The sequence below is a fragment of the Hydra vulgaris genome, chromosome 04 (assembly GCF_038396675.1).
Source record: "Hydra vulgaris chromosome 04, alternate assembly HydraT2T_AEP".
NCBI classification, from domain to species: Eukaryota; Metazoa; Cnidaria; class Hydrozoa; order Anthoathecata; family Hydridae; genus Hydra; species Hydra vulgaris.
This window is the reverse complement of record NC_088923.1, coordinates 16,389,028-16,533,206: the sequence shown is the minus strand read 5'-3', so window position 1 is coordinate 16,533,206 and position 144,179 is coordinate 16,389,028. Positions and strand designations below refer to the sequence as shown.

At 27.6% G+C, this 144,179-nt stretch overlaps 3 protein-coding genes across 8 annotated transcripts in view; 1 reads left to right on the top strand and 2 right to left on the bottom strand.

Annotated features, from left to right (window-relative positions):
* Window positions 1–987, bottom strand: part of LOC105843158 (beta-2 adrenergic receptor) — a 1,347-nt gene extending 360 nt beyond the window's left edge. The window contains exon 1 of the mRNA XM_065795597.1: window positions 1–987. This exon is cut by the window's left edge and continues 360 nt beyond it. Coding sequence (XP_065651669.1) covers window positions 1–940 — 940 coding nt within the window. The 5' untranslated portion in view covers window positions 941–987.
* Window positions 988–44,440: 43,453 nt separating this feature from the next.
* Window positions 44,441–125,503, bottom strand: LOC105843157 (D(2) dopamine receptor). Of its 6 annotated transcripts, XM_065795591.1 has the most exons (5): window positions 125,395–125,503; window positions 93,188–93,321; window positions 88,383–88,497; window positions 66,502–66,639; window positions 44,441–45,747 (listed from the first exon to the last, which is right to left on the bottom strand). In XM_065795591.1, the coding sequence occupies exon 5, from the start codon at window positions 45,732–45,734 to the stop codon at window positions 44,631–44,633; it is 1,104 nt and encodes a 367-aa protein (XP_065651663.1). In that variant the 5' UTR covers window positions 45,735–45,747; window positions 66,502–66,639; window positions 88,383–88,497; window positions 93,188–93,321; window positions 125,395–125,503; the 3' UTR covers window positions 44,441–44,630. The 6 variants fall into 6 exon arrangements, with proteins under 6 accessions (XP_065651663.1, XP_065651666.1, XP_065651664.1 ...); XM_065795594.1 differs by lacking the exons at window positions 88,383–88,497; window positions 93,188–93,321; window positions 125,395–125,503 and adding an exon at window positions 66,759–66,851; XM_065795592.1 differs by lacking the exons at window positions 88,383–88,497; window positions 93,188–93,321; window positions 125,395–125,503 and having other exon boundaries at window positions 66,502–66,699.
* On the top strand, window positions 71,521–74,674 carry LOC136079598 (52 kDa repressor of the inhibitor of the protein kinase-like). The gene is made up of 2 exons (XM_065795596.1): window positions 71,521–71,750; window positions 72,185–74,674. Exon 2 carries the CDS (start codon window positions 73,386–73,388, stop codon window positions 74,484–74,486), a length of 1,101 nt encoding a protein of 366 aa, XP_065651668.1. The 5' UTR covers window positions 71,521–71,750; window positions 72,185–73,385; the 3' UTR covers window positions 74,487–74,674.
* Window positions 125,504–144,179: the final 18,676 nt, after the last annotated feature.

The window sequence follows — 144,179 nt, the reverse complement described above, 5'->3', positions numbered from 1 at the left end:
GATTGAATGCAGAGTTAGCGTAATGAAGTATTTTAAAGTACTTTACTAATATGTGACTTACATTTATGTTTGCTAAATGTACCATGTTTAATGACATAAATGGCGTCCAAGTGATTATGAAACAGCTGAGAATCAAAGATAATGTTAAAGCTGCTTTAAACTCTCGTTTTAAATGACGTAACTTTGTATTGCTGTTTATCAAATGTTGGTTTGCTTTAGGATTTACAGAAGAATTAATGGATATAGAATCGCTTTTTGTTGCTACAACTTTAAAAAAATCAACTTCTAAAGAACTTGCGAGTTTTTCTTTTATTAGGCTTGCTTGGTCAGTCCTAAATCTTGTAATTGTTTTATCAAGTTTTTTTAATTCTTTTGCGTGTCTTTTGGCGACAAATCCCATTGCAGTGTACGATAGAATCATGATAACTACAGGAATTACATAGGTTGCTAAAACCACAGAAAGAGTAAAACTTTTTTTATCAGAATTCATGCCAATAAGTGAATAACTCAGCATCACAGACCACGTACCAACAACTGAAAACGTGGCAGATTTTTTTGTTACCATTTTTTCATGAAAGTATGGCTTTGTAATTGCTAGAGCTCTATTGACAGCAACTAATGCTAATGAATATATTGACAGAATGCTTGGAATCATATCACCTACGTAGTACAGATTTTTTTCATATTTGTTAAACACAAACAGTAAAAATGACAGGGGTATTGAGAATAATGCTACCAGAAGATCGCTTGCTGATAAAGATAAAATAAACACATTCGTGACTGTTTGCAACGTACGAAATTTGTAATAACAGATAAAAACTACGATATTCCCGAATGTTGCTACGACAGAAATTGCGAGAAAAAGAAACGAATCAACGATAAGAATCGTAATACTTGTAGACAAGATGTCGTCACTATCATTGCGATAAGAGTTGTTCATACTTATGAATTAAATAAACTAAATAAAAAAATAAAAAGATTAAAAAACATTTACAAAATTTCTGCCTAAAATAATTTTTAAACCTTATTTGTAAATTTGAATTATTATATAAATAATGTTCATTTTTACTTTTCATGCAAACATTATTTAAATTTTAAACTGAAAAAAAAGAAATTCACTTCGAAAAATAAAAGCATAAAAAAAAACACTTTCTTTTTCAAAAATTTTTTTTATAAAATGTTTCTATCTCGTAAAAACGTTCATCCCAAAGCAGTGTTCATCCTTCAATATCCTTCATACCGTTAAATCGTTCATCCCTTAAAACTGATTATCCAATGAAATCAATTCCCCTATGCAATTGTTCCAATATGATCCAATAAAATTATTTATCCAATGAAATTGTACTTCCAATAAAACTTAAAAAAGTTCAAAACAAGTTTTTTTTTTTTTCATCAATTGAAAACTTAAATCTCCTGAATCTGTTTTCAGAATTGTATTAAACTATTGGTATGCTTAAGATCTTATGATAAGGAGAAAAAAAGAGATAATAGTATCTTCACATACCATCGAAGATAATTGTTTTTTAGTTTTAGATTTAAAACTAATTTCGTGCTTTATTTGCATTTTAATAAATGTTAATTTGTCAATAAAACTAAGAAGTTTGATTGGCTTCTAGCCATTCAAAATGCAATTGTTCCATACGTATAAAAATGAACAAAACTGTTTAAAGAAGCCTGAAATAGGTTTATTCATTTGACATTTATTATTCGAAACATTTTTTCAAACAGAAAAAGTGGAGGATTTTATTTAACGACACTCCTTCGTTATAAATAAGTTATGGCTCATAACATTTATGTTATTATGATAATATAAATGATTCTATGTTTGGAGTATTAGCTTAAATAAATACGGTTAGCCATAACTATTATTATTTTTAAATCTAATTTTCTTTTTTTTTAACATTAAGTTTAACGTAGTTATATAATTAATACCATCTGCTATCGCCATAAAATTCTTAAACTGATAGTGTCAAGATAGACATTTTTCAAAATGAAACATTTGGATAAAATGCTCATTATTTTGGAGTATGGTCCATTTTAATTTATTTTAGTATATATATATATATACATATATATATATATATATATATATATATATATATATATATATATATATATATATATATATATATATATATATATATATATATATATTTAGATACATAACTGTTCACTTGAAATTAAAATGGATCATACTCCAAAATAAACGATGTATGAATTGTTTATTTCAAAAACCCGTCAAGCGACATTTATTTTAAAAATGATATTATTATAGAATATCAATGACCCAGTTTAGTTACACCGTCTTACGCAGGAACATGTGAATTATTAGGTCTTTCAATGAGTTGTATTTTGCCTTTACGGTTTTTTTTTAGTTTTTCAAAAAGTTAAAAAAGCGCAGTTGAAGTGTTTATATATAAATAAATAAATATATATATATATATATATATATATATATATATATATATATATATATATATATATATATATATATATTTTAAATACCTTATTATATATCCTTGAGTATAAGTTTATATACATATTATAAATAATACTTTTGAATCATTATAATCATCATCGTCATCATCATCATCATCATCATGATCATCATCATCATCATCATCATCATCATCATCATCATCATCATCATCATCATCATCATCATCATCATCATCATCATCATCATCATTGTCATTATTATCTAATATTATTCTTAAATTATTTAAAGAAACTTTAGGGGCAATAACAGACAAGCAAGTATGCCGTTTGCTGGAGTTTGTACCATTAGTAGCAAACAATTTTTATGGTTCACAACTATTATTTTACATACAATTATCATAAATTAAAAAGTGTAAAGTCTTTAAATCAGACCCGGACCGACAAGAAACGTGTGGTGGGAAAGATACATTTTACAGTTTCTCAACATTTTTTAAAACCTTCAATTTTTAAGAATTGAATTTCCAATATTTGAAAATTCCCATTTTTAAATTCATAAAGTGTTTCTAAATATTTTATATCAAAAAAAAAGTTCAGGATGTTTAAAAATAGGATGTCTGTTAACATCGGAAGTATCAGAACTAAAAAGCTCATATTCAAAAATAACCTGAAAACATCTTTTTTTAAAGTTATAGTTATCTAATAAATAGTCAATGGGATGAATAAAAAAACTTTTAAAATCTACATTTTAATGTTAATAAAAACTTTAGAAAAACTTGAAATAGACATTTTAAATAACATTAGGATAATATGACTTACTGAATTATTGAAAAAATTGCGTAAAATCGTGTAATGTTAATACAAAGTTAAATGTTTAATAATTGAAATCTTTAATATCGAATTTGTATAATATTAATCTCAATATTTGTGTAAACTTAAAGAATAAACTTCGTACTTTTGTTCTTAATGAATTTAAAATATATTATTTATTATATATATATATATATATATATATATATATATATATATATATATATATATATATATATATATATATATATATATATATATATATATATATATATATTAAATATTAGTTGAAAATAAAAACCCCAAACTATATAATTTTTAGCCTCAAAAAAATTTGAATTAAAAAAGGGAGCTTTTTAAGAAGGCGCTATCAAAGCTAATTTTTTTAAACTAGAAGACCATTCTTATGACCAAGACTTATTCTTTGACACTTTTTTATATTTAAAAGTTTCTTTTATTTAAAGTATGTGACAAAACTGTCACCATGTTCGAACACCATGTTTGAACAAAGAAACATTATATTTTTTTTAATAAAGTTGCGAAGAAAAATGAAATTTTTGTTATATTTATTAGATTTAAGACTTAGCTAACTGAAAATATTGCTTTTTATTAAATTTAGAGAATATTATTTTTATTAACTAATAGTCTTATCAGCCTTATGCTTGGGATTGTTGTCTTTCATGAACATCGTGTTGCCTACAGTTCCGCCCCATTTTCAACCTTATTCAACCTTAAGGATGTTAATATAGTCATCAGCGTTCATTATTTCATTATTTTTTCACGAGCACAGAAACATCCAAAAATAATAATTTTTATCCGCCATATTTAACAGTTAGTGTGAAATGATGAATTAGGATTTCTCCAAGTATATCTTATACCGTCTAATCCAAACATGTTAATTTTACTTTTATTTGTCCACATCCAGTCGTAAAAGCTATCAATAGTTTTGTTTAAATGAAGTTTAGCATAATTTAAAAGAGTTTGACGGTGACGAGATACCAACGAAAACTTTATCTTCTTTCTGGATTGAAAAGCAATTAAGCTCTCAATTGACTATCCAAACTGAAGCATGAGTCTCATAGCTCCCATCTTTAGACTCTCCAGAAGGAATTAAACGAGCGAATGTTCTTTGGTCTATTGGTGTAAAAATTTTCTTTCGACCACCTTTAGCCTTATTTACTTGTAAATCATTACGCAACTTGGTTTTACATGTGAGATTATGATTGTGAGATTATGAGACCTTCTAAACGCAGCAACAATTTCGCGATAAGATTTTCCAGATTCAAGTCTTTCCACGATACTTTTTTCTAGTTCAAAATATTTTCTTCGTAATGATACAAACAATTTTTTTTTATGTTTTGTAAAAAAAATCTAACTTTAAATTATGTTTAATTATTAAAAACCTTTGGAAAGTTGATAACACCGTCATATTAGTCATAAGGCTATTAATTTATGCTTAATTATGTTAATTAAAGTATGCTTAATTAACTGTAGAAAACTATGTCAAATGCCTGTGAATTGCACGTGAAGAGCTAATGGTAAAATTACACCATTAGCTCTTCACAGAAAAGTTAAAAAAATTCAATATCTTTTAAATTTAATAAAGAGCAATATTTTCAGTTAGCAAAGTCTTAAATCTAATTAATGTTTTTAAAGTTTCCTTTTTGTCATCAAACATGGTGACAATTTTGTCACATACTGTAAATCTATTCATCATTTGGTTGATAAATGGAAGCTTGAACAGTGTGTTGAGGCATTCTCGATTTCTTCGACTACGAAAATAAAATAATTTATTACCATTTTGGGTTAAGATCTAAAATTGGAATAATTCAAACTATTGGATCAGTAAAAAATTAAGAATCAAATTATTTTTTAGTAAGAATTTGAAAAAAAGTACAGTAAAATATTAATCAGTAAGTAAACTGTAAAATATTAAACAGTAAGTTATCAACGTGCTTGCTTTTCTGCACTTTTAAGACAAGCTTTATGTGCCCAGTTAGCACAGTCTTCAACGGTACTACAAGTTGTTAGTTGCCTTAAACAATTTCTTAAAATATTCCACACACGTCACTGTTTAATATAATTTCTCCACGAATATTTAAATAATATTTAACATCATTATCACTTTAAAACTGTTATCACTTCTTTATGATATCACTAATTGACGACGCATGCAAACTGGGATAGCTTCGATTTCAGCCTCATTACTAAATGTAAAATTTTTATTTTTTAGATTTTTATTTTTAAATGGTTTTCATTTTTTTTAGATTTTAAATATGATTAAAATGAACAATTTTTGTTTTTTGTCAACTTAGTTTTTTCAATGAGCTTTAATACAGTCAATGGCGATTCATCGAGTACACTAATCAAAATGAACAGACTACCCACATAGTTACAACAATCAGTTCATCAGATAGCCTCTATTCTAATATTATCTATAATGTTATTATTATTCATAGTTTATCTCAACGTAAAAATAATGTGTGAATTGAAGTATTACGAAAATAAAAAAACAGTTTTGCTGTAAATTAACCAAAAAAGTCAAATACTAATGTATTAATTCGAATAAAGCTAATCTAAACATACTTAAGAGACTTTAAGTAAAGATAAATTAAACTTTAAAACTTGTTATCATGATAGTAGTTGTTGTTATTATTTGCGTCATCTAAATTTGTGAAAAAAAAAATGAAATAATTGAATAATTTTTAATTCTAGGGTAACCACATTATTCAATGGAAAAAAAATACAAACTTCGCAAAAAAAAATTTTAACGCTCTTTTGAAAAAACTGAAGTCGTACCTCTTAAATGAAATAAGAAAACTCTAACAGAAAATTAAAACAAATAGAAATTCAAAACTCTCTAATAAAAAACCAGAAGATAAAGACTAACAAAAAAAAATTGCATTCTTGCCATTTCATTCAGCTAGTTGTATTTGATTAGAAATTTTAATACCAGAAATAGTTTTTTTTTTTTTTTTTTTTTTTCTAAAAACCATTTAAGAGGTCAACTTTTAAGTAATCACGGTTAATTGCTGTTGAATTAAAATCTATAAATAGTATAAATATATAAATAATATAAATATATAAATATAAATTTTTAACAATTATTATGTAAGTAATATTTTATTTTCGATTAGTTCAAGATATTCAATAGCTGCAGAATTGAACAACTGTGCTACTTTGTTGTTCTTAATTTTTATAGAAATTGATTTGTTTGAAATTGATTTCGCAATAATTGTTTCACAAAATAAACTGTTGTACTACAGACGTTCGAATTACACCAATGAATGTTCTTAGTTCGAGTTTATTCTAGAGTTATGCAATCGTTCCATAATAAATCTTTTGTACTATCTACCTCTATTGGAAGCATTTTACTATAAGCAATATTTTCTTGCGTGTAAAAATAATTTTACACATGTAAAAAGTAAACCAATATATTTTTAAAAACACCCTTATTTTAATTTATTGCTTTATTTGAGTGTATTTAGTATTATTTTATTTTTTTGTTATTTTATTGTGTGTGTTTTTAGTGTTATTTTATTTTATTGTGTTATATTTATTTAGTAATTTAATTTAAACATTATTTTATTTATCATATTAGTGGCAAATAGTTTCAAAATTATATTTTGCTAGTACTAACTTCTTCATTTTAAGTTAGGAAACAAACAAAAAAAGAAATTAAATTGGTCAGTGAAAACTATTTTTGTTACTTATATACATCGAGTTTAAGATATTCTTCCATGTATATTTTTTTATGTTAAAATAGGTAACTTAGTAACCTATCGTTTAAAGCAGCAGTTCAAAAGATTATAACTGTTTACAACGCGTTGTAAACATCTTCGCGACTAAATTTTCATAATTTTAAAGAAAACCACAAAGACAGAACTCATTTATTGGGAATAAAATAAAACAATAAACTTGATCCAGCATTTTCAATGCGTTGCAACGCATTTAAAATGCTGGATCAAGATGTTTTCGGAATTCGAAATTTGAAAAAGCAGTGGAGCGTAGTTTGAGTGTGTTGTTTGATATTTGTGATTAATAAGGTGGAAACAATTATGAAAGATTTTTAGAACCAAGTCATTTTTCAGTTAAAATATTTAAATATCAACTAACATGCTCATCTAAAAGTACTCCTAGAAATTTAATTCAAAATTTTAAATCAAATCAATTTAAATAAAAGCTGCCGTGGCGCAATTCTGTGGCGCAGTGGCTAGAATTTTGGCTCAGAACCAACAGGCCCAAGATTCCATGCCAGCTCTGGTCAGATAAGCGACATTGGTAATGGGGAGAGGTGTGAACCTATTAGTTAAATCTTCTTTTGCGGTGTTCTGTGATAAGACCGTAAGGACTACTTGGAGCAACGTAATATCCACCAAAAAACTTTTTTGTTTTGTTAACTAAAACATCTGGTGGTTTTAATGGTACGTGTCTTGTTTTAATGGTCTTTTGTCAATATTTAACGAAGATTTATTGACCTTAAACCAATCTGGTATCCTTAAACCTAATTTACTGTGTAAAAATAGTTGTAATGTTATAGTGGGTATAAAATGTTTGAGTATTATCTGCAAACAGAATGAAACTCGGTGTCTTTTAATATAAGATTTGTTTCTAATTTTTTAAATATCAATCAATTTTTTATATATATATACTGTTATTATGAATATTTTATATTAGAGTCTCTAAACACACTGTATCGATAGTCTTTGACAGCATTTACGTCCATAATACCAGGTTTTGAATTATGTAAATTTTTTATAAATATGTATTTTTTATTTTATATTATTTTTAAACATACTTCTCAGCAGACACAGACAATAGGATATCCATAAGACGTGTGTCCGACGTTCTATGCCGGCTGGGTTCACGTAAACAATTGCATTGGACAGTGTTTCGTTTGGTCCTATGGTATTCGCTACTATTTGACTTGTTGTCGTGGATTAAAAATGTGTGATAATCAATATAAGATACTTTAAAGTGAAAAGATATATATATATATATATATATATATATATATATATATATATATATATATATATATATATATATATATATATATATATATATATATATATATATATATATATATATATATATATATATATTTATAAAGTATTTATTTTTAAAAAAGTATTTATTTTCATGTCTGCATTATATAGTAATTCTTATTTTTTGTTAACCAAACTAAAATTATCCTAATTCTTAAGAACTCTTGTTCACAGCCAATTTTTTGAAAAACAATTTAGCTTATGTAACTTTCTTGTTCCAATATAACTACAGTTTTTATAAAACTATTCATAACGATTTCCGAATTCCCATAATTTAAATTTTTCTACATTTAGACCTTTTTCCTTATGAACCTGCTGAAGGAAAAACAGACTGTAGATGAAATTTATAGATAAGCATTTTTACAAATATATTACTGCTATATTCTTAAAGAACATTGAATACTTTATTTGGAGAATACACTAACTTAACTAATTTATTATTACTCTGTTCTTAAAAAACAGAGCAATAATAAATTAGTAAAAACACTTATCTCACTTTTTTCAACAATTTTTTTCTCCATCCTTAGGCTCATCAGGAAGCTTCTTGATGAGCCTACTGATGACGAAACAATTTGTTGAAAAAAATTAGATAAGCGTTTTAACCAATCTGTATTAGAATTATGACATTTTAACTTCAAAAATAATTAATTTCCTGCATTATGAACCAATGACCTTTTGCTCAAAATTAATGAAAATGGGTTTCATTCTGAATAATTTTAAAAAATGTCATCCACAACAAAAATTTTTTATAGTGTTATATAAGTAGTATTTGCAGGCAGTAGCATTATGACTTTCTAAAGCATAGAATCTTCTAAACCTTATGGATTTATTTAGAATTTTCTGGATTGTTTTTGATGTCTCCGAAATTTTCTGGAGTCTTCTAGAAGTTTAAGGTAAATAGCAAGATTTAGACAATATAAGCTTCCAGAATGAGAAGCGCTAAAATTATATATGAATTTCTATACATCAGATGACGGTCAAGTAATATAAAAGTACAATAGTACTTATATTTATTATTATTATTAGTAACTTTCAGAAATACACTCAAGTATTTTCTTCAATAATAATGTCCTTAAGAATAATGCTTCTACTGCTGAAAGAAACAAGACGATGTGAATGGAGAATCTCGTACAACTTTATGAGTCACATAAAAAAAGAAGAGCTGCTCCGTTAGAAGAACAATCTCTGGAAGATAACAGCTGGATACCACTCAAAACTCAATTTCTCGTTCGCTATATGTTCCTGAGAAAGTTCAACATCGGAAGACATGAACGCATAAAGCATATTGAGAAAGAAGTTTATGGCAAAAAGAATTAAATTTTCCACATTTATTAGTTTAGTTTGTACAAAAAAAAGTGGTTTAAGTGAATACACAACTGGGATGGCTGTTAGTTCATAAACTATCCATCCATCGAAAAGAAGAAAAATGTCCTTAAAGTCTACTTCAACGACAGTAACGGCAACAGCAACTTAAACTTAACGGCAACAGCAACTTCAACAACGTTAACTTCCGAGTCTAAGGAATAATATCAAGATTCAGTCCTCAAGTAGCAGCAAGATTCAGAAGAACATTCCACAAGTATTTGCAAGAACTACAACAAAACCAAAACTGCAACCAAATTAATTACATCTTTAAAGTTATCAACCAGAAAAGCAACTATTTGTTAACAAATAGTTTGCTGTTTATATATCTTATCTCAAGATGAGATTGACATTCAGAAACTTTTATTATCTGGAATTTTAGATCAACTATTAAAGAAGCTGTTGAACTTAAAGAAAAAAAGACTACATTTAGAAAGCTGGTCACTGCATTTTGATGGTAAACGTAATAAAATTAACAAAGAGAAGTTTAGTTAAAAGCAATAGATCTTCCCCGACGGAAAGGCGGATACTGCTGTTAAAGGTATAACAGCTATTCTCAATGAATATAATTTATGGAAGAGCTTAAAGATGGTTGTAGGTACGCTACAAATATAAACAATGGAAAAAGGAATAGGATTCTCAGTAAGTTGCGTTTTACTGAGAAAAAACTGGTAAAACCGCAATTCATTGGTTGTCAACACCATGATCTTAATTGAGTCTTTCGCATAATAATGAATGAAGAACTTGAAGGTAACAACATGTCGCCCAATATCGAATATCCGTTTGTCATGAATCAATGTGCAGAACGAGCAATTAGGTGTCTTAAATACCTTTTGGCATCTGCAAAAAGAAAGAGGGCCTTCAACTTAGATTTATCTAGTCTAATAAAACATAAGAACTGTATATTATACTTTAATTAAGCTTAATAGTACACAACAATTTTTCAATGTATACAATAGTTTTTCGTACTTGTAGAGGTGTTATTTAAGTTTGTATTTTATATTGATTGTATATTAGAGTGTTTTAACAATAAACTAATAAATGCTTAAAAACTACAAAATAGCTCTCCAATTAAAAATATTAGAATTAAAAAATAACGATCATAAAATTGTTTGAAATTTTGTCCAAACACATATATGGTAAGTTGAAATTTTTGGTTTGTGAGTGACGTTTTTCAACCAGAAAATCAAATTAATGCTGTTTTTTTTGCTTTTGTGCACTATTCATTCGTTATATATATATATATATATATATATATATATATATATATATATATATATATATATATATATATATATATAAACACATTAAAACAAACGCTTTAATAACCTAGTTGAATTGGTTCAATAACCTAGTTGATTCTGTAGTTAGAATTTAAGTTGTTTTTAAATGATTCTGTTCCTGAAATAAAACTGAAACTTCCTGAAGCTTTAGTTTGAGTAATTTTTTTATTATTATTTATATAAACTTTGATTAGATTTTTAAAATCTCTTATAACTTACAATATAAAATAATAATGTTTTATCTTTCATTTATTTCTATAATTAATAATACCATAATGCATAATTAATAATCCTACGTGCTCTGTTGAGCGCTTTGTAAGGTGCGTCTAAATAAAATTTTGTGTAAATCTTTAATAATTCTCCTCCCTTAAATAATGAACGTGCTGTGTTAATCGTTTTTGTCGATTTAATAAAGTAAGTCTTAAAAATATATTTAGCTAAGAATCTTAAGTTTATCACTATTTTACTTCTAGTGGACCCTAAGCGTAAATACTAGTCTGTAATCTACTTCGATCTTAATTATTACAGCTATATTTAATAAAACTGAAAAAATATTTTTGCGAAAACTTGTATCTAAGTTGATTTTAAATGCACTCTCAAAGTTTATACTTTATTCATAATTCATTCACAAAAATTAAAACTTATTAAACAAGGATGATAAACTTCAATTCCAGAAAACAAGATAAAAAAGTTATAAACTGTAAGAGACTTATATTAAAAATATTGTATAAATAACATATAGTATTATAAATAGTTGTATAAATAATATGATATTTTTCTTTTTTTCCTATTTCATGTTTTTTTAAAAATTAAATTTAAATGTAACTTATCTGTGATTTTATTTAAGACTTTTAACTCGAAAAATAAAATTAAATATTTGTATGTAAATAATTTCCTCGATATGTTTGATAATAATGGTTCGTGCTTATAGACACTATGGTTGATAATAATGGTTCGTGCTTATAGACACTATGGTTGATAATAATGGTTCGTGCTTATAGACGCTAAGAAAGTATAAAGACTAAGATTGTACTTTAGAATGTACTCTGAATAGTAACATAAAATTTAACGGGAAAGATCTCAAGAAGATAAGTGCTGGATCGATGTTCTGTCTTGTTTTGCAGAAATGTCATCTAATGGTAATAAAATGTTGTGCTGTATTGTTCTTTATTTTATCATGCATTGGATTTAAATACATTCATGAAAGAAGTTTTGATAAAAAAACTTATGATTAAATTTTATTCAAATTTAAGTATTGCATATTTTAGGAAGTTATACTAAAATTTTATCAGCATCTAGTAAATAGAACACTCTTAAAACTTTCTTATATTAATTTAACCAAGAGAAATATAAAATCTGTCTTCGAAAACATAACACACCTATCCAAAAACGGTCCCAACCTCAATTTTGAGGACCAACAAAACGACCGATGGGGCATTAATCGGCGAGGTCTCAGGTATCACCAGATGTAAAAATTAAAATCTAATCTCTATAGCCATAGGAGAAAGATACATTAAAAGTTTTGTAGCACTTTGCGCTACTGATGGCACTTGGAGCCCCGTTGTAAATCTACTTTGTTTTTTTTTTCACTTTTGGGTTATAAAGTTTTTAAAAAATATCAAAAACTCTTTTTATATATGCGTTGGCTATAACCTGATAAAAATATCAGCTCTTTAACACTTGTGGTTTGTGTACAGGGACCTAAAGTATAGGGTATGGCACTAAAAGCTTCTTTAAAAAGAGACAATTGATGCTTTACGTTTTTATTCTAACCTTATTATCGACTATGGAAGTTTCAAAATTTAATAGAACGAAGCCTTGACATGTATCTTTCAGGCAAAAAAAATAGAAGCAAGATATCTTTATCTGTGCAAAGATATAGCTATAAAGATATATAAGTAGGAATTTTGCCTTTGAAAAAATGGCCAAAATATAGCAGCTTTTGTGGTTTTTATGCTTTTTAAAGATTCAGAGTTATATCAAGTGACTAATTTAGTAACAATATCATGCGACTAGTGGAAATGGGATTCTATGGTTGTTAGACTTCACATTTGTGTGTATTTTGTCTGCAAAAAGTGCGCTTTTTTTTGTCTAAGTTTGTATAAAATATGGGGCAGAAAACACATAGTTAGAGGCATTTTTTCGAATTGTTCTGAATTTAAAACACATAAAAACTTCTTTATATTTTAGTTGTTAAACCCACAGGTTTGCTTTTTTGTTTTTGTTTAAAATGATTTAGCAAATATTGGAAATACACACAATAATAAGATCTTTTTTAAATTTAGATAAGAAATACATCTTTACTGAAATGAGTTTTAACAAGATATCAAGCAAAAGAAAATCCCATTTAACCTTAATCTCTCATTGAAAAAGCACATACATACGGACATGAAATGATTTCCTTTAAAAAAAAATTACTTAATGGTGGTGTTATGATGTTTATTATTTTTTCTTCAAACCGCTGTTGAAATCTTTTTATTTAGTACTTGCAAAATAAGATATATACTTCTGAATAATATTTTGTAAACTTATGATATTTGATGAAACTATAAATAAATTAATATAGTTTATAATATAAACAAAAATTTCAGGCATGAATATTTCTTATCAACAAATGTTAAATCAAGTATTTGTAGAATGAAATTCTAGAAATCACTGTTTAGCTGTTTAAAAAAAAAAAAAAATTTAAAAAATCAAATTCAAAGATGCTTGCTGTTATTGTCAATAAAACATTTCAATAACTGGCCTCCATAACCGGACTGATTTGGGTTTCTTTCCCATATTTTACAGTCAGTAAGCTTTTGTCATTTGAGGCTAAACTTGTTTTGATATTTTGACATCCACCATTGGAGATAACACTCAAGCTGAACTTTAGGAAAGATCCTCCACCATCAATACCTAGTTTGATGATAGGCGGTGAAGTGATTGCTCTAACCCTGAGAATTGAGTTATAAAATCCCCTAAACTCTTGCATTGAACAAACTTCGCCAAATAATAAGTGTTGATGGCCTTGTAAGTGAGATTTTGGAAACTTTGAATAAACATTCAACCTTTCGACCAGCCATTGCAAAATTTTCCCTAAATTTTGTTCCAACAATTTTTGAATTTGTATCTTTTTATTTGAAAGACCAGTATTGCTTTGAACTTGAATTGTGTCAAAAGTAGTAAGAGAAGTTCTTGATATGCACTGAGCTCTAGAGGGACCTGGAGTAATAGTTAAAGCTTTACCACTTTCTCTGCTCAACCTAATTTTGCTCTTTGGAGAGGATACCATTTGAATTATTACAGAGGACGCAGTTTTGCAGCAGTTCTAAAATCAATTGCTTTCAATTTCTTTAAGTTTTCAAAATTGGTTCTGAAAAATTATGTGTTATTCCTCTTATGACTACACTGAGACAGTTTGAGCATAGTTTATCAAAGCTACTTGATGTATTTTCAAATCTTGATTGGTTGAAAAAGTGAGCTTTGTAAAATGTTGTTTTAGTTGGCCAACCTGGCAAATTAAACAATTACAAGAATCAAATCCTCTGGTCTGTGGTCTAATAATCACTTTGTTAAAGTCATGTAGCTTGGGAAGAGGCAAGTTTCTATCTCCTTTGTCATGCTTTTGTACCATTACTCTGCAGGAATTGAATATGCCCAATGGAACTCTATCATCCTTAGAATCAATGGAATTTCCAGAAAAAATACCTGGTAATTTTTCCTTGATGAAATCAGAAATATGCTTGTCACATTTTGAAAAACAAAAAAAGCATACAAATTGCCGACAATCTTGATGAGTTTTTCTTTTATATGGCATTTCAGTGGTTAAAAAACAGATCTTTCAAATATAATTTCAGTACAAGCTTGTGTTGGTAAAAAAATCTGTTTAGGCTGTTGACTGAATAAATGTAATTACTTTGATGTTGTGGCTGTTCCCGGAAAATAAGAAACATTTGTTTTCACATTTTTAAATAGTAAAAAAAAACTTGGTCAAAGCAATAAAAGATTTTAGAAGATACTTCAATACAAGAAAAAAAGCACAACAAGGTTATACATATTTGATTTATATTAAAAAACTTGATTCTAACATTAATTTTGAAATTATTTTATAAATTACCAATTAATTTTGAATTTACAATTCTAATGTAATTTTTACAATATGAAAAAAGTTTTTATTATATGCAATATTTGGTTAATCATTTTAAACAAAAACAAAAAAGCAAACCTGTGGGTTTAACAACTAAAATATAAAGAGATTTTTATGTGTTTTAAATTCAGAACAATTCGAAAAAATGCCTCTAACTATGTGTTTTCTGCCCCATATTTTATACAAACTTGGACAAAAAAAAGCGCACTTTTTGCAGACAAAATACACACAAATGTGAAGTCTAACAACCAAGAATCCCATTTCCACTAGTCACATGATATTGTTACTAAATTAGTCACTTGATGTAACTCTGAATCTTTAAAAAGCATAAAAACCACAAAAGCTGCTATATTTTGGCCATTTTTTCAAAGGCAAGATTTCTACTTTAGGAGCTATATCTTTGCACAGATAAAGATATCTTGCTTCTACTTTTTTTGCCTGAAAGATATATGTCAAGGCTTCGTTCTATTAAATTTTGAAACTTCCATAGTTGATTATATGGTTAGAATAAAAACGTAAAGCATCAATTGTCTCTTTTTAAAGAAGCTTTCAGTGCCATACCCTATACTTTAGGTCCCTGTACACAAACCACAAGTGTTAAAGAGCTGATATTTTTGTCAGGTTATAGCCAACACATATATGTAAAGATTTTTTGATATTTTTTAAAAACTCTATTATTCCAAAAATGAAAAAAAAAAAAAAAAATAGATTTACAACTGACTCCAAGTGCCATCAGTAGCGCAAAGTGCTATAAAACTTTTAATGAATTTTTCTCCTTTGGCTTCAGAGATTATGTCTTATTTTTTTTACATCTGGTGATACCTAATATCTTGCTGATTAATGCCCCATCGGTCGTTTTTTTGGTCCTCAAAACTGAGGTTGGGACCGTTTTTGGATAGGTGTATTAAGCAACAAAATAAAAAGATATATGTTTTCAATTTCAATTTCTCAATACAGAATCTTTTATTTAAAAAACTAATATATTTTTTAAATAAAAGATTGAGAACTTTTATTGTTTAAGCTACTATAAAAAGAGTAAAAAACAGTAGCGTTGATTAGGGTAATATGAGCACTTTGGTAATATCAGCATACTAAAAGATGTAAGCAGTGAAGTTAAAGTTGCTTTGTAATTTTTGAATCGACTTTACGTGGTGATAACAGGAATTAGTACAATTAGCGTAAATTTATATGAAGTAATCAGCGCCTCTCATCTAATTTAAACGTTACTCAATTTTTTTTTTTTTTTTAGATTTTATTTAGGTGCCCCAAGAAGTCCTTACGGTCTTATCACAGAACACCGTGGATGACCATTTTATTGGAAGCTCACGCCATCTTCCTAACCGATGTCGTAAAACATGCCCAGAAGTGGGGTTTGAACCAGGGATCCTTTGTTTCTTAGGCAAGTGCGCTACCTGTTACGCAGGCAAGTGCGCTTTTTAAATGAAAGCAAAACATAGTAAAAATTTTTAATATTTTGAAAATCAAAAAGTTTCTTTTTTTATTATTAAAAGGTTTGAGTTAATAAAACTGAAAAAGTAACGAACTAACTTTTTTTTCTTTTGCGTAAAACAATATAATTATAAATAATATAAATATACAATATAAATGTAAAATTCAATAAAAAGTGGCTTAAAATTTAATCTTTTAATGAAAGGTTCTATTAATAACGAATCATTGTACTCCACAAATTAATTCTAATTGTAAGGTTGGTATTTTTTTTACTTAATTAATGTCTTGGTAGTATGAGCACTTTAGCTACTTTTTTAAAACTTCTGTGCTTTTAAGAAAATATATCAGGTGCCCAAATATCTAATTGGATCATGAGTAGTGATTTCTAAAAACTGTTTATTCGCAAAAATTTTGGATCAGAACAATTGTTTTTGAAAATATTCCAATTTTTGCTTCAGGTGCTCATAATACCCTAATCTACCCTAAGCTTTGATTTTTGCGTTTGCCACTGTATTATCAGGAATGATATTGACTTGAAATAGAATTTTTCGCTATTTTGGTAAGAAAACTTATTATATCTTTATAAATGGGAGGAAATCAATATTATGAATTTCTCTCATATAATTAATTTTTTAGGTTCTCTAATAATTGCAAAAAGCAAGTATAAATTAGCTTTTGGAGAAACTATGATAAAAGATTATAAGTAAGGAGTCAAACAAAAAGAAACACTCAGTTAAGTCTTAATAATAAAACAATTCAAAAAAGCAGGATAAAAAACTATTCATTACGTCAGCACCAAAATTACCATTCAAAAACTGAAACTTTCAGCGTGTGAAAATATAGTTTGCCGACGGAAAATATAGACAACTTTCTGAGACTTCTGATTTTAAAGCAGTGAAATAAACTTTCAATTTTCAAATGAATTGATAGTCTAGAATTAAAATTGCAAACACTGGATTATTAATGATTCGAAAAAAGTATTACGGAGCAATGAATTTGAAAGGTCTTTGTTTCAACAAGATAAGGGCATGAAACACACGTCTAAAAAAGTTAAACAATCATTTGTAATTAATTAAATTAAATTAATGAAGTGGTTAACTCAATTACATGATAACATGATTTAAATTCAATAGGAATTTATGACATCAAGTTAAACTTTTTCTAAAACAAAAAGGACCCTTAAAATAATATATATATACACGTGGCTGTTAAAGCCACGTAGAGTTAAATTGCTCATTTTTTGGAAGACCACATTTAAGATAATGTTAAAATACCAATTTTAACATTATCTTAAATGCCAAACAACACACTTTTTCATTTTCCAGTTGATGTATTATTTACAAATCTTTCCCTAATATGTAATATTTATAAACCGATTTTTTGGTCTATTGTAAAACCAGTTTTCCACAATAGACAAAGATTATAAAGAGAAATTTCGTCCCTTTCTGAGTGTTGTTAGTAGTAAGTACAACCCAATTTGTTGCAAAAAATTGGCATCAGAACTAGCGAGTGGAAAGACGTTTACAATTGACAACCAGTGAATTGATACCAGTGGGTCGATCAGACCAAAAAAAGGAGGATTTGGTAAAAGTACAGCTCAAGTTTCACCATACAACGTATTTGCAATGACGTTCAACAAGATTTAATGAGTTTACAAAAACTACCAACAAAGAAAAAAGTTGTAAACATGTTTAAAATAAAACAAAAAATTAGAACTGAGAGTGTGAAAAAATTGCAGCTGATCTTGCTGAGTTATGGAATAAGTAAAGTTGTCCAATACTAGCTCTATTATAAATCAACAATGACATATAAAAGACAAAAACTAATTAAAAAAAGAGAATTTAAAAAATATAATGCTGAGTAATCTTTATTGAGCTGTTTGATATCACAACTTAGTTAGGTTCATTAGAAAAATAAATATGAACCAGCATCACCAACAACAGCAGCTGAATCCAAGAAATAGAATCATTAAAAGAAAAAAACACAGACAGTAACAATCACTGAGTTGCACTTTCCTCTAACAGTTTAGAAAGTGACACTGAGTTAAAAAGCAAATATCATAAAATAATTCCAAGTGTTTAAAGTGTTGAAAAAAAACAGATTTCTTCAAGAAAAGCCGCAAAAACACGACAAACATTTATACAAAAATTTATTAATAACATTTTAACATCAACAATATCAGCTGTTTATAAGGCAACTATGAATGCAGCAAAAAAAGCCTGAAAAACAGTTTATAAAGAACCAAAGATAAGAGAAATGGTCCCCCTTCAATATTTTGAGGGCAAACAAATAATGTGAAAAAAGTAGAGTGCAAGTGATAATGCAAAAAAAAAAAAAAAAATAAGAAAGCCAAGAAATCAATCTCGTTGTACTAATTTTCCGATTAGTACAACCTACACAATTTACAATGGAATGATAAAAATTTTTAAGAGTTTGATTTGCTAGGATTCATTTGCATGATTGTGACGGACACTGTTAATGTTAACTTGTAGTGTAGACACAAAAAATATGAGCGCAGACAAAAAAAAAAATTTTTTTTGCACACATTTTTTTCCTATTCCCTCATGTCAACTGAGTTCGTATGTACGACTAAATATTTTTCTGAGGGTAATTTCAACTAAATGTAATATCTTGATTTTTTCATCTTTGATAAAATTTGAGATTTTTAAACATCTTTTTAGATGCAAACCCAAAAATGTTTATACTTCTAATGCTCCTTACCTTAGAGGATTGGAACCAATGGAGGTGGAAAGCCAATGTTTCTGATCTATTTGTACAGAAGATTCATTGAAGCCTGATTCACAGAGGGGGTTAATAATGATGACTAGTTGAACAATCTTTGCATTTTTCGTATACTGTTTTGTTTTAACTAATTTTTATCTTTTCTAAGATACATCCATAGATATCTCCCATATTTAATCTAGTATCTCCCCCCCCCCCCTCCTCAACTGCTGAAAATGAAACATAACGAGGTAAAAATTTATATAAGAACAAAAAAACCATAATGATGAATACTTGTCTGTTTTTATATTAAATCAATAAGATTTCAATCTACTATGTTGATAGGAGCCTGTCCTAAGAAGCATGAGAACAGGAATCTGATCTGCAAAAATACTTTCGGCAAGAATTCTAAACAAAGATGCGTTGCCTCCGGTGTAATGTATGACGCTTGGATGATAGCAGGGTTTTTAAGATTTTTTTATTAATGGATCCGGTGTCAGTGAGATAAGATACTGAAGCTCCATAATAAGAACTTAAATTGTCATCATTTCAAATCATTGAACTGGAACTATAGCTATGACAACTTCTCTAAGCTACAGAATGAGTTTTTAAAGGAGAGTAATACACTCTTTGAAATTCCTTCAGCAAATTTTGAACAAAAAGTAAATCAGAATCATTTTCGCTCTGAGAATGTCAAAAAGAAGGATATTCAGTTCTATCTAGATTAAAAAAGAGTAAGAAACATGTATATTACAAAAAAAATGGATGAAGTGTAAAAAAATTCAGTTAAAAATAAAAAATATTTTGTCAAGAGGATGAAGGAGACAAGAGGAAAAAATAGAATCACAATGAATTCAGTATGCCAATGAAATTTAGGTTTCTTTTCATTCATCTGGAAATGGTTCTGAATTGGAACGCAGCTTTGATTATTCAGATGATGAAGATTTACCTAATAGATTCAATTATTCTACTAAATCTAAGATAAAGATAAGTATAAGTGTTGAAGGCCTGGTTGACTGTGCTGTTGCAGTTTCTGCTCAATACAGAGTAGGTATACGCCCACAAACTTCATTAGTAGCTGCTCTTTGCAATAAAGCTGGAGTGAATCTAGAAGATATTAATCTATCAAGAAGTTCAGTCTTTAGAAAGAGATTTTAAAAGATTTAGATATTAGGAGATATGCTCTGGCAAGAAATTATTACTAATCTGAAGGGAAAAAAGCTACACGTTCATTTTGATGGAAAAGGTGAAACAGATTAAAGAAGATCTAAAGATAACAGTTTCTGTAAAAAGTATAGCGGTCAGTATTACATCACCTAATATGGATAAGACAGATGACATACTGCAAGGTGTTGTTCAGACACCAAGCTCAAAAGGTAGTGACCAGGCTGAAGCAATTTTGAATCTGCTAGAATTGACTAGAGAAAATATGAAAAACCCAAGTAAAGAGCTGTATGTCAAACTCCAAAAAAATTTGTGTTTAGTCAAGAAAGAGGTGGACAAGATGATAAACCTAGTTAGGTTTGATTAGAGTCAGCTTTAGGCTGGGTCACCCCGTTTATGAATAATAAATAACATATAAGTAAAAAAAATAAATAAATAAATATTAATGGTGACAAAATCTTACTCTTTATGTTTATGGCTGATGTTTTATTCATTCTTACCCTAATAATAACTGATAATATCATTATTGTGACCAAGACCATTATTGTGAGCGAAGTGGAAAAAAGCAATGATAGAGACAGCAGGCTTTTCACTTCTGTATGGTATGCACCTTGGTTTCTAAAGTCGTACTTGATTTACTCTCAAACGATCTTTCCGCTTTCAAGAATGCTTTGTGCATTCAAGATAAATACCCCAATCGTGGTTCGGCATTGATTGTTAGTATGCAAAGACATAACTGGTACTTGAATGAGTAGTTGGCGTTGCTATCTCTGGTTTATGAAGATGGAGAGCAGGAAGTAAAGAAAGAGACTTTGGATAGTTTAGTTCAGTATGACGTTCCTGACAAGTTCAAGATTGGGAAACCTGATCTACCAATCATATCGGAGTCCTCTGAGCTTTGGGAACTGGTAGATCCAAATAGTTGGCTCCTGTTGAAAATTGCAAAAGTCCCTGATGGCGTAGTAGAGCTTTGGAGAAAGGAAAAAAAGAAGTGAAGTGGTTAAATTATTCAAAAAATTTGTTAAAAGTTTGACTTATGTCAACGATTGCGCAGAGTAAAACATACGCCTTAAACTGGACTTTGTAGGTGAATAAAAATCTGACAATATGCAAGAAAATATAATATTGGTGGTCAGAGTCAATAGAAGGAAAATTAAAAACGATTTTCCCCAGTCCCCTTTAAAAAACATATAATTTATAATTTCTGAAATACATTTTTTTGACACATTTTTGTATATTTATTAGGAAAATGTGTAAAATTTCGGCTTTTAAGAAATAATGGAATTTTACATATTGCTAAAATTGAGGTCCGAAAATACTTTTTTATATGAATTTGCAATCAAGGGACTATAGAGAATGGGGAAAAACTGCGTCCACATAAAATTTTTAAAAAAGTGTTAACTTAGGACATCCTAGTACTCAGTTGCAAAAAAAAATACTGAAGGAAGTAGATGATAAATCAGAAGGAAGTAGATGATACAATCTATCTTTGCGAGCATAATTTAAAATACTATGCTGCATCTGATAAAGACCTGCGGCTTTTCAGCCGCAGGTCTTTATCAGATGCAGCATAGTATTTTAAATTATGCTCGCAAAGATAGATTGTATCATCTACTTCCTTCTGAGTGTCAAACAACTTCACAAGACTTTAGTTATTTATTAGTGACCAAAGTTATTAACCTTTGCAATGCATTAAAAAAATTATTCAAAGAGCAAAGTAAAAATGCAGAAGATTTATTATTGGAAAATTTTAGATGGCAAGATGACATGAAAATGCTGCATCATTTGGTAGAAGTTTTTATATACTTTGAAAAAATAAAAAACTTTCTAAAGTAAAGTTACCAAACCAACATAAGTATTAAAGTTGTTGAAGATTCGATATTATCCAGCAGTATAGTAAAACTGAAAAAACATAAAATTTGATGTTTGTTGTAACAAATAATAACTATGTAAATATGTATGTTGAAAAATATGTTTTAGCCAACAAACAAAAAAATTATTTTGAGTGGACTTGGACTTATTTTTTTAAATGTTGTAAATTAACTTTTTCTTTTTTTTTTAAAGTAGATGTAAAAGCTCATCTAAAATAATTCAGTCAGTAAAACAAAAATAATGGTACATATAAGAAGTAAAGGTAAGTAAAATGATTAAAAACAAAAATAAAATTCAAAAAAATCAGCATGTGAAGTTAACAAAGTTGCGTTTTCGTGGTTTTTTAAAAAACAATTTAACTTTATTTCCTTAATTAATTCAATGGTATGATATGGCGTTTAGTTTTGCCCTTATAAGTTTAGAAGGTTACGTGAATTAAAAAGTATAAAATGTTTTATTTATATATGCTTCTAACTCCTATACTCGCGCTAATAAAAAAAAAAAAAAAAAGGAACGCAAGAAATGCACTTGAGCAAACAAAACATGCAAATGGAATAAACATAAAGGACATAAAGTAAAGAAATTGCCGTAAAAATATAACATTTTTATAACATATAAAAACACAAAAGTATAAATGATACAAAAATATAAAACATATAAAGGATTTAACACAAAAGTATATATAAAAAAGGATTAGAGTAGGATTCCGTTATAATAATTTTTAAAAACAGTAGCATATAAGTTGTTTAAAAACAAGAATGGAAAACTTAAAATAAAGTGAAATAAACGTAATTAAGGAACTCCTAAAACAATTTTCAAACTTTTTAAGTAAGTTTTTTTTAAGTAAGTTATATTTTAAAAAATTTTCAAGATAATTTGTCATTCTATTAAAAAATATTTCTTAAAAGAAAGTCTGTAGTAAATGACAAAATTATGTTCGTCGGTCCTCGCAACCTATCCCAATAAAATAAATTTTAAGTTATTGCAATAAGGGGTATTAATTAGAATAGAGTAAATTAAAAATATCAAGAAAATGAAGTTTTAAAGGTTGCACTTTTTCGTATTTGTTCATCAAATGGGTCTTAGCTTCATATTTTTTATTTCATTGTAGACATTTTTTATGTCCTCTTATTTTCTGTTAAACATTTTTTCATTAGTTACTTATAAAAAACAGGCTATTAATATAAAGACTTTACTGGCCTTATTGCTTGTATTTCTTAAGTATAGGAAGACGGGGCAAGATGACGAACGTTTTGAAAACTCTTAGTTATTGCATAATTATCAGTCATAAAGATTTACTTTCTCAGTATGTTTGTTTTATCATAATGAATTGTTACATGCATGAGTTATCAGTTTTCAACTAAAATAGTTTGTAATGAAAATTAAAATCTAAAGTTCATAATTTATTATTTGCTCATTTGACAAAAAAACACAACTCTTAAAAAAATATTTCTGTGAAAAAAATATTTCCCTGTAAAATGACACCCAAAGGACACTATCAATTAGCAATAATCGAAGACGAGATATTTTTTTTAGCGTAAAAAATAAACTTAGACGTATAAAATTACTTTAATAATATTTATAAAAACGAATCGATGTTTTAAATTAAAAGATATAAGTACAGTTTCCTTTCCACTCGTTTATAAATCTTTTTGTAAAGTTGTTATATGAAAAGTTACCTTATTCCGTTACCCATCTTGTACCGTTTTCCCCTACATTTAAAAAATATTTTATACTATATATTACTGTTGGTAAAAATACAACAATATGCAAATGATGCCAATTTTACTTATTATATTCTATTGTACGAAGTCCTTATTTCACCTCAATATTTTGCCGCTCCAAAAGAAATTATTTGTTTAGCCTATAATCGGTGTAACCTGCCTTTGCTTGGCAGAGCTAGAATAAAAAAGCCACGTTTTTAATACCTTTGGAGCTAAAAAGGTATTTATTACTAATATTCTTCCTTCCAGATATAATTTATATTTTGACAAACCTTTCTTTTCAGAGAGTTTTGTAAGAGAAATATTTTGCATTGGAAAAATGCCCAAGTTTTTAAAGGAATTTTCCTTTCAGTTGAATTTAAAAAAAGATTCTTTATTTTTTAATAAAGTTCTACATAGCCTTTCCTAGTTGACTAATTTTATCTTTAGCATAACTTGACTTATAATTCAAAGTTCAGTTTTTAATTCTAGTTGTTTGATTATTTTTTTTTTGTATTATTTATAACTTTTTTCACTCAATCAGCTGATCATTTTGCTAGGATTTTATTGTCCACGTGTACCTGATTATATGATTAGTCACTTAAGACGTATATATGAGTATATGTATATGTATATATACGTCTTGTGTATTTACACGTCGAGTGTATATACACGTCGAGTGTATATACACGTCGAGTGTATATACACGTCGAGTGTATATACACGTCGAGTGTATATACACGTCGAGTGTATATACACGTCGAGTGTATATACACGTCTTGAGTGGCTAATTTCTTTTTTATTTCTCTTTTTTATATATACAAATAGCAATGAACTCTTTTTGAAATGGTGTCGTTTTACAATTAATTAGAACATAGTTAACTGTATCTGTAATAGTTAAGTCCTTTTTAAATAATTTTAATTAATGTTATGTAAATGTATTTAATTCATAAAAATCTTATAAAATTAATGATTTTTATTTTTATTTAAGATATAGTTTTTAACCGTATCTCAATAAAAACAAAAAATCAGCTAAATTTGTTTTCAGAAATGTTTTTAACTAACAGCAAATTTTTTTGTTAAGTCACTTTTTTAGGATTGGCGTTTCGAATAAAGTAATTTTAAGGTGGCCGTAAGGAGTAGCCGTAGCGCAGTGGTCAGCGCGCTTGCTTCAGAAACCAAAGATCCGCGATTCAACGCCACCTCTGGGCAAGTTTAATAACATCAGTAAGGAAAGAGACGTGAACTTCCTTTCAAATGCTCTTTCGCGGTGCTCTGTGATAAGACCGTAAGGACTTCTTGGGGCACCTAAAATAATTAAAAAAAGTGTCTAACCAATTGGATTATCTTTATAAAGTTTTCTAACAAATTATCTTCAGAATTGTTTATCTTCTTTTTTCTAAACTAATTTTAGTTTGAAAAAATCTAGAGCAGAACTTTCTTTTGATCTCTATTTCTTTGGAACCATCGAACCTAAATTTTTTTGAAATTTTCCAATTGCAATCCTGCTCTTTTAGCATCTTTTTATGTTACTTAAGTTTATTATTGATTCATCGCACATAATTTTAAAAATTTTTTAGTAAGGTACTTGTTTTTGGATGCTTTTTTAATCAACTTTTTAAGTTTAAATTCATATTTATTTTTATTTAGTTTGTTTTACTAAATTTTGTTGATTTTTCTTTTTATATTCTTTTTCCACCTTCCACCATTTTTTATTTCATTAAAAATATACTTTTTCTTTCTCCGTTAAGCTCTCTTCACTAGAGCTTTATACTTGTCATTTTGAGTAATTATATAAACTAGGGATGTATAATTATCTATATTCTTTTTCCAATAGTAAATGTTTGACTAACTAATATTACTACTTGGGAGTTATAATAGTCTGTAGAAGTTTCTTTAGCTCAAGTTCATTATGGGCTAGTCAAGGTACGCAAAGTGATGACAATTTTTAGACGATCACCTATATATACATATATATATATATATATATATATATATATATATATATATATATATATATATATATATATATATATATATATATATATATTTATATATATATATATATATATATATATATATATATATATATATATATATATATATATATATTTATATATATATATAAATAAATATATATATATATATATATATATATATATATATTTATATATATATATAAATAAATATATATATATATATATATATATATATTTATGAATATATATAAATATATACGTATATATATAAAGACTGAATTTAAAAAAACAACTGTCTTTATTAAAAGAATTCAAGATAAGATGGAGCAGCTTTTTGTTAGTTATTAAACAATTATACAATGTAAAAATCGTATACGAAAAAGATTTATTGATGTTTACCCAGTCCAAGATAATTTTATAGCACTATCACATAATAAAATAACAAGATTGTTACAACTCTAGTTCTCATTCTTCTCATCTGTTTTCAGTAGCGTTCCAAATAGTTTTATACTTACCAAATTAATAGATGCTGATAATAACACAAGAATGAAAAGCTTTAATGGTTCGTTCTCTTGAATACCGAACGGATACGAGTGGACTTCTGCAATACCTGTGTAACGGTCGAAACTCCCTTCAAGTCGAGGAAGAAATAGTTATTTTATCTTCTTCATTTAAATATCAATTTTAAACTAATATTTAAATGAAGATAAATTATCATTATATAAAAATTTTCAGTAGAATTGCTCAAAAGATAAAATGCTTTCAATCCTGCCATAGAACGAGCATCAGTTGAGTCTAATACACTGATATTTCCTTATTCCTAACATTCTTTTGATTTTTTTTCAACAACATAAACTATTATTTCCGGGATCAAAAAAGGTTTTCAGAATTGCATTCCCTGGAATGCGGAATCAGATCGCACAACGGTCCGGGTTTTAACAATTTGCTTGACGCTCTAACCAACTGAGCTATCCAACCACTATTGGCAAAACTACTCGTCATTTAAAAGCACGAATAATTGAATACTATAGAAGGTATGTGTACATATTTAGTGCTGGATTATCCAATAAGCCAGACTAGGCTAGAGCTCCCAAAAAATGATGTTTCAAAAGTTAAGAAATGTGTTTCTTAGTTTGAACAATATTCAAATATACTTCAATGTGAATTAAACAATCATGCAAATAATGCGATTTAAACATTTGTATTTAATTATGTTTATCATTGTATTTAAAAGTAGCGGCGTAAAATTTTTAAATTATTTGCGCTCTCGTCTGTAGAGATTTTTTCATTTTTCTGGTTTGATAGACATAAAAAACCCATTATGTTATTCAGAATGTATATGAATGTATATTCTGAAAACTTTCATAATTTTTTCTCATATCTTATATCAATATCTATGATATCATAAACAAGTTTATGATATCATAGATATTGATATAAGGTATAAGAAAATTTTTTTAGGACATATTGTATAACAATGTTGATTTCTTAATTTGTAATATTCGTTACAACTTGTTTAATTAAATCTCATAATTGAAGACTTTAGTGCAAAAATGATGTAACTGCATTTTAAGAAACTGTTCAGGAAAGTGAAAAAACAGATTAATTTCAAATATAGGGAATAAGTATCATTCATTCAAATCCTTAGTTAAATGGCACAAAGAGTGCTCCAATTTAAATTATTTTTGCATCAACTGTTAGAAAAACCTTTAAATAGTAATATTCCGTTCAAATCTAAAAATCAACAAAAAGTGGAGTTACATCGTTTTTGTACCGAGGTCTTCAATTATAAATTTTCAGTAATAAATATAAATAAACATGGGTCCCATTTTTACTCATCAAGAATTAGACAGGTCGCTAATATTATAGAAAAAATAAACATTATTTTTGAAACTTTACAAAAATTTTAAAAATACTAATCATATTTTATAAAAACGTCTTTAAAAAGGTTTACTTAAAAAAACCGTGAAAAAAATTGATTTATTAATGTGAAAAACGACGCAGTTAAATGTAAACTAATAATCTAAATACGAAATAGTAATTATTTAATAAAATTTCTCTTGTTTTGAGACCCAACATGACTTTAGAAGAAATTTTTATAATATTAGGGACCTGTCTGATGTTTAAGTGTAAAAATGGGGCACTTCCTGTAAAGTAATTTTATTTTTTACAACTGCTTCTGGTTTCATATATGGATTGCTAAATAAGTACGGAGTAATTTTCTGATTATATATTATGTTTTATTATATACTATTATTATTTATAAATACGGAAATATTTCACTAAAAATTGAAAAATTGCTTGTTAGAGCGAATATTAAACTTTTTTTTTGTTTAATAAATATGTTTAACAATTTTTTTTTTGACAAATAGGCTTTATGAAAAGACAAGTCGAATTATAAAAAATATTATATATATGTACAAAATATTATATAAATATATATATATATATATATATATATATATATATATATATATATATATATATATATATATATATATATATATATATATATATATATATATATATATATATATATATATATATATATATATATATATATATATATATATATATATATATATATATATATGACTTTTCCAGTCTACAAGGGCGTCTTATAAGCTGTAAGCTCTTACCTTGTAAAGGTGTTTGCGAAAAAACTGCGAAAGTCTGTGAAGATGTCGTCTGTTGCATGGACCCAATGAATTGCTTCTGTATGGATGTCCCAATGCTAAAAGAGACGCCTTGTTCGATAAAAATAGTGCGTTCTGGCTATTTGTTATGATCAGGTTAAGTGTGCTGCTGAGCTCGACATGTTATTCATCAAGGCAAGAAGTGGTATTTATCAAGGCACTTTTGGAATCTGAGATCGCCTTGATGCTAAACTCTTACGTGAGCAACAGTTGTAAAGCCGCCTTTAACTTCAATATAAAATATAAAAAACCTACACAGATTTTTTTTTCCTTTTTTTTTCTTGACACTTTCTTCTTTTTTTTTTTTTTGAATAGCCATAGCAATTTTTTTTTTCTTAAGCTACATTTAAGGGGGTCCAAAATAAACTTTTTAGGATTTTTTGTAGGTTAACCACTTTTTCTTATTTAATTTATGCTGATTTCGAATTACTTAATACTTTTTTTTCATTATAAATAATTTGCTTTCTACTTCAATTTCAACTGAAAAGGCTATTTTGACAAAACGATCAATTGTTAAATTAGATGAAATCATTATTAGTATCAAATTGCAATCCGTGGTAAATTTTTGTTTTTTTTGTTTTATCAAACAAAAACGTAATCATTATGTGCAGTTAAAAATACAACAAAAATTAGGCATTATACATGAAATTACTCCATATAAGGAACAGTTTGTAACAATTAATAGTGAAAATGCGAAAGAACTCAAATCACTGCACCATGCATGGTGCAGTAATCTGAGTTTTTTCTCAGAACTCTTGATTCTGAGGTTCTGAGGTTCAATATTAGCTCTGATCAGATAAACGATATTGGTAAGGAGGGATGTTTAAACTTCCTAGTTAAATTGCTCTTCTACAGTGCTTTGTGATAAGAAGCTTAGTCCTTCTTGGAGCACCTTAACAACTAAAAAAAAAAAGTCACCGTAGGTGATTGTGGATTGTTGAGAGGACTTTCCAAGTTAAGTAGAAACTTTAAATTATTAACTTATTCTGCTGTAGACATAAGACGACGTTTTTTTGTATTTTTATCAAAAACTATGACTTTAAATAAAGTAGATCTTTGCTGCAACGATTTACTATTACTAAAATAAACATATCTTTCTGTTTTTCAATATATTTATTAACATCTGATTCGCAAGTAAATAGGTTGCCTTATAATTTCAAACAAGCTAAGATATAATACCTCTTGGACGTCTAATGTAAAGCTTACAGTTCTTTTTTTGCTAACCCACTCTGTTTTAGTTTTTTTTTTTGTCAGGGTTCCAACTGTATTTTATATTTAAATATATTAACAATGAGACACGTTTCCCGAAACATTTCTAAATTTCGTAAACCTTGATTTCACAATGGTTTGAATATTTAAGTATAATAGCACGAGGAATTTTTATAATCGACGGTATTTTCGAAGCCGATTGCAACGAGCCCCATGCTGACGCTCAAGCTCAATGTTATTTAAAACTGTTTTAAAATTGCAAAAAACTGATTAAAAACGTAATACATCAGTTATTCCATTATCGTATCTTTTTTCCAAACCCATAATACTTTCTTATTTTCTGTTCAAGAAAGATAGCTAAACTTTTCTAAACTATTTGCAAGAATGATACAATCATCGAAGTTTTTTGATGCATATATACAAACTGCTTCTACGACCACTGCGCAGTCAATCTTATTCAATGAAAAATTCCAAAATATAATTTATTGTTGACTTTATTAAAGACTAGTACAAAAACAACCTTGAGTAAAGACAATTTTATATGTTAAAATTCGTCTATTACTTGGGATTTTTACCATTGTTAAGATTTATTTTTATTTCGACGCAACTTTCATTTATTTCAACTCAAAGTTATTGAATCAAAATTCAAATTGCATAAATTTTAACATAAAGCTGCGTAACTTTACACGCAAAGAATACGCTGCAAAGTTTTCTAGTTTTTTTAATATTTTTAAGTTTTTTTAATATTTAAAATGTTAAAAATTGAACTAGGTCAACCACAAAAAAATAGCAAAAACTGAATTGTATATTGAACTTTTATAAAAAAATTAATTTAGAATAGATGGTTAAACAAAAAAATAGAATTGTAGACCCCCCCCCCCCTACCTTAACTACATAGCCATCATTATTTTATTGAAAAAACGACATTTAATCATAAATTTTTGAACACAAAAGCAAGTTTTTCTGTTTTTAGAATTTTTATTTTTGGGTACAAGTTATATTAATAATAGGGGAACACGGGGCAAGATGGCGAACGTTTTGAAAAGCCTGAGTTATTGTAAAACTATCAGTCATGGAACAGTAATGCTTTGTCAGTGTGTTTATGATACCATAATAATTCATTGCCTGCATTGATTTCTAAATAGCAAGTTAAAAAATTTGAAATAAAATTTAAAATCATAAGTTCATAAATTTGTTATCTGGTCACGTGACTGGGGCAAGATGACTTATTTTGCGAATTCTGCCTCCAATTTTATAAAAATTTGACAAATACTTAATACTCTTACTAAAGTAACACAAAATAAACACGCTCCACAAAAAAATATTTAAAAAAAAAGTTTCACCTGAAGGATACCATTCATTTTGAATAACCGGGAGCAAGGTATTTTTTTTTAGCGCAAAAAGTAAACCTATGCGCATAAAATTGCGTTAATAATATTTTAAAAAACCAATTGGCGTTTTAAAATACAAGATGGAAATACAGTTTCGTTTTCACCTATTTTTAAGTTTTTTTGTTGAGTTGTTTTATGGAAAGTCATCTTGCCCCATTCGCCATCTTATCCCGTGTTCCCCTAACTCCATTTTTTTTTGAATTGTTATTTAGAATTTGCTTTTATTTATAGAATTTGTTTATTTAGTTTAATTTATTAATAGAATATTTATAGAATTAAAGAATATTTATAGACTTTTGATAGAATATTTATAGAATTTATTTAAGAATTTGCAATTAAAATTGTATATTAGGGTGGAGTGAATTTTAGTTTTTTTTACAATTCGTTTAGCCTGGGCCTGCAAAAGTTGTCTATTCATTTCAGAAATACTCTGGAAAAGTATCAATGCTCTAGGAAATTATCTTGAGGTGCCTCAAGACCTTTAAAATTTTAATGGGTCCCTAATATTATGTAAAAAAAAGTTTTTCAAAAGTATGTCATGTTGGGTCTCAAAAGAAGCAAAATTTTATAAAAATTTCAAAAATAACAATTATTTTTTAAAAAAAAATTGTTATTTTATAGTTTATTGCAGAAAAAATGACCTTTTAAACTAAAAATGAAAAAAGTTTATTTTTTTTAATTATAATTTCAAAAAAATCTTAAATAATAATTTTTTTATAAAATAATTGTTATTTTTGAAATTTTTATAAAATTTTGCTACTTTTGAGACCCAACATGACATACTTTTGAAAAAATTTTTTTTACATAATATAAGGGACCCATTAAAATTTTAAAGGTCTTGAGGCACCTCAAGATAATTTCCTAGAGCATTGATATTTTTCCAGAGTATTTCTAAAATGAATAGACAACTTTTGCACACCCAGGCTAAACGAATTGTAAAAAAAACTAAAATTCACTCCACCCTATTGTATATTGTTAATTCCAATTTTCTTTAAAATAGTGTTTAATTAATTTTGAATTTTGAATTAATTTCAAAAATCAATTCGAAAATAAAAATTTTAAAATTCGAAAATTGTATATCTAAGTTATTTTGGTATAATTCTCGTTAACCTTGTAATGATAGATTTCATATTGAAATTTTATTCGATTGCAATAACAAACTATTTTTTTTTTTTTTTTACATTGTTTTATTTGTTTTGTTGTCGTTTTAAAATAAAAAAATTCCAAATTATAATTAAGTTACAAAGTTTTATTAAAATTATCGTAATTAGGATTCATAATGTTTATATATATATATATATATATATATATATATATATATATATATATATATATATATATATATATATATATATATATATATATATATATATATATATATATATATATATATATATATATATATATATATATATATATATATGTATATATATATATATATATATATATATATGATATATATATATATATATATATATATATATATATATATATATATATATATATATATATAATACTATTATATTATATTACTATTATATTATATATACTATATATACTATTGTATTAGTTTTTTGTTTTTTTTTTGATAAATCCAAATAGTGATGCCCGGGGAAAACTTACGCACCTGGGTACAAGTGACCAAGTTATCACTAATTTAAAAAAAGTATTTTTTTATATCTCTTTCCCAAATATTCAACTTTTTAACTTACTTTCTATACAACCTAAATTACTTACCTTGCTTCTTTATTTGAGTCTTATCACAAACTCAGATAGTGCTCATTTTCTTCTCGCTCACTTTTAGTAATGTTTAAATAATTTTTTTTATAATAAATGCATCCTTTCATTGCAATTCTTACATGTACTTTAAAGTTATCTGAGATACTTTTTATAGTTTTAATATATTTGTGATATAACACCTCAGATACAACTTATGTTTTTGTTATTAGACTGGTATTTTTCAACTCTCTGATATAAATTGCGCCTCCTATGCAATATATTGGGTTAATGTAGGGATGTTATTTTTATTTTGAGTGAAATGTAAATCTACTACATAATATTCTCCATTTTATTTTGTCACCATTGTTGTCATCGTCGTCGTCGTCGCTATTTCAATCAAAACCATTGTTTTTTTTTATTTTTTTACCAAAGCAACTCTTATGACAACAGTCTTTATATCAGCAGGCAGGAAAACAATATTGAATCAATTTTTAAAAGCTTTGGTGATCGCTCTAAGCATTTAACCTTTCTTGCATTTATATTGTATTTTTACTGTTATAAGCATCTTATCTTTGAAACCTTAATAAAAAAACTTTTAATACCTCATCAAATTTACCTACCTCATCAATCATACCTCATCTTGAGTTAACTATCATAACATTCAAGTCTTATTTCTCTATTGCTCTTATGTTGACGGTAATAACAAAATGACGGTAATGCTTTATTTTGCGACAAATGGATGTGTGGAGGAATAAGGCATTTCTCTTGACATATTATAGAGAGTCTGTATTTTCTAGGCATTAACCCGATCTGGCATTAAATTGCCATTGTCTTTTTCGTACACTTTTTTTCATATGACATATCTGGGAAAATTTTTTTTAAAAATGAATCTTTTATTTTTTTTATCGCAAAATTTAAATTGTCTTTGATGGAAAACACCCGTCTTCATTTTATCAGCATCCGGTGTACTACAATGTAACGTAAATGATTGCTTTAACATTTTTTTCTAAAGATATTGTTTTGTACATTGTATGGGCTCTCATTGCGACAATTATATGGTCTCATGGCTTTGTATATAGGCTTGCAATAATGTTAATATTGATAATTTAATGAATGGTAGTCTCTTTCTGAGTTTTCTAATTTACGTTTTTTCGTATTATTATTCACCAATGAAATCTCATGGAAGCCGTATATCTAATCCAGTACAATATTAGCATCTGTTAAGGTCGAGTCTTTTTCAATGAATTAAACAACAAACCTTTTCTTTTTTCTTTGTAGTTTTTTTTATGAAAATACATTTTCTTTTTCTCTAGCTCAAAATAGTTTTTTAGAACCAAATAAAAATCATTTTAAACTCAACAGCTTGTTCATAAAACTGCAAGATCAATTTTATGCAAATATTTAGCAATACTAAAGCTTCAAAGTACTCAAAATATGAAACAAATTTTTTAGAAGAACTAAGAAAAAACAGCCAAAAATCTGCTTTACTCAATTTTAAACCAAAATTTTTAAATTTAGAATAACAGCAATAATAACAATAAAATTATTTCGCATGAAAAGTTTGAAAAAAAAAAATTTCGCACAGATGGTAAACTATTTTGTTTACTTTTCTTACTATACTTATGAAATTAAACATTTTATATCAAAAAAATTATTATATAGAATTCTAAAACTCCTAAAACCAAACCAGGAGGTCAGAGTACTGTTTAAAACAAGTAACACATCGTTAGTTCTGGCAGATGATGGCTTTATAGACTAACATCAGTAAATGTCAAAATTAAAATTTAAAAAACCAAATTCGGTTAAATTCGAAAATCAAAGACCACTAAAGCAGACTCAAAAAATAAAATAAAAAATTGAATTAAAAGAAAAAAAGAAAAAAAAATTAAAAAGGTTGCCTAAAAATGAAAAAAAAAAAAGAGAGAGAAGAAAATTTAAAGAATATATAGATAAAAAAGTCATTTAATGAAGCAAATATTGTATTTTACTTTGTGAAATATTGTGATGAAGTGAGAGATTTAAGTTTCACTTGAGAAAATGCAAACTTACGTTCTAGATTTAAGAAAAAACATTTATTAGAATCTGAAATTTTTAAACTTAGGTGAAGGGATTTAAAAAGTTTTTAACATACAATATTTTTTGGATTGTTTGTAATGCTTGCATGAGCAAATTATGCGCCGCAGGTAAAACTACTAAAAATCAAAATGATGAAGGTATATAAAAAAACAACGTTAAAAAAATACTATCAAATATAATTTTTATATAATGCGTTATTGCATCGTATGTATTTTGTATATTATTTTCATAATTATAAAAATGGCAATTAACTACAATTTACAAATCTCCAATTTACTCTCATTTAATTCTAATCTATATATATATTTTGTAAACAAAGAATCGTATTTATTAGTTATGTTATAAAAGATTAATTTATGTTTGAAAATGAATCAGAAATGGAACAGAAAAATGCAAATTTTAGATACTAGATAAATAATTTTTAATTTCTCGGAAAAATTTTAGCAATTTCCTTTTTTTAAAAATAATATTTTACGTATTAGCGAAGATATTCAAAAAGTTTCAGAATTGCACTGTATCATAGAGTCATAGCAATCGTTTAAATGCAGTTCCTGAATGGTCACGCACGGAAGTCACGCATGGAAGTGGCAAATTTGTTAATTTCATATAGTTAGTTTTTTGAAAATAAATTGCTTGTGATAATTTTAAGTGAAATTTTACATCCCTACAACTAATATTAAAATATTTTCGATGAGATATAGCTGTCATCAAATACTTTTAGCTGGAGTATAGCGTTTAGAAAATCATACGTATTTTTCAAACAATTGCGACATTAACACAAAAATAATTAACACAAAAATAATTAACACAAAAATAATTAACACAAAAATAATTAACACAAAAATAATTAACACAAAAATAATATAAAATGATAAAACTATACATATTTTTATTTAGGTATCTTAAAATATGATAAAATATTTTTGTTATAAATATTATGCTAAAAATATTTTTGTTCTTTAAAATAGTTATAATAGTATGTATGTTACTTCAAGTCCCAGGCTTCTATTTAAACTAAGAAAAAACAAAAATTATGCACAGAAATGGAAATTTTTTGTCATAAGGTAACCCTAACATGTGGTAAGCATTGACACGTGTAAGATTAAATGTTTTTACCCGTTACCCATTGACTATTGTTTAAACTATCTTATTATTTGGTTGTAGCTAAAAGTTGAAGGAACAGATTTAACTATTTTTATCCGCTTAATAGTAGATATAAATAACAACACACAAAAATAACAACCCAATACGGCGGGCATAAATTAAACTAATTTCAAGTTGTTGTTTGTTTTTTTTTGAAAAAGGTTACAAAAAATTATAATCTAATACCATTTTACATGTGTTTTTATGATTTTGTTTTTTAATACTAAGCATTTTTTTGTAGAGTTTTTTTTTTCAAACGCATATTTTAGTTTTGGAGTAACATTGACAGCAATACTCAAGTATTACTGTCAATGTTACCCCAAAAAGTTAGGTTGGCGGAATATTTTACATCTGATGAATCTTTCACGATTACATGAAATCAAGTAAAGCTAACCCTAAATGGTAAATATTGATTTATTAATAAGTTGTAGAGCTAGTGTTGTAATTTGACAATTCTTCGAAAAAAAGTTTTTAATCATAACTTAACATTTAATCATAAATAAACAGTTTTTTATCTTTAAGTGGACATTATCAAAACTGAAGCTAATTGATATCTTTTAAATAATAATATTTCGTTACATTTTCATAGAAGTTTTAAAACTTTTCTAATGCTCCTAATCTTTAAAACAAAAAGGTAGGTTGGTGCTAGTATATATTTAAAATGTTTTTCTCTGTTGTTTTTTTTTTGTCAAACTTTACCTCTCACAATGCAAATTAGTATTTGAGGTACAAAATAAACTAATGTCAATGTTGTCCCATAAAGGGGTAACATTGAGAGGTACACGCCAACAACAAAATGAAACATCTACCAATAGTATGACTAATTAAAATTTTATTATTTTATGGCAGCAATATCATTGGTAAACACGTAAAAATATTTTTGTAATATCATGGATGTTATACTACTTTGCCTTACAAGCACGATCCAAAATGGCTTTTGTTAAATCTCTAAATATACCTAATAAATTTGTTTTGAATAGTTCTTTTACAGTAACGAATGTGAATTTCTTGAGAGAGAAAGTGTTAATTTGATTTTAAATCAAACTTTCTTGTTCTTTTTTTTTTACTAGAAACAATGTTATGTTTTTTAATCGTTTACATTTTTCAATTGCGAATTTTTTAGGCTAAGCAAAAATGTATTTTAACAGCAAATTTTAATATTTTTGTGGGTTTAGTTTTGTAAAGTATTTGAAAAAATTTTTTGATTTTAAATAAATCATTATTTTTGAGTAAAAATAAATTAACCCAGTGGGCACAGTACGTTTTTAAAACGTTCTTTGGACGTTTTTATTAGGTTTAAACCTTAAAAACGTCTGAAAAACGTTTTATAAACGTTTTAAAAACGTACCGTGCCTACTGGGAATAAAACAAACATTTTTTCGCAACTTTTTACCATTATTTATTTATCGATAATCGTTATTTATTTATCGATAAAATATTGAACTTGAAAATTTGCATTTATTTCCGTTTGTTGGATGAATATTTTATTGATTTTGATTGCACGTTGTTTTCTTTAGTTAACCCGATTACAGTTGTATGTTTTGTTCCGTACGTTTGAAATGTTTAGACCAATTAAAATTGCTTTTATAGTTGCAATTACTTATAAAAAAAATACAGAAAAAGAGTCATTCAAGTAAATTAGGTCAGCGTTTTAGTCGCTCGATGAGAGATTAAAAAATCTTGACTAATAAAACATTATCTTTATCTGAGTTCGTTTAAAAACTTGAAGATTATGACTTTTTTCGTTTAACTGATTTAGGCAAAGTAAACAATTTTAATATTTTTGCCATGTTTAACAGATTTTGGTTGCAATATTTATTCTACTCAATTTTTTTGGAGCCATTTTTTCTAGTTTAAATAAGAAACCAAGATTTAATACTTCCAAATAAATAAAGTTTCATTACCACAACAATATCACGAATATCTAAAATTTTTAAAATAAAAATAAAAAATTACGTCAATTAACTTAAGATCTTTACATTTATTTAACCGTCTTTGGTTTTATCTTTTGTTCACTATATAATTAAGATAAGGTTTCACAAAATAAAAACTGTATATATTTATATGCAAAAAACTATATATATATATATATATATATATATATATATATATATATATATATATATATATATATATATATATATATATATATATATATTCATGCAAAATAAACTTTATAAATTTATACGTACTTTAAGTGTACTACTGTGCGAATGTTAAAGATGCCGTTTTTATATATTTGACTATTATTCCAGTGTGTTTAGAAAATTCGCACAATAAGATTGAAACTTTTGTAAACTATTTTTGATAAATAAATAACATTTAGTTATATTATGCAGCTAGATAAGAATTTCATTAAGTAAAATAAATTAATTCGCAAAAAAAATAAACTGTAATTCAAAAAATGCGTAGTGTTAATTTGAGGACCCCTGAACACACCATAGAAAAAAAGTTTAAAAAAATTGGCGCCACAATAAATTGGCGCTCAAAGCTGTCGCTGGGCTTTCCTAGCCGTTCGGCTGGCGCTGCTTATTTTAAAAACACGCATTGTTCAAATTACTAATATTGGCAATAGACGTTAATAATGCTTATTATTACGGGACACACACCAATATTGAATTACATGGTTCAACTCCCACTTGAAATTGTTACAAGGGAAAACAAATATCATATGCAGTAAAGAGAACGTTGAGAAAAGTTTCATCCTCCTCGATCCCCCTTCTTCTTTCCCAAATATTAAAAAATCGTTAAAATGGAAAATTAGGCTAATACTACGTAATCTTAATGTAATGTAATCTTTCTTGTCATTATGGACTAGATGCATAAATCACAAAAGCTTATTAAATTTATTTATAAAGATATTTATTACAAATTATTATATTTATTAAAATATTTATTACAAATTTTTACAATTATTTATATAATTATTTACGGTTAGTAAGAAAATCAATTATTTCAACATTCAGTTTAATTTTGAATTTAAAATGAATTTATTTAATGTTTAATATCAATACTCATAATAATTAAATTTAAAAAAAAATACATTGAATGACTACCAAAAATTAAATTAAATCGTTTTAAAGGTAAAAAATACATTAGCTGCAAAAGGTTAACTTTTGGTAGCCAAAGATTGCTATTGTTCCTGCAATTCTTTATAGTTTGAGGAAACATCTCAGGGAACAAACTTTATTAATAAGATCATATAATAAGAACTTTTAATAATAATGATTATATATATATATATATATATATATATATATATATATATATATATATATATATATATATATATATATATATAAATATATATGTATATATATATATATATATATATATACTATATATATATATATATATATATATATATATATATATATATATATATATATATATATATATATATATATATATATACATATATATATATATATATATATATATATATATATATATATATATATATATATATATATATATATATATATATATATATATATATATATATATATATATATATAGAAGCTTTTTTATAAAATTATAAAAGGTTTTTAATTTTATTGTGAAATTGAACAGTTTTTATTTCTTTATGGAGTTTAGTATAGAGTTAAACGAATATGCTGAAAAAAAATACTTTTATTTAGTTTATGATGTCCCTATTTTGATGAAATAAAAATTTCTCCTTTTTTTTGTATTTTTACTAAATATGTGACTATAAGTTGATTATAAATTAATGAATCTTTTCATTAACTAGACCAGATAATAAAAATGTTTTTATGTATAGCTTTTGATTTGAATTATTAACACGTACATGTCTAAATAATCAGTATAAGTACTTACATAAATTTAAAAAGATAAAACTAACGTAAAATATATAGATTCAAAACAGACGTGCAAATAGGATTTTAGAGCTCTAAATCGGAAAGAAGTTGAAACCTAAAATAATTCTCTTTAGCAGAAATAAAAAAATTCAAGAATATATGAATATACATATATATATATATATATATATATATATATATATATATATATATATATATATATATATATATATATATATATATATATATATATATATATATATATATATATATATATAATATATATATATATATATTAGGTTCATCAGGAAGCTTCCTGATGAACCTACTGATGTCAAAACAACTTGTTAAAGAAAATTAGATAAGTATATTTACTAATTTATTATTGCTCTGTTCTTTAAGAAAATTGAGCATTCTATTTGTGAAATACACTAACATAGTTGATATATATATATATATATATATATATATATATATATATATATATATATATATATATATATATATATATATATATATATATAGTGTAAATAGTGTAACATATTTTAAGTTAATATATACAAGGGAGTCGTGTTTTTACCCCACAAGTCCATAAGGTCTTATTAGAGAGCACCTTGAAGAAAAGATTTAACTAGTTTACGCCTTAGCTAGGATTTAATTAGTTTACATTCTCACCTTTCTTACCAATGTCACTTATTAGCGTTAAACCTCGTTTCTCTTCGTTCAGAGCCAGAAATCTAACCACTGCGCCCCGGCAGCGTTAACAGCTCTCAAAGCTTAAAACTTATATGATCATAGTTTTCATAAAATATTTTGCACACATAATAACAGCATTGCAACGATACACAAGAATAACTCATCAATGATTTGAAAATAAAACCTTTTGATGATATTTTATATAAGTAGTTAAAAATTTCATTGAATTAAAATAAATCAATAAAACAAATAATCCGCAACTTTTTTTTGACTTTTTATGCGTCTTTTATACTTTTTGTAAGTATTGAACGTCTTATTATAATTTATTATAACTTTTTCCTAATTTTTTCTTAAATATGTCTTCTAAAACAATAACAAAAAACAGTAAAGTAAAAAATGTGTTTCAGTTAGATTAGCTAAAATCTATGTTATATACTTTTAATTTTTTTTAACACTATTTTTTGATAATTCAATATTATTTAGGGGCCGAAGTTATTTTTCTTTGAATATATACAATGATTTTAAATATTTAAAAACTGATGAGTATTAAATATTTATAATAATAGGACAGAATTAATGATATATCAAAATTAAGTTGAGTGATGAATATTATTCATCCCTAATGCCTAATGAAATTGTTTTCTTTTTTCACTGCTTATAAATTTTATTTTTCAGACAAAATCTTAAATTTTTAAAATTTATAATACTTTTTGAAATATATTTACCGTAAAATGATATAAGTAGAAACAATAGTGCAAGAAAAAACAAAACTTTATATACATATAACAATGAAAATTTATTTACGTTGGAATTTTATAATAATTAATTTTTTACTTTGTTAATATTTAAAATTAATTTGAAAATGTGTTTTGTTTATTTGTCTAGACAAGGCGTTGGTATTCTTTGAAAATTAACAATCAACTTCATTATTCTGTAATTTAAACCTAGCCCGAAGGTGTCTGGTAAGTCAAACTAATTTTACGAAAATATGGAAAAATTTTGTAAAAGTTTTAACGTTTAAATGAAGTTTTAACGCTTAAATGAAGTTTTAACGTTTATATGAAGTTTTAACGTTTAAATGAAGTTTTAATGTTTAAATGAAGTTTTAATGTTTAAATGAAGTTTTAACGTTTAAATGAGGTTTTAACGTTTAAATGAAGTGTTAATGTTTAAATGAAGTTTTACGTTTAAAGTTTTATTAATATAACTTTTGTAATTTATAATTTTTTTAATTTTCAAGAAATATTTAAAGTTTAAAGTTTTTGTTTTTTAAATTTGCGGGGTGAAAAAAAAGGCAATTTTTTAATTGTTTTTATCCATCCCACAAAACATTAAAAAATGTTTTTTTTGAGTTTTTTGTATGCTTTTGTTTTCGTTCTAATTTAACCTTATATATATGAATCTTTTCTTATTGTTGCTGAACCTTCCTTAGGTAGACCTAACTAACCAAGTTTTTTTTATGATTACTGTTAATAAGAGGTAAATATACAAACTTGTTGTAATCACAGAATACGAAACACAGTCTTAAAGCTATTAAGAATTCCATATTTGATCTACAAAATGGTATGAGTATACGAAAACTTGTGTTGTTTTTTTAAACAACACAAAGACCAACTGTCTGTCAGAATGTGCCAAAACATCAAGCTTTTGAAAGCTGGAGTAACGCTTGAAAAAATCAATGCTTATTTTGACGAACTGTTAAAAAAATTAAAAAACTTTTTCTAATATTGTAAATTACGACAAGACTATTTTGACAAATGACCCAGGAAGACGTAAATCATATCAAGGTAAGGGACAAAATATCCAGAGTAAATATTAAATTTATCGAAGACTTCCGCATCTTTCCTGTTTTCAGTAGCTGCAGATGACACCATATTACCATCTTATGTGGTTTACGATGCTTTATTATAATTTCTTTATAAATATTTTTAATATTATCAAAGTTGGACAGAAGGAGGACTTAGAGTAGTACGATATAATAGGGTAAAATGCGGTGGTATAAATAGGGCAAAAAACGTTGGTTTGATTCGTTTTGCTTTAAGGATTCGGCCTCAAAATTTGGCCCTTACATATTTTAAAAGCTTAAAGAAAAGAAATTTTATATCGGAGACTACTTGCCATTGCATCTATTCATAGAATCAGTTTGATTGTGCAAAACCAAAAAAGGTTGTGCTGCTCTATAAGAAAAGAAGATGTTGTTGCTGGTTTTAAAAAAAGCGAATTCCTCCTTTAAACAGAAATAAGGTGTTATTAATGCTCCCAGCTACAAGTATTACAAACGAAAGCCAGAAAATTAAAACTCTGCAACAGACTGATACCATTGACAGCACAAAGAAAAAAGTAAAATTTTCTTCCAGAAAAGGGTTAGAAGTGAGGACATTCTGGACATTGATAAAAAGTAGATCCGCAAACTTTAATTGGTAATTTTGTTAGCAGTGTTTCAAACCAGTTTAGTTATCGTTAAAAAAAACGGTAAAATATTTTTTATTTTTTTTTTCTATTCAGGAGAAGAAATTGACTTTGACAATATTGCTCCTGGTAATCCTTCAAACGCAGTTGTTGAAGTTGAAGTTTTCGGTAAAACATAATATTATTTAGATGTTACATTTTTAAAGTGGCCTCAAAAATGATTGTCTTGTAGAATTTCATTTATGAAACAAATGTCGCAAACAAAAAGTTTTACAATGACTGACAAAAAATCTTTGATCTCCAGAAAAGATGCGATTTAAATTATGTCGTCGCCAATTCTGATATCAAAATCTCGTTTTATAAACAAGTTTCATTTTAAAGATAAAACAACTGATGGTAAAATTTATTATTACTTTTCTAAAGTTACATGTTATTTTATACTGTCTATGGTATATATGAGTATTTTTGTTTATTTATTAAATTTATTTCATTAACAGAACATTCTTAATTGTTTCAATTCAACGAAGGTTTAAAAGGAATTAATTATTAGTTTAAAGACCTGTTTCTACTCACGCCATTCTACGAGGTGAGCAGAAAAAGGAGGTTATTTGCATTTTCTTATTTTTTGAAGAATGATCACAAAACGACAGATTTGTGTTTTGTGTTATAACTTGAATTTTTTACTTAAATTGTATAGGAGAATTTTCAATCTACATTTCGAAAGCGTTTTTTTCACCCCATATTATAGGAGCTACTTAAAAACTCATTTCATTGGTTGAAATTTATCTATTCAAAATAAATACAGTTTTTAGAAATTCATTAAATTTTTTTCGAATTTAATTCAGATAATCAAAATTCATTTTATTATCAAAATAAACTTTTGATTATGTTTAAAAAAGGTTTTGATTAAAATTAAAACTAAAAGTTTACGTCCAAAAAAAATTTATAATTTTTGTGTATCAGTTATAGCATAATCCAGCCTAAAAAGCCAAATTTTCTAATAATTCAGCCTTAAAAGCGATATTTGACTTATAGCAGCTTTTGATGGTTAATTATTACAGTAACCGCTTTAAATCTGTGTGACCTTATTATTACCAGTAGAGTTTATTTCTCAGTTTCATCATTTCTGCTAATTTTCAACAAAGAACGTTTTTTGCTTGTTAATTATTACTTGACATCAGTAAGTAATAATATACAGAATAAATTATTTAACAAAATGATAAACAACAACTAATGATAATAGTTCTGAAAATTTTTTAAATATAAGTATATTGCTATCCTTAACTATCGCTCGCTAAAAATGCCAATTTCTATTAAAAAAAATTAAAAAATATATATATATATGTATTTTCAAACAATTTTTTAGCACAACCCTTAAAAGAAATATAATTTAATAATTAAATAATACTACGGTATTTTACAGCTATAATAATTTACTGAAACAAAAATTTAATTTCAATTATATGCAAATAATACTAACTAAAATAATAAAATAATAATTTTTAATAGTTCATATATCACCAGTCGTTGCTTCTTTTTGAAAATGATGGTGAAGATTTATTTAAACTAGACTTTGTACGAAAAGGATTTTGATTATTGCAGTTACATAAAATTTTTGTAAATGCTTTCCGCCATCTTTGATTTAAAATAACGTATAAAATAGGGTTCAACGCAGAGTTGGCGTAATGAAGTATTTTAAAATATTTTACAAGTACTTGGTTAAATTTTTTGTTTGCAAGGTGAATCATGTTTAGTGACATGAAAGGTGTCCAAGTAATTATAAAACAACTGAGTATCATCGATAGAGTCAGCGCGGCTTTTAGTTCCCTTTTTAAATGACGCGTTGAACTTAATCCACTAATTACATGCCCGTTACCAGATGATTGAAGACTGGTACTATTTTTAATATCTTGGATTTTATTTTCTGTTTTTAATTCATCAATGATCTTGTTTTTAATAAGACTTGGTGAATCTTCTGTTATAAGTACGTCTCGATCACTTCTTAATCGTACAATTGTTCGGTCAAGGCTTTTTAATTCCTTTGCGTGTTTTTTAGCAACAAATCCCATTATTGTATATGATATAATCATGACCGCTACAGGAAAACCGTAAGACACAAATACAACAGTGATAGTAAATTTTTTTGCATAATAACCATTAGGGTCATTGAAAGCCATTCCAGCAAGTGTGTAACTCAACATTAATAGCCATGTAATACAAACTGAAACCCAAGCAGATTTTCGAGTTATTTTTTCTTGGTGAAAGTATGGTTTTGTGATAACCATAGCTCTGTCTACAGCAACTAAAGCTAAAGAGTATATTGACACTATACTTGGCATCATATCTCCTACGTAGTACATATTTTTATGATATACATTAAACACAAAAACGCAAATTGTCAGAGGTATTGAAAATAATGCTACAAGTAGATCGCTAGCAGATAAAGATAACATGAAAACATTGGTTACTGTGCGAAGGGAATGGAATTTGTAGTAGCAGATAAAAACCACAATGTTGCCAAAAGTTGCCACAAGTGATATTGTTAAAAATAAAAACAAATCAAACACATTTATTGAGTTGATAGAAATATCATTAGTTTGGTTTAACTGTGAACCATTCATCTTCTATTTAATTCTAAAATAAACGTGAAAAAATACTTGAGTTAATTATCTCATCTTAGTTGCATATATTTTTAGTGTTATCAGGGGTGAACGCACGATTGTTTAATGTTTCCAATAAAACATTTTCAGACATTATAACAACTCCAAATTGTTCATGTTAATTAAGAATGTTTACAAAACATAAGATTTATTGGGGCCTGGCAACAAAATACCATAAAAGGTTTTCAGCCCCAACCCCAAGAATAAGGTAATAAGTTGATAAAATATTTTAATTTAATAATTTTTAAATTTTATTTAATAATATTTTAGTTTTTAAGATTTATGACTATGTGAAATTTTTTAAGTAAAGAGGTTGTAAACTTCTACCCTCCCCTAAATAAGGAGGTTGTAATAAACACTAAAAGATTGTTAAAAGATGAAATTTAATATCTATCCACCTATCAAACTAAATTTAGCATGAGATAGTAAACAAAAGTTTTTCTTAAACTCATTACCCTTTCATTTAAGGTTGGGGTCTCAAACTTTTTGGGGTATATATATTCCATGGCCACGATCAACACAATTTTACGCAAAACATTCTCATTTAAGATGAGCATAAAATTATATAAATTTGTAGTTTTTATAATGCCTAAAAGTGTCATTGTAAAAACATAAAAAAAGTCCTGGATCCACCACTGGTTAAAGTACATTATGCGTTTTTCCTGGCATTTTTATGATATATGTCATATATCTTAAAAATGGCTACAATCATAATCATATTTCATTGTAAAACCGAGTCATCTTATTGACAAATCCGAGTCATCTTAAATTATTGACAAGTTTTAATCAAAAAAAGTTGTTATTCTTATGTAAAGAAATTTTTTATTATTATCTAGTAAAAAAAAAACGATTTAAGATTTGATAGAGATTCCAATTGAATATTTGACATTACTTCAATGTAGTTAAATAAATTTCTTTTCGTGTTTTTTCAAGGTACTTCGAGTGGTTTTAGCACAACAAAATAAAATTAATGAAAACGTTTACCGGTGCTTTCACTAATGTTAATTTTATATTCAGAACAAACAGATTAATGATTTTACACTCAAACACCTATAGAATCTTTATATAATTTATACAAATGGTATTTTGCTCCAACTAACAAAAAGGCCATTTTAATTGCATGATTTATCCTAGATCGTTTTGCCCTGTAATCTTCCCCATCTTTTTTCTAGTTAAGTAAAAGTGCTTTAACTTTTTACTATTTTTTTACTATTTTATATTATTAAGATTAACTACGCATAATTAAATAATTAATTACGCATAATAAAAATATAGGTATATTAATATTTGTTTTTTAAAAAGAAAAAATTTCAAGTTATTATATTTATTTCATATTAGGCCGGGTGAATAAAAATTAGCAATTGCTTTTACTCAGTAATTGGTCAGTCTTACGTAAATAACAACTTTAGCAATTTTCCTTAAGTTCTTATTCACGTAAAGCTGAACAATTACTGAGTAAATTGCTTAACTTTAAATGAATAAAAATTTGAGGAAAATTTCTAAAGTTTTTATTCATGTAAAACTGAACAATTACTAAATAAAAGCAATTGCTCATTTTTATTCACCCGGCCTTATATCAGTGGTAGACGCAGGTTTTTTTGCTTTATATATGACACCTTCAGGCATTGTAAACTCCAAATTTATGTAAAATTATGTAGGTTTAATCCAAATTTATTTATTTATATATATATATATATATATATATATATATATATATATATATATATATATATATATATATATATATATATATATGTAGGTTTATGTTTATCAAATGAAAAATGAGAAACTTTATATGACGGAGCTTGATCATAAAAATACCCCAAAACGTTTTCTGCCCCTTAATTTAAGGGTGTTGAGTTAATAAAATATTTTAACTTAAGATCTTACACTAATATCAAATTTCTCTATAGATTTTAAGTTTCATCTTTTGAATAATGTTTGTGTTTAAAAGTTGTTGTGACGTTATAAAATTTACGACCCCCTGATTATTTCAGAGAGGATAGAAAATTAACATAGCCTCAACTTTCAAAAACTTAAAGACGTTTAGGTGTAGTTTAAAACCAATCAAAAAATTTAAATTTATTATAAGATAAAAATATTTAATTTAACTTAAACATTTTATAGGGGTCAGGGCTGCAAACTGTTTGGGGTATATTTATTCCCAGGTTCCAATCACAATAATTTTTTACAAATTAACTCCAATTTGATATCGGCATGAACATATCAAATTTGGAGTTTTCACGATGCCTGAAAATGTCAAGTCTAAAACATCAAAAAATCCTGCATCCGCCCCTGGTTATATATATAAATATGTATTATATTTGTTCTATAAAAATGTTTTAGATTAAATTTAAACAAACGTTTAATTTTAACCATAAAATAAAGTAATCTTATTTAATAAAAAAAAAATTATAATTTTTACATTTATATGTTTGTTTTAAATTTATATGTTCATTTAACTCAGATCGTTGTTATGTATTGATAAAATTTATAAGAATTAATAAACTTTAGTAGAAATTTTACTTAAAACTAAATGTTTGTAAACTATTTAAATAGTGAAAAATAATAAAAATTTTCTTAATTCGTTATTAATTTATTCGGCTGCAAAAATTTTTTTAACTTTTCAAAAATTTATGAAGATATCGCAAATAAAAACATAGAACAAAAAAATGTAATTAACAAGTTTCACGCAACGCAGTGTATTTAGATAATATGATATTTGTTGTCAATATACTGAAACGAAAAACAACCTTCTACTGACTTTCTGCATCAGATTAGCAATCTTTAAAACACGATAGTTTTCCAAAATATGGCCAATGGTTCACACGTTTAACATTTTTGCGACGAGTGCTTTTGAGATTTTTTAAGAACTGTATGAATAGCTTCATAAATTGCTAACATAATATTTAATAAAAATATGCTACAGTTAGAGTATAGATTTAATTGCATTTTTATAATATAACTTATTTCAGCTTGTCATAATAAACCCACATAATGGCTAATTAAATTATTGGCTTACTTAGAAAAATTGTTTTATAAGTTAACAAATGACATTTATTGTTCAGAGCAGATTTGTAAAAATTGTAAGTTATTTTCAAAATAGCTATTTTAAAAACTTATGAACTATTGAGTACAGCAGTTTGCAACATAAACTAAAAAAGTATAATTCTATTGTAGATAATTTTTATGTTATTGAAACGACGACGATTTTGATTATGTTAATGAATCGATAAAGATTATTTCTTTGTTACTCAGACGACATAGACTATTTAAGTGTTAATGAAACAATGTATTTATTACATGCCGTATTTATATACTTGTAAATCCCAAGAAAAATTTAATTAGAAATGTTAAGGATATGTGCGTGATATTAATTTGCCGTCGATGGAAATGTAATTGACTTATCGCGTTATAACAAAATAATTTTAAATATAACTTTTTCTTATAATAACGAGGGAGAAAGTGGATATATATTTGTTACCTTTATGCTATTTAGAGATATAATAAAGACGAGTAAAAATTTGTTTGATAGTGGGGCATAAGTTTTGAAAAAAAATTTAGATATTTCATTGGTTTTATGCCGTACCATTCTATTCAAACTTCAGGTTGTCATCAAAGCAACTTGTAAATTTTGTAATTATATTTAAAATGTATTTGCTTGTTTTTCCTTGCGTTAACCTCAGCAAATTTTGACGATATTAAAAACATTTAACTTTGTTAAAAAATCGGAATTTTTTAACTGTTCTTCAAATGAGAAAATTGAAAATTTCTTGTTCGTTTTATTTTGTTTTTAAAAAGAAATATTGATAAAAGTATTTTGGAAGAATTCCATTTTAAAGTTCATCTTTCGGCACACAAATCTAATGCACTTCCTTGTTTGTTATCTTTTTTGTTGTTGTTTTTTTTCACTAGAAAAAGGATAACTTGCTCTCGCACTATTGCAACGGCTAATAAATTTTTTTGTATTTGACTACGATAAAAACGAAAATATTTAAAAAATTTTAAACACGTTTAATTTAAGAAGTGTGATTTGTTCAAATGAGAATTGTTAACATAATTTCCAGAGTTTTTGAAAACTTTTTTATTCTAATATGAGTTTTCAAATTTCAAAATTATTCCTCGTATTTTCATTGAAAAATAACGTAAAAGTCGTTTAGAATTAAATCAGGAAGTTTTTAATCGGATTTAGAATAAATCCGATAAAAAATAAATTAAATTATTCTTAATCATGTAAATGTGTTTGTTGTAGAAATTATTACTCAGAGGAATTTGCACAAAAAAAAAAAAAGAAAAAAAAATTCTCTTAAAAAGTTATTAGCAATAAGGAATTATTTTATTTTCTATTTATTGGCAATTAACATAATTTTAGCAAATGATTACTTCTAAAATGCAATCATTAAAATTTTCTTCTAACACTGTTTTTTTAATTTGATTAATAATTTTTTTATTTATATACAAATACCATCGAGCATACTAGACGATATTTTATCTCACTTAATGCGAGAAATTTGGAAAGTGATTTCCCAACGTTCTCGAGAAAAAAAATTCAGACGAATTAACGTCTACGCCCCCCATACCAATACAAAGAAAACCTAAAGGTCTTATGACAGAGCACCGCGAAGTTGCACTTAACTAGGAATTTTACGCCTCCTTCTTTACCAATGTCGTTTATTGAGCTGAAGCCGGCATCGAACTTTGATCCTCATCCTTCTGAGTCAGAACTCTAACTACTGCACCAAAGCTTCTTTTTAACTTACACGTTTTTTAATTTAATATTTTAGTGGTAGGATTAGTATTTGTATTCAGAATGTGTTAAGAGGATCCCTAATATGCTTATGATATGTTAATTTCAATCTTTTTTGAAAACGTTTGCAGTCATCAAGGTGAAAAGATATGATATCCAAGCAATGTCGGTGCAGTGAATTTGTTTTATCTTTTAAGTATCCGAGACGATGTCGTAATAAAATTGTATCAAACAAAAGAACAAAACTCCAAGTTAAATAAAAGAGTTGCGCTTCAAATGTTCATCAAACTAAGTAAGGTTTAACAATATATTAAAGAATATTAAGTTTGTCTTGTGCGTAGTAAAATAATAAGAACAAGTTGCTAACAAACAGTAATATACTAAGAAAGTACTGTTATATTTTCCAAACAGTCAAAAACATAAATAGAAAAAATCCGAAATGATCTATGCATAAAAGAAGATATATGCTTGAATGTCAACTTCCTGGTGCAAAACTTGAATGCCTTATCAAGAAATCTGGTAAAAATCTGGTACTTGGTAAGTTTTTGAAAAAACAACTTGATGAAAAGTTAAAAATAAAAAGGGTAAAAAGAATATTAAAAATAAATTTAAAAAGTTTTACAAAAGTAAATTTAAAAAGTTCTGCAAAAATAAATTAGAAAAGTTACAAAAATGGGAAAGCCTTTAAAGAAATTAAGTTTGGCTTTTTTCTGCACTATAAAATCATTTTTTAAAGGATTTGCCCCTTTACCTTCATTTTATTACTAGAATCGCCTCTGTGTAAATTTTTTACTTGTTATTTTTTATCTCAGGTTGAAATTCTTTTTAAAGAAGTTTAGCTTTAAATCATTCCTAAAACAGATTTTATAAAAAAAATTCATTACTGAAACAGGTTTTATAAAAACTTCAAATGAATCTTTTGGCTGCGAGGTCATTATAAGAAAATCAGATTGAATTGTTACAGAACAGCCTGATGCTATTATAAAGGGCATTTAACTCTATCCGGTGAACTAGAACTATCAAGTGAACTAAAAAAATGACAACAACTGAGTATGTTTAGATTTACCGAAAAATTGTTAAACGGACAAAAAGTATAAAAAATAAATTTTTCTTTAGTTTTTATTGTCCATTAGTTTAATAACTAAATAATAAATATATACATAAGTATCTATATATTTTTATATCAAGGAATAGGTGTGAGAGGTCTCATATCACAGTTTTAAAACATACAGATTATATTTAGAAAAAAGCGTTTTTTTTTCAATATTAGGTTAGATTTTAGAATATCAAGATTAAAGAGGAAAAAAATTAGAAATATTTACAAAAAATTTTTCATCGGTAAAGTTGTCATAACAACTATCAAATAAACTCTGCTTAAATATTTTCTCCGCTATTAAAAAAAAAAAGCCTGCAATTAGATTTTATTATGTCTTTATAGAGTTTATAATCTTAACAATATGGTTTTGTCAAATTTGCAGATTGAAAACTATTGTAAATTTTGCAATATAATGAATATTTTAACCCTAAGGTAATAAACATTTTTTTGAGAAGAGATAAGAACATCACAGACATCGAGAATTGCTAAGAGTAATACAATATATTCCGGTCTCAATAAAATTAATTGCTTACAACTGATTCTTAAATTATTATAGGATCTTTCGTTTACAATGAAGCAGATTTTTATTAGAAGACAACTTGAATTTGATGGTTACATGTGCTTTTTTAAGTAACAACTTAGTGATCTTGGCTTGCCATGACGAATTTTATAACTTTTAACTATTGAAATATTTATTACTAATACAGTTTATAAATATCTATAAATACAGTAAAATAGCATCTACAAATGTTCCTGTATTTGTTGATAGAAATTACTATACAAACCTTTAATTATTAATTGTCTTTTATTTTTGATTTATAATTTTAAACATTTATAGATCTTAATTCATAATGACATAATGAAACATGCGTTGGATTCAATAACAATGGAGAAAAATCTTTATACTCATAATTATTTAAATTCATTAAAAGTCTTAAGTTTATTAGCAATCTTAAAAATGTTTTTCTTCATAAACTTGCTTCATATGGCGTTTCTGTGAAAATTTTTGGGATTATTAAATAATTTCTTTCTAACCTCAGTATTCAAGCCATCCTTGAAGACTAAGACTCTTCTTTATCTCCAGATATTTCTGGAGTACCTCAAGATTCTATCCTTGGTTCTAATTTTTAATAAATAAAAAATAAATAATAAATAAAAAAGAAAAAGTTCTTATTTATATTAATGATTTCTTTACAATCTTACATCTAAAGTGGCTCTATTTGCTGACGACTCAAATTTACATTCATCTTGACTAAAAGTGTTGTCTTTTCGGGCGCTTAGAACAACTATTCTATCTTGAATATGATCTTTTTTATGTAACAACTTGGGGCTTGCAGTGGCTTGTGAATTCTAACTCCAACAAAACTCAGTTATTTACTGTCGATATTTCTTTATTAATGAATGACAATCCTCTCACTTAATCCTCTTCTCTATATCATCGTTCACTACTGACCTCTCATGGAAACTATATATACAATCCATTGCAAAGCTAGCATATGCTAAAATTGCTTCTCTCTTTATCATGCTTGCTACTACGTTACTTCTGATTCCATTCTCTACCTCTGAAAATCTTTTAAATCGCCCCTGTATGGAATAATATTGTCAAATCTGGTTCATCTAATGATACTCCTTCTCTTCTTGACAAAGTTCAAAAGCGCATTGTAAAAAAAAAAAAAAATACTTGTTCATAATTGCTAATTTATAAAAATATATTTATGATAATAATGAATATTGTTATTCTTCTTCTTCTTATTGTTGTTGTTATTACCACTGCTATTATTATTAATATTATATAATTATAATTGTTATTTCATATATAATTTTATACTTAATACAAAATAAGAATGAAATGTTTACAAAATAAGAATGAAACAAAAGTCAACAAAAATAAAATAAATTTAAATAACTTACACCCTGTTGGAACAGTTTGCAAATATTTTACACTCTTTTGTAAAAAGCCTACAAATTTCAAACAGCCTATCGCAAACGAATTACAAACATCTTACAACCTATTGCAATAATTAAAGTTCTGAATTGGATTTGGTACTTTTTGCAATGTTTAAAACAGTTGTAATTACTTTTTTTCTTACATACTTGCACACTGGAAATCCTGTGTTGCTCCCAAACGTTGCTTTTTACTGCCAATAGTTTCCTATCTGTTTAATTGCTAGATAATTGCTAAAAACTATTTATGAAATAATAAACTGTTTTTTTATAACGCATAAATTTTGTTTTGTCTAAAAGGGAAGTATCTGTTTTCCTTAAAAAAATTGTGCAAGAAATCATGGCCGTCAATCAATTTAAGTAAATCAATGAATGAAGTAAAAAAACAGAATAAATTACAGTTTAGTTATTTGTTTTTTAGAATAAGAACGGGACCATAGACATATATTGGTAATATTTTTTTTTAAGGACAAAATTGCGTTTTTTTTTCTAATGATTATATTACTCGGAAGCATTCAAAATGCTTGAAATATTGCTTAACTGTATGAATTTGAATATTATATTTAAGTTATCATAATATATAATTTATAAAAAACTTTTCGAATGTTGTCTCGTATTTAATTCTGCATTTCGATTTTTTTAATTTTTTTGAGCTTTCTTTTTCTTTCTTATTGTTTCCATCTAAGCCAAGTGTTGTAAAAAAATGCATATTTAATGACCTAATCACAGTTTAAAAATTTTGATTTTTTTGCCGATTAAATTGGCAACACAAAATTGGCAAGCCAAAAATTGGACTTTTGAGGGCTGATTTAATATACATTAGGGACAAAAACAATAAATTTTGAAATACTGAATTAAAATCCAAGAGAGATATTAAGCTTCGAAATTACCAAATTTTCTTGTTTTTCGCAAATTACCAAATTTTCTTGCATTTCGTTATACCCTTTCTCAAAAGGGTATAACGAAATGTCTTCGTTATACCCTTTTGAGCCATTTAGATTTTTTGCAATTTTTTTAATTGTAATTTTTTGCAATTGTAATCAATAACACATTTAAACAGCTGTTAAGAATAATCTGAATGTGAAATAACACTTTTGAATCTTTGCCAATGATTGTTAAAGTTTGAATGGAGGCTTGAAGTTTGAATGTAGTACCTTTGTTACTTGCTCACTGTAAATTTCAAGACCATTTTTAGATAATTGGTCCTAAACTCTTCAATCTTTTTCTCAAAGTTTGAAGGGAGTGAGTATCCAAAACAAAAATTAACAACTTGGAGAAACAAATGTAGAATTTTGCAAATGGGTGATGCTTCAGATGTATTATTAGCCACGGTAATTTATTTTAGGGTATCAGTTTTTTTCATCAACTTCATGCAACTTTGCCATTAAAGTGTGACCACCATGGTATGGCTTTAATGGTATATGTATTATAGTCAACCATTATTCGGTTTTTGGCTAAACTTAAACCAAGTGGTTAAAAAGATGGCTAACAACGCCACGAAACAAATGAAGTTCCATTCGAGGAATAGCTTTCAAGATTAGCTTTACAACTGGGAGTCGAAGTATTGGTGGTTGAACAGCATTCTCAAATTCTTTTGATTTATTTAGGTCAGCACCAGGTGAAAGAAATTTTTGATGTTGCTCTCTAATTGTTCCAAATGTTCTGAGTTGGCCACAGTTTAGTCAAATTTGTCACAATTTAGTTACATTAGTCAAATTTGTTGACTCTATGTTACACCAGTAGCAAGATGCTTGCTACTGTAAGACTGAATTCCACAGACAATATTTGCAAGCTTCATATCACATGATAAAATAAATTTGTCAATTAAATTAATGTCATTAACTTGCATTAGGTCTAAAATCAGTTTGATATTGCCATATGTTTCAGGGGTGTTTGAGAGATTGCTACAACTAGTTGCTTTTTAACATCTGTACTTTTAAAATTTTCACTTGACACTAACTTAATCGACATTTTTACTGAACTTTTCAGTTCTGTTTGTTACTCATAAATTAGACTCGAGTTAGCTTTGAAATCGGATCCTCCATCATTAATTCCCAGTTTCACAATGTTAGAGTTCACGATATCTTTTGAAAGTGTGATACTTACCTTCAGGGTTTTTAAGTTGATACAATGAACAATGTCATAAACCCCATTAGAATCTGGCAAAGTTACATCGGTGGCAATGGAAAATCCTTCAGAATAGATCCTGTTGATGCAAATTTCTGCTGAAAATTGGGCTCAAGAAGGCGAACTGGACTAAATTAGTTTAGAACTGATCTATGTTTTCTCATTCTACTGTTTGAAAGCCAAATACTCTGCTGAATATAAACCATATTTTTTGTTGTCAAAGGTTCTTGAAAAAGTGTCTGAGCTGCAGACTTTCCTTAAGAAAGAAAATTAAGTCAGTTCACATATCAATTGTATTAATCAGATATTGTATTAACCACATATCAATCGCATTATTTAATAAAATAACTAACCTTATCGTAAGTGGTTTACCATGAGCTTGACCTAGACAAAATGTTCCGCTAGGAGATACTTCTTTTGATGCAATGACAGATAAAGTAACTTGTTCTGCCCAAACAGGATCTTCCAACGCAAACTGTTTTAAGTTTACAAGGCGACTTGTATTACTACAATTGTGAAAAGTTCTACGAGCAATGACAAACAAGCATTTTTGTATTGCTTATCAACTAACTTTTCTTCTTCTTGCAAGGATTTTGATGCAAGAGCCTATTAAGATGCTTTTTTTTGCCTTTAAACTTTAGCTATTTGACAAATTATGCAATTACAACATATTGTAATTTTTTTCAATGGCTTCACAACATTGAATCAAAATTGCAAAGTTATCTTTGACAAAAAAAAAAAAAAAACTTAAAAAATATGTTGTGATTGCATAATTTATCAAATAGCAAAAGTAAAAGGTTTTTTCAGGTTGCAACGACATCTAACACAAATTCCAAGTGGTACTCATTATTCCTGAAAATTCACATTTGATGAAATCAAACGATTGTCATGTTAATACTTGTAAGTTTTATTTACTCATTATAAATATTAAATATATTATAATATATTAAATATATTGCAATTAATTATATACTGTTAAACTGTTCATAGTTTTTCGTATCTCGACGACAATTAGTTTAGCGCTACAGCTTTTTATTTTGTGGGAATTCTTCGAGCTAAAATTGTCTCCAAGGATATGGTTTTACAATCATTAATAATTATCTAAAGAGAATATTACAGATATTTGTCCGAAGCTTTTGTAGCAATCATTAATGATCGTTTAAAGAAAATATTCCAAATGACTGTCAAGGGAATTGGTTGTGTAGCAATTGATACATTATGGTTTAAAAACATTTTATTTTTGCTACAAACTTTTGTAAGTTATTGAAAAAAAAAGAAAAGTACCAAACTAATTATCTCCCTTAGATGTTAACCCAGGATTTCAAAATTTATTGTTTTGGTGTCCCCAACTTTTGTAGAATCAACCATCAAAATGACAATTTTGGGATATTTAGTCGGCACAAAAGTAAAAAAACTGTGCAAGAGGCGAATTAAGTGATCGCGAATTGAAAATTCCGTAATAGTTTCTGGTCTTCAAATTTTGTTTTTTTTGAAAAGCAAATTTGCGCGTTTTTTTCGAACCATAGGGAAGAGTGGGGTATTGGCGAACACCTAAGCGGGAATGCGAATTAAAGACACCAGTTATACAAAATTGATCATATTTATTGCTTATCAATTAGTTTAACTACTCAGTCACAAACCCTCAAAAGGAATTTTTAAAAATCTTATTATAAAATAAAAATTTATGCCAGAAATAAAACCATTGGTGTTCGGAATTACCCTGCCTACGTGGGGTAATTCCGAACACATTGGGGGGCAATCACAAGCACTGTTGTGTAATAGCGAATAAAAAGCTAATTGTAATAACTAAGTCTAAAAACTATATTATGCAACAAAAACAAAAAAAAGGAGTGACTTTATTTCCATAGAAGCTACAACAGAGTGTTACTCAAGAAAAAAGTTGCATAAAATTATCAGAAAAATTTAAAATCAAATTATAGTGAACAACATCCGCAGCTTCATTACACTACTGCACGTCTGGAACTGAGCATAGGATCCCTTCTCAGCAGGTAAAAAAAAATTGTCGAATTTATTTTTTTACAATGCTGTTTTGACCATGTTCGGAGTTACCCCGCGTTCGCCATTACCCCACTCTCCCCTACATAACAGTTTTACAAATTGTTGATTTTCTAAAATCTAGATCTAATCTAAAATCTAAATTCTAGAAGTTCATGCTTGTAAACGTTTCTGAAGTTTTGTAATTTTTCTAGATTCAATTAAATTTTGGGATTTATTTTGATTATTTTTTATTTATGTTTATAAATATGTTTATAAACTAAAATATGTAAATTATAAAAATATTGTTTTAAGATAAATATATATATATATATATATATATATATATATATATATATATATATATATATATATATATATATATATATATATATATATATATATATATATATATATACATATTATAAAACAGTTTGTAATTTTAAGTAACAACGTTTTTCTTGTCTTATTTATTATAGATTATTTAACAATTATTCATATTATTATTTATTTATGTAATTTATTATGAACTTAAAGGATATGAGATTAAAAAAAAAGTTGTGGTTTAAAATTTTCAAAATATAAAAAACAAACAATTACTACTTTGCCAAGCCATATACGCATATATTTTATTTTTGATGACTTATGTTTTTACGACTTTAAAGTGCATTTCGATGACAGTTTTAAATATAAAACATAAATTTATTTTTAAAAATATACCAAAATAAGATTATACATGGGAGTTATCACTATCAAACTTAAAATTGAATAACATCTCGACTTTATAAAATCATCTCTGAAAGAATCTTTAGCAATTTTACCGATGCAATCTGTAAAAATACCAGCAGCTTGATTAGTTGAGTAAGTATAACCAAGATCAACACCTTTTTTTTGATTAGCTCTAGCAAATCAGGGAAATCAGAAAATGAATGTTCTTTTTTTGCCAAGTAGTTAACTGGATTGAATTTCTTCTTAAAAGAGTCACGATCTTTTTCACCCATATCTTGCAGCCCTTTTTTAATATCAGTATTTTTATTCATATATTCTTTAAAACCTTCCGCACCTGTTTTACTCTGATACTCGATGAGATGTGGTTTCTTATGTTGTTTACTATTGCAATGACATATTACGCTGTCTTTTTTAATTGACGGAGTTCCAGGGCAGAAAATCCAGGAAACAGAAAATTTTTTAATGTTTTTATTACGAGCTTCATATTGCTTGCAAATCAAGCAGCGTAATCTTACAACATCATTTTCCTCGAAATCATACTCAGACTTTAAATGAAATTCTTTTTCCCATTTCAAAACAGTATCTAATTTACAATGTTTAACTTTAGTTTTTGGTAAGAAAATGGTGCCACGTTTTCAAACATTTAGTTCACTTGATATACAACGATTTCAATTTAATATATTTTAAACTTTTAATTTTAGAAGTTTTTAAACCTTTTCAATTTGCTTAAAATAATTGTAAATTGGAACGTTATTTCGCAAATTAAAGCCATTGAAGTCTTAAAGCCAATTGCAAATTAAAACCATTAAAGTCTCATAGTTATGAAATAGGTTCTTTTATTTATCAATTATTTATATATTTACTACCATCATAAAATTTTTGCATACTTATAATAACTAACCGTCACTGACAATAACAAATAATACCACGCTGGAATATTCTGGCAGTGTTATGTATTATAAGCGTTATAAACAATATTATATTTTGTTTTTTTAAATATATCTTGTTTTTAGTATCGATTTTTTCATCCCAATTATTATTTTATTATATCTATATTTTTAATTATTTTTACTAATGTTTTTAATTATATTATACTTACTGGTGTAAGCATACAACATGGCCCCCATGCCCATGGCCGTAGAGAGGGGGGTTAGAATTTATTATCCCGGGACCCGGCTATGTTTAAAGGCCTATAAGAAAAAAGAGAGGGAGAAAAAAATTGAGCCAATTTGGCATTACATGGTGTGTATTTTCAGCCAAGGTAGGGCCCGCAAAAAAATTCCTATGCTCCCCACTTTTTTGAGCCACAATGGCCCCCCGTCGCCCATGTGTAATTTATTCGTAGAATAGCTATTTATTTTTTGTAGTATTTATTTTTTATTTTTAGTCGATTTTGGAAGCTAATGTTAAATGTTGCTAACTGATATGGGTTCTAACAGTGGGAAAAATAAGTGACGCATTTAAAAATAATTACCTGAAGACGTTATTAAGCCTATATTATTTATAAAAATAGTTACCTTAAGACGTTGGAATGTCTTAGTTAAAAAAACTTCTTAAAATCAGAGCCATTACTAGACCCTAGCAGAGCCATTACTAGAACCCTCACGGCTCCCTTAATCCAGTAAGGTAGGAGGGGAAGAAAGCAAAATTTTAGGGACCTTTTTCAAATTTTAGAGGGCTCTTTAATAAATATGAGGATATTTTTTTTAGTAACCAAGCAGTAACTATTTAACTTTGGTTGTATATTGCCATAAACTATTTTGGGGAAAAACAATAGTTTTTTGGCAATATAGTCACAAAATGTTGTTCTAGTTGAAAAAAAAACTTTCTTACAAAGGATTATCCAACGAAATAAGAAATTCAGATAATGACAATTTTTTAGACTTGCTTGAACTGTTAAATCATTACGGTTCAATTCTTAAAGATTACTTTAAGAAGTACAAGAATCGGAAGTTCAAGATTACCATCTAACAGTAGAGTAACAAAATCAACCCATCTCAGTTTGTGCAATCAAAGTTCAGGAAATCAATCCATTAACAAAGTTATCAACACAAGCTGAAATATTTTTAAAGGAGAACTGAGTTGATTTCAGTAAAGTATTCCGAAACGAGGTAAAAAATATTTGCGAGTTAAAAATTATAAACAAGATAAAAAATATAAACGAGATAAAAAATATATAGATAATTCATGTTGCGAACCTCAGGAATTACCTTATTCTTTCGTTAAAACTTCTTAATTGAACACTCTTTTGATTTTAAATCTATTTTCTAACAACCTGTACTGCGTTAACAATATTTTGCACAGTTCCAGCAACCTTAACGAAAGCTTGTTTAGTAGAGGTGTTACTTGCTCAAAGATGTGTCAAGAAAGCCTCATAGATTTGGCCTTTTTTTGCCATTGAATCCGAGCGCAATATCCACGTCAAAAAATTTTAACTATTATTACCTCAAAAGTATCTTTTATGTAGTAATATTTCTCAAAATTATCCGTTACCTAAATGTTAAGTGACAAAAAAATTTTTTAGTAATAATTATGTTCAGAAGAATTAAGAAGACATAATCAATATCAAGAAAAAGTAATCTTGCTTAGTAAAAGCTAATTATTAAACTCGGCCAAGAAAATTAGAGGAAAAATATATTTGAAGCTTTTACCTATTAAGCTTTTACCTATCAAAAATCGAAATAAAACCGGCAAAGGTGTCTTTAGTCATTAATTATATATCATGCAAATTTAAATGTCAAGATACTTTTGATAAGAAGGGCAACTAAAAAACTGACTATAACTTGAAAACCACCTCCTTTCGTGAAATATATAACAACAATATATTAGTACATGACCTTACAACATATATAATATATAATCAAAATAATTTTTCAATGAGAAATTTATAACACAATATTAAATTTGTTTTTTTTTCAAATAATAACCAGGTTTTTGATAATACTTAAGGAATTATAGAAGATTTAGCATTTTTGGTAATACCGAAAAAAAATTTTCTGCTTGTGTTATTTTATTTTATGATAATAATAACTATTTATTGCTAAAGTTTGACAAAATAACAATTAAAATTTTAATGTTTATAATGTTTAACGAGAGTGTAATAAGTACACTCTATATCAGCCGGTAACTTTATGTTTGCTTTTATATATTTGTCTGATCGTTTTTTGAATACTTTTACTAATGTAGATAGCACGATAGATAAAGGAAAAAACGAATATTTAGAATAAAATTTTCTCTTTGGAGACAACATTCTTTAATTAATTTCTGATTTGAATCGAATGAGATTACTTCTGTATGCAAATTGTTCCAATAATTCTTCAGGTTTTATTATTGTTTTTGACATACTTAGAAATTAAACCATTTAACTTGTATTAAACCGTGGACAATTTTGAAACACTCTTATGTTTTGATTAAAAAGTTAAATTTAAAACTAAAATTTAAAAAATAAAAAAATATTTTATCAAAACTCAAGAAATTTACAACTTTTATAAATTATAAATTTAAAATTTTCTGATTTGTTTTTCGTTGCAAAAAAAAAACACTCTCTATAAAAAAACACCATTTATAACAACTTATGGATCATTATTTTAGCAACTTATTAATTTAAAAGCTATTTACTGGTCTAACTTAAAATGTTTTTATATCTATATGATTAAAAGTCAATACGCATCAATAAAATTAATGTTACTAAGGTAACAATAAATATTAACTTTAGTTAGCAAGTTTATAGTTATTAATCCAAAATATTGTAAGGAAAATAGCATTTAATTACCAAGTATGATAAGTACAATTGCATCAAGTCTGATTTTATCATCTTTAAGTATCACATAAGAAGAGGACAACAAAAATAAATATACTTTAAACTGGTGCGATATTACCATAGCAATAAACAAGGTTTAAAGCAAAAAAGACCATTAACGCATATTTAAAAAGTGTGTAAATGTTGGAAAATGTATAATCAAGGCTGATTATACATTTTCCAGCCAAAAAATACCTGTTAAAAAACAGGTAGTTTTTGTTTTTATTTGACGAATGTTTATACAGGATAAATTACTTCGGAATTATTGCAATTTTGTGATCAATATAAGTTCTGTTATAAAATTATTCAATAAATTCAATAAAAATTAATCAATTGAAGTAATTAAGTTATTAAAAATGTTATAAAAAACATCATTTAAAATAAATTTTTAACAATAAGTTAAACAATTCAGAACTGAATTCAGCCAACAAGTTGAATTTCCTAAGTTCTAATGCTAGATCATTATAGACTCTTGCACCTGAGTAACAGAAAGAATTTTTATCAAATTCAAGTTAGATTTTCGGAATTCTAATTAGATTGCTGTTTCTTGTTGGTTTTGAATGGTTGACAACTTCAAAATAGTTAGTAAAGATTGAGCATGATAAACAAAGAACGCATTGCTTTGCTAATAGACAGGATGCAACAAGAATTTGCAAAAATGGTGATTTCGTGCTCACTTCATGCTTGCAGTTTGCATTTATTATATGAGATGCACGTGTATACAAAGAGTCTAGCTTATCTGTTTTTGATTTTGTCGGTTGAGGCAAAGATTTCCACAGTTTGTTAAAACAGGTATAATAGTCAACTGGAAAATGTGTTCTGCTGCAAGAGGTGTTAACAAATATCTAACTTTTTTAAGTAGTCTTAGTATGCCACAAGCTTTTTTATAAGGATTGTTAAAAAAAACTAATCGTGTTTAGTGTGGGATCTTGGTCAATACCTGTATTAAAAAACGTTTGGTGATAATGCAATGAACCTTGCTGTATTTATCTATAGTGATTAGGAGAATTACAAAAAATGTTCTTTCAGAACATTTTTTGTAATATTTTCAATACTCTAGAATACTGCAATAATAATAAATCCATGAAATAATAATATTAACAATATATTCATGGTGTAATAACTTAAAATTAACACTGCAATAAATCTAGATAAATTTCAGCCAAATGGGTTGTTAATAAAAACTTTTTAGTGTGATATCACAATGATATAAAGCGTGATATAAAAATGATGTAAAGAGCGGGGAAAAAAAAAACTGTTTAAAAGTAAAGTTTTCTCCACGGTCCAAATTCGTTCTTTTTCATTAATCAAGCACCAGTTAATTGTCTCCTTCATGTAAACATGAAACAGCAGGAGAAAAACAAATTAGAAATCTGTTCATGGAATCATTCTAACGTTTTAGACTGATCAAAAGCTGGTGATCAGGAGACCAGCAAATACTAGGCCAGGTGCGGAAAAAATAATTGTTAAATTTTAAGTGTTATTAAAATTACTATAAATAGTAAAATGACTCACATTGTTTCCAAGGAACAGATTACCAAGGGACAGATTATATATAAAATGAGCATAAAATTGAAAAAAAAAAGACTTTGTTTGAGTATCTAGACTTACCAGTTTCTTCTAAAGTTACTGGAAGAACAGTATTCAACATCGTTTTATATTCAGAACCTGAAAACGCAGATGTGAAACCCATAGGTAGTTGCTATAACTGTTTCATTATAGTCTCGTTCTGTGCTTATCATGTTCTCTATTTAATTTTTCTCATTTAGGCATATGATATTTTTTGGCACAGGAATAGTAGAAATCTCTAATTGTTTTAAAGATAGTAGTAACCTATAATAATGTAAGCAATACTATAATTGATAAATTTGTTCGTTGTTACTCATGTAAAAAAAGTCTTTATAATTTAGCCTTAAAACTTTAATAATATACGTAAAAACTGTAACAACGCAGGTCATTACTTATTAAAATTTATTAAGCAATAACTGAGATGCAGAAAAAGTCACAAAGTTTTAATGTTACAAGCTAGACAATAAATTTAATCTTGATTAAAAAGTTTAACTAAGACTGTAATTATAATAATTAATAATAAATATAAACCAATAATAATCATAAATATTATTTTAAACTTTTGCTTCTCTAAAGTTATTTAAAACGCTTTGTTTTTTTTATTTAAAAATTTTTTGCATGTTAAAAACTTTTTGTTTCAATGTTTTTATTTCAATTTTTATTTGTTTAAAATATTAGTTGTTTATTTCCCCTTACCAAGTAACGAAAAGTGAGGAATCAAAATAAGGTCATTTCCAAAATGCTTTTTATTTTTTTAACAAAAAAAAATCACAAAGTTATACCTGTCCATTCAGAAGCTGACAGGACACGCTGTCATTTTAAGTGGACTATATTTGGAAATCATCCGTTTAGCTTTGCACGCTATATAAAATGCAAAAACATGCATTTACTGATTTCAATTTAACTACAACTGATTTCTAATTACGAAACTGATTCTAATTTGAAAAACTAATTTTTAATTTGAAAAAAAAAAAAAACTAGTTCCAAGTGACGCTAACACTCACACTGTGTTAACCTTAAAATCGTTATTATTACAGTAAGTTAATTTAAAAATTGTCAAGTGCTAGCTACGCTTTTTTAGTTGCCGTGGGTAATTTTTTTGAGGTTTAAACACAGTTTTAATTACAATTATTCAATTTTTTATACGTTTTAATTAATTATTTACTTCATTGATTTCATTCATTTCTTTATTTCAGATCTTGATACACACCATTCTTTTTATTTTTGTAATAATCAAAGACTACATTATGTAAATATTTTTATAATATTCAAAGATTATATTATATAAATATTTTTATTAACCAAATTGTATTATATAAATATTTTTATAATATTCAAAGATTATATTATTTAAATACTTTAAATAATCTAAGATTGTATTTATATAAACATTTTTATTAATCTAGCATATCATTTAACTATATTGATCAAATTATATTATATAATCAAAAGTTATATTATATAAATATTTTTTATTAATATATAGTATAAGTATTTATAATAATTATTAGGTATTGTGGTTTATTCTCCTCCGGCTAGTTGCCATACAGAGACCACCATACCAAGGCACGCAAAGACATATTCAGCCCCCAAAGAAGGAGCGTCATAACCGCCTTACGGCGGAGAGTAAAGTGAGTTTTGGAAGAACGAAGTTATCTTAGAGCGAAAGATAGAAGTAATCGCGTTAGAAAGATAGCATAGAGAAAGAGGATTTATAATAATTATTAAAATACAGTATAAATAAATATATTTTTTTATTAATCGGCATACTGTTATCACAAAATAAAATTTTTAGAAAGCTTGTGGCTTCCAATTAAAGTGCTTTGAATTTTTATTTATCAATCAAATTTATAAAAATACGTAATGCTGAACGCAAAATAATAAATTTTAATTCTCTGCAAAAAATTTTTATTTTTTATTTACTTTTATACAAATTTTTCACGATCGGGGAACTGAAACATAAGTATGTAGTTACACGACCACGAACTGGAACAAAAGTATGTAGTTACTCAGTTATGCTAGTCAAATATGTTTGCTCTGACAAAATAAGATATATATTTTTGGTTTATAAAAGCAAAAAAATGTTAAACATTAATCAATCAAAATCTCAAACTTAAATTTTAGGTTGACAAAATTTTATTCACAAAAACGTTTTTAAATTAAATGTTATTTCAAAAAAAAAAGATGGTTTACAGTAGTACATGAATTAACTTTTCACATTTTGTCTTATCCTGGAAAAATAAGCAAAATTAATTTTTACACGTGTACAAATTTTTAATTTTTAACACGAAAAATTTTTTAATTTTTAATTTAGTATTCACTGCTGTTGGGAGGTAACAAATAGATTTAAAAAAAGAACGAATCGAAAAATATATATAACCTGCTAATAATATCATTGTTGGTGCAAGTTAAGTGAATTAAAAGAAAGTTAAGTAAGTTAAAAAAGGTAGCCCAAAAATTTAAAAATTAGAATTGTGATGCGGTTTTAAAATGGTTCAAGGTTTGTAAATGGTAAGTTTCAAAGAATGAATCCATGTAAAAAATGATTAGAATATACAAAACTATTTGTAAAGACAAATTAAAAAAAATTGTAATTCTAAATCAAATGATAAGAAATAATAAACTTTGTTGCTCTAAATAAATTTTTATAATTTTTTCAATTGAAATGTTAAGTTTGAAGTTATAACATTGTCGAATAAAAAAAATGTTAAAAATTTTTTACCTTTATTGAAAGAACTGAGTATTGTTTAGTTTTAGGAGTTGCTGTTGTTGCTTTTTTGTTTTAACCAAATGTAACAATAAATATCATATCCAAATTTGTGATTGTTGCTCCTCCACCTTACTCCCTGGTGGCCCACGTCTTAAAAAATACGTTTTTTTTTTTACGCTTTACACAAACAGTAAACAAATTTTATATTAAGACCTGTGTTAAATTATTTTTGATCATAACCAAAATTTTAACTTCGATATTTATATTACCTTATACACTCAAAAAGTATATAACAACGTATGAAAAATAAAAAATCTTGTTGTTTTGGATTAACGAAACTTTCGTAAAAATAAATCTTGTTATAAATTCATTAAAATTATTAATTTAAAAATACATTAAGGTGCATCATATCAAACTAGAAAAAATAAATTCAAAAGCAATTAAAGATAAAAGCTTTGAACTCCAAGTGTATTTCGACTGAAAGCACCTTTTTGGATACTTCCGGTCATTTTCTATCTTTGTGACGTCATTTTATTTTTGTTTTCTACAATTTTTTTCAAGTTACTTTTTTAAGTAAATAAACCTAAATGAAATAATTTTGTTTTCATTGCAAACTTTTTTGACACCCTTAAAAAGAAAATAATTTATTAAAAAGAAAAAGCATTATGCAAAAAATTCCATTATCTAAAATTTTTTTAACTTTTTAATTTTAATTTGTGTATTTTAAATGACGTCATATAAATATCGTTTTGCAAGCGGAAAGTTTTAAAAAATCAACATAAAACACACACAGAATAAACTTAATCATTTCTTTTTTTTTAATTTTGTGCTTCACGACATGTCTAGTTTGAAATTTAAAGCTTTTAGGCCGACTCTTTAAATGTTGGTTTCTAGCATAGCTACTTTTTTAATCAATCATTTTTAAAGCATCAATATATATATATATATATATATATATATATATATATATATATATATATATATATATATATATATATATATATATATATATATATATATATACATATATATATATAATATATATATATATATGTATATATAAATATATATATATATATATATATATATATATATATATATATATATATATATATATACATATATATATATAATATATATATATATATATATATATATATATATATATATATATATATATATATATGTATATATAAATATATATATATATATATATATATATATATATATATATATATATATATATATATATATATATATATATATATATATATATATATATATATATTAGTGATGTGCCGGGGACCCGGTAATTTGGTTGTTTTACCGGGTACCTGGAATCGGCCATTTGTTTCAGTACCCGGCACCGGGTATCTTGAAAATTTTTTTTAATAAAAAGCAACCATAGTCGTGCTTTAGTCGTACTTTAAATTGTGTCGAAATATTGTAAACAGGATTGCTTTTAGTTTAAAATTCAACCAATAAACTTCTTGTTATAAATCTATGAGTGTTATGGGGTTAATAACCACAAAGCCCTATTTACTCAATATAGATGTGTCTCACTTAAAACATATTTTAAAATATACTTTTGCAAAACAATCATAATATATTGCAAAAAGGAAACTGATTTACACGGATATTTGAATAGCTCCTTTTTGTGTGTAAAAGAATTTTTCGAAGTTGATAGAGTTAATTTTAACTCTATCAACTTCGTGGACTCAGCATAAACTGGTTCCGGCACATCTCTAATATATATATATATATATATATATATATATATATATATATATATATATATATATATATATATATATATATATATATATATATATATATATATATATATATATATTATATATATATATATATATATATACATATATATATATATATATATATATATATATATATATATATATATATATATATATATATATATATATATATATACATACATATACATATATATTATATAACAAAGATAAATTGCATATCAATTTAAAGGTTCAAATAGATCCTTATTTATTTCAAAAAATAGTTAAATAAAATTATTTATTAAATAAATGGTGATGTAAATGGCTTTCCAGTATTGTTTATAGTTTCCTACACTGAACTAATCAGTGTAGGAGGCGGATCCAGCTTTTTTTGTCTTTGAGATAACTTCCAGACATGGAAGCTAGGCCTGTAAATTGAGCCGAACGAGCCAAGCTTGCCAGGGCTCGGCTTGGCTCGTTTACATATTAAGAGTGTTCAGGCTCGGCTCGAGCTCGTTTCGAACATGAGATTCTTTGTTCGAGCTTGGCTCGTTAAGGATTAATACTGTTTGGGCTCGACTCGTTTAACATGTTGCTCGAGCTCGACCGGTTTAAAACTCGAAATAATTATTGTAACCTGTTAGTTTAAAGCTCGTTTAGTAAAAAAAAATTGTTTGTTAAAGGCTCGTCTGTAAATAATTTTTATTATATATTAATATATATAATATCACAATTTTATTTATTACATATATATTATTATAATATAAATGAATATATATATATATATATATATATATATATATATATATATATATATATATATTCGAGCTTTAATCGAGCCTATATGAACGAGCCTATGATGTTCAAGCTCGGCTCGTTTAATAAACGAGCCTAATTTTTTGTTCAAGCCAGGCTCGTTTACCATTCGAGCCGAACATGAACGAGCTCTTGTCGAGCCGATCACCGAGCCGTTCACGAACACGAGCCCGGATTTACAGCCCTAATGGAAGCTATCTCAAAGAACCTAATTTAAACCCCCTCAGTTTGAGAGGGTCACAAATTTTATATGGTCATAACTTTTGAACGCTCATATATTATACTATGAAACTTAATATTTATTGATAAATATAAGTTTAGTTGAGAATATTATAAAAAATATTTTATCATCTTGTTTCTTTTACGTTTAGGGCAGGAGGGAAAGGGGCAAAAATTTTTGGCTTTTTGGTTTCCAGGATCATCACAATTTTTTGCAAAGCTTTTTTATTTGACATTAAATATAATCTTAATGACCAATAAATGCTAGATCCAACCTTGCCAGGAGAACATTGAACCATTAATTAATAGCAGCGTTTTAAAGGTCCCTAATAAAATCTTATATATACCTTTTTTTAAATAGAAAAAAAAAAAAAATGGCAATATTTCAAAACTACAAGAAACTAATAAAAAGTTTATGTCAAAGTTATTTTGTTGTAAATGGGTACAATTTTTTGTTATAAATAGGCATTTGTTAAAGACAATTTTATGGTAAAATATTGTGAAGCAGATTATAATAATTTTAAAACGCCTTTTTTGAAAAACACATTTTTTTGTTTTTTGTTCAGTTTTTTTGTTATAACTGTAAGTAGCAACTATGTTAATTTGTTTTTCAAACTTTCTAAAACTGTTTTATCCTGTTATTTGCTAAGCATATTGATATTAGTTGCCGTAGCAACCTTTGTTTAAGGCAAAGCATAACTTGCTTCCCTATCCCTAAGGGAAATGGGGCATTTTTCAATGTCTGAAAAATCTGTAAAACTTTATATAAAAAGACTTGATTGAATATTTACAGTATTTTACAACTTTTTGTTGATTTTAAGACGTAATTGGTTAATGAAAAGCAAAATATAAAGAAATTTTATTTTCCAAGTTTGAACTTTTTTAAAATATAGTTCGCAATAAGAATAAAGAACTAATCATTTCGAGGCTCTAAATTTTGCCGCTATCTTTAAATAAGTGCTTGAGATTTGTGTCTCACTCGCCTCAACTTTGCAAGGGTACTTTTTACTTTATAAACTTAAAAAATAATGCTATAATTTAAAATGGTTTAAATGTATACCGTATTTTGCAACCATTACTGCCAAGTGGGGAATTTGTGCGTGTGTGTCTGTGTTTTATAAGTATCCTACCAAGTAAATTCAGGGACGGATCTAGCATTTTTTAATGTTCGAGGTAGCTAAGTTCCAGACATGTAACAAATTCCAAATAATTATATATTTATACTTATGTCAACATGTTTTCGCAAAAAATTGCGATGATTGAAATCTGGGAAAAAAAAGCCCTAAAATTTTGGCCACGACTGTCCCAAACAAGAGAACAGCAAGTTGATAACATTTTTTGTACTATACTTAAATAAAATTATACTCATCGATAAATTCTAAATTTTATAAAATAATATCATAGCCTTCAAAAGTTATGACGTAATAAAATTTGTAACCCCTCATTTTGAGGGAGGGTTCAAACTTTGAATTGTTATAATTTTTGAACACTAAGAGGTTAATGTTTGAAATTTAGAATTTATCGATGAATATAATTTTATTTAAGAATAGTGCAAATAATATTTTATCAACTTGTTGCTCTCTTATTTGGAGCAGTTGTGGCCAAAATTTTAGGACATTTTTGATTCCAGACTCCAATTATCGCAATTTTTTGCAAAGCATTCGTATTTGACATAAATATAAAGTTATAAATTTTCGGAGTTTGTTCCATGTCAGGAAGTTAATTCAAACATCAAAAAAGGAAAATTATCTCAAACATCAAAAAATGCTGGATCTGCGCCTGAAATTAATTTATTATTATTTTACTGAACATTCAAATCAAATTTGTTTTCTAATGTCATTTTTAGATAACTTACTTTAATCTAACACAGCTATTTATAACACCTTTTAACATTTATAACGTGTACCGTTTATACGTAAAAATGTTACCTTTATACATAAAAGTCTTCCTATAATTTTAAAGATTTATTTATGCAATCTTAACATATAAAAATCTTTGTTTCTTTAACACACTCTACAAAAATTATACACTATAAAAATTGTTAATCTAAAAATCAGGCCCGTACGCAGGGAGGGGGAAGGGTTGCATAGGGTGCGTAGGGTGCGTACGCAACCCCCCCCCCCCCACAATTTTCGAAAGGTCCACGTTTTATATAGTATTAAATTTTTTATAGGAAAAATTGCACCTTTAACCGCATACAGCATACGTTTTTCGTTTCATTTTGATTAGATTTTTCTATTCTAAAGTACTATACACTTTTAACGTCGCTAAGTCTTGTCGTTATGAACACTATAATGTCTTCATTAACGTTCGTACTATTATTCTTGACAATAAGTTTGTTTTTAGTGCTTATTACCGCAACCAGATGCTATCGTAAATTAATTAATTTGTTTTCTTTAATTTCTCTTTATATATTACACTTTTAATATTATACGTTTCGATTACCACATCAATTATTTCTCATCCAATATAGTAAGATGTCCTTTTTTTATTTATTCCGTATATTTTCATTGTTTATTATTATGTATGTGATTGTTGGACACAATGATAACTAATATTTTATGGTGCTTTAAATTGTTTTTTACGTTATTGTGTATGATATATATATATATATATATATATATATATATATATATATATATATATATATATATATATATATATATATATATATATATATATATATATATATATATATATATATATATAATATATATATATATATATATATATATATATATATATATATATATATCCTGTACATCCACATTTTTTCTAAAATTACTGGTGTTGCACAAATTTTTATCTGATAATATATTTTCATTTTTATATTTACATTGCTATTATTAGTATATGATATATTTATAACTTATTTTTTTTTAAATTTGCATATTTATTATTATGAGAAATTGACCATACTCAGTCACTCTTCATATACTATGGGGCGCAAAGAGCAAAATGAAAGAAAACGAATATCAGCAGCTAAAACTTGTCAATCTCTAGATGGATGGTGTACAAAAAAACAAACTGAAAATCATAATGAATTTCTCTATGAAAATGCACCAAATACTAATACCGCAATTTCTAAACAGCATGATTCTATTGATAGTCCTCCCGCTAAAATATCTTGTACTACCAAACAATCAGATTCTGAACCTCTCGCTTTCACCAATGATGTTGGTAAAATATTGAATGCTACAATGAATTATGAAGATTTGAGTATGGTCATGAGGACACTCGATGATAGTCAAAAGTTCTTTCTCTTGAATAATCACTTCAAGCCACCTATAGAATATATTTTTCCGTCACAGTGTCAGCGTCAATTCAAGGCAAGATACTTGACGGATTACAAATGGATGGTCTACAGTCCATTATTGAATGGCGCATACTGTAGGTATGGCGCAATACCTATCCATTGTTCGTTAATGATTCCTATCTCCAAAAGACAGAATTTGAAAATATTTGTAAATAAACCATTTACCGCGTTTCATAAGTTTTGTAATTCAATCAAGAAGCCAAATGAAAACATTGAAACTCGTTTTGATGAAAAATGAAAGATTAACATAGAAGGGAATCGACACATTGTAAAAAAAATAGCTGAGGCAATCCTTTTCTGCGGAAGATAGTGCATTGCTCTGAGAGGTGATCAAGAAACATTGTCGGCATCTGATAATTCGATAAAATACAACCCGGGCAACTTTTTGGCAGCGCTCCAAATTATTGCGAAACATGATGAAGCCCTACATCAGCATCTTTCCCATATTGGTATCAGTAATCGAAATGCGAAATACTCTCTCCGCCTATTCAAAACGAAATTATAACAATTATTGAATACGGTATCATCCGTAGTGGCTTGGTTAAAGAAATAAAAGCTGCTACGTTCTACATTATTCTTGCAGACGAGGTGACCAGCCATAATTGTGAGGTACTTGCATTTTGCATTAGATTTGTTGATCAAAACAAAGACATTCGTGAAGAATTTTTATCTTTTCTCCATATTCCAAGAATCACCGGAGAAGTCATTGCTAGCACCATGATTCAATTTCTGCAAAACGTCAATCTCGATTACAAAACATTCGTGGTCAAGGATACGATGGAGCTGCTAATATGTCCAGTGATAATGTAGGTGTTCAGAGAAAGATAAAGAATGAGTCTTCAAAGGCTGTATATATCCACTGCAGTGGACATTGCCTTAATCTTGTTATAGCCCATTCGTGTTCTCTTCCAAATACAAGAAATACCATTGCCAAACTGAAGAACTGTTGTCTGTTTTTCTTTGCCAGTCCAAAGCGCGAGAGTCTTCTGCAATCAATCATCATGAAGGCATTACCAGACATTTCCAAACCCAGAGAAGGTCTCATTGATCTATGTAGAACAAGGTGGTCTTCACGGCATGACTCATACAGACATTTTTATCAAGTATACTGCTACGTAGTTATCGCTCTGGAATATATTGCGTATGGTGCGAACAAAGATGCGTGCGGAGAAGATTTCACTAATGTTACATGGGATACAACATCCAGAGACAATGCCAATTCACTGCTGACAAGTCTTACGTCTTTTGACTTTATTATAAGTTTCTTGACTATGTACCAATTCCTGTCACATTTGGAAGGAATAACTGTAAAATTACAAGGCCGCACTGTGGATATTATCATGGCATACCATGAAATTGCTGAGGTAAAATCTGTTTATAAAGACATTTTAAGAAACATGGATGAAGAATTTTCGCGTGTCTACACCCAACCCGAACGAATGGCATATTCTGTCAACACCGAACCAACAAAGCCAAGGACTGTTGGACGTCAAATAATGCGCAACAATGCTCCTGCGATTAATCCTGGTGAGTATTACCAACGAAACCTCGCCATTCCATTCCTTAACCACATAAGCTCAGAGTTGGAGAGTCAATTTTCTGACCTTTCTATCCTCTCCTCTAAACTTTTGGGGCTTGTACCATCTACTCTCTGTGTAGAGGGAGGAGCATCTCTTCAAAATGTTGTCGAATTTTATGCAGAAGACTTACCATCTGCTGATTTGTTTCCCCAAGAGTTGCTTCGATGGAAGCATCGTTTCCAAAACAAACCTCCGGAAGAATGTCCTTCAACTGCAGCGCAAGTATTAAAAGAATGCGACGAAGAGATATTCCTAAACATTTTCACTCTTCTAAAAATTTATTATTCAATCTCAGCGACAATGCAAACGTAGTGCTAGTGCGTTGCGCAGGCTCCATACATATTCGAGAGCAAGTATGAAGCAAGAAAGACTCTCTGTTTTGACTGAAATTATTTGACTTCACACAAATTCAGTGTCGGTGCTTATTAAGCTTTTGTGTCATTATAAAGTTTATTTTTGTGTATTATTTTGGAAGCAATATATTTGATATGTTGTAAAAATGGTCCACTTTTTAAAATTTCGCACCCTTCCACCAAAAATCTTGCGTACGGGTCTGAAAAATGATTTTATATTTTGTATCTTGCGAATATTTTTCATCGTAGTTGAGAGAAATAAAAAAAAGCTAGAAATGTTATACACAAGCTCAAAAGACAAGCAAACTTGGAAAACATCTACTTTTTGTTGTTACACAAAAGTAATACGTTACATATAACAATTTAAAGAACAATTTAAAATAGCAATTTTAAGTAACAATTTTAAGTATCAATTTTAAGTATCAGTTTTAAGTAACAATTCTAAGTAACAATTTTAAGTTACAATTTTAAGTAACAAAGTAACATAACTATTTGAGCGTTTAATTGCTTTTTTAAAAAATGCGCGATTCTTAAATTCATAAACTTGGTTTTAAAAAGTTGACTAAAAGATGTGAATTTTTCGCTTGTGGGTCTTTATTATTTTATATTTTTGGTAGAAATATTTAAAGAATACCCAAATACACGATGATAAAACGCATATTTTTGAAAAAGAGAAATGAATTTTATAAAACTATATAGGTTTATTGCGGCAAACAATTTTCAACCCTAGTCAAAACAATCTAGCCACGTCAAAAATGCAGTATTTTTTTACTCTGTATATATTGCCAAATTTTTTTGTTCTGTAAAATGTTATCAAACTTTGAACATATTTGATAGATTATATGATATGGCTATTTATATATATGTTTTTAAATATTATTTTAAAGCTTTTTAAAAATATAAAGTAGTTTTTTATTTTTAATTTTATAAAGTTTTATTGGACAAGTATTTTATTTACATAAAATGCTTTGTTTGCAATGAAATCTGTAATTCCGGAAAGTTCTAGAACATTTAATGAGGTTAGAGATTTAATAGCTTTAATAGTTTTTACCAATAATAATTGTAAATATGTTTTTGCGGTGATTTATGACGGTGTTTTGAAGGATATTTTAGGAAAAGCATAGAGTATATATATATTGAGGAAAAATTTGTAAATAGCAGAGTTTTAGTTAGGAGAAAAGATTATCGTTTATTGATTTAATTTATCTGTTTATTGGTTTGTTGATTGCGAGAAAAAACTACAAAATCAAATTGGTGAAGTCTGCAACTCTTTTAATTCTGTTTTCATCTCAGGTCTGAAATAGCGAGTAAACAGTGTCTGAAATAGCGAGTAAACAGTGTCTGAAATAGCGAGTAAACAGTGTCTGAAATAGCGAGTAATAGTAAACAGTGTCTAAAATAGCATTCAAAATACTTGAACTTTGTGAGCTTTTGACATTTGTATTAAAATCTTTCTTTGCTGGGTCACTTGCGAAAAGTAAGTCAATGCGAAAACAATCTTGCTGAGTCACGTTACGATTTTTTAATTCAGATCAATTGACTAAGGTGCAAAAAGTTTAGTTTATCGTCTGATAACTTCTTTAAAAAAGGGTTCACTAACTATACTTGGGCTTAGGTCTGTTAGGGAGTGGTTAAAAATTTAAAGTTAAGACACCCCAAATAATTAACCCTAAACTTTTGACAACATTTGTTGTTGTTGTTTTTGTTTTTTGCTTCGGTTGATTATGGTGCCTTTTTCCTAAAATGCTAGTCTTCGCATTGGAAAATGCATTCTTTTAAAAAAAAAGTTGATTTATACATTTTCATACACCATATGTAATCAAGTTAAAAAATAAAATAAAAAAAAAGGAAAGGATGTATTTTGTAAGTTGTAAGGATGTATTTTGTTGTGTTGTTTTTTAGAATTTTATATCAAAATAGACTTTTTTTTTTAAAGTAGAAGTGTTAAACTTCATTTTTGCATTGTTTTTATTTTGCACTTACAATTGCTTTTATTGTTAATTAACTGTTCTTAAAAACTTTGTTGTTGATCACAGGCCCGTAGCAACCGGGTGGGCAGCAGGGGCATTTTCCCCCTCAATAATTTTTTAAATAGATAATTTTGAAAAAATTGACTAAAAAATGACTTAAAAAAAAAAAAAAAATCCTTAAAACTATTTCTGGGTAGTACTGCCCCTTTAATATAATTTTTGTTTCTACGGCCCTGGATCAGACATCAAATTGATATTAAAGGTATGTTGAAAACATTTTTGAACCTATTGAGAAAAGTTTTAAAACTTATTTTCTACGTCATGCCAAATTTCATAGAAAAAGATTATGTAGCAGATACTTAATTTTTTGTAGCAGAATAAGTACCTAATTTTTTGCTTTTCCGAATTATAATAGGAAGGAGGGATGGGGGGGGGGGTTACAAATACTTTTTTTAATAAATTTTTTTTAAAAAAAAAAAAAAACATGATTTTTTTTTCCAAAATTATTTACTCTAAAATATTTTTTTCATTTCAGAAATAAATGTATGTAGCATTTTAAACATTAATGGGACCCAAAAGAAATATTTGTGTTTTTCGTGGAGCAGCAAAAGAACATGTAGCATCTAACATTAAATTGTCTTCTTTAAATTCAACAAATATTCAAATTAAAAATGGGCATATACTGTTTATATTTATAAGCAACAATGAATCATACAAAGTTACAGAGCAGGTTAATAAGCTATTTAGTTTTAAAATCAGTAAATATAAAAATTTTCTCTCTCGTTAATGAACCAAAAAAATGGGCATGCAATTTTTTAAGAGATTCTAAAAAGTTTGTTGATTTTTGTAATAAGCCTTTTTTATGTCAAATAACAACATTGCCAGTGGCATTGTCATTGGAATCAACCTTAACTTTAAATAGCACTTTATCTTCAATAGTTGTTTCATCTCCTGGACATAATAGTTTTTTTTCATTATCTGATTCAAAGCCATTGTTATCCAGATTAAAAACCGACGAGTTGACTTCCAGAAAAAAACTTCTCAAACAAAGATAAAGCATTTTAAAAAGTGAAATTGCTACCAAAAATTGAAAGCATAAAAAAGATGTAAAGGAGTTAAGGTAAAAGATTAGAGCAAGACCCAGATCTAAGCTTCTCAATGAGATCATTTCTCGCAAGGACAAAACAATCCGAAATTTGCGTAATAAGTTAAAAGCCCAGCGTTTAAACTTAAAGTTGAATAAGCTTCATATAGCAAATTTCCATTTAAAAAAACAACCGGAATTAGCCCAATTAAACTTTTCTTATGAAAAAGCCATCTTATGCCAACAACTTGCTGAAAAAAAAGTGGAGTACAATGCCTCGCAGAATGACATAGTTATATTACAGGAAAAGATAGAGCCAATGAACCAAAAATTCAATAAAAACATCCGGTATAAAAAAGTATATTCATCAGATATTAGGTCAATAATCTATGAGATGCTGGCATGTCAAGTTCTCACACACAGTGTGCCACAGCTTCTTCATAAAGCTACAACTCAGGAGGGTGGTCATGTCAATGTTGTGCACTTAGCAACATAATCTTTGTGTATGGCTGTAGCTATTGATCAACTTGCTGGAGGTAGGGCTTATGATTATATTACGAGGTTTTTTGGATAATCTTGCTAAGTTGTATAGTGACTATTATCAAAAACAATACACTGACGTACGAAACAGTATTATTGGCAAGATATCCCATACAATGAGTGATAGAGTGGCAGTGAACTATGCAACAGTAATAAAGTTAAACACTTTATTGAGGAAATGATTAAATGAACTAAACTATTACATTCCTCCATTAGATACAATCAAAAGTGCTAGCAAATCATCAATAAAAGCCTTGGAAACTTCAAAAGGGAAGCTTTTTGGTAGAGACTGCATTGCAGCAAACATTTTTGTTCAGCTCAATAAACTACGTTACAAGGATAGTAAAGATAAATAAATATTATTTATCACAACGGTGGCAGTTATTAACAGTTGTTTTGGTTTTTGTAAATTTTTTAAGCAGTAAAGAAATTTATACAATTAAAGTAATTTAGATATGAAGTAATCGTAAATTTTGTACTTATCTTATGGATTCTTATAGCTTTAATTGGGTGTTTACTATTTTTCGTCTGAGACTGACGAGTTCGTGTTGCTTGGTGGTACACAGATTTATTCTGTTTATCGCTGTCTGTGAATATAAACTAAATGTAAAACAAATATTTTTGCTATAAAGCTGCATAACATGTGATTCCAAAAAATCTGGACAAACTTCCCGCCAATTTTTTCTCCGCGTAAATTTATCAATTTTGATTGGCTCGCACGCCATTTTGTAGAGAATTAAATTCTCTACAAAACTCATTAATTTTATGCAACAAATTTGAAATGATGAAAAAAGTTACTTCGAAACAAGATGACGTAAGAAAGCGAGTGTACGAGTTTATTGAAATTAACCCAGAACTTTCCAAAAACGCAATTGTAAAACATTTTATGATAGAAATTATTCCAAAATCTACGCTCTACAATATTCTAAAACGAAAAGACAACAACAGAAAGCAGTTAAGACGACAAAAAAGAAGATCAAACAATTGGAAAAAAAAATCGACCATCAACATGGAATCAGTCAACGTTCTCTTGCTAAAAAATTCATTGTCAATCAATCATACATATGCAAAACGATAAAGCAGAAGACATCATTCATTATCATAAAAAAATTAAGGCTCCAAAAAGAACTCCTGAACAACAATCTCTTGTTCGTCCAGAGTGCTCTAAATTGATTGAAATTTTTCGAAAAAAACAGGTATTTCAGGAAACAGTGGATTTTATTCATCAGATGTTACTACGACACCAAATGATGTTAAATTAAAAAGAAAATCAAAATTTGAACAAAAATTAAACCTATACATAAAACGAAAAATTCTACTAAAATGGTTTACGGGTTTAGGAAACAAATTACTCCGCTAAAATGGCATAGATCGTAAATCGAATGGCTCCATTTATACGGTTAAAATTATAATTAATTATAAACTAAATATTAACAAATGTTTTCCCAGAAGGATATACATTATGATTTAATATAAACTTAGAGAGTTTTACTACCATAAAATAAACAAATATAATATAAACAAATTATAATTTCTTAATAAAGTATTGATTGAATGTTTTCAATAAAGCAGTATAAACGGAATTTAGATATAAACTATATATAAATTGAATATCTGCGCTAAAATGATATACATTTCATATAGCATAAGAGATATAAATGATCAGTGACTAGAATTTCACCCTCTTCACTGAATACTTCTATACTGGGCACCTGTCTAACTTTTTTGATCATTGTCTAACTAACACTAACTCCGATAAAATTATAGCTTCTTTCTCACTTACGTTTTTACAACTGTATGTGTTCCTTAAAGTAACTGGATTCTTTTCGGGTTCAGATACGAAGTTATACAAGAAAAACCCTAATTGTTAAAAACATACGGAAATCAGTCCTGCAGTTACTTGCTTAATACTTACTCTAAAATAATCTTTTTTGCATTTTCGCTTAGGATTTAACGGCCTGATGTGTTTCAAATAGTGACTAGACTTTATCTCTAGTTGCGAACAATATTTAACAGACTATTTATTAAATGAATATTATTATTTATACATAAATAAGCTATTAATTGTGTTTTTATCTTGATCTAGTTTTTGTTGATAAAATTATGATCTTGATTTTAAATCTGAATATAACAAGCTTGTTAAGCAGATTTGCTTAAAATTTGAAAACAAGCGATTCAAAACAAGTCCTCAATTTTTTTAATTTAATGATGACCTAAAAGGCTTTGTTATCTTTTTGGTCAGCAATTGCTTGCCCAGAGGTCTAATACCCGGCCACAGGGGAAATCGTCTGCACATCCTTTTTCATACATGAAAAGTTTTGATCCATCACTACCAGAAACTTCAGAGTTTTCTGTAATCTGGAGAAGCATTATGTGGAGGACTGAGAAGTAGCCTGTTCCAAGACTTCTCATATGCGACCGGTTAGATTTTAAGCTGTGATTAGTTTCGTAAAATTTTGTTTCAATATTTATAATGGATTATTTAATTTTAGGTATTCGTCAAATATGTGCTTTAGGTTTAATTGGTAAGCTTCTGACTGCTCTCTGGATAACTAAGTTCTATGTTGCACCAGCTCAAGGATTAGACTACTTGGCTGGCATCCAGGTGATGCCAGATAAGTACTCTAATCCTTGACCTGGTGGATCTATATTGCAAATATAGAAACTATAAGTTTCTCTAAGTTACTTTTATACTTTTGAAAAAATTTTTTTTAACATTTATACTATTTTGATTAACAATATTAATTTTTAATATTACGACTTAAATAAGCTTACTCAGTGTAGTTAAGGCAATTTTAAAATACTATAACGTCTGTATGATATTTTGTTGACTACGACATATTTCCGTTAAATGATCAGGGAGTATATTCAGCAAACTTTTTTTTTGCGTAAGTTTGGCGTAAGTTCAAAACAGTGAAATTCTTAATCACAAAACTTGTGCAGTTGCGTTTAACAAAACTTCACCAAGCTAAAATGGTATTCACGAAGCTAAAATGTAACCATGAGCGAGACTAGGTTTTTTCAAACTGAGACGAGACCGAGACGAGAAGTTAGTACTTCTCGTGAGACCGAGAACGAGACGAGATAAGAAATTTAACAATTTTTGAAAACAAATTTATTAAAATCCAAATTTAAAAAAAAAAATGTAAACATGGTTTTGACAAATAGACACAAATGACATTGGTCAAATGTAAACAACTTTTTCAAATATTAATTCAAAATTTTTTTGCCAAACTTTTCCAACAAGACAATGTTTTCTCTGATTAAGATGATTTGTTTTACTTTTTCTGGGTGTAAGTTGTGTCTGAATGATCGGACGGCATTTCCACCTGAGCTAAAAACTCTCTCTGATTTATTTGAACTTGCTGGAATAGCTAAACTTTGTCTAGCTAATGAAGAGAGTTCTGGCAATGTATTTGAATGCAATTTCCACCAATCAAGAATCGGAAAGTCTTTTTTGGCATCAGGGAGATATTCATACTGGCACATTTTGCTCAAAATAGGATTCAGTTCAGATGTTGGCTCTTGTGTTTAAGTCTGACGTTTAACTTGCACTTCAGTTTTGAATTAGGGGACAAATCTGCTGAAAGGACTCTGGCAACAGGTTGGCACTCAACATTATCCTTAACCTGTGAGACTAACCATTCTTTTGTTGTTTGAAATTTTTTGAAGAGCTTCAAGTGAAGTCCCTTTAAAGCAGGATTTAAGTAGTTTGCTGCAGCACTCAATAAGATTCCATTGTGACAAAGAGGAAATCTTTTCTCAACGCAGCTTTTCAAGTTTTTTGCATATACCGTAGCCATTTTTTTCATCCGTCTCAATAAATTGATCAATTTTGTCATGGATTAAATAAAGAGAATCGGCGACAGTGTTAATTGTTGGAATAGACTCAGCCGACCACGTTTCTGTAGCTTCTTTAAGTGTCAAAATTTCTACTGCTCCCTCGATTGATTTCAACTATGATGCACTGATGGTCTTTGAAGAAAAAGTATCTTCCTTTGCACATAAGCTGATAATTGCACTCTTTAGATGTAGGACAGAAGCCATGCAAATCCAGTTCACTAATTCCATCTTGTGTCAACAGATTGGCGTAACTGTCTAAAATTGATTCCTTGAGCGTCTGATTCAAGCAACTCAGCTGCAACTGATGACTGGTGAGTTAAAGAAGTCAAATTTTTGCATGTTTGCAACGCATCATCCATTCCAGCAGTAATTCCAAATGAGTATCGAACTGCACATTGCAAAATATGATTGTTGCACAAGTATTGGTCAAGGCGCTTTGACAATTTGACTGCAAGTTTCATGTTTTTTGCCTGGTCGTTCACGCAGTACATTGGCGAATCAGCAGGCAAATTTAGTTCTTCTAAGAAAGAATCCAGCTTTCCTTCAATTAGGGACATGGGGTGTCCAGTGATGTAGTCTCCAATTTTCGTCAATAGCATGAAAAGTCCAAGAGATGTAGCTGTCCTGAGCTCTAGAAGTCCAAAGGTCAAAAGTAAATGCAGCACTTTTTAGATTTGGCGTAATCTCCGGTATTATGCTCTTCATTCCAGCTTGAACTTCTCTTGACCGAATTGAAAGCTTTCTTGAATATGTTGTTCTGTGATGAAGGCTCAGTTTAGGGTTTGCAATGTCAAACAATTTCTTGAAACCTCTTCCTTCGACTGCTGAAAAGGATGCCAGATCAGTGCAAAAGTAATCCAGAATCCAGAGTCAAACTGTTTTTGAATGGAATTGTTTTTGTCATATTTGGGCTTTGTTTCAAGCATTTCAACCATGGTTCGTTGTTTCTTCTTAGGAGGAGGAAGAAGAGAGTCGTCAGTTTTTTCAGAATGTTTAACGTAATCTTGGCTGTGTTTTTTTTCGAGGTGACGATGAAGTCCGCTTGTGTTTCCATCTTTTGTTTTCAAAGACTTTTTGCACACCTTGCATTCAGCACCGTCACTTGTTTTTTGAAAATATCTCCAGATTTTGTTTTTTCTTGGTGACATTTTTGATCGCTGAAATGAGGCAAGAATATTTCTTTTCAATATGAACAATATGTGTCAAGTTGAATTCCACTGGTAAACTAATGAAATTAAGTCGAAAGTGCACCATTTTATACAAAAAGTTTTTGTATTTAAAATCTAATTAAAAATATTTAAACCTAATTAAAATTTTTTAATTAGATTTTTAAAAAAGATCTAATTAAAAAATCTAATTAAAAATCTAATTAAAAATTTAATGTGTTTTTGTCAAAAACAAATTAAATTTTTAATTAGATTTATTAAAATCACGGAGTCAAAATATTAATTAATTAAAAAAAAAAATTATTAAGCATTTTGTAAATTACAATAATTTTTAATTTGGAAAATAATATAATATTTAAGTCTCGTTCTACTTCTCGCGAGAATTTTCTATTTCTCGTTTCTCACGAGAAGTCCCATTTCTCACGAGAAACGAGAAATGGGACTATGGTTACTAAAATGGTATTCAGCAAACTTTTCAAAAACTTGTTCAGCTCAATTTAAGCAAGAAAAGTTACGTTAGCCATGAGCTGCTTTAACTTTGGCGTAACGTTAAAATCACAAATATTAGAAATGGTGTGATATTATTATGATTCATATATTGTCAGATTGATACAGAATTTTATTATAAATTATAATATATGCAATTTATGTATATAAATTGTATATATTATAATAAAGTAAACAATAATCATAGATATTAATACAAGTATAAATGCATCATAATAATTTAACAACTTATTAACTTAATAACATCTTAATATATAGATGTTATATTATTATAAATATAGTAATAAAACATCGTGTATTACAATATAATATTATTGTTATATTTTTGCATCATATGATCAAATTTATTATCTTATAATTGAAATATAACAGCATAAAATAGGACCTTAATATATTTAAACTATATGCATTATGATGTGGTATTTTAAATTAATATTGATATATGTGGTAGATTATTCCAGCTTACTGAATTATACCAATTCTTGCGCAAAACTCAAAACGATAATGCGTTTTTAAATTATAGCCGTTAGAAATGTTCAAAACATTAGTCAAATGTTCAAAACATATATTCAAAACATATAGTCGTTAGAAATGTTAAAACAACTATTTTTGGAACATTTCTAACGGTTATAATTTAAAAACGCATCCTTTTTTTGAGTTTTGAGCAAGAATTGGAATAATTCAGTAAGCTGGAATAATCTACCACATTACTCTATATAGAATGTGTTTAAAAATTTCATTTGTATATAACTAAATAGAGTTAGTCAACACATTAACAATGATTTGTCACCAATCAAGTTGAGGAGCAACCCAGTTTCTTCAGAAGCAAAAAAGCTAATACCAATGAGGCTTTTTTTCAAAGTAACTGGAAGTTTTCAAAGAGTTATTGGTACTGTTACGAATGAAGTTTGAAAAAGTTGATTTATCGACGACTTACTTAAACATAGCTTTTTTCCTTTTTCAGAAATGTTGTCAAAAGGTATCCTTGATACAGGTTTTTATTTTTCTATTTCTGAATTAAAAAAGACATTGGAATATATCCTAATGCAGATTTCCTTTTTGCTTGTTAGCAGTCATGATTACACCATTTAATCAACTACACCAGAAAAAATATATTTCAATAAAGTTCCCCTTCAAGTAGATAGTGATGTGTCGCAATCCTTTGATCATCTCAAAAACCATTGGAGATCACAAGAGAGCATTTGTATAGCATATGATAGGAGCACTTCAGTGCTCCTAACATTTGCTCAACCAAACAATGTATTGCAAAATATATTTTATGTGCAATTTGCTGGAAAACCTTTACAATTGCTTAGGATTAGAAATTCCAGATGATATAAACTTTGAGGACAATGATGAAGATGATGCACACTATGTTCAGGCTGAATTAACACAAGTCAACCAATTTGACTTGGCATTGTACAAAGATCACTAATTAAAACTTTATTTTTAAATCGAAGGCGATAACAAATTGTTGAATGTTACAAGGATTTTTTTTGATGTTTTGTATAGGACTTGTTTAAGCATTATGCAAACTCCAAACTTATGTTCATACTTATGTCAAATTAGTATACAAATTTTTAACTATTTGTATTTAAAAAAAATACTATTTACGTGATATTTATAATTGAAAAAAATGAAAATTTTTTTAGTTTTTATTAATTGCTTATTAAACAATTGTCAAAATTTATCTGCCCCTTATAACCTCTCTGTAGAATAATCAATTCTGAACCCCTTCCTGCCTCTTTTCTACTTACAATTATTTTTCTTATTTTTTATAATTATATTTTTCACTAAATAAATATTCAATAAAAAGTATTTAGTTTTTATAGCAGAGTTTTAAAAAAGTATTATTGCCATTTTATTAGGCTTTAAAAAATATTAATTATTAATAATCCCTAATTTAAATTAGTTAGAAATTATATGAATTCAATATTAGAAAAAATTTGTTTTATAAAATTACGAAAACTTGGTTCATTCAAAAAAAAAATCAACTTGGTTGTTTTTTTTTGCGTAAGTTTTAGCGTAAGTTCAGCGCAACTCTAACTTTACGGAAATGCTGCAAAACATTGGCTAATATCAAATAGTCATGAAAACAACGTACAATTTCCGTAAACTTAGTTGAGCTATGCAAGAGTTACAAAAGTTTGGTGAATCCGCACCCAGGTCTGTGAATTATGAAAATACAAAAAAAATTAAAATGATAAATTTTGCGGTATCATAAAATATAAATGTTTATAGCGAAAAAACCCAGACCGTAGATTCTTTTTTTTTTTTTTTTTTATAAATCACAACCACTTGTCCAAATTTTAATAAGATTTTAAATAAATACAATGTATTAAAAATTTTTTTTGAAAAACAACAAAAATTAATGAATAAAAATGTATTTCAAAAACATAATTAAAAATAATTAAAAAAAAGAACTCAGAAGTGGCTCAAAAGTTGTAAATTTCCTTAGTAAAAATTCCAAATATTCTTATAATTTTAAATAATTCTTAGCAAAAAAATTTATAACATTTAAAGATCTTGATTGGACATAATATGCTGACAAAACCATGTTAATTCCAAATAAAAGAATTCGCATAATTTGTAAATCGCTTAAACTACACCGAGAAGTTGGAAACCAAATGAGAAACACCGAGAAATGGAAACCAAAGCAAAATATTGCGCAAACTAACAATAAAGTTCCATAACAAAATTACCGTTAGCCGAACGTGAAATTTGTCGCAAAATTAAAGTTGGTCCCAATTTTCTTAAGCAATTCTTGTAATTAAGTTGTGTCACTTAAGTGTGCCTAACATTTTGTAGAATGATTCGTTTTTTATGAAATTTTCACCGTTGCAATACAAATTTAAAGCTATTTTCAACGATATGTAATAATCAAATTTATAAATAATTTCAAATTTTTACACACGTCCCTACTTGCTAAGAAATAACTAAAAATAAAAATAAAAAATAAAATGCTAAATTAAAAAAAAAGTCCGTTTTAAAAATAGTAAAGACAATTTTCTATTGAGACTCTTTGCTTGCGAGGATATCTTTTTGAGGTTATCTCTTATTTGACGGAAAATTTAAAGAGGAACACATGTTGAATGCTCTACTGTTTTGCCTTGTTGGTAAACAAAATAACGTAAAACAGTATAATTATAATCGGATGTTCTTGCAATAATTTAATATTCAAATTTATTGCGCATCAAATATGTAAATGCACAAAAACCAACTTTCATGGAACGTTCTTAAAAAAAAGAAAAAAAAAACATAATGTATTCGCAAAGTTAAAAAATATTTGACAGTGAACACTTTTTTTCACATAAATTTTTACATTACAATCTATCAAAGTATCATTATCAAGGATTCCGATGGTGGATTGAGGTTTAGCACAGTTGGGGAAGAGGGTTCAGTTCAATTAGTGCGGGGAGGGGGCGACAGGTGTTTGGGGAGTACTTTAACACCCAGAAACATTTTTTTTCGAGAATCAAACTTTTGATAAAGATATTTTATCGATGCTTTTACGTGCTTTAATTTTTATCATAACTGTATATCTAAGACACTAAACAATCTAAAATTTGAGTTTGCTAAGTTTACTTTCGTTAACAATTATTATTAAAAAAAACAAAAAAACATTTAAAATTATCGCAATGGTTCAATTATTCAAAAGTATATCTACACAATACATGCAAGCGTTAAGAAAGAAATTTAGTTTCGTGCTTGTTTATACAATTTTTTTTCTGCGAGATTTTATTTCTAGGGGGTACAGAAAGTTCGTTGGACGTCTTAAGATTATCATGCGGACTTGTGACGTCTGTATATAAAAAAAATGTTATATAAAAGTTATATAAAAGTCTCATTAGACTAAAGATTATCAAGAATCTTTAGTCTAATGAAACTTCTACTTTAGTCTACTGAAACATCATAAGCAGATGCAAAAGGAAGAGTCAAGACGATGTTGTAGAGTATATAAAAGTTTGGAAAAGATGATGTCATCTATTTCTCGATTAAGAATAGATGTATGTCTTTTATTTTTAGTTCAGTCGTCATTCCTGAATGTATTAATGCATACACATAGGGCCGGCACAAGTATGTTTTATAACACATAAAAAGAATTCTAAATTGCTCCACAATGTTAAAATTAGTTAATTTATAATTTTGTGTTTTTCTCCTTAAAAAAAAAATTGTTAACCCCTTGCAAAGTCATTGTAGTTTTATGAACATCTGTCACTGTATAGTCACAGTAGTTTTGATACACTGAACTATGTTAAAAATGCATTGACTGTGTACATTAAGATTATAAGAGATATTTTCTTAAAACAAAAACTTTTTTTTATTTTTTGCCATAAATGTGGGGAAAATTGTAAAGCATAAATTTTCAAAGCAATGTAAACGATGGTTTGTTGTTACCTAGTTTTCTATTTCCGTTTGAAATAAACACAGAATTTTTTAATGAGAAAATTATATTATTCGGGGTGCTAGTTGACTGGCTTAGGAGCGCAGGGGGCAGCTTACCCCCACGCCCTATGCTGAATCTGCCACTGCAGGATTGTATATCTAAGTAACTTAAATATCCGCTTATTGTATTAAAAATTCGATTTGATAATCATTACATGCTTAAAATCAGCCTTACTATTTGCATCAAAAAAAATATGCTGTGGACATATTTTAAGTTTTTTAACTATTTTCTTCTATTAGATATTACTATAAAAGTATACAACGTTTGCAACAGTTTTACAAAAAAGAAAACAACTTACAACAGTTTTACAAGGATTGTTACAAGCTCAACATAGTTTCAACACTTTCGCCAACACCCATCATAACTTTTCGCTAACTTTTTTATTTTAACACTCCTGGAGCATCTTCGATAAACTTTTCAATATAATATTTAAAATATTAAATGTTTAGATTCAAATAATATTCAAATGAGGTATTTTATTCAAATAAAACTTTTAAAAAAACTTTGAATAAAAGAGCGACTTTTCGGATTTTTATGCAAAAAAAAAAAGGTGAAACATTGAGTTTAATGATTTATCTTTTACATTTTAATCAATTTAAAGGATGTTCTATTTTACGAAGCCAGTTCAAAACAAGTTGCTGTATTAATATAGCATTGTTTGCTCAACAAAATTTATAGTGTGTTCCCAGCGTTACCCAGTCGACACTCAGTGTTATATTAAAATCTTAACGTCAAGTCGCTACCAAACATCAAAATAATGTCGAAACAACGTCAAATTTACGACACTGAGTCCAGCGAATACGCATTTATTGTAACGCATGTACTAACATAATTTTAATATCAAAGTTTTTGTTGTTTTATTTTAATGTAAAAAAAAAAAAAAAAATGAAAAACAATTATTGTTGGGTATGCATTAAAATAATATTGATTTTGAAAAGCTAAGTTTTTTTATGTTTGACAAATAAATTGAGTAAGAATGTTTTCTTATTTAAAGTAGCTAAATGGAAAAGTTGCGTAGTTTAACGGAACGATTTTGTCAATTTGATAAATTTCAATCACTAAAACAATTAAAATCAGTTGAAATAAATTGATGCTATAATCATTTATTATGAGTTATAATTTAAAAACTTTTTAAATTATATATTAATGATGTAGTTCAGTGGGGTTAGGTCAAAAAAGACCTAAACCCGTTAAAAATACAATAAAGCTCAAGTTTGGTACTATTCAGAAATATTTCTCAAGTCACCAGAAAATTTCTCAAGTCACTAGAAAATCAATATTTCTCCAAGTCACTAGAAAACAAGCCCCATCGTTTAGGTCACAGGTATATTTGGGCATAAAACGGGTGACATAGAGGGAAAAATTTAAATTTAATGAAAATGCTCATCCAACATACCATTAAAAAGTTAATTTAATGCTTATTAATAAATGTTAAAAAACCATATTTTGAAAGTTACTTCCTTTTAAGTTATACTCAAAGTTCATATAAATTAATCTTTACTATTGTATAATTTATATTATAAGATACTTGGAGTCATATGCACGTATTCATTATTGCAAGCCTCTGCATGACAGCAATCACAAGCATCCATGCATTTAATTCCATGTTTCCTATATGTACAAAGATATTTTCTAGATTGTTTCTTTGCAGAATTTTTACATTTACAACGTATAACTAATAATAGATTCAGCTGTAACAGGATAAAGAATTCCGTTTTTATTTCTTTGACCACATTCTTCTAGCTTTGAGCTCATGTTACCTTCAAGTAGCTTCCAGGTAGTAATTTACAAATACATACGAAATCTATGGAAATACGCTAATTCGGTTGAAGGCATCTTTTTAGGCTCTAAAAGTCTATTTCATACTAGTGTTGCGAAGGTAAAATTTACCGGAAAATTTTCCGGTAAATTTACCGAAAAAGTTTGAAAATTTACCGCCTAAAAACTAATCTAAGCTTTGTTAGGGTTTCATTATTACTTCGCCATACAACTCTTTAAATATTTCTATTGAATTTTCACTAGCTTTAGAATGATTTTCCCGATAAGCACTTATAGACTCCGCAATAACCTGAAAATTCTTTGACTTTTTCTCTAAGTTAAAAAAGCTTACTTTTCCTTTTCTAGATATTGCGGATGTTATGTCACATCCAGACCAAACATAAATAAAGAACAATAGCCTTTCATACTTCCAATATAACACTGACAATCTTAAAAACTCTAATATTTTTTACCGTGTTCTTGTAAAAATATAGTATCAAATAACTCTATTTTATTTTAACGGTATTCGTTAAAATAAGCGATAAGAGTTGAGTGCTTTTATTTGATCACGTAATCAAATAAAAGAAAGACGTACAGACATTTTAGTCATTGCACCATGCACTGTAGCACTGAAAGGTAAACTTGAGACTTGTAGATTTCTAACACTATCTTTAAACCCTCTCTCTGCGATTTTATTCGTTAGTTGAAAATGCTATTACTACAGCAGCTTCAAAAAAAAAATTATTTTGATAAATTAAAATTGTTATTATTTTTATTTAATGTAATAAATTATTAAATATATGTTAAAAATACATGCAAGTACATGTGTACCTGTGCAAATCATTTAATTCTTTATCTTTACTTATTTTCGCTAAAGTTGTGAATCCCTTTAGCAGCACAGTCAAAAGAGAATCTCTAAGAACATCTTCTTTACATATAATACATAACTCCATACATACATTCTCCATTCTTGCAGTATATAATACATAACTCCATACATACATTCTCTATTCTTGCAGTATATAATACATTACTCCATACATACATTATCCATTCTTGCAGTATATTTATGCAAAATATATTTATAAAAATATTATTAATCAAACAATTTCAGTTATATTTAACTTTGAGATATTAAAAATGTAAGCACTACACAAATTATTTTTCTTTGAACACATTAAAATATGTTACTTCAACGCAATCAAATTTTCTCGAATCTTACGATTTTGCAATAAAAGTGTTTTCCCAAAATAATATTTTGTTTATATAATTGTTACATTGAATTCGACTATCTTTTCGACGATCTATTAAATAGGTATTTTTGATAAAACTAATTTTTCATTAAGCGCCCTGTTTTAGACCCAAATACGGGACATATTTATTTTTGGTAATTCTTGACATGATTTTGGATCTCTGTACCAAGTTTTAGTTTTATTGTACTTTTATACGGGTTATTCATTATTTTCACTGTACTATATAATATATATATATATATATATATATATATATATATATATATATATATATATATATATATATATATATATATATATATATATATATATATATATATATATATATATATAATTTAAAAAGTTCTTAAAGTACTTCAATTTAAAAAATATAAGAACCTTATTTAAGTACAAGACAGTGATAGATAAAAAAAAACAATCATAACAAAAGTGTGAACAAAATTCTGCTCAAGTAAGTATTATTTTTCATTTTAATTTAAATTACAACAATTATTATATCAATAAATGCAATTCAGTTAATAGTAGACATTGTATTTAATTTTATGCGACACAATCAATATTACTTATTAGCCTATTAAAAAAATGATGTTTCCAATCGTCATTTACAAGTATAATTTTACTTTATACAAACTTTTTTTCATAAGAAAGAAAAAACTGTGAAATATTCAATTAATAGCAGAGTTTAGATTTTTAAGATTTAAAAGAAAACTTGTGTTTGAAGAATGTTGTTATTCTTTAAGTTATCTTGGGAGGGATACTAAAAGTAACAAAGAGCCAAGGACCTAGAAAAATACTGTGACATGGACCTATTGCAGGATAACAGAGACTTCAACTATATCTTTTTATAATGCAGAATTAGTAGATTGCTTTAAAATTACCGGTAGAGATTTTAGCCACTTTTTTTAAAAAAAAAAAAAAATATGTTATACATGTAAATGACTCAAACATCTCAAGAAATATGCAACCATAAAAATATAGTTTTTAAAAAATCTCTTATGAGAACTGGCATTGATGTAGGCCAATGGTCAATTAGGACTGTCATATATATGTTTGATATTATGAAGTTTAAGGTTCAACTAAAGAACCAAAAAGGCTCTAGTGTGAACAAACTTGCTTTTTTTAATATAGCGCTTTATGTCTTTTCAAATTTAGCAAACTAAATTATTTTTTTTGTTTCTTAACTTAAACTAATCAACATCATATTTAGATTATCTGTTTCATCGTGGAAAGTGTGCTTGTTCGTTTTGTATTAAAACATAAGATGAGTATGGGGAAACTTTAAGAGTTTAACCCATCAGTTTGATGTCATTATTTACTCCAAGCTGTTCTTCTATGAACTTGCATCACACATAACACATATGACACAGGTTTCAAAACCATGATTTAGAATTTAAAAATTTAAATTAAGTTACATATTGTCAATTTAAGAATAAGTTGTCGTTTTTTTTAAACTAATTGTATTGCAAAAAAAATAAAGTATAAAGGGCATCGGTCCTTTTAATGGTTTAAACGGTATCACATGTTTAAATTAATAAAGTTTTAAAAACAAAAGAATTTGAAAAATTCAAGATATATGCCTATTGCAATTTAACTCAAACCTCCAAAGGGACCCTGATACGCTTTCAAAGTAATACCGAAACAAAAAATTAAAAAACTAGTATATTTAAATTGTTAAAACTAAATATTATTTTTATTGTTTTACATTTATTAACAATACACATTTAAAAACTATATTGCATCCCCAAAAAAACTGCATAGGGGAAAGTCGGATAACTCCGTACGCTTGATTTACATCTTAAAGTAAAGAAGCTTTGTGATTTTAAACACTATAAAAACATTACTTGAGTGATATATATATATATATATATATATATATATATATATATATATATATATATATATATATATATATATATATATATATATATATATATATATATATATATATATATATATATATATATATACTTGGATTTGATTTTTTTTTTTTTTTAGCTAATAACATAAATAATAATAAATGCAAATAACAATAATAAAACAATAATAAGTAAATAAAATTTCTAATAAATATTAACAGAATTATTAACCTTACCTTGTAAAAATTTCATGCAATGACGAATTCATCATATAAAATTTTCAGATAGTTGTTTTTTAATAAAGATCAACTAACAGAGGATGAACCCCGTTGCCAAGATTCACTGTTTTTTATATGAAAACTGCCCCATTCTTTAAAAAAATAATGAACTAGATAATAAAAAAATAATGAATATGGAACTCTTTAAAATTATATAGAAAAAAGAATATTAATATTTTATGTAAAAAAAATTTTGTCGAATAAACTTAACTAATTATAGTTTATCCAATCACAAGTTGATTATCTAATCAAAAGCTGTTTAAAACTTGCCATCCAATCGCAAGTTGTTTATAACTTGCAGAAAGTCAACTAAAACGGCATCAATGGATATCTTTTTTAAAAAACTGCTTTTTTTTTTCTTTATAACTAAAAAGATTCCTCCATAGTTTTTTCAAACCTTTTTTTATTTTTAGACTTAAATCTCTTAATGCCCCACCTCTTATTCCCGCACGACTTTTGCACCAATTTTTAATGATGTTGTAAGTTTTGTCACTGCATTAATATTTTTGTTTTTATTGAAATTTTCTCACGTCTACAAAAAGTTTTAATATTAAAGTAAGGTCCGTAATAATGTCGGAAATCATCACAAGAAGAACATGCAATAATAAAATTTTATAATTTTTTTAGAAAACTCTTTTGACTTTTTTTATTGTCAACAAAAAACTATTTATTCATCAAGAAAAGTTAACATTTTTAATGCTCACTTTAAAAAAAATTTTATAATGATTATAATCTGACATTATAATTGTCACTTAGTCTATCTCTAAGTTACATATCTACGTTACTATCTCGCTGTGTTAAAAAAAACCCATTCGTATTTGGGTGGTAAAAAAATATTGATTAGAGATTTTAAATTGACGATTTTCAAATTTTTTAAATATTTTTATGCATTTATAAGAGCTTTAAAATGTACCTTTCATTTGTTCAACGAAGTTGTACCTAATTTTTAAAAAAAGAAGCAAATTTAAAAAAAATAATAAATCTCAGGGTTGCGTCAGTGATGTTGCGTAGTTTGTTTGGTGCTTGAAGTTAATAAGATGGACCTCATGATATTATTTTCTTATTTTAAATAAATCACCTTTTTTTAATAATATTGTTTAAAGATATTATTTTCTTATTTTAAATAAAATCGATTTTGTAAGCGATAAGTTGTAACGGCAAATCTTAAATATATATAAAAGGATTAAAAATACAACAGCACATCCCAAAATTGTTTTTTGTTGATTATAAAAGCAATATTTGTGCATAAGGGACGCACTCCTTACGCTGGCTTTTGATTAGACTCGACGTTACAGAACTTACAACAAAGACTGATTTTTCTTTTACTAATTTATCACATTTACATAATATTTTTATTATTTTACATTAATGTTTTCATGAGGACGCTTGTTCCTTCCTTCTGACTTTGAGTCTTTATGCATTTTATGAGTTGAGTTCTTTATGTACATTATGTATTATTAAAAACACTTACCTATCTTTTATCTTCAACATAATGTTTCACCATCAGTAGGTTCATCAGGAAGCTTCCTGATGAACCTACTGATGGTGAAACATTATGTTGAAGATAAAAGATAGATTAGTGTTTTTACTAATTTATTATTGCTCACTGTGGGGTGATATATATATAAATATATATATATATATATATAAATATATATATATATATATATTTATATATATATATATATATATATTTATATATATATATATATATATATATATTTATATATATATATATATATATGAATATATATATATATATATATATATATATATATATATATATATGTATATATATATATATATATATATATATATATATATATATATATATATATATATATATAAATTATATATATATATAAATTATATCAGTGTATTCTACAAATAGAGTGCTCAATGTTCTTGAAGAACAGAGCAATAATAAATTAGTAAAAACACTAATCTATCTTTTATCTTCAACATAATGTTTCACCATCAGAAGGTTCATCAGGAAGCTTCCTGATGAACCTACTGATGGTGAAACATTATGTTGAAGATAAAAGATAGATAAGTGTTTTTAATAATTATATATATATATATATATGTGTTTTTAATAATTATATATATATATATATACTTATTTTTTTATATATATATATATATATATATATATTATTATGAGTTAGATATATATATATATATATATATATATATATATATATATATATATATATATATATATGTGTACATATATATATGTATATATATATATCTATATATATATATATATATATATATATATATATATATATATATATATATATATATATATATATATATATATATATATATATATATATATATATATATATATATATATATATATATATATATATATATATATATATTAGGGTTATAACATTTTCACTTTTTTTTTCAATTTTATTATGGTCACTGTATTAATGGTGCAAATATGTTATAAATAGCACTGTTTTGCTTTGCCTTGACAAAAACCACCCCACAGTGAGTCAAAATCCATAAAAAACGGCAAAAAAGCCTCCATAAAAAACTATTGATAGAAATTAATTAATTAAATTATAATATAACTAAATACCGCTAAAAGACAATGAATAACTTTTTTGTGAATAATTTTCAAGATTTCACCAATTTATACGTCTTTTTCCGAGACTTGTTTATTTTATTTTATTTATCGGAAAACTCGTTCAAAAAAGTCTCGCTTTAGTGTCACTTTTTTAAGATTGATATGAGTAAATACAGTTCAAAATTTAATTTAAAGTTATATTTTTAAGATGTTTGGTAACTATTAACAATATTTTTAACAATAAATTTTAATTTTAGATTTTCATTACTGAGGTCTCAAAAATGTGTCATAAATTGATTTTTTTAAATTAGTTTAATTATGAGTTTAGTTGAAAAACTCAAAGATTCCAATAGATTCCATGGTAGTGGGAATATTTTCCCACATATATATATATATATATATATATATATATATATATATATATATATATATATATATATATATATATATATATATATATATATATTAGAACTTATAAAAACTTGTTAAAAAAGGGATTAATTTGCTCATTAAATGTTGTGATTCTATATGATATTTGGATTTGGTTCAATATTTAATCATGCTTTTAATTTATTTTAATAATTTTTAAGGTTACTCAAATTAGAGGAATGGAAGGAGTAACTCCACGGAAAACAGTTAAAAATGTTTAGAATGCTTTCATGGAATACAGGCATTACTTAGCGAGTATGGAAGAAAAGAAAAAAGTAAATTTACAAGCACTCCTAATTATAAATGCATAAAAGGTAAAGTAAATGCGAGTTTTAGCTATTGCATCTTATATAAGACTGAAGTATTTTTGTAAAAAGTAAATAGCAGAATGTAAAACAGTAATACGCTGCTCATTTTCTCCTGTATGTATGAAAGCAGAAAAAATAAAAATTGCCCCAACTTACCCCAATTAAAATAAGACCTTTTAAATACTTAATTTTTTTTTTCCGTTTTTAATTAAAACTTGTGTATAAAGTAACGAACAATAATTCATTGCTTACATTCATCACACAAATAATACATTTAGTTCCTGTTAGTAAAAAAAAACTAATGCTCAAGCAGATGGTGCTAATTATCAAACCTCAAAAACCAAAATATGCAACATTTGATGGCATACTGCATGTTTTAAAATTAAAATTTGCGTATAAAATAGCTAACAGTAGTTCATTGCTTACATTCAACATGAAAAGAATACATTTAGCTCCTATAATTCAAGAGTTAGCAATTAATCATGATAATTTACTCGAAGCTCTTCTACGTAAGTTTTTTAGACTGGAGAGTCTATACTATGAAAGTATTTACAAAGCTGAAATGAAAAATCTAAAGAAAACTCTAATAATACTTAGATCAATTAGTAAATTCTGATCAAAGTTACGGAAACATTCAAGAACCTTCTCTCTAGACTTTTAGAACACGAGCGAGCTTGGTTGAATAAAGATGTAACTGTTGACAAAAAAAACTTTGCAGCAGGTCCAGGTAGAAAGTGCAAGAACTGGAAAGATTTAGTCGATAGAAGCAGAAGATCTAAGGTAACAATAAATCAATTAAATTCAACCCAGTTTAAAAGTTTACAAGCTTAAATATTAAATATTATCTTGTTTAAGGTTGTCAAATTGGCTGAACATCCTGCTAAAGCATTGGCATTAGCTTATATAAAATAAATAACTAGAGATCCTAACAAAAAAGATTTCGTTGTTCTCATGAAAAGTGCTACAAACTCTAAAAAAGTTAAAATAACGGAGATAAATATTCCGATAAAAATGAAAACCAAAGATGCCTAGAGCTTAAAAGTTCAGTGACCTTTCAAATGAACAATATCAAATTATTAGAAATTTATCGATAATATATAATGCAGGTATTTATCCTTCACTTCACGAAATTAAGAATGAGAAAAACAAATGTTATCCTGAGGGTTTAATTGTGACAGAAATATCATTCAACTCCTCTACAGGGTATGTTTAATCATGCTCTGACAAGAATATTAACTTTTACGGAATGTCAAGACGCTATGAGATTGTTTGCTGAAATTGGGAGGAGTTTTAAATGTCTACTTCACTTTAAAGGTGATTTTGATGGTGCCTCCAGTCAAAGTGTATATAAACAAAAATATACTGATACAAATATTGGTGAGGCCCAAGTTAACGAGCAAAGTCTTTTCCAGAAAGCTATTGTTCCACTTAAATTAACCATCATGAACAAAAATGTATAGTTAAATAAGAAGCCCTCTAGTACATATTACTACCCCTACATCTCCAGTATTAAAAAGAAACGGAAGAATTAATAAGAAATGAGTATGAACTTTTAATAGCAGAAATGAATAGACTAGTCAAGTTTGAAGTAAAGTTAGAAGTAGAGGAAGGCAAACCGGATACGACTATTACATTTAAATTCAAACTAGATTTAACCATATTTGATGGTAAAGTGGTTAATGCCCTCACTGACACTCTGTCCTCCCAATCATGTAATGCTTGCTGAACTAAGCCCAGTGAACTTAATAACCCAGAATTGATCAGATCTAAACCAATTAATGAAGCTTTATCTTTGGGCCTTTCTACTCAGCATTGCTGGCTCAGATCTTATGAATATATTATACATTTAGGATAAAACTTATACTATGCCATATACCCTGCTAAAAAAGCATCAGTAAAAAGTAGAAAAAAGAACATTCAACTGAGGTTAAGAGAAGACCTAAGTCTTATAGTTGATATGCGTAAACAGGGTTTTGGCAACACTAACGATGGAAACACTGCCAGAAGGGCATTTGAAAATGCTGAAACTTTTGCTGATATAACGGGAGTGGCAGTAGATGTAATTATTAGATTGTGGACAATCCTAATATCAGCATGCTCCTGTTATGATATGAACTCTAAAAGTTTTGGCCAGTATTGATATGAAACTACAGCTCTTATATTCAAAAACTATTGCTGGTATGTGATTTCCCCAACTGTTCATAAACTTTTGGAGCATTCAATTTTTCTTTTTAACTAGTAAATATTTTGGTTTGAAGAATTTATCTTTTTTAAATTAAGTCAGTCTTTGTGTGCGTAAAAGACTCTAACACGTATATGCGTGCGTAGTACGACCCTTAGGCACAAGAAAAATTTACATTAAAAAATATGTGGTATTCTTTAATATGGTATTTTGGATCTAGAAATCCGATTTATTTATTTAAATTATATTTTGCCCGCGTAAATGACACTTACACGCGTAAGCGCGCGTTGTACGCGTAAAAATTATTTTCAATAACAAACTTAAATTTTTTGACCCAAAATACGATAGTATTGTCGTATTGCATGTTTATATATGATAGTTATATAATTTTTGCCGTTTTTTCAACTTTCTGACTCACTGTGCACCCCCAGGATACAGGTTTAAATATTTCTTTACAAGCGGTGTTCCAAAAACAGTATGTAGTTCACCTGTTGTGATTTTGTTTGGTCAACTTAATTACTAAGTGATTTATAGATAGAATGAATGGCTAATTTACTTACTTTTATTCTGTTTTATAAATTTTGTTTACATTAAATTATCTACCACATACTTTTTTGTTTTACTATCTAAAAGTTTGCGCTAATACAAATATATTTTCAGGCACACTCATTAGCACGGAGATAAAATTTATTTTTTCTAGAAAATGTCGTATAAGAAAAGCAGGGAAGATGTTCAAAAAATTCTGTTACTTAGAGAATAAACTTGACAGCATACCAAAAGAGTGTAACTAAAAGAAAATTTTAGCAACAGTCACAATTTTAGTAACATCTACTTGACGGCTTTATTAGAATGCCTAAAAAAATGACAACTATTGGGAGGTTTCAATTTCTTGCTAAAAATGAAAAATTTTAAATGGTAATCAAAGAATTGAAAGAATTGTAGATAAAGTTAAATTTTCCATTCATAACAATAAAGTTAATAGTTAGGAAGATTGAAGCATTAGTTAATAAATATAATAAATTTTTAAAGTACTATAATAAATGTGCTCAAGTTAAATTTGCAAAAGTGTTTGATATCATCAAAACAGATGGCATCTGGTTGACCAATGAAGATAAACAATCTTATCAAATGCAGATGATATCACATGGAGACAGAGGCGATTCTACAAACAAAATAAGGGGGAGGGGGGGTGAATCTTTAAAAAGTACCGACTAGCATCAAAAAAAAAAGAAAAAAAAGAGGCCCTTAAAACGAAAATTTAACCGACTTGTGTCAAATATCTGACAAGCCGACTAAACTCGTAAAAAAACCAACTATAACTTAAAAATGACCTCCTTAAAGATGGGAGGGGAAGTGTAACACCCCCTCCTCCTCCCTCCCCTCCCCTCCCCCCCCCCACCACACGCACCCGTAAAGTTGTCTCTGCATAGAGATGTTGGTTTTGCATCATCAGAACAAGTAAAAGTGCATCCATCCAAAGTAAGGACCAGAAGTTCTACAAGTAGTAATTTTTCTTTGTTGAGCAAAAATGTGGCATCCAATCTATCAACTTCTTCAGAAACTTCTGACAATGATACTAACGACTGTGATTATGCTGTTGAGCCTCCTGCTAAAACAAGAAAAACTGAATCATATTACACTACAAAAACTGAACTTCAACTAGTAAAACAGACTAGTCTAAACTCCTCTAAGTCAGCAAAAGTTTGCAAACAACTATCAGACCACGGTATTGATATCTCTACACCAACTCAACCAGCCATTTATACGGCATCTGTCAGAGAATCACAGAAAATGCAGCAGAACTTTGAAGAAACCCTTAAAAATGACAATTAGGCTTTGCACTTTGATGGTAAGAAACTTAACAACTAAGAAATGCAAGTTGTTGTTTTAAAAAATCAGAACCATTAAGTTTGCTTAGCTGCTTTGACTTTTAGTGATGGGAAAGCATTAACAAATTTTAATGGAATAACTGAGGTGTTAGACCAATATCAATTATAGGAAAGCATTAAAGTTATAATATTTAATACCATAAGTGTCAATACGGAGATACAACATCTTCTAATTTAGCATATGATTTTGTGCAAGAAGTCAGTAACAACTATACAAGTTTAAAAACTGACTTCCAACAAAGTGATGTAAATATAAAATTCCATATTTAAGTATGTTCATATATATGAGGAATCAAGATGCAATGCATCCTCATTCCTCATAAATATTAACATAAAAATTGCGATGATTGTAGACTGGGAACAACAAAAACCCCAAAACCTTTGCCCCCCCCCCTCCCACAGCCTCAAAGTGGAGGGCAATTAGTCAAATTTGTTATTTTTTTCTCAATCTTGAACTCAATTTATATTTAAAGACGAATTTCAAATTTGATTCAATAATCTTTCGTTGATCGGCTTTCATGACTCTTTAAAGTTTACAGCCCCTCAATTTGAGGAGAAACATTTGGGGGGCTAGCATTTCGGGGTTTTTGTTGTTCCCAGTCTTCATCTTTCAAAGTTGCTTAGCTCAAACATCAAAAAAAGTTGTCTACGGCCTTGCAATATATGCCTTAGTTGCTTTTGTTCTGCCCAAAAAAAAATGAACTGCTAAGTGAAATTTGTAAATTGATTTGTTGAACTTGGTTTGATGTTTGGGTCAGTGACCATTTTTATAAAGAAGACTGTTATAAAAAATTGGACGACAGTTTAAAGAAATACAAATAAGCGCACACTATTTTTAAGAAGCATTGCAGTAAATACAATACAGAATTGAGACGCAAAGAAGTAATATTTGTACCGAACGAGCAACTAAAACCATGCAAGAAATACAGTGTAAAAAATCAATTTTAAGTTTATTTTATCAAACAAGTGATTGTTTTGTGTTACATTATTCAGCTACTAACACTGTATTGTGTTATATATTGTTATTTACTCATTAGTATAATTTTATTCAACCATACTAAATTGCAATACTTCGAAAATAGTTTTTCTATTTATAAGGGAAGGTTTTTGAAATAAAATCATTATTATGTGTCAATTTCATGGTTTTTATTCAAAAACTCATTTTGGAGGACCATGGTCATATAAGGTTGTAAAAATAATATAATCCTAATGTAAATAGGGTAAGACGGGGCAAAATAAGACAGCGGGTCAAAATGAGATAGATCGCATTTGTGGTGATCCTAACCTCGCAATTTATTGTTTTAACGGTTTTTAAAAGTTTAAAAGTGTGTTCTTAAATTATTTATTGTTGCAAAAAATATCTTGAGTCACTTTTAAATGAAGAAGATGAAGAGAACGACAACCATTTCATCTCTTGGCTATATGACAATTGCGAATTTCAATGCGTTGTTGTTTTAATTTTTCTCAGTGTTTTTTTATCTTACAGAGTGGGAAAAAATGTTATATTCAAAGTTAGTGTTTTATTATCATCTTTAGGCATTGCTCTTTCATTTCCATATATTATTATTTCATTTCTATGACAAAATTGTCACGAAATTACACAATTTCGATGCCAACATGTTGCGGGGCAAAACGAGACATTTTGGTTTTTTTGTTTTGCTGATATTAACTATGTTTATTTAGAAAGTTAAATATAGTTAGAAACTTAATTAGAAAACTATATATGGCAATTTTTCTGAACAGAGCATATTATGTTAAAATTAAAAGTAATCTCATTGAGCATAGCAGCTTTGACATTTATTGTAAATAAAGATGCTTTTGTTTGAAGTGATAGTTGAAGATTTTACTGAAGGATTTAAAGAAAGTTAAAGAGTTTAGACTATTATTATGCATAAAAAATCACTTGGTTTATTTAACTATTGCCAGATGATACTAAAAGTCAATTAGTTAACTACATACAAGAAATGGATTGTCTATAAGTGACATTCAACGAGTTGCCAGTTTGTTTAAAAGTACAAAATAGTTCATCCATTAAATAAGTATAATGGTGTTGCAGAAAGAAATTTTTAAAGATTGTTAGTGGGTTTTTAAAGATACATCCAGCCCTTTTAATTAAAAAGTCTTAAGGGTTGTCTTTAAATTGTGTTTATGGTTTAAACAGCAGTTCTGTGAATACTAATTTCAATGATATAGAAGTTGTTATGAAAAAGTACAAGTTTGAACTTCATCAAATTTTTATCTGTGATAAATCAGACATTACAACTGTTCATAAATCTGTTAAAGTTATACCAATAAAAGGAAAACATTGCGTTTCTTCTGTAACTAGTGGTGAATGAGGTTTAACGACAACTGTTTTCTTAAACCGCCTAAAACTTTTTATAATATATAATGTGGATCATGGTTACATGAGCATCCTGGACAAAAATAACAAATGATCAACTTAGAGGTATATTCTCTAAAGCATATTATAAAGCTGCCTCTGTAGAAGTTGCCTGTTCTGGCTTTCGTACATCTGGAATTTATCTTTTGTGTTGGGATATAATTTCTTGATATCATTGTTGGTGAGAAATAAGTTTGTGTCATCTGCAAACATGACCGAGTTCATTTTTAAAGATGCATTACAAAAGTCATTTATATATATTAGAAAAAGAAGTGGACCAAGAATCAATCCTTACGGGACTCCACATATGACATTCAATACTCCAGATTGGACATTATTTACATATTGTTTTCTGTTTGTAAGATAGCTTTTAATCCAATAATAAGTTTTATTTATTATTCCGTAATGCCTTAATTTATCTAAGAGAATGCAATGATCCACTGTATCAAATGCTTTTGATAAACTCCTAAAGTAAATTTATTATTTTCAAAACCATTAGTTATTTGATTTACTATTTCAATGATTGCATGCTCTGTAGAGAGATTTTTTTGAAAGCCAAACTGATTTGGGTAAAAAAAATTGTTTTTAATGAAGTAATCATAGATTCTATTATAAACTACACGTTCGAAGAGTTTTGAAAATACAGAAAGTATTGATATAGGCCTGTAGTTTGTAATGTCAGAATGATCAATACATTTGTATGATAGAATTACTTTTGCCAATTTAAGTACATCCGGAAATATCCCAAAATTTAATGAGAACTTAAGTATATGAATCAGGGGTCTATTAAGACTGTGTTTGTTTGCAATAACTATATCACTAGATATCTCATTAAATCCTGGAGAAATCTTTTTTTTTTAAGGAGGCAAAGGCTGCCTATAATTCTTCATAGCTTAATTCATAATCAAGCATGGTAACGTTATTCGTGGTTTTAAGATAGGTTTTAAATGATACAGATGTCGGTACAATTTTATTTACAAGATTTGGACCAATATTTGTAAAATATTTATTGAATTCTTCTGAAATTAGTTTTTGACAAAATATATCGTTATTTTCAATAACAATTCGTTTAGGAAGAGAAGGTGAATTTAGTTTTTCTCTTCCCATTATGAGATTAATGATGGACCATGTTTTTTTGCTATCAAATTTGCATTTGGTAATTTGATTACTGTAATACTTTTTTTTTGCATTTTTAATGAGATCTTGGTAAAAAAATTTATAATTTTTGTAATTTTTTTCATTATCATTGTTTCTATTTTTCAAAAATTTATTGTAAAGTTTTTGCTTTTTTTTTGAGCACTTTAATAACGATTTATCCATCCACGGATTAGCAGCTGCTTTTGACTTAGTTGTTATTATCTCTTTTGGACAGGTTTCATTAAAGTACTCCAAAAATGTACTTAAAAAGGCATTGTAAGCTTTATTAGTATCTTTACATTTATATACGTTGTTTCTTGTTTTAGTCTACTTGTTAATTTATTAGTGTTACTCAATTTTAAATTTCGTTTTTTTAAATGTATAATTTTTGAATGACAATCAGACATAGATTTAAAGTTTTTTATTTTTATGAATATCGGGAAATGATTGCTGATATCTGTCAAAAATATACCGGTTTCAAATGTCGTTTCTAAATAATTATTGATAAAAATATTGTCTATTGCTGTTGCAGAGGTTTTTGTTACTCGCGTTGGTTTATTAATAGTTGACAAGACATTAAATTTAAAAAGCATATCAAAAAAAGATTTTATTTTTGGAAATTTTGTGTAAGAAAGAGCATCAAGATTTATGTCACCAGTTATATATAATGTCTTAATTTCTTTATTTATTTTCATAATCGTATTTTTGATAAAAGTTTCGAAATTTTTTATTTTTCCACTCGGTGGACGATAAACACATCCAACTAAAATGTTTCGGTATTTTTTATTAATAATTTCAATGAAAAGGCTTTCATAATTATCATTTGAAAAGCATAGTATTGGGTTGAGGAATAATTCATGAGCGTTTTTTTCAAATTTAAAAATGCACGCAGAAATAGAATGCATTGGCAAAATGTTTTATGTTGTTTGAAAGAGAATGTTTTGCTCTACAAGATAGTGTGTTTTTATTTGTTAGTTTTTTTTATTTTTGTGTATTTTCAGATCATTAAAATGGAATGTCAAGTGGACAAAACTGAGCATTTTCGACACCATTTGCTTTTTGCATTTAATCGAGGTGTTAAGGCCGCCGAAGCTGCTCGTGAGATTTGTGCTGTGTATGGAGAAGGAGCAATGCCTGAAAGTACCGCCCGCCGTTGGTTTTCGCGCTTCAAAAATGGGAATTTTGACCTCAAGGACGGATCACACACCGGTCGACCAATTGAGTTCGACGAAGAGCGATTGAATCAACTTCTTCACGAAAATCCACGTCAAACGACCAGAGAATTGGCGGAGCAGATGGATTGTGATCAAAAAACTGTGGTGAACCACCTTCACTCAATGGGCAAGGTTCAGAAACTCGGCGCTTGAGTGCCACACACTTTGAGCGAAAACAACAAAAATCAACGTTCCACAATCGCCGCCGGTTTGCTCGCTCGACATCGCTCAACACATGGTCACAAACAGCGTTTTCTTTACCGCATTGTCACTGGCGATAAAAAATGGTGCTTTTACGTCAATATGAAGCAGCGAAAAGAATGGCTCAGCCCCAAAAAACAAGCGACTCCGCAAGCAAAAAAAGACCTTCATCCTCGAAAGATCATGTTGTGTGTATGGTGGGATTGGGAAGGCATAATTCATTACGAACTGCTTGAGCGCAACCAAACAGTCAATGCGGAGCTCTACGTTCAACAACTGCACCGACTCAACGAAGCAATTCAGCAAAAAAGACCAAATAGGCGAAATGGCGTTCTTCTGCAACACGACAACGCCCGTCCTCACATCGTCAATATGACCAAAGCCGCGATTTAAGAACTCGAATGGGAAGTGCTGCCTCATCCTTCATACTCTCCAGACTTGGCGCCGTCAGATTTTCATATGTTTCGATCGCTTTCAAACGCTTTGCGCGGTGTATCGTTCAATAACGACGTGGAATTGAAGGCTTGGTTGGACGAATTCTTTGAGTCAAGACCGGGAGATTTCAATCGCCGAGGCATCGAAAAACTTATTGAACGATGGGAGGAAGTCGTAAACAACAACCGAGAGTATATTATTGATTAAATCGTTGTAGTTTTTTTGTTTAAAATAAATTTGAAAAAAACGCTCATGAATTATTCCTCAACCCAATATATTTTTTATCTTGAAAGCATACTTTTCTAAGACATAAATTTCTAATCCTCCTCCTTTTTTCCCATTTCCTCTTGATTGACTTATTAGTTTATAAAATGGTAATATATAATTAGAATTTAATTCAAGAGAACTTTCTGTATCATGCCAAGTCTCTGAAATAGATATGATGTCGAACGTGTAGTTTAAAATATTTAAAAATTCTTTAAGTTTATCAAAATTTTGCTGCATGCTTCTAATGTTTATGTGTAATACAGAAAATGAGCCATCATCTGCTATTACTTTAAATTCAAAAGGATCAATATACGGTGTGTTAATTAAGTTCATTTGAGTTTCTTGAAAAATATTTATATTTTTTTCGGATAGGTTATTTATGAAGTTGTCCTCAAAAAAGTCTAAATTTAAATTGTAAAAATCTAATTTCTGTGGAAAAAGCGCTGCCATTTTTTAAAAATGTATAATTTAAAAATATTTAATATAATTAAGAACTAAAATACTCAAAACGCTTACTCGTTTACGCATGTCGGAATAACATTTGTGTTGCGGGTGTTTTCTCAAAATTCGTGAACAATACGTTTGTTGTAAATAACTTTTGCAAAATAGCCATTTTGACGATGTATCTTCGCCTGATCAAAAAGTTCCTTTCGAATTTTTCGCGTGGTAAAACTAAAATCTTCGTTTAGAAAGATATTAGTTCCTTTTTATTTTGTTGCTCTTTTCAAAATTGTTTTTTTGTCCTCGTAATCCCGGAGCTTCAAGACAATTGTTCGCTCTCGTTTATCATTAGCTACTCCCACTCGATGAGCCCGATCAATTATAATATCTTTTTCAATACCAAGATTATCTTTAAATAGTTGTTTTACCTTTTTTTTTGTGATTTCCCAATTCTTTTCTTCGTTATTTTCAACGACCCCGTCAATTCTTAAATTGTTTCTTCTGTTACGGTCTTCAATATCAACGCTTTTTAATTTTAACTCAATATTGTCAGAAGATATTTTACCTTGCATTTTTCGTACATTTGATAAATCGTCGTGAACTTTATTAATTTTTTCCTCAACTCCTCTAGCTTTATCGTTGAATACATCGCCAACAAAATTTAATCCAGATTTCATTTCGTCGAGTTCTCGCCGAACTTCTTTAAAACTAGATTGAAAGTTATCAAACCTCTCATTTATGTTCGATAATGCTTCATGAAAAAAAGACAAAATTGTTTCTTTTTGAATATTTAGTAGCTCTCTCATCATAGCAATCGAAACTAACTCTTCTGATTTAGACATATCACTTTTTATTTAACGAATTAAAAAAATTCCAAAAAATATTTAACTGTAAGAAAACGCGTCTGTTCACCACAATGTTCGCCACGCAAAAAGCGTGGCGAACTATTAAATGTTTAAGGGTCTTGAGACACCCCAAAAAAAAATTTCATTTGATAAACTTTCAAATGCAGTGTTATTTTATTATAAACTTTAAAAATACATTAAGATGCGAGCTGCAGATATATTTTGAAAATGTTGTTTTTTGAACCACATGCAAAATTTGTTCCCTAGAGTTAAACTACATCAGGAATCAATCAAGTAATTAAATCGAATTTTTTTTCAGATTAGTACTTAGTATTATTCCACAATAAACTATTCACCAAGATTCCCCAATATACATCTCGGCCAAGGTCAATATTGCTAAAATTGATCGAATTGCGGGTAGCGCTTAGAAAAAAGTCTTTACTTAATTCAAACCTGATTTCCAACTGCGTAGCAAGATCATCGACAAATTTACTTATCCCTCTTTTATCCATTAAGCAAAGACAATTTTTCAAAGTTGTAATGCACGGATAAACTAAACTAATGCTCACCCTTTTTCCTTCACTTAGAATAGTAGTGGTCTCAGATAATGCATTTAAAATAAGAGTGACAATTGTTAATAATTGCACTTGCGTTTCAGTTAGACAAGTCGGTGGCATTTTCATACATTTTTTTTTTCTGTGTGCCCTTAACTAGAGCAAGTTCTATATAACTATGATTTATTTTAATCCATTCCAATGAATTATAAGTGCTGATAAAGCGCGTTTCCACATCCATTGGAGGCTTTGAATCAGGTTTTCTTCAAGAATTCTGAGAACTGCCTGTCCGACCGATAATAAGTGATTTTACACAAAGTTGAAGTTTATAAGCACAGCAGCCCAGCAAATCTATTCAACGAAGAAGTTTAAGTGCGCACGGCATACTAGGTGTAGTGGCATTTGTAACTCATAAATATTATCTGAAGTCAAGTCAAATTTCAACAGAACGTTTTTTACAATTTTCAGTGGAAATAGCTTTGTGAAAAGCATTTATTATTTCCAGATTTACGACTTTTAAACAGCATGATTCTAAAACCTAAGAAAATGAAATATAATGACAAGTAGAAAAAAGAAAGCTATCGCCATTGTCGGCCTTAAAGTAATTAAAAGTGATGCTTGGTTTGGAGATTAACTGCTGTTTTATACTTTGTTCGAAACATTTATGCAGATCATTGATCATATCACCCAAATTTTGTGATAAATTGGTCGAGTGTGGTGGATTTTATTTCTCTTGAGTGAACACCGATCACAAATTGATGAAAACAAATCCAAAAGCTGTCTCAAATGACCTTCCATCTTCAATTATAAATCTAAGTACTGCACAATCATACTTTCTTTTGATAACTGTATCTATTCGAGGTCTAACAAAATGTTTAATGAAGAGCCTAATGACTATTGGAATACATATAATTGGATTTCTTTTTCTTTTCTTTTTTTTTTTTTTTTTTCTATCAGATACGCACTTCTTAGATACTTTTTCGTGTTGCTTATTATGGGCACGTTTTAAATGGTTTCATAAATGAAATAAAGTTTCAGTTTTCTGAACAGAACGCTTTTTATTACAATTTTTCTATTTGCTTTATCAGAATGTTCCTTTTTTTTAAAATTAAAAAAATTTTAAAAAAATTAAAAATTCTTTAACTACGGAATTTTTTTAAACCATTTTTCAGCATAAACAATTAACAGTTTTTTACTTCCAGTTTGAAGCAAAACTATAGATGTTTAACTACACAGTTTACGGCGTTATGTTTAAATCCCTAATCGGTACTTAATTTTCTTAAATTACCAAACAAAATTTTCTAACCGCTGAATTTTCTGAAATATGTTAATATTTTAACAACAATTCAACGTAAGTATGAAAACAAATAACAATAAAAAACAAAAAAATGATTCGAAAGCGACAGAAACTATTGAAAAACAAATAAAACAAAAAGTTTGTCAAAAAATGTCCCAGTATATATTAAGATTTTTATCTGGTACGTATGATTTAAGGTACATAGTAATTATTAAATGAATAATGGCAATAGTTGAAGAAACTGGAGTCCACTTCTTCGTGCAAAAATGCTTACTGTGCTTTAAAACACAGTAAGGTTTTTAGCTTCTAAATTTAGCAAGAAACATTTTTGATTTTTTTCAGCCATTACTTCTATTCATTCATACAAATAAGTGCTACTAACACAAATACTAATTAGTATTAATAGTCATTGATATTACTAATACTAGTTAGTGTTCATGGCCTTCGTAAAATAAAGTAAAATATCTCTTAATTAAGTAAACTTGATAATACAAATCAAATTTTTTTAAATAAAAAGTAGATGCATTTAATTATTGTAAATGATATGAAATTGCATAAACATACTTAAACATATGCAATTTTATTTTCAATTTGATTATGTAAAAAATTAAAGCTTATAATACATTTTTATACAAAAGTTTATCATTTTTATTTTTAGAAGCATTTCTGATTCCTTCAAAAAACTTGACGAAGGATATAATTGATTTTAATATTGGTGACTCAAAAGAGTTAATCGCAATAGGGCTGGAAGTTTGAACAAAGAGACAAAATACCCTGATAATTAATATTTTAACTTATTTTGCTTTTTACATGTTTTCGGAGGATTTATTTTTGCAAATAAATATTATTAGATTAGTAATTGCTGCCTTTTTTTTATAATTATTTTTCTTTCGAGCGAGTGGGAATTCTAGCTTGATTAATTATTATTTAACATTATTAATGGGAACTAGTATGGCATAGTCATAGACCACGGATTTTAAGCCTAATTAAAAAAAAAAACTTAAAATAAAACGTCCCAAGGACGCTCCAGTGGCTATGATTGTCCTAAGGACATCCGTAAGACGTCGGACGTGCGTCCACGTCTGACGTCTCGTGTGACGTCCTAGTTACGTGTCCATTTCGTCCCTTTGGAACCGACAAAAAGCATTTAAATTGGCATGTCCTTTAGACGTCTCTCCTGTGTCCAATTAAGACGTCTCCTGATCTAACATGGACGTCTTCAGGACGTCTCACGGACATCCTTTTGCCCACTGGGGTTATGTAAAACTTGTCATTAATAATTGATGAATCAACAACGTTAGCAAAAGTCAAATATAATATTATTTAAAAAGTGTGAAACCGATAAATAACAGGATTCTAATTTTTTCATTTTAGATCTGATCAAAGCGAATATAATAATGCACAATTAATATTAAAAAATTTTTAAAAAATATGGATTTACTAATATTTATTTTTATCAGCGTATAATTTTTATTTACGAACGACGCAACTAGTCAAATGCTTAGAAATAAAACGGAAAATTATTTAATGTCTGTTGGCTAGAAATTTCTTTTAAAGCTGAAATCTACCGAATGGCAAACCTTTGGAAAAACAGTAACCCGGTCAAAGTAGACATTTCGGCTTACAATTATTCGCATAGAGCTGAAATTTGGTACAGACCTTTGGGACATTGCTACAAATAAAATATTAAAAATCCTCACCAATCCTGTATCTGAAAAAAAAGTTATTCAAGGTTAAAGGCTTAAAAAAACGGTTTTTCATATTTTTGCCGGTAAACGGCAAGTTTTATCAAAAAAAAAAAAAAAAAATAGATCAAGCAAAAGTTTTAGATCATGAAATTGCCTACAAAAATTATTTTTACTTTTTTTTTTTTAAGAATCCTATTCCTGAGGTATCGCAAATCTTAAAATTGAAGAAGTCTCATTCAACATAATCTGTATATTATGTTTTATATAATATATATTAGTATTGTTACTATATATTATTATATATATTAGTATGCTATATTTTCTTCGCTTTTTTCTTCTTTTTTTTTCTTCTTATTCATCTTCTTCCTTTTTTACTTCTTATTTTTCTAGCTGGAAATGTGGAAAAGATACATTAGCTGTCTAATCATTAATAGCATCAAATTCTTTACTTGTTGAAATTGATTTAACATTAGAGTTTAAATGGCCTCAAAAAATAATAGGGGAGAGTGGGGAGAGGTGGGACGCGGGAGAAGCAGGAAATCTTATAAATTTCAATTAGGAGAGGTCTTTAACAAATGTTATCTTATGTAAACAATGAAATTTTTTCTCCACTATTTAGCAAACATCACTATATCTCCCGGGTGGTAATAGGCACATTTCTATAAAAGTAACCCCTAAAAATGATTTTTGAGAGGTGAAGTGGGACCAAAAAAATTAATTAATCTCCTACTTCTCTCATATGACTTTTGAATAAATATTTTGTGAAAAGCTCTTGAATATTTTGATGAAGATTACGTGGTTTACAACTTTTTAAGTTTTTAATTGATAATTTTTGTAAATAAGTTGTTAATTACTCGCCTTTCTCACTTCACTCCATGGCTGTTCCACTTTAACATGATGGCAGAGTGTCTCTAAAATTAAAAATATATATACTTCATTATAACCTGCTTTCAACCTTAGGGGATGAAATCAGTGCCCGAAATGATGGTTTTTTGGTTAAAATTTATTTGGTGCAGTACAAACATTAAATAAAAAAGATGTCAAGTTATTCTAGAAATATATTTTATTGTCCCATTTCTACCCACTCTCCCCTACATACTGGTGAACTCTAAAACCCAACTTTTTTGAAGCTAAATTTTGCATTACAATCCTTTTTGCAAATGCAAAAGATGATGTTGAGAAGTCTTTCCGAAGCAGGTGGGAGTAAAGTTTGAACTGCCTCTAATATGTTACAAATTTCCACCGCTTGTCTGTTGGGTCCAGTTGATTGCCTAGCCATACTTGAACTTGATAGCATACTCGATATAAGTGTTGACTAGCAGAAGCAGGTGTTGAAGGAAGACAAGATAGTTGCACTCTTTTATTGTTCCGTGTATTTTTTACAAAACATAAGTATCTATACTTGTCTATACAAAAGATTTTATTTAAAGCTCTAAAAGAGAAAAAAAGAAAAAGAAGAAAAAGAATCCCGTTTGTGATGATGTCTTGTGTATTAGAGTCGATCTTTTGAAATACTTTGACACAATTAATTAAATCGTGTTTTTCAAATAATTAAAATACCGTTGTTTTACCCCATCTGAAAAATGCTGATTTAGTATCGCAGCCAGTTATTGCATGTAAAAATAAGATTTTAACATTTTGAATAAGCAGATATACTTTTTGATGAATTTCTGTTGGTTGTTAACTTTCCCGGGTTTTAAAAAATAAATAATTTTATCAATTAGAGTTTTTGCAGCCAGTAGTACTAATAAGTCAACATCTTCACCAACATCGATAGTTGTTTTTGATGTACTGGATTGTTCTATGACTGTTTCGATTAGGAGGACATTAGCTTCGTAATTGACTTGCTTTACTGTAATATTTGCTGTTAACTTTTCGCATAACATTGAAACAAAGCGAGACTTGTTGTGAGTATTGGCAAGGAAATACTGTTGGCTTGTTGAAACCGTCATACAATGACATCATAAGATGAAGATGTTCTTGTGGTTTGACGATGCTGTTCTGCAGCTTTAACATTTTTCTTATAATCAGTATAACCGCCAAAGACTACTATAGGTACTTGATGACCAAAATGTCTATTTACATACTGAATGTACTTATCAAAAATAACATTGAACGTTTCTTCTCGATGTAATAAATATCCTCCATCGATGATGTAACTGGCATTTGCATTTTCAATTTTAATGTTAACTGATTCAAAGCAGTTCAGCGACTCCACAGACAATAGATTTGATTTATTTAACTATTGGGAAAAGATCATGTAATAAAAAACACTTATAAAATTTTTTAGTATCTCTAGAACCTTTTTTTATTCGTGAATCATTTGCATCTACATGCTGATCTGTTGTATCCATTCTAATATCAGCAAGATCCTCTGATTTTTCACAAACAGTATTCATTGCATGCATGCTTTAAACCCATTTAATTATAACACTGTCTTTTGTGCTTCTTTCTCGAGCAATACCTTTATTTGTTTTCATTGATTTCATAGTTTATTGCTCGATCACCATATTTGTTGAAGTACCAAAACTGAGTTTATCGCAACGTCTAACGGTGAAAAATTCTTTGATAAATTTTTGATAAACACTACTGTTCATTAGTTTCTCTAATTGTAGCATATCCTGCAAATACAGATGCGCAGACTTAACGTAAGGTAAATGTTTCGATGCGTGGAAATAAGGAAGCATTTCTTTAATGCTGTTCAAATAAGCTCGCTAATCTCCAATGCGTTCAGCTCTTATAAGCAGTCGACACCATATTAAAATAATGTATCTATAGTTTTGTTGCCTCGTTTTTCAAATGATTTTAGTTTTTCACTGAACTGATAAAGTAATCTTTAACATATTTCATTATTGTCACTTTTAATATCATTATATGAAATTATGTTTTTTTTTAATACTTTCAATGGTAATATTAGGATTCGCAACTATCTTGTCATAAATAACAAGATTTTTTAATAGTATTTATTGCTACAGTGAGCTGAAGTAATGTATGGGGTCTAACAGCTCTTGCGTAATCTAGCAGCACTTGCACGGGCATTGAGCATTTTTTTATAATGACTTAGGTGCATAAATTAACGAAAGCACCTCTTGTATACTACGGGTAATTCAGCATCAAATCACCCAAAATTTAGAAAATTTTGAACCATGGGTCTTCAAATTTTTTAAAAACCTCTTCGGCTGTTGCATCTTAAAAAGAAAAGTTAACATATAAAATTTTAGCTAAAAATGTTGAGAGGTTGACAAGATACTGCAATTTTAATACTGACCTGGTTTCCTAAAATGACCCGGTTTTCATAACACTCTGAAAAAACATTTTTCTTAAAATAATAAGAAATAAAAATGGCATAAACATGAAAATGAACATATATAATGTTTTTTTGATGCTGAATTCAATAAATGTACTTAAAATGCTAAAATGTAAAAGGAACATGCTTAAAAATTAATAAAACAACTAGTTTCTATAAAAAAACTTTGGGGCCCAATATCTCAAAACACCCCCATCAAAAAAATTTTTTTTTTGCTGGTAATATTTTCAGCTGTTTATAATCTTATTAGGCACAAAAAATCTAACTGGAAAAACGACTGAAACATACGGAACTTTAATTTCAAAGATGTATCAAATTTTCAATAAGCTATTTTAAAATACTTTCAAATTGAATTCTGTAAAATATTATATTTAGTTAAAAGACTCCTTAAAAAAAAAACAATTTTGTTATATTTAAGGAAGTCTTAATTATATGATAACTTAGTTATTTGAACTTAACAACTGAAAAAAACATCCTGTTTTGTTTTATATAAAAACTGAATTAGTGTGATATGGATGTGCATTTGTTTTTAAAATTTTGACAACTTTTGTAAAAGTTTATAATAACTAGTTTATAAAAAGTTCAGTTAAAAAACAGCATTCGTAAATTTTATTTAAATTTTAACAAATTAACAATTTGATATATATATAAATTGTATATAAATATAAATATATCTATAAAGAAAATTAATAATATCTATCAATGTAAAAAATTATACAACAGTGGGATTCTAAAAAGGTTTGAATTATTTCTATATTAAATTTTTTTTTTTACTAAAAATTAAGTAGGAAAAAACATTTATACAAAGTAGTTTATTGTAAGATGTGTTCTATTGGGTTAATGACATCAGATGCATGCAAAGGCCAACAAGATGTTATTGGAACTTTAAGCAACGAAGAAAAAATAGCTATATCATTACGCTGTAACATTGAACTATCAAACTTAATACATTATGTGAAAAACATGCTACAAATTATTTGAAAATGTATCCTATATGGCAGAAAGCATGCTGTGATCCATTCAAAAAACATACAAAGAAAATTACAAGTAAGTAAAAGTGGAATTTAAGTATTTTAATACATATATTTTTTTAATTTGTGTTTTCCAAAACATAAACAATGTTTTAAACAATTGTGCAGATAAGCTATATACAACTATGCATACAATTATACTATATACAAAATACATAAAGCTATATGCAATTATATATACAATTCAATTACTTTTAGAAAATCTTAGAGTAGTTACAATAAATGAGTCACAAGACATGATGAGAAGTAGCTTAAATATTGCTCCTGGGAAGAAACTTTGCAAACCCTGTAAGCAAAAGATTACCAAAAAAGCAGATCTTAAAGAAGAGAAGCAAAGTCAGGGTGAACAAGATGAAGATTTTCTAATATCATCATTCAAATCAAAAAGATAGGAGATCAATAAAGAACTTAAAAATTTTAATATATCTCCTCTAAAATCTCATTCAAAGTCATCAAAACATATACTCTCAGAAAGAAAGCGAAAAGTTGCGCGCATCAACGAAATGGTTAGTAACCTTACTAGAAAAACTGAAAGTCAATTCAATGTTCCCTCAAAACTGTGTTATGAACCAAATGACATTAAAAAGAAGGCTGAAAACTTTGATGAAATTATGAGCTTGATAAAAAAAAAAATTCTATGTTCTGACAAAAGGACTATTGTTCAACTTCTAACACTGGCACCCCCAAGTTGGTCAATATTAGAAGTACAAAATAACTTTGCAGTTACAGAATACCAAGCAAAAAAGGCTAGACAACTTTTTAATAAAAAAGGATTGTTGGCTATCTCACCTTTGTATAAAGGGAAAGTCTTACAAAAAGAAATAGAAGATTCTGTTAAACTTTTTTATGATTCAAGTGATTTATTTAGAACTATGCCTGGAAAAAAAGATTATGTTAGCATTCAAAAGAACGTCCATAAACAAAAAAAAACTGCTTTGTGTAATTTAAAGGAACTATATTTATTATACAAAGAAAACAATCCAGAAATACAAATAAGTTACTCAAAATTTGCTTCACTTAGACCAAAGTGGTGCATTTTGCCAGATGCAAGGGGTACACATTCTGTTTGTGTTTGTTCTTATCACCAAAATGCCATATTGCTAGTAGATGCTTTAAATATTGCACTAAAGTATAAGGACTTACTTTCAAAAACCGTTTGCTCAGTAGAAAACAAAGAATGCATGCTTGCACAGTGTGATGATTGTCCTGGTAAAGAACCCCTCACCAAATATTTGTATGAGATTTTTGGAGAATACGAAGATGATTTTGAGATACAAGCAATGGCAAACTACTGACCGTGCAACACTATTAAGTTTAACAGCTGATGTTCCAACGTTTGTTGAACTATTAGCATCTTATTTTGAAAAGCTACAAGCTCATTCTTTTATTGCTCACTCTCAATCACAGTACCTTAACCAAATGAAACAATATATGGATCAATCAAATATTATCATTATTGGCGACTTTGCTGAAAATTATGCTTTTGTTGTCCAAGATGAAATACAGAGCTATTATTGGAACACCAAACAATGTTCTTTACATCCATTAGTCATATACTATAAAGATGATACAGGGTGAACTGAAACATATTTCTTACTGTTTTATATCAGATGACATTATACATGATGTAACTTATGTGTACAAAATATTCCAACTAATCATACCAATATTAAAAATAAAATTTTCCAATCTGTCCAAATTACATTTACTCACTGATGGTTGCGCAGGACAGTACAAAAATTGTAAAAGCTTTTACAATCTATGCCAACTAGAGAGCGAATTTTGCCTTAAAATTGAATGGAACTTTTTTGCCACATCCCACGAAAAGTCACCAGGCGATGGGATTGGTGGTACTGAAAAAAGATTAACAGCACAAGAAAGTTTAAAACGACCGTACAGAAACCAAATTCTCACATCAGAAGCTATGTATGAACTTTGTATTGATAAAATCAAGGTTGTTAACTTCATTTACATAAGAGGATTAGACTTACAATTGCAACGTGAAGAGCAAAAAGAAAGGTACACTGGTGTAACAACTCTACGTGGTACTCGTAGCTTTCATCAATTTATACATTTTAGAGATAAAAGGGTTGTGGCAAAGAGGTATAGTACAGACACTAATTATACAATAATCCACAATCTTAAAAAGAAACAAGAGATATCTCAACTTGATACTGTCACTTTAGGTTGTTATGTCGCTGTAGTCTGTGATGATAAGTGGTGGATCGGCATTGTAACTAAAACCAACTTGGAAGAAGTTGATGCTAAAGTTAAGTTTCTTCATCCAAATGGTCCATCAATCTGTTTTAACTGGCCTGAAAGAGATGACTACTGTTTTATTCCAAACACCAACATATTGAAAAAACTATCTGTTCCACAAGCTTGCTCTAGTTCTGGTAAAAACTATGTGTTTGAAAATGCTGAAATAGAGGAAGTACCAGTAAAATGGGAGCAATATTGTAAACTATTACAAACACAGTCAAAATAACTTTTATCTTTGATACCTTTAAAAATCTTGTATATTTAAGTAACTTTTTAAATTACGATTAACTTTATTTTATTTACAAATATTTTTTGGGAATTTCTTGAAAAAGTAATACATCTTTGAAATTAAAGTTCCGTATGTTTTAGTTGTTTTTCCAGTTAGATTTTTTGTGCCTAGTAAGATTATTAACAGCTGAAAATATTAACAGCAAAAAAAAAATTTTTTTGGTGGGGGTGTTTTGAGATATTGGGCCCCAAAGTTGGTTTATAGAAACTAGTTGTTTTATTAATTTTTATGCATGTTCTTTTTATATTTGAGCATTTTAAGTACATTTATTGAATTCAGCATCAAAAAAACATTATATATGTTCATTTTCATGTTTTTGACATTTTTATTTCTTATTATTTTAAGGAAAATGTTTTTTCAGAGTGTTATGAAAACCGGGTCATTTTGGGAAACCAGGTCAGTATTAAAATTGCAGTATCTTGTTAACCGCTAAACTCTTTTATCTGAAGTTTTGCTTGCAATATTTTTTTATAATTAGGAATAATGTATCAAAATATAACACAAAAAGGAAGACACATGGTTCAATGGGCTGGGTGATTTGATGTGGAATTGCCCCTACTTTACATAATATAAGCAATTGATCCAAATAATGACATAATTAAATGAAATCCTTCAAGTCTTATTACAATCTTCGATTGTTTAGATCCCTCAGGTGCTGCAGATACGAATTCTCAAGCTTTTGCATACAGAGGTTGATCGAAAGTAATAACGCATACCTCGTGGCCATAATTTTCGTGTCCTTTGTAAAGCACAATGTAGTTTATATAGTGCTAAAGTTACTTGCTGGTTGTTAAAAAAAAATGGTAAAAATAAAATTTTGGATTAAGAAAAGTTCATCATATTACTTATTAAACGTTCGACAAAACCATTCCACTTTTATAAGGTAAATGTTGCATATTTATTTTTCTACACCATCAATCAACTACACCATCATTTTGATAGATTTGTATTGACGCATGAGCTTTTGGCGCAAAGCCTTTTGCTGAAGGGACTTCTTTTATTCATCGTATTTTATCATCTTGTGTAACTGAACTTTTTGCGGAAACAATTTGAATGATACTTATTATGTAAAGCGTGTTATTATCGTCTAGAGTCTTTACATTTAAATCAGCATTGTCGGCAACATATTGAAGAAATGAGTTAGTTTGTGGTGAAAGATATAAAGTGGATGATGAAGAACTGATGATACCTCATTTATTACAGTGTCATTGTAGGATGTGCATAAACAAAAAGACAATAAGGATTTGTATAAGGCGTTTTGAACCAAAGCGTCGATGAAGAAATACTGAGAGACCAAATTGTAAGTTTGATTTAAAAGATCTAGGCCTAACAGCAGACATAGAACTGAGGCTGATAATCGTACACACTAATTTTAGATGTTCTAATTTAGATCATTTATTTTTAAGAATTACTTTCTCCAAAAAAAAGTCAATGACTCCAAAATATCGTTTAATCTATAACAATATCTTCAAACATTCGACTAGGTAAGGGATAATTGGTATTATCAAAGACTAATGATTGGATGTCCTCTCGAATGATTAGGGCCACAAATTTTAAGTTTTGTAATCACTCTTCCTCTTTATTTTGGATCACATTTCTTTACGGACCGTTTATGTGCCAGTAGGCTTTTTTTCTCATACTAAGTTTGGTTAAGAATATCAAAGTGCTTGACTAAAAGAATATGAAAGCAAAAGGGTTTCGGAGAAAAGAAGAAACTGCATATTTTAATGTTAGAGTAACTCAAGTAAATTCCAAGTCCTCCATAAAACAACCAAAAAACAGGTATTCCGTAGACACAAAGAAATGAAAAAACGTGAATATTTAAAACGAATTCTAGAAGATGAACACAGTATATTGACCCCATTGATTTTAATACAAATGGTGGACTCGGAGACAAATGCAAACGCTTTACGAAACTACTGGCACATAAACTGTTCGTAAAGAATGGTGAGAAGAACAAAGCAGTATTTTTAAAGTGTTATTGTTCTTTTATATTGTAGTAAGAGATCGTTTGCTCTTTAAAAATAAAAGTTAATCTGCCCGGTTTTTCAGTGGTTTTTTAATTACCAAACTTCAATTTCAATAGTTTCTTAATTGTTCTGTTATCTAAATCTAGATTTTTGAAAATTTGGTCTCAAGAAGGAATAATATCAACTATTATGGTACCTAGCCTCAGCAGCAACTAAATCATATTCATACTCAATTCGTGCAGTAACATTTTTTGTTACGTCATCAGACCGATACCGACCAACCTTCTGAATCGATTCTTTGAATTCAATGTTAACAACTTCATAAGTTTTACGCCGAACATTTTTCGTTTTCTTTTTTTCAGCCTCTTCATTCGCTTCATCGCCGCATAGTAAACAGTATTTTTAAAACAAAAATTGGATTCACTTAGACGAGCTCTGGTGCGAAGTGAACTAATTTTGGATTTACTAGCTTGAACTATATGTTGCTGTCTTTTAAATGCGGCAATAGCACCCTTCCGAGTTTATACTTTACGGCACGGCACATAAACCTTTACAGACTTCTGACCTTTTAGGTACTCAAGGAGCCCGCCATTTCAATCGACACTAGAATTTGAGCAGCCGTGGCTAGAGTTCTGGCTCAGAACCCAGAGGTCCGAGGTTCGACGCCAGTTCGAGCCCAAAAAGTGACATTGGTACGGAAGGGGGCGTGAACTTCCAGTTAAATGCTTTCCCACGGTGCTCTGTCATAAGACCAAAAGGACTTCTGGGAGCACCTAAATTACTACAAACAAAAGAATCAATTAAAGTCTTATGATAAATATTTAACAATAACCAAACGCATTAACTTCAATAGCCAGACGAAATATCGTTTATGACAAACTTAACGCGCTTAATTTGGTATAATGTGATAAAATACTTTTAGCGTTTAAAACTTAGTCTAAAAAAGAAAATATAGTTTCAAAAATGATGCAAAAAAATGTTTGTTAATTATTTCTCATATCAGGTCATAAAAATGGTATTAAAAAAAAAATTATATTTAAAAAAATGATTGAATAAAAATTAATAACAGTCTTAAACTTCTTTTTTTATCATATCACAATTATAAGGACCTAATTTTAAGTAAATATAAATTTTTTTAGAACGGCTAAACAATAAATAAAACCCCCTAAAACTTTGCAATATTTTGATGTTCTAATCCAAAGTCAGAGAAAAACCGCAGAAACTTTTTTTTTCCTGTAGATAGTTAAATGCACAAGCAAAAAAGCAAAAGCTTTTATCCTTTGCCCTTGAATAACTATATTTAAAATACTAAATAACTTCATACTGCCAAAAATGGGCTTTGTATACCGACGATATATTCAACAATTCGTCCTAACCAAATCAAGCGCATTCCGGTCCTTATTATTTTGGGAATCCACCACTATTTGTAATGGCTATAAAATATTTTATGAGACTCTTAGTTTAAATTTTTGAATAAATAAATAAGAATTAACTAAAGTTTCGCAAAAATAAATAATTTGGTTTTAAATTTGTTGAGAATATTATAATTATTATATAATTATTTTTTTGTTTCTACTTTTTTTTTTTACGGTTTATGATACCGAGGGCCTTATTGGCTTCTTCACAAATAATAAAACTTCTTTCACATTATCATAAACTATGAGTCATAAATAATGTAAATGTAAAGTAACTTAAAAAAAGATTCTTTAAATTTAAATAAATGCAAAACAACAAAAACCTTTGAACCTTATACGAAAACATTTTCAATAGCATTTTTGAAAATTCTAAATAATACTATTATTGATTTTCTTGATAATAATATTAAACCTAATCAGTTTAGCTTAGTAATAAATTATGATACTAATTTAGTTTGATAACTAAATTAGCATCAATTATTTTGATAACTAAATTAGCATTTAAAAAAATCTATTACAATTAAAATGCATATGAGTTAAATGACGTCTTAATCTGGCTTTGAATTGCTGAAGTGTTTTTATTGCAGTATTAACAATTCGTTATCATTATTTCTAAAGTAACTTTTTGTTTTTATCATTAAGAATCAAGGAAATGATAGAAAATAGAAAATAAATATATATAAAAAGAAAATTATAACCGTCTATAAATTGAGCCTTAAAGTACTCCACGTGTTTTTTTCAATTGAGTCCTTAAGTTCTTCGTTTGTGCTAAAAGCTAAACTCTTTAACATTAATTGTTGTTTTATTAGTAATTATAAAAGTAGAAAAATGATAAGTCTGTGTTGTTTCTGTCTGTGCACGCATTGCTAATGTAAAAATTTTTTAGTTATTATATTATTGTGTAATGTCGAAGAATTCTTAGTCATTCTGTTCAGCTTTTATATTGCTGGAATAATATTCTGTAATTTGTTTAACATTATTTAAAGCATGCCTAAACAAGTTCTGTTTGACTGATTCCGTCATACTTTCATTTTTTAGGGGTCGTCCAAAAAGTACGTACGCTTTTTTTTTTGCTTACCCCCTCCCCCTCCCTCCTCCCGCATTTTACTATACGCATTTTTGAGTACCCACTACCTTCTAAAAGTACCTACGCTTTTAACCTACCAACCCAACATTTTATGACATTTTTTTAAATTTAGTGTCTCCATACTTTTATAATTGACCTACTGTCCCCCCCCCCCATCTCATATGCGCCGTTTGCAGACCTCCTCTTACTCTCCGAGCGTACATACTTTACGGACGATCCCTTATTGAATTTAATTTAGTTTGTGCTAAAACATGAACTTTAGCTAGCATTTTAAGTTTTTTTAAATTGCTAACTGGTTTGCTTGCTAGCTATCTGGTTTGCTTGCTAGCTATCTGGTTTACTTGCTAGCTACCTGATTTTTTATAATTCAGTATTAACATTTATGTTTTCTCACAATCTGTTTCATTAAGGAATAGGTAATTACATAGGAGAATATTTTTTAAATTGTGAACAAAAATACTTTGGCCTCCACCACCACGATTTTACGCGGTTGTTGAACAAATTTAAAGTGTCAATCTTATTTATCGTATTTGCACCACTTTTTCGTAAAACATATTGTGTTTTATGTCGTAAAAGTTTTAAATTTTTTAAAATTTTTATTTCACTTTTATTTTACTTAGGGTGTTAAATTTCAACATAATAAATGCGTATTTTATTTTAATATATTGCGCAGATTCGTAAACTAAATAGTATTTAATATTTAAAATTTTAGTCTTAGAAAAAATTGTTTCTGTGTCGTTACCATTATTATTATTTTCTGCGCCATTGTCACTAATATTTTCCCGATAAAATTAAAATTTATATTTTTTCTTTATTAAAAAATAATAAGTAAAATTAAAATTAACTACTGGTTTAGCGTTCTGATTAAACTCTCCACTATTTGCTAGTCGATTGTTCTATTTATATCTTTTTTTTTGATTGATAAAATTTTGTATTAAAGAGGTTTGGATTTTCCTTCCAAGTTTAAAATATAATTATGAGGGAACCAAGGAATTTTCTTTCAAGGAAGTAAAAAAGTCGAACGTTGGATTATCGACGCATGCGTAAAGCGTAATCTTTATTATTTGAGTTTAAATGAATATGAATATTCATGACTTCTTACAATAAATTGTTAACTCAAAAACTTTGATATATTCAGTCAGTCTAATATAACAAAAGCAATCTTTTAACTTTATTTATTGTTATTTAATTTTTTCAATCTTCTGACAGTTGCCTGGCGTTATCAATGTAGTAGGGGAGAGTGGGGTAATGGCGAACGCGGGGTTACTCCGAACATGGTCAAAACAGCATTGTAAAAAAATAAATTCGACAATTTTTTTTTACCTGCTGAGGAGGGATCCTATGCTCAGTTCCAGACGTGCAGTAGTGTAATGAAGCTGCGGATGTTGTTCACTATAATTTGATTTTAAATTTTTCTGATAATTTTATGCAACTTTTTTCTTGAGTAACACTCTGTTGTAGCTTCTATGGAAATAAAGTCACTCCTTTTTTTTGTTTTTGTTGCATAATATAGTTTTTAGACTTAGTTATTACAATTAGCTTTTTATTCGCTATTACACAACAGTGCTTGTGATTGCCCCCCAATGTGTTCGGAATTACCCCACGTAGGCAGGGTAATTCCGAACACCAATGGTTTTATTTCTGGCATAAATTTTTATTTTATAATAAGATTTTTAAAAATTCCTTTTGAGGGTTTGTGACTGAGTAGTTAAACTAATTGATAAGCAATAATAATGATCAATTTTGTATAACTGGTGTCTTTAATTCGCATTTCCGCTTAGGTGTTCGCCAATACCCCACTCTCCCCTAAATTTATTTGGCCGCCTACTTAAGTAGCTTAATCTCATTTAAACTTTCATTAGCGTTTTTAGTATTTTTTTTTTTTTTATATATATATATTGTTGGTCATTGCAACTGTAATAAGAAAAAAGAAGAAAAATGATATTATTTTGAGATGATAACTTGATAAGCTGAACAGTTTTGCAAATTTACAACTTAAAACGTTAAAATTATCGACAACTTTAGAAATGTTGTTGATACATTCAGAAGTAGCTCAAAACAAGTTTTTAAATTTGGATCAAAAACACGCAAAAGTTTAAAACAAAATTAGAACCAAATCACGCAAGAATCTAAAAAAATAGTCGGACATGATATTGGGTTTAAACAAGTCAAAAATAAACAAAATATTATAAAAAACGCACTCGTAAAGAAAATTACGCAATTTAAAACTAAATATGATTAAAAAAAGGTAAAAAATAAAACAAACAAAGACTTGACTTGGTCAATTTTATATGGTCCGATCATTGAAATCAACTGACCTGATCTACCTTTCTGCGGGTTTCATTGGTTAGTTGTTGTTTTAAGATTTTCTAGAAAGGATTGCAGCAGCTGTAGTAACTGATAACAGCGAACAAAAATCAAAGTTCCGTTTTTTGTTTTACTTAGAAAAAAATACTACCATAAATATGGTACTTATAATTAACAAGGTACTAGCATAAAAAAGATACTCAATAACTGTTTGAAACGAGTTTTTTAAGTTTTTCAATTAAAAAAATGCACATTTTAACAGATAAATCATAATTATACACTTTTAAACCAAAAGACATTTATAAAACTTCAATTTAATAAAATAAATTATAAAAAGCAACGGAATCAACAACATCTTTAAACTCGTTTTTTTAAATTTTATCAATTTTTATTTTAATCGTGTTACTTGAAAATGTATGTATAATAATACTTTAAGCTTTTTGGTTTTTTTGCTGCTTTTTTGCTTTAATTACTTATTTCCAAATATTTGTTTATAAAGCTTAGAAAAGTTAAAATGTTAAATATAAACTCTATACAATTACAATCTCAGTAGCAAACTGAAGAGTATGCTTTTAAACCATTTAATCTGATTTAAAAAAATATTGTAAATACGAGCAAGATATTGTAATAAAAATACAGATCTTACCTTTCAAGTTATTTTCCTTTGCCGTAGTTAATTATCTGCAGCCATAACAACGTTTAGATGTTTTTTTAATTACCAAATCATTATTGCAACTGCTAACACCAAAATAAATGCTTCAGAAAAAAATAGCTATTGCGTTCTCTATTATCAAAAAATCTAAATGGTTATGACCTTTTAATTGTGTTTTTAGTTCAATGGGATTTTGAAACGTTGAAAGATTATTAATAAATATTTTAAAATTGGTGCAGTCTGGGAACGATGCAAATGGTGGGTTTCTTTATTAATTTTGCGCATATTTGCCATTCTCCATCTTGATTAACTTTTAGATTGTTTAAAAAAAAATTTTATGACATAGCTTTTCAATTATATTTGTTTTTTATGTTATAAAAACGTTACTAAAAAAACCTAATTTAAATTATTTTATATCAGTTATGATTTTTTAATGAATAATACCTCAGGGAGATTATTGTAAATGTCCATTTTTCTGAGAAGTTATTTGAAGTCAATACTTTACAGTTAAAAAACAAATACTTCTTACTGCTTTTATTAATATTGCGAGTTTATTATAAAAGAAATTTTAAATGAAATAATTATCAAACCAATTTTAAAAACAATATTAATACATTAGGAGTTATTTTATTTATTATAAATTATTTCCATCAAGTATTATCAACCCTAACAAAGCTTTTGGGTTTTCTGATAATTTGAGCATTAGATTTCCTAAAATCTTTGATCATTTGAGCATTAAAGTGAAAATATTTAAATAGTAAATAGTTTTGACAGGGCCGTTCTTAGGGTTAGCTGCACTCGGGGCAAACGTAGTTGCGGCTCCCTTCTACCTTCTAGTAGCGTGTTTTTTCTGATCAAGAGCAGTTTTATTGGGATTGTTTTCCTTCAAATTTTTAGATAAAGAAGCAGGGGCATAAATAGCAGGGTGTAAATGAGGCTAGTGGGTATTCTGTTAAAATTCAAGCTTGAACATCTTTAGAATTAGAAAAAAAATGCCATATTAGACCTGCTGTCATAACCTTGAACTCTACCGTTGTTTAGGTCTAGTCAACAAGACTTTATTTCTTTATTTAAAAGGTTAGAAAGAGTTGTACCAGTCCACATTTCAGACACTTCATATTCAATAAAATTTTCTTTAATGATGGCTATTATTTCATCTTCTTCCTGAACATAGCGGAAGGTTAGAAAAATTTGGACTATTTTTCTCCGTCTTCAATTTGCCGTAAATGCTCCGTCAAAATTGGATCAATTTAACCAAGTAATTGGATGAGAACAAGGATGTTTTTATTATTTTTAGTTTTCAGCTTTGATGACCATAGTACATAGTCACTGACACTATTCTCTTAAGAACACTTCTCTACCTTTCTGCTCATTGTTAATTTGTTGATTAAGAAATTGATCAACAGCTTCTTCATCTTTATCCTGATTGTTGCATCGATCCATTTCTCAGAACAACTGAAAGATAATGGAGATGTCTTATGAATATTGACTTACTCTGTGAACTTTTTCAAATTGTTGAGACCTTCTTTTTTTACGAAATATGGTTTTGGAGTTTGGTCAAACAAACGACAAAGAAGGTAATAAGCTGAATCAGTTTCCAAAAAGTATATAAGCTATCTCCTTTTAACTTGTTGACCGTTTCTTGCTAACCTGTATCAAAGTTCATTTGAGAAAAGGCAATTTTCGGTTTTAGGATATTCCTTATCGCTCTTCAGTAAAAGTATTGAATCCATTTTGATGATTCAATTTATCTCTCTTACAACCAGGCGTTCCGACCAAGCAGACTAGTCATTAGATAAGAATCTTTACTTCTTTGCAAAACATCTGTTGTAATCGTGGTACTATCATCTGTTTCAACTCTTATAGGCTTTAAATTACATTTAGGCTTTATGTCTTTCCTTGATGCATTATAAGATTTTTGGCTACAAATGTACAATTATGAAGTTGATGAACAGGTGGCAATACTAGCTAAAGAAGTTGAATTAAACAACAAAGGGTTACTCGCGTTACCTTCCTCTTGGTAAGATTTAGACAGAGCGGAAGTTGCACTTGATGTTTTTTTAAGCAGTTTTCATCGCATAAAATGTTTAATTCACAATGTTGGGAAAAATTTGGGGAAAGAAAAAAATGTTTTAGCTTTGACACTTTACTTAAAACAACTTCATGGGCTGCTTCAGAATATTGAGGTAATTTTCTTCTCTTAGTACCTGACAGTTTTATTGACATCTTCAATAAAGTAATATTCAAATTTAAATTAGCAGTGTGAAACCTTATTTTTGTTTCTGGAAACATAAATTCTCCATAATGTAAGATTTATAATTCATCATTTAAGTCACAACTGATACAGTTTTAAACCCTTTTTGTTTTAACATTTTTAATAACTTACTGCCTTGTCGGTTTATTTATGTTGTTGTCCGCGTAAAACAAACACGAGTTCAGCGGTAATATATGAAATCGTTAAAAAAAGTAATTAAAATAAAAAATGCAAAAAAAAGCTTTACTTTGCAAATATAAGAAATCGTGTAAAAATAAATAAAAAAACTTTTTAAAAGCAACCTTTTTAAAGCGGAGCAAAAAAGTAAATAAATATAAAGTATATTTAGAGAAATTTTTTCAAACAAAACCTTTGAAATGGACTAAAAAGTAAAAAATAAACTTTTTCTCGAGACCCAAGGACTTTTTGTACGTACACAATCTGAAATCTGAACTTCCCATTAAATGCTTTTCAGCGGTGCTTTGTGATAAGACCGTAGGGACTTCTTGGGGCACCTAAAAAAGAAATATCTATAAAGGTAAATGACTAAAAATGTTGAGAGCCTAAAATTTTAAGTTCTAAATATATTTTATGAAGTTACAATGACGGCTAAAAAGGAAAAAATTGCCAAGACACCCCACATGCAGTGCGCGCCCAGGAAGTTTATCCCGGTTGCCCCCACCTTTTTTTTCTAGGCTCTAGAAAAGAGGGGTGGGGCAACCAGGACAAACTTAACGTTATTTTTATATTCAAAATTCACGGCCCTGAGTTTTGAATTTAAAAATAACGTTGACTCACTTTACTTGAACTATATCCATTACGTCACTAAACATTTTAACATAAAGGTATTCAGGTGAAAATAGTAGTAGTAGGTTAAGTTAGCCAATTTTCACTTTAATTTGGCAATTTTCACAATAATTTGTAAGTTAAAAATGCCAAATCAAAGTGAAAGTTGGCCAAGTTAAACGCAAAAAGGAGTAGCTTAAACAATATTATTTAAACGCAGTTCTGCGCAAATTTAAAAATATGTCAAATTTTTGTGAATTTATAAATTACTTATATTTATCTACTTTAGTTGTAGTTACCATTAATGTAGTAAGTAATAGTAAGTAAGATGCCCAAGTCCAAAGATTTAATAGATGCCCTATCCTACTTCAGGTCTTAAAATTATAAATAGCAAACAAATTAGTATAGTTACTGTTTTTTTACTTTCAGAGAAACCTAAAATTTAATTAATTTTGGTTTGTAAAAACAAAGTAGGGTAAAATTAAGTCTTAAAAAACAAACACATTTTCCGGGCCTTCTTAGCGGCAAAATTTGAAATAACTTCTCCATCAGAAATGTTATTGGCTAAATCTGATTTAATTAAAAGGATCATCAAGTAGCACAATTACTTCTGGTCCATTCTGGAACAAAGATAATCTTTGATGATATCTAACTTGCTGAAAGATTTGTCCCTTTCAGATGTTAAAACGGGCAATGTTAGAAAGATTTAATTAGATAATGCACTTCATTACTACTTTCGCCTTGAAGGTCTAACTCTTTTAGACAATGTAATGATTTCAAGAATGGCTTTTTTGCTAGAGGCTTGACAGCTTTAACCCTTGAGCTACATTGTGCATCAGAAAGTTTATGTAATGAATAACCAGTCTGTTCCTTTCCATCGAACTGGGCTACAGCTGAACAGATTGTATAGCTTTTCTAATATTTCCAAAATAGGGTTTTGCAGGAGCCAATGATTTAGTAGCGTTTACTGCACATAAGTTCAAACTGTGAGCAGAGCAAGGAATGAAAATTGCTTTTGGATTATTCTGCCTTATCAAAGCATGAACTCCATTGTAAATATACACTCGTCAATAAATTCATTGTGTGATTTCCAGAATAAGTAAGGAGCTAGCATGCGTTTTTCTTCTTCTTGGTGCTTAGCAATAAGACGCATATGATCTTGCAACGTTTTATTGTGGCGAACAATTAATTCGAGCGCTCCAAGAAGTTTCTATTCTCATTTTTGATCAACTTTTGATTGGATCCTAATTGCAAACAAAAAATAATCAAAAAATCACTCATATTTATATCCCATCATGTCTTATAGTTTTGATTTTTAAATTATAAATAAAATAATGAAAGATTTAACTTAACATTGAAAAACAATATTCTTACACCTTAAAGCTAAATTTCTTGAAGTTAGAGAAATGACGTCAAGAACCCATTGTAAAATAACTCTCTATCGCTTTGTTTTATCTCCACAAAAAGTTTACATACCGTTACCAAAAAAAAATTAATAAATTTCCTGGTTCTTTACTTTATTATGCAAACAAAAAGCCAAAGAAAACGCCTGCGTTTAAATGGAAAAAGGAAAACCTTGTTTTTTTTTTTGTTTTTTTTGTTTTTGTTTTTTATAACAATATTTAACACAATATTTACAAGCATATCAATAAGAAAAATTACATGCAAAGAAATCGTTAAAAATAAATAAATAAAAATAAAGAATAAAGATAAAGAACGCGGGAACTCAAAGAAGACCATACAGGTCTTGCCACCGAGAACCGCTGTTGAAGAACTTGGAACTTAGTAAATATAAATAAAATAAATAAATATAAATTTTAAACTTTTCCGTTCGTGATACAAATTATTTACAAATATTACGAATTAAAATAAAAATTAAAGTAAACAAATAAATAATAAATGACTACTGTACAATAATGTCAGTGCAACTTTTAACAAAATTCAAATAATGGTGTTTAAATATAGTTTCTCACATAAACTTTAAATCAATATTGTATAAAAGTAAAATATAAATGAGTGATGACAAAACTGGGTACAATTAAAAGTATATAAAAATATTTTCAATTGAGAAAATTACTTTTTTAGTTATCTTGTGAACATATAATAATTCCATTCATGAGAAAAATTAAAATTTTTTAAAATTATTTGGTTCCATAAAAAAGCTCCACGAAAAGAAATGCAAAATTTACCAAAGTTTGTTTGAAATTTTGGTTCTTTAATAAAATTATCATTTTTTTATCATTACAATAATTTTTTTTATGACATATGTGATGCCCCATAGACTGCGATGCCCATAAGTATGTATGCAAACGTAGTAAGTAACCATTAATGTAGTAAGTTATAACTGTTTTTTATAGTAATCGTACTATAAAAACTAAAGTTTACTTTAAAAAATGTTGGTTTTTATAGTATTGTTACTATAAAAAAAGTGATTAGTAAAGTACATAGATACAAGAAATTTATAAATTTACAAAAGAATGGCATATTTGCGAATTTGCGCAGAAATTATAAATTATTCTAAGACAAAAATTATAGGATTTAGCGGAAGGTTACTTAGATGCATATACTTTTTTTTAATCATATTTTTTGGATTAAAACTTTACCAAAACAAACAAAAAATTAATGTTACACGTCAAACAATTCAATTTGCTTGTCGTGAAATTTTGAATTTCTTTTTAAATAAATAATTGGTTTTATAGAGAAATTCGTTTTTAAATGCAACAAAATGTACATTTTAGCAAATTATTTTAAAAATGCCACGTTTCAATCATAAATCGGTAATTTAACTTAATTGTTTTAAATGAAATAAAATATTTAGAGATTTAGTTTATCATTGACTTTCAACAAAATAAACCAAATATTATTGGGTTTATTTTGCATATAAATATTATTACTTGAGACAATAATATTTATATTATAATATTTTATATATAATACGGTACATCATAATAATGATGTACCGTAAACTTGGGTTGACTTTGACCCTGGAGGTAACTTTGACAAAAACAGAATTTGCTGTTTTTATTGATTCAATGCATCTTTTAGTCACTTTTTACTGCATTATGCCAAAGTCACTCAAACACGCAGTGTGGCTTTAGACCACCATTTATCCCCCCCCCCCTCCTCCTATTCTCAAATATTGTAAAACATTATTATTATTATTATTATTATTATTATTATTATTATTATTATTATTATTATTATTAATATTATTATTATTGCTATTATTATTATTATTATTTTTATTATTAATGACAAAAATATACCATCCGTATTCCGTGTTTATGTTCTTTTAATAAAATTTTGAATTAACTTATTGTAGCGTTCTGCACGGTCATTTATAACTGCGATCATTATAAGTGTTCTTAAACACATTGAAAAGTATGTAAAAGGCTGGGAAATATTTTTATTATCACCAGCTCTGATTTATTTTACTTTCCATAGTAGACGTCCTTAGAAATCTCCAATAGCAAAAGCAAAAGGTAGGGCTGTTCATTGACAAAGTATATCTATTCTGAATTATGAACATTTTTAATCTGAGCTTCAGGCTTCTTTTTATCAAAATCTCCGACTATTAACTCTCATAATAAAGCAGCTTGTTCAAAATATTGAATCTTTCTTTGACATAAGTATAAACATATAAATTCTTAGAGTTTGCTCTATGTCTGAAAATTAACCTGAAAGTTATCTCAAAGACTAAAAAATGCTGGATCCGCCCTTGGAAGTATTATTGCACTAATGGCGAATCTATCCTTATTTTTAGATATTTCTTTTTCCCAAATGTATCGTTTCAAAATCTGTATCAAGTGTACCAAAATTTTTAAATCTTTAATTATATATAAATTTTTCTCTTTGTTTATCTGTGCTTCAGAATCCACAACATTATGTGTTTTTCTGAGTAATTCTGTTATAAAATACTAAACAAAGTATAATAATAATAAATAAAGTTAAATTATTTACAATAAATATAACAATTAATAATTAAATTGTTATAACTATTGTAAATAATCTAACATTTTAAAAGTTCAAGTCCAAAATGATACTTCTCACGGTCGTTTGCAAGAGGAAAGTTATAATACGCATGCGCCGTAAAATTAGATTTATTGAAGAATTTTTAAAATGGCTACGGTAACAGCATTAAAAAAACTAATCATTGACAACGAGTAGTTAGTTCAATTTTAAATAATTAAATGGGTTTTTAACTAGTTTTTTTCATAAAATTATTTTGAAAATAACTTGCAGGAGTACGAAGAAATTTTTTAAATAAAATACGAGACCTCTGATTGTGAATAATATCTACTTTCAGCTAAAGCAACTTGAGTGTTTTTGTTTACAATTTTTAAACCTTTTTTAAAATATTTTTGAGCGTAGAAATTTTTTAATTTAAATTTATTCAGCAAGATGAACCCTTTATCTTTATTGTATTTTTTGCTTATATGAGGATTCAATTTTTTTTGCAGGGTTAAAAGAAAATCTTATTCATTAAACTTTTGTAACCTGTTGCTATGGTACTCTTTTCCGATGTGGCTATATATATATATATATATATATATATATATATATATATATATATATATATATATATATATATATATATATATATATATATATATATACATATATATATATATACATATATATATATATATATATATATATATATATATATTATATATATATATATATATGTATATATATATATATATATATATATATATATATATATATATATATATATATGTATATATATATATATATATATATATATATATATATATATATATATATATATATATATATATATATATATATATATATATATATATAAATTAGTAAAAAATACTTATCTAACTTTATTTATCTAACTTCTTCAACTTTAAGTTTCACCATTGCTGGATCATCAGGAAAAGTTACTAAATCTCAAAAAAAATTCAATTTATAGAAAAAATTATTTTACAGAAAGTTATAAATTATTATAACTAAAAATAAAAATAATTTTTTTTTTAATTACTATATTTTTTTGGTTAACGGGAAGTTACAGAAAGTAATTATTAAATAAATTTCTTTGGAATGGGGATAATTTAATTTGGTCATATGTTTTTATAATTTTTTAAGAGGTATTTATTTTCGTGTTTACATTTAGAAATTAATTCAGATTTTTAATTTAATAAATTTTCCTGATTTAAATGAGTAATTATTTCAAATTTTTCTTGCAAACATAGCATACATTTTTTGGAAATTTTATTATTTAGCAGGTCTTTTAATATTTCTCTGTTCTTTAATAAAAATTATCACTCTATTTTTATAATACACTAAAATAATTTAAACACACACACACACACACACACACACACACACACACACACACACACACAAATATATATATATATATATATATATATATATATATATATATATATATATATATATATATATATATATATTAGGGCCCTGCAAATTGACATTTTTTGTTTTGAATTGAATCTCAAAGCAGGTCTTGATTCGGGAATCAAATCAGCAATTCGTGGTAAACCAAATGTAAGCATTTTTTTCCAAAAAAATAAAAATATTTCTTTGATTAAATTCTTTTTGTCCGGATTATATTTTCGGCATTTGTTTAAAAGTGATATTAGACCTATTTTCAATTACTCTTACTCCACCCGGGATAAAAAACCCAGTTCAATTACATTTTAGCTTTAGAAATTTTAAAAAACAGCAATATTCGCAAAATAAAATATGATTCGAAAAAACTTGAATCTTTTTTTTCGACTCAATCAAAGCAACACTTGATTCGCGAATCGAAGCGATTCGCAAGGCCCTAATATATATATATATATATAGATACACATACATACATTATATATTTATGCACTCTTATTTATGATCAAAATTTTGAATGTTATTATTCCAGGCTTTCGATTTAGTCAATAACGTCAAATAAATCAACTGTATTGCCTGCATCAAAACAATACCATTGGTTATGTTTTTGATTTTATTAATTGAATGCTATAATTTTGATTCTATCTATTAAATCATCAGTCTGGTTTTGTACATATTGATTGAAAATTAATGAATTATGATAAAAATTGATTTGAAACAAACAAATATTATAGTATATATTTTTTTAGTATTCCAACCATATTCTCGTCTTGACAAGGAAACTTACCTGTTGTAAAGAAGGGAAAAGTACGCTAAAGCAGAAAGACTTTTTCTGGGAACTCGATATAAATATTTTTTGTATTTTGTGTTTAAATTTTTTTATTTTTTAATGTTTTTTAGCTTGAGACTGTTAAAATCAATATGAATATATTTAGAATATTTTTTACATAAAGATTGAAGGAATGAAAAATGTATTTAATGCATAAAAGATATTTATATTTTTATTTGAATTATATATTGATCTTTTATTTTGTGTTGAAATACATGCAACAGCCAACATTTTAATGAGAGAATTTGTTTTGTTACTTGCTAATGAATCTTCATATAATATATGTTCTTAGCATTGAGGACATATTGCTTTACTAATTGGCTTGAACTTAATATTTTCTACAATACAAAAAAAGCAGAAAAGATGCTCGCATTTTTTTAAAGTTAAAGATTGTTTTGCAATTTTACCGCATATATTACATAAGTAATGTTGCAAATGTGGATTTAACTCATTATTTAGCTCTGATATATCTGTCTTCATCTTGTATTATGGCTATTGCTTCTTTTATGGTAGTGAACATTGCAAATGCCCACATCTTTGAATCATTTTTTTGGCGGCCACTACATCTTGCTTTATCTATCTATTTATATATATATATATATATATATATATATATATATATATATATATATATATATATATATATATATATATACATCGGAAAGGAGTAAAAGTACCGTAGCAACAGGTTTCAAAAAGTTAGCGATTAAGATTTTATTTTAACCCAGCAAAAAAAATTGAATCCTCATATAAGCAAAAAATGCAAAAAAGATAAAAGGCTCATCTTGCTGAATAAATAAAAATTTTAAAATTTCAACGCTCAAAATTTTTTTAAAAAAGGTTTAAAGATTATAAACAAAAACAGTAAAAGTAGCTTTAGCTGAAAGTAGATTTTATTTACATTCAGATGTCTTGTATTTTATTTAAAACATTTCTTAGTATAGCTGCAAGCTATTTTCACAATAATTTCATTTTAGAAAATAGTTAAAAGCCTAATTAATTATCTAAAATTAAACAATTTACTCGTTGTCAATGATAAGTTTTTAAAAACGTTGCATCCGTAGCCATTATTAAAATTCTAAATTATTTTTAACTCCACTGCGCTTGCGTAAAATAACTTTCCACTTATTTCTAAAGTCTAAACGACCGCGTTCTTTAGACGTTCGAAACGGTACGTCTTTAGACGTCCAATAGACGTCCAAAGACGTACCATTTTGGACTTAAACGAATAGACCTAAACGGTGCGTCCTTTGGACGTCCAAAGACCATGTTTCAAGACCATTTACTACTTTCCTATCAAGTTTATTGTTTCGCAATCTTTAATAAGTGGGAATTGTCTTGTTTTAATTGCAGCATGCCCTCTTGCATTATTTTCTTTACACCATTGAACAGCAACTTCAAGTAGTTTTTTTTTTCTAATGTTGCTTTTCTCTTTAAAGGTGCTTTAGTATTAGAACTTGGATTTAGTGACATCATTTAGTGACATCATTTAGTGACATCATTTAGTGACATCATTTGCAAGTTTTGAATTTTTTGTTGATGTTACTTATTCATATTTATTTGCCTAAAAATAAAATATTATCGAAAATTCTCTGAACTGAGCTAAACCTATCCTCTATGCAAGAATGTCAAATAAAATCTCTTAATAAATTCTTTATCATCAAAAAGCTTATTACAACTACTAAAAATCAACTCTGCTTCTTAATTTCTTGTAATATCACTTAGATTTTTTTTAAAACCAAAATAACTCATGTGGTTTTTGGGGTCCCAACCATATGGCTTTTGTAGCGCCTTATGTACTTTCCTAAAATATAAGTTCGCAATCAAAGTATTATATGAAGTGAAATTTAATATAACAAGCATATCCAAAATATGGGAAAATTACAACAATTTTAAAAAAAGTTATAAACAATTTAAGTCATGTGGTTTTTGAGGTCCCATGCTAAAATATAGAGAAACTTTACTGAAAAAAAGAAAAGTAAAATAAAAATACTGAAACACTTCTAAACCTCTCGGAAGAACTTTTACCATATAAAAGCATATAAAAAAGCAAAAAAAAGTTAAATTATTTGTTTTGTACTAAAGATATGACAAAAGAAAAAATCATGTGGTTTTTGGGGCCCGTCTTTTTGGGGCCCTGTAACATTTGCTTTTACTTTACACCGCTAGAAAATACTTTTTAACTAATTTTGTAAACTAAATTTAGATACCGAATAAAATGAATAAAATTGTAACAAGGAGTAACTAACTAGTTTTAAATCAAAAGTAAGAAACTTCTATAGAAGTTGACGAATTTTATCAAGCAAAGTTTTTCTCAGGGTTATTCTTGCACTTGCTTTTAATGAAGTCGGAATTATTAAAAAAGATTCTGCTTTGAAGTTGTGAAAGTAGTTTGTATATACGCATCAATCAACTTTTCTTTTTTTTTGACACCTTCACTTCCAACAAGGCTGCAAGCAACCGCTATTAGAGCTAGAAGTTACTGGAAGAAAAAAGATTATAGAAAGAAGTTTATAGAGACAGATGACAAAAAAAATTGCAAATTTTATGAATCAGGAAAACAAGATGAAGGAAAAGAATTCCAAAGAACTGATGTTCAAGGAAAAAAACTAGACAAGTAAGAGTTTTTGGAGCACTTAGGAACAGTCACAGTAAAAGGATGAGACTTAATTAAATGACAAGTAACGCGATAATGAATTTTAGTAGATGCCACAATAGACGCTAGCTCTTTAGAACAGTGTCCATTATACTTATAGAAAAGAAAAAGAGAAGCAATTATTGGTCTTTTATTAAGTTTATTAACTTTAATTAAATTTTTTTTAAAAAAAAAAAATTTTTTTTTAAAATTTTTAAAAAAATTTTTTTTAAAAAAAAATTAAAAAAATTTTTTTTTTTTAAAAAAACTTTTATTAAATTTAATTATTAATAAAGAACTGGTCCAATTATTTTTACAATGCGTTTTTGCTCCTTAACTAAAAGAGAAAGGGCATCATTGGAATTCCGCAACAGTATTATTTGGAAAATATGGCTACAGTATTCCATACAAGGACGGGTCTGAGATTTATAAAGATAAAGAATAAAATCCTAAGTAAGAAAGTGGCAACCACGATAAAGAGATCCAACCTTGGCAGATGGTAATTTTGCAATCGATTTGATATATGGTTTCCAAGAAAGATTGGAAGTAACAGTTAATCCTAGAAGATGAAGGGTAGGTGACTCATCGAGCACATTACCGTTCATAAATGTAGGAAGATCTAGATTACTGCGATAACTATTAGCTAAAAAAATTGGGTTTTATCTTTTCTTTTTTGTTTTTTTCCATATATTTTGCTGTTCATGCAATAATATAAAAAAATTATTCCATAAAAAAAAGAAAAAATATATATTTATATAAACAGACAGGGGCTCATAGAAGATATGGATGACCAGAGTCACCACAATCTTTTCTTTTCAAAAGTGCCAAGAAAATAAAGTTATTATAATAAAATAAAATAAAAATAAAATTAAAAAAAAAGCATCTGTTAAAATCTTTAAAAAAATGGCAAAACTCCGTAAAAAAAAATTAAAAAAGTAAAGAAAAAAAGACAATAAGAGGAATAAATTCCTTTGAATATATCAAAAAACTAGGTTAAAAAACGAAAGTGTATTTTTAAAAAACGATAGTATATATATGTTAAGTTTCAAAGCTGTCATTTGATTTCAAAATTTCTTTTTTTACATAAAACTTAAATAAATTTACTGTTTTCACTATATTGATGTGATTATTTTTAAAACTGTCCCATATCTTAGGCCCTCGATATGCTATACTATACTCTTTGTATTTAGTTAGTTAGCCTCTCGTTTGATCTCAGAAAATAGTTATTGTTTTGATTTATATTAAACTTTGTTTCAAAGTTTTTCGGTGTGAGATTTTTTAAATGATAATACATAAAGATCATGTGTTGAAATGTATTTATCTCGTATACATTCATCATCTTCATTTCCCTCAGTAATGGCTTTGCATGCTCAAATTTGTTTTTTCCGTATATAATTCTGCAAACATGTTTTTGTACACTAAATATCCTTTTAAGTTTAGAGGGCTGTGTGCTTGCTTACGCAATGTTACTATAATTAATTTAGCTATGAATTAGGCTGAAGTATATTAATTTAAGACTTTGAGTATAAATTAAAGGACTTATTCTATACATTAAACCAATAGTTTTTTTAATTTTTGATTCAATTTATTTTATGTGGGAATAAAGATAAGTTTTTATCTACATAGACTCCTAGGTACTTTAAACATTGTTGTTTTTTAATTTGTTTACTATTTATAGAAAGAAATGGTAATTTAAGTGGCAGATTTTCTTCCTGCGTTTTTTTATCTGAGTTCATCAGCCACTGAGAGCCTCATGTTGTAGTAGAAGTAAGATTCTTTTTAAGCTCAAATACTCCCTTTAAGCAATCAGAGAGTGTTGGCTGCTTATCAAGACAAGAATAAATGGTAGTATCATCAACAAACAATGACCTTAGATGAGAGAATTTCCGGAAGATCTTTTATGTAAATCTAAACGAGTATAAGGCCAAGAATAGAACTTTGAGAAACCCCTAAAGTTACAGGATATAAAGAAGAGTACTGTCCATCAAAGACAACTTTTATACTACAATTGCTAAAAAAAGATTGAACAATTTTAAAGATGTTACCTGATACACCGTAATGGCGTAATTCCATTTTCTCGACTTTTCTAAAGCCTTTGATAAAGTTTGGCTTATGCCAAACTTTATCAAAGGCTTTAGAAAAGTCGAGAAAGATATCCTTAGCCTCTTCGCATCTATCTAACGAACGATAAAACCTATCAGTTATTATCTTTAACAAACCAGCAGTAGAACAATAAGATCAAAATATATATTGATGATCAGAAGACAAGTTATTAGATTCAAGATATGAGATTAAGTGTTTATTAATTAAAGACTCAAAAACCTTGCTTATGACAGGAAGAAGACTAATAAGACGGTAGTTAAAGAAGTGAAATCGCTCTCCAGAACTTTTGAAAATAGGGATAAGTGATGCCACTTTTTAGTAGGATGGAAAACAAGACTCTGATAAGTATTTGTTAAATTGTTTTGAAAGTATAGACAACAGCTCCAGAGTACACTACTGCAACACTATAACAGGCATGTTGGCCGGACCACAAGCTGAAGAAGAATTTAAGCCGGAAATTACTTTAGATACAGAAGCTGCAGTTATACGAAAGTTAGGAAATAGACTAACCTATTTGTCGGCTATATCAGGTAGAAAACGACTAGTGGAATCAAAAGATGATATAGATGAGAAATTCTTAGCAAACAATTCAGCCTAATCTTTAGGTGAGTTGACCAAATCTGAGTCATACAAAAGAGGTGGAACAACAGATTTGCCGGCAAATAATAAATAAGGGCCCTTATTATAAATACTGTAAAAGATTGTCTGGAAATAACGAGAGCCGAATTTTGAAAATGAAATACGATATTTCGTGACCTGAGAATAGCGGGCTTTAGACCAAAATCTTTTTACAATGGTTTCTAACAATAGTAAATAGACATCTGTTTTCCGAAGAACTATTTTGCTAATAAATATAAAAGTAATGGTTTCGATTAGAAATTTCTGCAGTATAATGAGAGGAAAACCATGGAGAAAAGGTCACTGAGTCAGCAACCATCATTTATCAGATATACTCAATGTTAACAATATTTTTATGAGATTCCTTAATTTAGTCTGCAAGTTTTTTTTAACAGCATACAGGAATTAAACCCTTAAAAAATATATTAAATGTTCTAAATTATATCAAAAAAAAAACTGGTTTACACAATACATAATAACCCTGTTTATAATAAGATCTCTTAATTGTACATTTATTGTTTTAGAGGGAATTGTGCAATCAATCATCAAACCAACAGATGTGGATATCTTGCAAATTGATAGTGGAATCCCCGGATTGAAGATGCCAGTTAAAAAAGTACACAACTTGAACATCATGATCAAAATAAAGAAAAACTTAAATCAGGTGAGTCTAGCATTGAGCAATTTGCCGATGCATCATAATACCTCTGCAAAAACATTTGAAAATATATAGATGAAACTGACGCCCTTATAGAAATGATTGACGAACAAAATATTTCAGGAGATGATGACTGTGGAGACGATTATGAGGATTTTACTAAAGCTGAAGACAAAATACCACCACCAATCATATAACAACAAGCACCAATCCAAATAAGGCTTAAACATGACTTGGGAACAACATACATTGTTTTTATAGACAGGCCTCGCAATATTCTTTTACTGCCATGCAAACATATTCAAATCTGCAAGCAATGCTATGAAACTATTTTAGCAGAAGATTCGGTTGATAACCATCTTCTTCCGTGTTTAAAATGCTGTAGGATTGTGGAAGATACTATGGAAATTTTCATTTAAGTCTCTGGATTTTTTAATTAAAGCTTCAATTTTCAAAGTTTACTTTTTATGATATGTTGATACTTTTTCTTGTTGTTTTACAAAAAGATATAGTTGATGTTTTTTTAGTGCAATAATTTATATGTAGGTAATTATAGTATACAATTTATTTTAGTTAAAATGGTCCATTTATGTTTGTTGGGCAATTTTTTAGACAAAGCCAGCTCTTACTTGCCATAATTTTAACCAAGATTTGGTATGCAATACTTTATGTTTCCATTTAACAACTTTGTTAAGTGTTTCTTGTTTTGTTTCTAAAACAATTTTGTAACTTTTTAAAACTCTTGCATAAAAACTAAAACACACAAAAAAAGTCTTATTGTTTTCACCGATTCTATTTGAACAAAACAAAATTAAAATCCTGTTTTTCCAATGTAAAATACATGTTTTATATTTGATTACTTTCAAATATAAAACATGTTTTTGACTTTGAAATAATTTTCAAATAGAATCATGAACTATTTGTTTGAGTTTTTATTTGCCAAACAGAATAAATGTTATTTAGAATCGTCCTTTATCTTTATGTTATGTAAAAATATTTAAAAAGTTACTGTTTTTTTTATAATATAGTCATACAAGTCGCTGACTCCATGGTTCCGTTACGCAGTAAACATTTAACACAATTAACGTCGTTCCGTCACTTGCGTCAGTTCCATCGTTCCGTCACTTGCGTCAATTCCATCGTTTTGTCACTTGCATACAACATTTAAATTCTATAATGCTGTTACGTAACAAGGGTTTAAAGGGTTATCCGTAAACTATGTATGATTTTAATTTGACCCTCCCCTCCTGCGCATTTTGCTATATGCTTTTTTGAGTACCCTACACCTCCCTAAAAGAATCTACTTTATTAACCTACCTATCTAATGTTTTATATATTTTTTAATTTAACGTCTTCTTACTTTTATAGTTGATCCCTAACTCCCTATTTCATATACGCCATTTGCAGACCTCCTCTCTCCCATCTAAGCGTATGTACTTTATGGACGATCCCTAACGTAAAATATACAAATTACTCCTTAGCAGTTAATTGTAAAAATAAATAATACTCCCGCAGTTTTCCCCTAAAATATTGACAATTGTCAAAACTGGTGAATATAAAGGTGAAAACTGCGGGAATATAAACGCTATAACGGTCCATATGATTAACTTGTAATCTATTAATTGACTGTTAACGAGTATTATTTTGTTTGATAATTGAAAAGATGAAATTTTATCTTAAAAATTTACAGATGTTGTTGCACAGATGTTATTACACATTGATAATTAAAAAAATGTAACTACATCTGTAAAATCCACTGATTTAGTTGCAAAGATATTATTACACTTGATATTTACATCTGTAGTATTCATTTAACTTTTGCACAGATGTTATTAGACACCAACGAAATTTCAGATGTTATTTGAAAGATGTTATTATAACTCATTATATTTACAGATGTTGTTGGACAGTTGTTATTAGACATGGCAAAAACTGATGTTGTGACCCTTTGTAAACGACTTTTTAGTAGTTTATTTTTTTGGGTTAAACAAGATAAACTACGTACAGAGAATGTAGTCTCATCTTTTATCTTTGTTTACTTTCAAAGATTTCAGCCTCACTCATTTCTCTAATTTTTAAACCGTTTTTCAATTTTCTGGATTTATTTTTTATTCTTACCGGTATTTTTCTTAACAGTGTTCTTTGAAAATCCAATTAACTTCTACTTTGCATTGTCTAATTCTGTTTTTTATTTTTCCTATTTAAAATTATCCTTGAAGACTTTGTTATGATTTTTAATACAATATTTCAAGTTAATTTTGATATCCTCATTATCAAGTAATAACATGATAATACTTATATATAATATATAATTATGATTTAATAATATTATAAGTCTAATGTATAAACTTTTATATTTTATTGTAAGAATGGAATACGCAAAATGTCAATAAATAATAAAAATGCAATTAATTTGCTTACTCAATGTTTATTGATCCAACATGTTGGACTGAAACCTCCTAAAGAATTTTGTAAAAATGCTCAAAGCATTAACAATGTATTATTTTAATTTTTACTCATTTATTCCCAAGGTAATATACTTCTGGCAACATTTTATTTATACCCACTTTATTAAAACACTAGCCCAGTGCCGACATTTATCTTGCATTGTTTTTGGCTTGCACGTGAAGCCAAAGTGAAACTACCATTAGACAAAAGGTGTAAATTTTAATAAGTCGACAGTAAAACAAGCATTTCACCAGAGTTAAAACTAGCAATAGGTTCTAAGTCTACCACAAGCACAGAAGTAAAACTGAAAACAAACGCTAACTTTACTTTAACTATACGACTACATAAACCCTGATGAATGGATCCAAAACCTTGTTTACTCCAGGACCCTAAGGCTTCAAAATATAAGATGTACAATAGAAAATAAAGTTTATTTTATTTAAAGTTTATTTAGTTTTCAATAACGCTGTTTTTGTTTTACAAATTTTACAAAAAAAATTTTTGTTGTAATTTTAAATTTTATTTATTTAAGGTGCCCCAAGATTTCCTTACAGTTTTTTCACAAAGCACTTACCAATGTTATAAAATTTGCTTGAAGGTGGCGCTGAACCACGGATTAAGCATAAGTATTTAACACTAATTGAGGCTAAGTATTTAATTACAATTATTATAATTAACTTTTTTCAAATTTAAAAATTATTTATAATATCAAAAACAGGTTCTATGTCAATGAATACCTCAAGAAGTATGAGTGCCTAAAAGTTGTTGCTACCTTAGACTTCTATAGCTTTTAGAGAACTGCTCCAAATCTTTGACTTAAAATAGATCTAACGATTTTTAAAAACTATTTTGAAAAACTGAGATGGGCTATTTTTTCAAAATCCCTAAGTACACTTATGAATTTGGCGATGAGAATTTCAAGATTGAACTTCTGAAAAAACTGCTCAAAGTGGTCTACATTTTTAAACAACTAATTGCAAGCAACTATTCGCAAGGTTCTATTGGTCGTAATCTACACGATTATTGATCGTAGTCTACACGATTATAGCCATAGATATCTGACAGGACA

Coding starts and splice junctions, on each gene's coding strand:
- LOC105843157 (XM_065795591.1), bottom strand. CDS start 45,734: ATGAATGGTTCACAGTTAAACCAAACTAATGATATTTCTATCAACTCA.
- LOC136079598 (XM_065795596.1), top strand. CDS start 73,386: ATGTCCAGTGATAATGTAGGTGTTCAGAGAAAGATAAAGAATGAGTCT.